The sequence below is a fragment of the Stomoxys calcitrans genome, chromosome 1 (genome assembly GCF_963082655.1).
Source record: "Stomoxys calcitrans chromosome 1, idStoCalc2.1, whole genome shotgun sequence".
Lineage (NCBI taxonomy): Eukaryota > Metazoa > Arthropoda > Insecta > Diptera > Muscidae > Stomoxys > Stomoxys calcitrans.
In genome coordinates this window covers 29283489-29407441 of record NC_081552.1, presented here as the reverse complement: position 1 = coordinate 29407441, position 123953 = coordinate 29283489, and the positions used below count along the sequence as shown (strand labels likewise).

Below are 123953 nucleotides of genomic sequence, written 5' to 3'. Positions count from 1 at the left end.
CGGTTCAGCCGTTTCTGAGTCTATGAGGAACACACAAACATACAAACAAACAAACAAACACAAATTGATTTTTATACCCTCCACCATAAGATGGGGGGTATACTAATTTCGTCATTCTGTTTGTAACTACTCGAAATATTCGTCTGAGACCCCATAAAGTATATATATTCTTGATCGTCGTGAAATTTTATGTCGATCTAGCCATGTCCGTCCGTCTGTCCGTCCGAAGGAGTAAAGCTAGCCGCTTGAAATTTTGCACAAATACTTCTTATTTGTGTAGGTCAGTTGGTATTGTAAATGGGCCATATCGGTCCATGTTTTGATGTAGCTGCTATATAAACCGATCTTGGGTCTTGACTTCTTGAGCCTCTAGAGTGCGCAATTCTTATCCGATTAGAATGAAATTTTGCACGACGTGTTTTGTTGTGATATCCAATAACTGTGCCAAGTATGGTCCCAATCGATCCATGACCTGATATAGCTGCCATATAAACCGATCTGGGATCTTGACTTCTTGAGCCACTAGAGCGCACAATTCTAATCCGATTGAAATGAAATTTTGCACCAGGTGTTTTATTATGACTTCAAACAACTGTGCGAAGTATGGTTAAATCGGTTCATAACCTGATATATTGGGTTGCCCAAAAAGTAATTGCGGATTTTTTAAAAGAAAGTAAATGCATTTTTAATAATACTTAGAATGAACTTTAATCAAATATACTGTTTTACACTTTTTTTTTCTAAAGCAAGCTAAAAGTAACAGCTGATAACTGACAGAAGAAAGAATGCAATTACAGAGTCACAAGCTGTGAAAAAATTTGTCAACGCCGACTATATGAAAAATCCACAATTACTTTTTGGGTAACCCAAAACAATTGCTGCCATATAAACCAATGTGGGGTCTTGACTTCTTAAGCCTCTACAGGGAGAAATGCCTATCCGATTTGGCTGAAATATTGCATGACGTGTTTTGTTATAACTTCCAACAACTGTATTAAGAATGGTTCAAATCGGTCCATAACCTGATATAGCTGCCATATAAACCGATCTGGGGTTTTGACTTCTTGAGCCTCTAGAGGACGCAATTATTAAGAATGGTTCAAATCGGTTCATAACCTGATATAGCTGCCATATAAACCGATCTTGGGTCTTGACTTCTTGAGCCTCTAGAGGACGCAATTATTATCCGATTTGGCTGAAATTTTTTACAGCGGCTTCTCTTATGATCTTTAACATATGTGTCCAAAATGGTTTATAGGGGAGCTGCCTAATGCAGCTCCCCTATAAACCGATCTCCCTATTTTACTTCCTTCTTCAGCCCCTTAAGTGCTACTATGGTCTCCAATATTCAGTTCAATTATGGTCCGAAATGAACCATAACTTGATATTGTTCCAATAACATATCAATTCTTTTCTTTTATCCTTTGTTTGCCTAAAAAGAGAACCCGTGGCAAGAGCTCGACAAATGCGACCCATGGTGGAGGGTATATAAGATTGGGCCCGGCCTAACTTAGCACGCTTTTACTTGTTTAACATATTTCCTTACTAAAGGACTGTATCCATCTCTACGGTGAAAGCATTCAGAACTAAAAATATTCTACTAAAATCAACGTTGCGTGCCATTGACGGATAGATATCGATATTAATTCACTATGAGATCCGTATCAATTGCCTTAAATACTGTATTGTGAATCATGAAATTCCAAGAAAACAAGTTAAAAGGCGTGAAGCCGAACTTTGGATACTCATCACCTCAGCTATATATGTAAACCACCTTTCGTCAAAATCCGGTGAAAAATGCATAATTTATGCTTAATTTAATCCATAAGTAGCTATATAGAAAAATGGCCCGATTTGGACCAAATTCGGCACGGACATTGAGTGGTCTAATAAGTACAAGTAATTCTTCAATTTTGTAGAACAAAATATTGGTCTTTTTGGTAACTATATCCAAATATAGACCGATCTGAACCATATACGACACGGATGTCGATAAGCCTAACATAAGTCACTATGTCAAATTTCGGCGAAATCAGACAATAAATACTTCTTTTATGGGATCAAGACCTTAAATCGAGAGATCGGTCTATATGGCATCTTTATTGAAGTGTGGACCGATCAGAACCAAATTGCAGAAAAACATCGAAGGCTCTAACACAACTCACTGTCCCAAATTTCGGCGAAATCGGACCATAAATGCGCCGTTTATTGGCCCAAGACCGTTTATCGAGAGATCGGTCTATATGGCAGCTATATACAAATCTGGACCGATCTGGACCAAATTCAAAAATGATGTCGAAGGGCCTAACTCAGCTTGCTATACCAAATTTTTGGCAAAATCGGACAATAAATGCACCTTTTATGGGCCCAAGACCATAAGTCGAGAGATCGGTCTAAATGGCAGCTATATCCAAATCTGGACCGATCGAGGCCAAATTGAAAAAGGATATCGACTGGCCTAACACAACTCACTGTCCCAAATTTCAGCAAAATCGGATAATAAATGTGGCTTTTAGGGGCCTAAGACTCCAAATCGGCAGATTGGTCTTTATGGGGGCTATATCAAGATATAGTCCGATATAGCCCATCTTCGAACTTAACCTGCTTATGGACAAGAAAAGACTCTAGCGTGATTTCAACAGACAGACGGACGGACATGTCTAGATCGTCTTAGATTTTAAGGTATATTTAAGTTTTAGACTGTAAGGTACTCAACTACAGGTAAATCCAGATTCTTTAGCATCGGTGTAGAGATTTCGTCGGGGACCATCGCCTTAGATGATTTGGGGTCACGGATGACGTTCGTAACTAAGCCCACGGTAAATTGTAATGGCTGCCTGTCGGCTCGGAGACCACGGATACGACGAATGGCTCTCCTCCTTGCCCTGTCACTCACGGGATGCACAATAAATTGACGGTTGAACAACCTGGCACGTCTCTTCGGATCAGTCCCGGATACGTCGCCAAAAGTGACAGAGGTCCTGTCATCCCATCTACCGGGGTTTGAGAGTGACTTAATAGTAGACCACAGCTTGCCTAAACCTGTGCCTACGTTACATTGCTCCAGGTGTTCCAAATTCCGGGCAAATGTCAGGGCAAACCTGACATTACTGTATGCTATGCGAGCTCTCACCCCATTTCGTCGGTTAGTAGCAATATTACCATGCGAGGCCAAGCCCTGCCAGAATTCTTGAATACTAACGACCTAACAACACTTAATATCCGTAGCACCGCTACCTGTGTTTATAGGATTAGGAGCAATCCGCAATTACTTTTTGGGCAACCCAATATATTGAAATCTAGTGAAACTTTTATTTTGCACAGCTATTGAAATAAGATTTTCTTACGATAGGACTTAAATTGTGGCTACTACAGTCTTAAGGGGTCATATCGGATGAAATATATGTGTCGGAGCTATATCTAAATCTGGTCCGATTTTGACGAAATGTGGCACACATATGAGGACGTTAAAAAAAGGTTAGGGTAAGGTTGGATGAGGATGACACCAGATTTTAGATGTCGAAGTATCCGCCGAGGCCAAATGCGGCCCATTGTGATTCCTCAATAGCTTTCTCTTTTCGATTTGGGTAGATTAACTGCCGACTCCACCGATTGACGACTTTGATGATAGAACAATAAGTAACAGACATCCTGGATATAGTCCCCAGAGTGATTCTTCAATAGCTTTTCCCGCTTCGATCTGGGTAGATTATCTGGAACCATCGCTGATTTCTTCACAATCGATCACTCTACCCTCTGGTACCACTTTTACTTTGATAGGACAAAATGCCTGAAAGGAAAAAGAGCCCAGTATCGTATTCCTACTATAACTTAAGGCCCGACATTGGCAAAGAAAATGATAACTATCTTCCGTGGCGTCAGTTCCATGACACCAGCCACATATTTCATCATACCTAATGCCAATGCGCGACATATGTGTACGCAGCAAATCGCAAGGAAATCCGCCTACTCGTTACCTGTCGCCTCCTTGTGACCAGGGCCTCAATACAAGGTCACCTTGTGGTGCCTATGTAGCTGCTCCAGAGAGAGAGAAAGAGACGACATTGACACCGCGCTTTAGATCCTATGCTTGTACCCACAAGAGCCTTAAGCGCTGCCTGATTATCGCTAAATATGCAAATATCCGACCGGTCCATATTCCTTGACAACACTAGCTCCGCTGCCCTGGCAATCGCATAGACCTCCGCCTGAAAGATACTGCAATCGTCCCTCATCTGATAAGAGACATCCAATCGTAGTTCCGCGCAGTGTATTCTACAACCGTTCCCACTATCCATCTTCGATTCATTTGTAAATATATTGAAATCCCCCAGCCTGATCCGCCCTTTCTGCCACTCCGCCAAAGTATCTCGTCATGTAGTTAGTCCGCAGGTTAGCAATAGCCCCGTCGAGTATACCCGTGTGTCTGGCCAGCAGACTTCGAAGTTGACCAAGCTGCTACAGCCGTAACAGTGCCCTCTCGGCCGATTACCTCACATAAAGCTCAATCGCCTGTATACCTAGCAACACCTCCTAGGATCTGATCGCAGTTCTACTCATAGCCCCACTAATAAATATCAAAGCCATCCTATTCACCCAAACCATGTCACATGGCATTCATATGTCAGAACCGGTCGCACCACCGCCGAGTATAGCCAGTGCATCCATCTAGGCCGCCAACTTCATCTACTTCCAACGAGCCACGGACACGAATAGAGAGCAGCGAAAGTCTTCCTTATCCCAGCCTCTCTATTCATGCCCCAATTCAACCTACTATGCAGAATAACTCCAAGAAATCTAGCCGACCTGGACAGTCCCAAAGTCGTTCTCAGCATCCTCGGCAGTCTGAACTTAGGCACCTTCCTCCTTCTCGTGAACAGCACCAACTCCGTTTTCTCGGCGTTGGCCCCAAGAGCAGCATGCAGAACCCCAAACATGGTATCCAGGAACTTCCCGGTGGCTAAAAAAACTAGGTGGTCAACAAAGGCGCATACCTTGACCCCTAGTATCTGAAGTCTCCACAGAATCTCGTTGACTAAAAGAATCCATAGCAGTAGAAAAATAACCCCACCGTATTGCGTGCCCCTGGTCGCAATCACCTTCACCGAATGGCCGCAATGCTGGCCGTGATCTCATTTTGCCAAATCATACTCATTATCCACCCAGTACTATCATCCTTCCTCAGAGCCTCCCCCTATCGCAGACGTATGAACATTGTTAAACGCCCCTTCAATATTCAGAAACGGCGCCAACGCGAAATCCTTAAACTAAAGAGTTCTCTCCAGAAGATGCACGACACTGTGAAGCGAAGTATCAACCGACCTGCCCATGAAAAGTAATCTCCTCTTAGCCTTCTCCTTATCTAAAAGTCGAGAATTCTCTCTAACGTCTTCAGGAAGAAGGAAGAGAGACTAAACGGCCTTAAATCCTTGGCTACACTCCACTGCAGCTTCCCCATCGTGGGTATAAGTACCACTCTTACCCTCCTCCACGACAGGAGCACATACGAGTACCCGATGCCCGAAACAATGCGACGTACCTGTCTACCAGACAGTCATAGCTCACCTTGAACATCATAGGGTAGATACCATCTGAACCAGGAGAATTATACGGTCCAAAGGTGTCCAATGTCCAAAAAACATTCTCATGGGACACCAAATCCTCCGCCAAGGCGCCTAAGCCAATGTCCTCCACCGCCTCTAGCTCTCATCCATTCTGGCCCACAGGACCGCAGGCAGGGAAGTGTGTCTCCAACAAATGGGCAATTCCGTCCAATCCCCATTTGGTCTTGGCAGATTGCTTGTATAAGGGGCGTCCTTTGCCATCAATTTCCTAAGCCTAGAAGCGTCTCTGATAATCGACAACTCCTCTATTAGCCTTACAAAGTCCTCTCTTTTGGACCTTCTCAATTCCTTCTTATAAACCCTAAGTTTCTTCCCGTTTTACATCCCGTAGCTCCGTGCTGCCACCACTGCTGGCCGCATTGTATGCCTTTGTGGTATCCTATCGGAGTATCCTGAAGTCCTTGTTCCACCATTTTTTGTCCATCCTCTTCCTGGGCTGCCTGGCCGGACATGCCAACTTATAGGCGGACATCAGCCCAACCTCTAAGGTCTGGGCCATATACTCGATGGCCTCTACATCCGAAATCTGCTCCGGAGCGTAACGAATTCTTCTACCACTTGCAGCCTTAAACTTCTCCCAGTTCGTCCGCCTAGGGTTCCTAAAGGGCTCAATAATATTTTTTTTTGATATCGGGAGGGGGGCGCACCCTCCGCCTACCCCAAAAGTACTACCCTAAAATAAAAGTGAACCGATCGGGGCAATATGGGATTCAAATGAAAGGTATTCAAGAGTAGAGTACGAATACGGTATTAAAATTTGTGTCTAAGCACCCATCGGGCCGCCTCAACTCCAAAACTCCCCCAAACAGACATACTGGACGTTCATTTCAATATGGGGCTCAAATGAAAGGTATTCGGGAGTAGATTTCGAATATGGCATACAAAATCAGATCGAAGTACACGGGGGTCACGCCACCTCTCAAAAACGCCATTAGACGCATTGTTACTATATGATACTTGGCTGAACCTATTTTCTTAAAATTTTCACAGATCTGGAAGCAAACATAGGCTATATAATTTTTAGATATCGGGTGGAGGTGGACTCATCCCATTACCCCAAAAAAGCCACCAATGTCCAAAAGTGATGCGATGGGCATGGTATTGGAGACCAGAAAACGAATATGGTATTAAAATGTGGGTCCAAGTACCCAGCGGGCCCCTACCAACCCCAAAACTCCTCTAAACAGATATATTCGAAGTTCATGTCAATATGGGACTCAAATGAAAAGTATTAGGCAGTAGATTACAAATATGACATATAACATTAGGTCCAAGTAATTGGAGGTCGCCCACCCCCAAATACCCCCCAAATGGCATATTAGCCGACCATGGCTATATGGGACTCAAATGAAAGGTATTAGGGAGTAGATTACGAATATGACGTATTAAAGGGATTTGGAAGTGTAGTACGAATTTGATATCTATATTTGAGTCGAAATGTCTGAGGTACCATGTCTACAGAACATTAACCTGAGAACATTACCACATCAATGAGTGCTTTCTGATTAAAGTTTAAACTCAATGATAAGGGACCTTTTTTTAAAGGTCCCTCCCTTTTTCCCTCTTTGGGTAAAAATTTTTAAATGACCATGCATGACTTTGTACCTCGCAAATGTCACCAACATTAAGAGGGTATAAACACCGCTTTGTCCGATGTTCTCGATTCGCACGCGTTCAGCGTCATAGGCTACAATGGCACGAATTCGATATCCGCATTCAGGGCCAAGTTTCCCCACCCTAAAAAGATATTAGAGAGTTAAAGAAGGCGCAGCGGAGCGGGCCCGGTTCGGCTACTTCTGTATAATTAATTAATTAATTAATTGTCTAAACATTTTAATTGTCCGTCCGTCCGTCTGTGGAAATCACGATAGCTGTCGAATACGTAAAGCTAATTGCTTGACATTTTGCACAGATATTTCTTTTAGATGTTGGTCGTATCGGTTCAGATTTGGATATAGCTCCTATCTAAACCGATCTCTTGATTTGATTACTTAAGCCCCTAGAAGCCACAATTGTTGTTGTTGTAGCCACACTTGCATGTGGAGGTGACGACCCTCGTTTAGCACCCACTGGCAAGTAAGCTCGTTCCGGTCTATACAGCCGATCGCCGCGGGAAATGATGGCCATTGGTTATTTAAAAGCGTCAATAACTCAAAGCAATTGGCCGGTCTGTAGAAAGGTATGCAGCGCCAGTGCGATCTCATCAGCTATGTGACACGCAGTGGAATAATATTCAGATCTATCAGAATGCCGCCCTTCGAACTGCGATATGCTGCTCAATTCTGACGTGAACCAACTCCATCAGGAGACAAAGATCCTACCCATGCGAAGACATAATTAGATGTGGTCTCGGCAATACCTTCCAGGCTGTTATCGCAAGGACCGTCCAAATCATCATCTTGTTGATAGGTATCCACCGCCCAGAAGCCTTACTGTGGATCTACACGAGAGCGTGAGATTCAGTGCTATAAGAGAGAACCTCTAGATCGAGCGGCATATCAATCGGGTCTAGATGTCGTAAATAGCTCCCGACTGAATGTAGTCCTTGGAAGACAACCGCCTCCCATGGCAAACCTGAGTAGTTTTGGCTCAATTACGATCCGGCGGATGCAGCCGCCTCAACTCCTACAAAGCAAGGATTGATGCCAAGGTGCAGGATATATGACCTGGGACCACACGACACACGTCACCTGTTTAACTGTCCAGCCAGACCCATTTGACTCAGACCTAGATCTCTCTGAACGCACCCCAACTTGGTCTCAGTCCCACATCACCTTTAAGAGCGTACCGAAAAGGCTTACATATGATGGGTACTATGTAGACGTGCCCTAAGCTCAAAATGGGATCTGAATCCGAGGATAGTCTACTGCCTACACAGGAGCGTGATTAGACCAAAACTTACTTACGGCTCAGTTCTTTGGTGGACTGCGATGGAGGAAAACTGCAACGTAAGGAAAATACAATAGGTTCGGAAATCATGTATAGAGGACAAAAGCAGGTCACACCATCGCGCTATAGTTGAGGCGACAATAGGAAGCCTGGATGTAAAAGAAGAGGTTTCCTATCGGATAACCGAGACAATACTTGAAGTCGAGTGCGATGCACTGCTGGCACAGTGTTGGCTTGACGGAACTCTGGAATTTCATGCTACACGGATGGAACAAAGCTAGAGGACAGAGTGGGCCTGGTGGTCTACCAGGAACTGAGATCTGTTTTCGACTACATGACCATAATACGGTCATGCAGGCGGAGATTCGGGCGATCACTGAATGCGTGATGTGGTCGAGTGTGAACATATTTACAGATACTAAATTCGCCATCAGGACAATAGCAGCCTGGACGGTAAGGTTACGAACATTCATGGAGTGTAAGAAGAAGATTAGCGCGATCCGCATCGTTTGGCTGACGGGCCATAGCGTAATAAGGGGAATGCAAGAGCAGACCATTTGCAGCAGTAGTGAATGCCAGGAGACTGCTGGACTGACTGACTTGGTTAACCTGAAACCTTTCGGGTCGACGCAGTCCTAGCCAAGAGCGTGGTCGACGAATGCGCATGTAACTCTGTGGGACAGCAAAACGGTCGATAGGAAGACCAAAATCCTGTGGGAAGATCCGGATTGGGAGCAGACGAGGCTATTACTGAAAGGAAGTCAGAAGTAGGTCAGTATAGCTTTTCGTATTATCAGTGGCAGTTTGCCATCGGACTCACTTAGACAGTTTCGTCCATTGTGATACCACATGAACCGGAGAAGGAAGATGGCTTCTGCCGTTGAACCATCCAGATTGCTTTAAAAACTGGCGAATGTTCACATCCGCTAAATCAGACCAGTTCTCCCTGAAATGTGAATCTCCTTCTGACTGCCAGTGCGGGACACAAACACAGCAGATATTCTATAGTCTCCTTTTCCTCGACGTCCTCATAGCTTCTGTTTCAGTTTGTCAGCATGTTTTCCGATCAGACAGTGACCTGCCATGGCTGACACAATGACGGACATAAAGATTGAGGCGTCTGTTCTAGCCAGTGAAAGAAAAGCGGTAGATCTCTTCAAGATTGGGCCACATAACTTTGGATTGTTCACAACCCCCACTTTGTTATCATCTATCATTCGTGTACCTTTGGGCCTGATCCTGAAGACTTAGCTTACATGTCGCTAGAGGCATATCCACAGATTATTCCTTGGGATATCTTTGGGGCTCGGCACCCAGAACAGGTGAATTTGGAACTGTTCAGACATTTCGTTGAGAGATCTGAAATAGTCGAGGGTAGTTCTTGAGTTCAGAAATATGTTTTCCAGAGATTTGATGGCTACCTGGCTGTCTCAGAAGATATTCATGGCAATCGTCTTTATGACATTATTTATTCTACCATTTCTTTTATTGCAAGGATCTCCGCTTGATACACACTACAGTGGCCGGGTAATCTTCTCGATATGACCAGTCCTAGTTTTTCGGATTACACATCCCAAGCCCACATAGTCGTCTTGCTTTTCTTGGGCAAAACAGGATATAGGAAAATATTTGCTCTGCTATTAGAGCGATATCAAGATATGGTCCGGTTTGAACCACAATTAAATTATATGTTGGAGACCTGTGTAAAATGTCAGCCAATTCGAATAAGAATTGCGCCCTTTAGGGGCTCAAGAAGTAAAATAGAGAGATCGATTTATATGGGAGCTGTATCGGGCTATAGACCGATTCAGACCATAATAAACACGTATGTTGATAGCCATAAGAGGATCCGTCGTACAAAATTTCAGGCAAATTGGATAATAATTGCGCACTCTAGAGGCTCAAGAAATCAAACTCCCAGATCGGTTTATGTGGCAGCTATATCAGGTTATGAACCGATTTGAGCCATACTTGGCACAGTTGTTGGATATCATAACAAAACACGTCGTGCAAAATTTCATTCCAGTCGGATAAGAATTGCGCACTCTAGAGGCTCAAGAAGTCAAGACCCCCGATCGGTTTATATGGCAGCTATATCAGGTTATGAACCGATTTAAACCATACTTGAAACAGTTATTGGATATCATAATAAAACACGTCGTGCAAAATTTCATTCCAATCGGATAAGAATTGCGCACTCTAGAGGCTCAAGAAGTCAAGACCCAAGATCGGTTTATATGGCAGTTATATCAGGTTATGGACCGATTTGAACCATACTTGGCACAGTTGTTGGATGTCATAACGAAACAAGTCGTGCTAAATTTCATTCCAATCGGAGAGAAATTTCACACTCTAGAGGCTCAAGAAGTCAAGACCCAAGATCGGTTTATATGGCAGCTATATCAAAACATGGACCGATATGGCCCATTTACAATACCAACCGACCTACACTAATAAGAAGTATTTGTGCAAAATGTCAAGCGGCTAGCTTTACGCCTTCGGAAGTTAGTGTGTTTTCGACAGACGGACGGACGGACGGATGGACGGACGGACATGGCTAGATCGACATAAAATGTCGCGACGATCAAGAATATTTATACTTTATGGGGTCTCAGACGATTATTTCGAGTAGTTACAAACAGAATGACGAAATTAATATACCCCCCATCCTATGGTGGAGGGTATAAAAATATCATGAGGTGGACGAATTGATGGATCATCCGCCGTACAGCACTGACTTCACACCCAATAACTTCTTTTTATTCCCGCAAATTACAATAAAAACGCGTGACCAAAATACTGGTGAATCGCTCAATATCCATGCTTTGGAAGTGTCTCCATCGATGTGGAAAGACTTCCCTTAACCTCACAGCAGTGTTCGCAGCAATTTGTCTTGCCACAATGTGCCGATGAATTTGGTGTGGCTTTAAATTCAGTGTATCAGATGGTGTCGTCCTCAGTGCGGTTGTGATGCATAAACAAACCACCTTTTGAACCTATCTGTGTTATATAGTAGTTGGACTTTTGAGGCACCGTCCACTTGGCTATAACACCATATAGCATTATAGGTCTGTCAACTGTAGTATACAGCCAGTGCATGTCAAGCGATTTATTTACAATCTAAATTTTTGCCATTTTTGTCGCACTGCGGCACGCCGTTCGGATTCGGCTATAAAAGGGAAGCCCCTTATCATTGAGCTTAAACTTGAATCGGACTGCACTCATAGATATGTGAGAAGTTTGCCCCTGTTCCTTAGTGGAATGTTCATGGGCAAAATTTGCAATTTTACTTGTTGAATCGTGTCTCGTGAGTCGTGATTCTCTTGTGAGTCGTGAGTGTCCCGTGAGTCGTGATTTTCTCATGCGTCGTAAATGCCTCGCGAGTCCTGATTGTCTCGTGAGTGTTTTACGATTCGTGAGTGTCTCGTAGTCCGTGATTTTCTCGTGAGTAGATCGTGCCTTAGCTTGCGTGAGTAAAATTTTTGTCTCGTGAGAGTGCGAGTACTCTATTAGATAGAGTACATTAATAGCGCGTACATTAATTTAAGCATTCCATTTGCAACACCCCAAAATATCCATTTCCGACGCTACATAATACATATACCTTTGATCGTCGCAAACAATGATTTAACAATGTCCGAGTGTCTGCCGTTCGTCTGTTGTAATCACGTTTAAGTCTGTAAAAATTGAGATATTGAGTTTATATTAAGTACAGACTCATAGTTCTTCAATACGCAGGTTAAGTTCTTGAATGAGCCAAATCGGACTGTATTTGCATATAGCTGTCACACAGAGCGAATATTTATCCTGAGCCAGTAATCGGCTTGTTGAGCGCTCTAAATACTAGAAAGTAACCTCGAAAAAGAAAATCTATGTCAGGAACTCCGTGCTACTTGCAAAATCCCTAATTGGCTTCCATACCACGTCCCAAAGCTGGTTCATGTCTGGTATTGTGTTCCCACCTAAGTACCGATGTCTGCTAGCCGCGAAAACCGGTCAATGGCATAGAAAATGCTCCAACGCACAGTGGGATGGAAAACAAGTAAGAGCGTGCTAAGTTCGGCCGGGCCGAATCTTATATACCCTCCACCATGGTCGCATCTGTCGAGTTCTTTGGGCAGTATCTGGTTTTAGGCAAACAAAGTATAATGAATAATGACGGAGGAGTAGCTATATCAAGTTATAGGCCAATTCGGGGCTCAAGAAGCGAAATCGGAAGACCGGTTTATATGGGAGCTGTATCAAGCTATAGCTCGATTCTGACCATATTGCACACGTATGTTGAAGGCCATGGGAGGAGCAGTTGTACAAAATTTGTGCCAAATCAGATGAGAATTGCGCTCTCTAGAGGCTCAAGAAGTCTATATCCAAGTGCGGTTTATATGGCACCTATATCTGGTTATGGATCGATTAGAACCATACTGTTCACAGTTGTTGGAAGTGATATCAAAACACTATTTCCAAAATTTCAGTCAAATCGGATGAGAATTGCGCCCTCTACAGGCTCAAGAAGTCAAGATCCCAGAGCGGTTTATATGGCAGCTATATCAGGTTATAGACTGACTTAAACCATACTTCGCACAGTTATTAGAAGTGATATCAAAACACTATATGCGAAATTTCAATCAAATCGGACGAGAACTGCGCCCTCTAGAGGCTCAATAAGTCAAGACCTAAGATCGGTTTATATGGCAGCTATATCAAAACATGGACCGATTTGGTACATTTACAATCCCAACCGACCTACACTAATAAGAAGTATTTGTGCAAAATTTCAAGAGGCTAGCTTTACCCCTTCAAAAGTAAGCGTGCTTTCGATAGACAGACGGACGGATTGACGGACGGACGGATGGACGGACGGACGGACGGACGGATGGACGGACGGACGGACGGACATGGCTAGTTCGACTTAAAATGTCGCGACGAACGAGAATATATATACTTTATGGGGTCTTAGACGCATATTTCGAGGTGTTACAAACAGAATGACGAAATTAGTATACCCCCATTCTATGGTGGAGGGTATAAAAATTAATTAAAATAAGTTTGCCATTTTGGAACGAATAAAGATATCTTCATGAAATTTTACTTTACTTTTGTGAAAATACAAATTTTAATTTAAAAATATCATAAAACTAAAACTACTACAGTCATTGTTCTAATTTTCCACAAATATGAAGATGAATATCTTTTTAAAACCAGTAAGGAAAGGCAAATGTCGGGCGGAGCTGACTATATAAAACCCTACACCACCTAGTCTACATAATAATTTTTAAATGCATAACTCATCTCCAAGTCTAGTCAGACTTGAATATTGCACACCTCCTGAAATATCGAATAGAACGAATTGTACGATTTGTGATACGATTTGTACGATTTTGTGATAGAACAAAAATTGTGGATTTTTACAGCCTTAAAAAAGTCATATCGGATAAATGATATATAGGGAAGCAATATCTAAATCTAGGACGTCAAATATAAAATCTTACACCCAATATTGTGAAGATCTGACCAAAATTGTGGCTTCTACTGCCTTTAAAGTCCATAACGGATGAAATCAGGACCGATTTTATTGAAATTTTGCGCTTGTATTGGGACGCCAAATAAAACAAGTCTTGCTAAATTTTGTAAAGATGGTACCAAAATTGTGGCTTCTATAGCCTTAAAAGGTCATATCGAATGAAAGATATACGTGGGAGCTATATCTAAATCTAAAGCGATTTTCATTGGATTTTGCACACATAGTAGGACGCCAATAAAATACCTTGTGCTTCATTTTGTAGAGACAGGACCAAAATTGTGGCTGTTATAGCCTTAAAATTCCATATCGAATGATATATTGGGTTGCCCAAAAAGTAATTGCGGATTTTTTAAAAGAAAGTAAATGCATTTTTAGTAAAACTTAGAATGAACTTTAATCAAATATGCTTTTTTACACTTTTTTTCTAAAGCAAGCTAAAAGTAACAGCTGATAACTGACAGAAGAAAGAATGCAATTACAGAGTCACAAGCTGTGAAAAAATTTGTCAACGCCGACTATATGAAAAATCCGCAATTACTTTTTGGGCAACCCAATACTTTTAAAATTTCAGCTTAATCCGACAAAAATTGCGGCTTCCAGGGACTCTTCTTGAGTCCCTCAGGAAATCGGTTTATATGGAAGCTATATCTTAATCTGAACCGATATGGCTCATTTACAATCACCATTGACCTTCATCAATATTAGGTATCTGTGGAAAATTTTAAGCAGCTAGCGTTACGCATTCGACCGCTACTGTGATTTCGACAGACGATCGGTCGGATATGGCTAGATCGACTCAGAACGTCGAGGCAATCAGGAATATATATACTTTATGGAGTTTTAGACGAATACTTCGAGGTGTTACAAACGGAATGACTAGATTGGTATACTCCCATCCCACGGTGGTGGGTATAATGAAATTGGGAAAATACTAACATCCATGGTGTAGGGCATCCAAAGTTCGGCACTGCCGTACTTAATACAATACGTTTGTACTTGCTGTTAAATAATTTTTTATATAAACAGTTTTTTATATCATTGTACATATATATTTAATAATACTCTTTGTAATCTACAATAATCAGGTATTTTAAAAATTCGTTAAACTTTGACTTTATCTAATATGTAATGAATTTTAATTAAAAGTTTTCTTAACATAAACTGCAATAACACAAAACAAACATAAAAGCACACTTAGGCCAATTGCCTTGGGCGTTGCACCAGCCCCTCTAAACCCAGCCATCTCAGTATTCTGCCACCATTGCCAAACTCCACCAAAGCGTTGAGGATTTGACAAAGGATCTCCATGGGCTATACGAACAGAAGGCCTTGCTGTCATTCGATATTCTTCTACTTCCTGAGCCAGAAATTGAATTTGCAAAGGATATAAATTCGCCAGATTATAACGTTCACAGGGATCCTTGTCTATGTTGAAAAAGCAGGGAGCCCTAAGAGGTTCACATTTGTAAATATCCTGAGTGAAGTCCTCGGCATTAAAAGGACATTTGTGAGTAGATTCTGCTCTGAGTCTTTGAATTTGCTCAATACTTAATTTGGGATTACCCAAAGTCTTGTGAACTTGTGACGACAACACATGCTGTTCATAGAAATTTGCCATGGGATCGCTTTCTTCAAATGCGATATCGCCCAGCCAGCTATCGTATTGACCATCAAATGAAGAGCCATTGACATATTTTAAATTTCCTCGTGTATAGGAGCTATAGCCAAAAACATCGTCGAAAACATGTAGCAAACGTCTGGGTTGTGGATCTGAACCCTGGTTTAAAGAGGGCCAAAGATTTACACCATCGATTTGAAGATCATAGGGCAATTTAACATCCGCTGCAGCCGCCAATGTGGGTAGCCAATCAATGGCATGGGCCATCTGATTGGAAACATAGCTTTGTTGCTGCAATAGGGGACTCCAGATTAAGCCAGCTGAACGTATGCCACCTTCCCAGGGGGATTCTTTTTGCTGTTGGTAGAATTTGACAAAATAAGAGTGGTTTATGTGAGATGTGAGATTGGGTGAAACTTACCCCTCTAAAAGGATGATTAGATCCAGCATTTGAATGAATGCCTACAGTGGGGGCTCCATTATCGGAATATAGCAAAATTATGGTGTTATTCAGAATGCCTTTCTCCGAAAGGGCTGCGATAGTTTCTCCAACACTCTGATCTAGACGGGAAACCATGGCTGGAAATGGAATTCATTAAAAAAACATGGATCAAATTATAAGGTTAACCTATAAATTTGAATTCGATAGGTCCTTTCATCACATCATTGACAGAAGTTTGATATGTAGAATAAAATTATGCCCCTCAGCTAAATTAATTTTGTTTAAATTTTTAGCAGAATCCTTGGCGGTGGGTTGCCAAGATTTGGCACTTAGCCGCACTTAGCACATTTTTACTTGTTTTATTCTTACATGCCAAACATTAGTCAAACCAGCAAAAATTAAAGCTTCTAGGAACCGAACAGGGATTATCGAGAGAGGGGTTTACATGGGTGCTATATGAGTTGTACCATAGTTGTTGGAAGTCTTCACAGAAAACTACATGCAAAATTTTAGCTAAAGTGGACAAAAATTGCGGCTTGTAAGGGCTCAAGAAAATCAAATCGAGAGATCGTATTTAGTTCGGTTGTTGGAGTTCAAAACCGAACATTACATGCAAAATTTCAGCCAAATCGGGCAAAAATTGCTTCTTGCAAGGAGAATTGCTGCTTGTAAAGACGTAAAATCGGCAGATCGGTTTACATGGCAGCTATATCAGACTATAGACTGATTTGGGACGTACTTGGCACAGTTGTTGGAAGTCGTGCATGCAAAATTTCAGCCAAATCGGACAGAAATTGCGGCTTCCATGGGCTCAAGAAGTCAAATCGGGAGCTATATCAGGTTATAGACCGATTCGAATCGTAATTGACGCAGTTATTGAAAGTCGTAACGGAACACCGCATGCTCAATTTCAGCCATATCGGACAAAAATGTTGGCTTCCAATTGCTCAAGAAGTCAAATCGGGAGATCGGTTTAGATGGGAACTATATCCAAATCTGAACCGATATAGCCCATTTGCAATTCCCAATGACCTACATCAATATTTAGTATTTGTGCAAAATGTCAAGCGGATTGCTTTAAGCGTTTTCGACCGCTATCGTGATTTCGACAGACGTACGGACGGACATGGCTAGATCGACTCAGAACGAATATTTCGAGGTGTTACAAACGGAATGACTAGATTAGTATATCACCATCCTATTGTGGTGGATATAAAAAACAGTAAAGCAGTAAAAATGCCGGGCCGAACTTTGGATACCCACCACCTTGGATATATATATGTTAATCACCTACCGTCATAAAACATTGAAAAAATCACTATTTTTGAGTCCATAGCAGCTATATCTAAATGTATTCCGACCTCCACCATGTTCAGGATGGCTATGAAAGGGTCTAACACAAATTATTGTATCAAATTCATCGGTCTAAAAATACACCTTTTATGGGCCTAAGGACTAAGGCTATATCCAAAAATATAGACCAATCTGAAGCATGGTGAACACGTATGTCAAAGAGCCTTACACAGCCCACAGTGTTAAATTTCAGAGAAATCGAGTAATAAATGTAATTTTAAGAAGATCGGTATATATATAGCAGCTATATACAAATAAAGGCCGATCTTGACCATACACGGTACGAATGTCGAAGGGTCTAACAGCACTCATTGTGCTTAATTTGAGCGAGATCGGCTAATAAATGCACCTTTTATGGGCCCAAAATCTCAAAATCGAGAAATTAGTCCATATGGCAGATATATCTAAATCTGGACTGATCTGGGCCAATTTTGAGGGGCGCCCGGACGAATAACGGCCCTAAAATACACATAAGCCCGTTAACTCTACCCGTTCCCAAACGGCAGATTTTTTACTATTTTTTTTATACCCACCACCGAAGGATGGGGTATATTCATTTTCTCATTCCGTTTGCAACACATCGAAATATCCATTTCCGACCCTATAAAGTATATATATTCTTGATCAGCGTAAAAATCTAAGACGATCTAGCCATGTCCGTCCGTCTGTCTGTTGCAATCACGCTACAATATTTAAAAATAGAGATATTGAGCTGAAGCTTTGCACAGATTCTTTTTTGTTCATAAACATGTTGAGTTCGAGGATGAGCTATATCGGACTATATCTTGATATAGCCCCCATATAGACCGATCCGCCGATTTAGGGTCTTAGGCCAAAAAAAGCCACATTTATTATACGATTTTGTTGAAATTTGGGACAGTGAGATGTGTTAGGTCAATCGACATCCTTTTAAAATTTGGTACAGATCGGTCCAGATTTGGATATAGCTGCCATATAGACCGATCACTCGATTTAAGGTCTTGCGCCCATAAAACACGCATTTAATGTCCGATGTCGCTGAAATTTGGGACAGTAACATGTGTAAGGGCCTTCGATAGCCTTCTTCAATTTGGCCCAGATCGGTTAAGATTTGGATATAGCTGTCATATAGACCGATCTCTCGATTTAAAGTCATGGCCCTTAAAGTAAATATAAGCTACGTGCTTCACTTTCAAATGGATTTTATATGAGCCCCATATTGGCATGACCGGTTACTAAGTTCTGTTTTGAGGGTGGTAAGGAAAATCCAAATAGCTTTTATATTGGGTTGCCCAAAAAGAAATTGCGGATTTTTTAAAAGAAAGTAAATGCATTTTTAATAAAACTTAGAATGAACTTTAATCAAATATACTTTTTTTACACTTTTTTCTAAAGCAAGCTAAAAGTAACAGCTGATTACTGACAGAAGAAAAAATGCAATTACAGAGTCACAAGCTGTGAAAAAATTTGTCAACGCCGACTATATGAAAAATCAATAATTACTTTTTGGGCAACCCAATATAATAGGGAAGTATTTTGGGGTGGGGCGGGTCCCCAAACACGCGGATCTTCGATTGGATATCAAATGCGCTTTTTTCCATCAACCTTTCGTTTGAGCTCTAAATTGTCGTGATTAGTTTGTATTTCCACTTGGCGAGTTTTGGGCGTCCCCCGAGGCACCTGACCACAACAATAGAAATCATGCTTTGTTTTTTGAGAACGAATCACACCACCAATCTCCGAGATATGGTGTTTTTATACCCTCCACTATAAGATGGGGGGTATACTAATTTCGTCATTCTGATTGTAACTACTCGAAATATTTGTCTGAGACCCCATAAAGTATATATATTCTTGATCGTCGTGAAATTTTATGTCGATTTAGCCATGTCCGTCCGTCCGTCCGTCCGTCCGTCCGTCTGTTTGTCGAAAGCACGCTAACTTCCGAAGGAGTAAAGCTAGCCGCTTGAAATTTTGCACAAATACTTCTTATTAGTGTAGGTCGGTTGATATATATTTGATATAGCTGCCATATAAACCGATCTTGGGTCTTGATTTCTTGAGCCTCTAGAGTGCGCATTTCTTATCCGATTGGGATGAAATTTTGCACGACGTGTTTCGTTATGATATCCAACAACTGTGCCAAGTATGGTTCAAATCGGTTCATAACCTGATATAGCTGTCATATAAACCGATCTTGGGTCTTGACCTCTTGAGCCTCTAGAGTGCGCAATTCTTATCCGATTGGAATGACATTAGATTGCACAACGTGTTTCGTTATTATATCTAAAAACTGTGCCAAGTATGGTTCAAATCGGTCCATAACCTGATATAGCTGTCATATAAACCGATCTGGGGTCTTGACTTCTTGAGCCTCTAGAGTGCGCAATTCTTATCCGATTGGAATGAAATTTTGCACAACGTGTTTCGTTATGATATCAAACAACTGTGCCAAGAATTGGTTCAAATCGGTCCATAACCTGACATAGCTGCGATATAAACCGATCTGGGGTCTTGACTTCTTGAGCCTCTAGAGTGCGCATTTCTTATCCGATTGGAATGAAATTTTGCACGACGTGTTTTGTTACGATATCCAACAATTGTGCCAAGTCGGTCCATAACCTGATATAGCTGTCATATAAACCGAACTTGGATCTTGACTTCTTGAGCCTCTACAGGGCGCAATTCCTATCCGATTTGAATGAATTTTGGCACGTAGTATTTTGTTATGATATCCAACAACTGTGCCAAATATGGTTTAAATCGGTTCAAAACCTGATATACTGATATAGCTGTCATATAAACAGATCTGGGAACTTGACTTCTTGAGCTTCTAGAGGGCGCAATTCCTATCCGATTTGGCTGAAATTTCGCAAGACGTTTTTTATTGTTACTTTCAACAACTATGTCAAATAAAGTACAAGTCGGTTTATAACCTGATATAGCTGCCATATAAACCGATCTGGGATCTTGACTTCTTGAGACTCTAGAGGTCGCAATTATTATCCGATTTGCCTGAAATTTTGTACGACGAATTCTTTCATGACCATAAACAAACGTGTTTATTATGGTCTGAATCGGTCCATAGCCCGATACAGCTCCCATATAAATCGATCTCTCTATTTTACTTTTTGAGCTCACAAAGAGTGCAAATCTTATTCGAATTGGCTGACATTTTACACAGGTCTCCAACATATAATTTAATTGTGGTCCAAACCGGACCATATCTTGATATCGCTCTAAAAGCAGAGCAAATCTTATATATATATATATATATATATATATATATATATATATATATATATATATATATATATATATATATATATATATATATATGCCTAAGAAGAGATGCCGGGAAAAGAACTCGACAAATGCGATCCATGGTGGAGGGTATATAAGATTCGGCCCGGCCGAACTTAGTACGCTTTTACTTGTTAAATATTAGGGTAATGGGGAGTGTTTTTAAGGGGAGGAATGACACCTCAGATATTTCGACGCAAATATGGATCAATGGATGGATCAAATGGATCAAATTCGTGCCGCACTTCCAAATACCTTTAATTTGAGCCCCATATTGCCATGGTCGGTAAATATGAACTGTTTGGAGTGTGTTTTGGGGCTGGGGCGGCCACCGGCACTTTGTTCTAAAAAAAAAATATCAAATTCTCCATAATACCATAATCGGAAAAGAAGTTCAGTTTAGGCGATGCTTTAGGGTGTACCCCCAAATACTTGGCTACAAAACTGGATATCAAATTCGTTTTCAACTCTCAAATACTTTTGATTTGAGTCCCATATTGTCATAATGGGTCAATTAATCTATTTAACGTTATGTTTAGGAGGAAAAGCGCCACCTAGACTTGGACCTAATTTTTTAATGCCATATTTGTAATCTACTGCCGAATACTTTTCATTTGTGTCCGATATTGGACATCGAATACATCTGTTAAAAGGAGTTTTTGGGTTAGGGAGGCACGCTGGGTACTTGGACCCAAATTTTAAAACTATATTCGCTTCTAGTCTCCAATACCTTTCATATACTCATGATGGGTCATATGCCCATTTAAGGGGTTTTTGGGGGGTAAGGTGACCCCCTATACTTCGATCTGATTTTGTATGCTAGATTCGTGATCACCTCCCGAATACCTTTCATTTGAGGCCCATATTGATATGAACGCCCAATATGTCTGTTTGGGGGAATTTTAGGATTAGGGCGGCCCGATGAGTACATAGACCCAAATTTTAATACCTTATTCGTATTCTATTTACCAATACTTTTCATTTGATACCCATATTGTCCCGATCGGTTCACTTTGGATTTTGGGTGGTGATTTTGGGTAAAGGGGGAGGGTCTGCCCCCTTTCGAAATCAACAAATTTTAAAGCCTATATCTCCTTCCTGACTATATTCGCAATCTACTCCCGAATACCTTTTATTTGAGTCCCATATTGTCATGTTCATCCAAAAAACCTATTTTAGGGGGTTTTGGGGTTGGGGCTGCCCCCCCCCCCCCCCCCAGTTACTTGTACCCAAATTTTAATATGAAATTCGTACTTTACTCTTGAAAACCGTTCCTTTAAATCCCATATTGTCTCGATCGGCCCACTTTTATTTTTGGATAGTACTTTTGGGATAAGGGGGAGGGTTCGTCCCTCCTTATATAAAAAAATTATATAGCCTATGTTTCCTTCCAGACTAAGCTACATAATCTGTGATAATTTCGAGGTAATCGGTTCAGCCGTTTTTGAGTCTATACGGAACAAACAAACACAAATTCATTTTTATATCTAATAGAAGAAGATTTATCAATGCTTTATCTATTTGTTATTTATCAATGCCACCCTGTTAACAATGACTATAGCCTAGACTTCAACCACCTACTGACTCTTGCAGACTGTTTTACTACATGTGGTAAACTTTTCATCGTTTCCTTATTAACAGCGGTGCTTGAATATTAAATTGCATATGTACTACCCTGTTTTGCAAGCAGTAAATTCGAACAAACACCCAGTTTATATCATTTTAATACTCATTACTGTTATCCATCATATGTAAATTAAGTTTCGCAAAATTTGTGCATTATATAAAACAAGTAAAAGCTGTTAAGTTCGGCCGGGCCGAATCTTATATACCCTCCACCATGGATCGCATTTGTCGAGTTCTTTTCCCGGCATCTCTTCTTAGGCAAATAAACAATATAAGAAAAGATTTGCTCTGCTATTAGAGCGATATCAAGATATGGTCCGGTTCGGACCACAATTAAATTATATGTTGGAGACCTGTGTAAAATTTCAGCCAATTCGTATAAGAATTGCGCCCATTGGGACTCACGAAGTAAAATAGAGAGAACGATTTATATGGGATCTGTATCGGGCTATAGACCGATTCAGACCATAATAAACACGTATGTTAATGGTCAAGAGAAAATCCGTCGTACAAAATCGGATAATAATTGCGCCCTCTAGAGGCTCAAGAAGTCAAGATCCCAGATCAGTATCTATGGCAACTATATCAGGTTATGAACCGATTTGAACCTTATTTGACACAGTTATTGAAAGTAAGAATAAAATACGTCTTACAAAATTTCAGACAAATCGGATGGGAATTGCGCCTTGTAGAAGCTCAAGAAGTCAAGTCCCCAGATCTGTTTATATGACAGCTATATCAGTTTATGAACCGATTTGAACCATACTTGGCGCAGTTCTTGGATATCATAACAAAATACTACGTGCAAAATTTCATTCCAATCGGATAAGAATTGCGCCCTCTAGAGGCTCAAGAAGTCGAGACCCAAGATCGGTTTATATGGCAGTTATATCAAAACATGGACAGATATTGGCCATTTACAATACCAACCGACCTACACTAATAAGAAGTATTTGTGCAAAATGTCAAGCGGCTAGCTTTACACCTTCGGAAGTTAGCGTGCTTTCGACAGACAGACGGACGGACGGACGGACATTTTTTGTTATGATATCAAACAACTGTGCCAAGTATGGTTCAAAACGGTTCATAACCCCATATAGCTGTCATATAAACTGATCTTGGGTCTCGACTTCTTCAGCCTCTACAGGGCACAATTCTCAATCGATTTGAATGAATTTTGCATGACGTGTTTTGTTACGATATCCAATAACTATGCCAAGTATGGTTCAAGTCGGTTCATAACCTGATATAGCTGTCATATAAACCGATCTTGGGTCTTGACTTCTTGATCTAGAGGGCGTAATTCTTATCCGATTTGAATGAATTTTGGCACGACGTGTTTTGTTATTATATCCAATAACAGTGCCAAGTATGGTTTAAATTGGTTCATAATCTGATATAGTTCTCATATAAACTGATCTGGGATCTTGACTTCTTGAGCCTCTAGAGGTCCCAATTATTATCCGATTTGCCTGAGATTTTTTACGACGGATCCTCTCATGACCGTCAACATACGTGTTTATTATGATCTGAATCGGTCTATAGCCCGATACAGCTCCCCAAATAAATCGATCTCTCTATTTTACTTCTTGAGCCCCCAAAGGGCGCAATTCTTATTCGAATTGGCTGACATTTTACACAGGTCTCCAACATATAATTTAATTGTGGTCCAAGCCGGACCATATCTTGATATCGCTCTAATAGCAGAGCAAATCTTTTCTTATATCCTTTTTTGCCTAAGAAGAGATGCCGGGAAAAGAACTCGACAAATGCGTTCCTTGGTGGAGTGTATACAAGATTCGGCGCGGCCGAACTTAGCACGCTTTTACTTGTTTTTAGGTACTAAAACATACATCATAGTACTTTCTTTACGAATTGAGCTAAAACGCTCAAAATTGGGATTCATTATTACCATGATAATATAAAGGGTGATTTTTTTGAGGTAAGGATTTTCATGCATTAGTATTTGACAGATCACGTGGGATTTCAGACATGGTGTCAAAGAGAAAGATGCTCAGTATGCTTTGACATTTCATCATGAATAGACTTACTATCGAGCAACGCTTGCAAATCATTGAATTTTATTACCAAAATCAGTGTTCGGTTCGAAATGTGTTCATTCACCGTAACGTTGCGTCCAACAGCATCTTTGAAAAAATACGGTCCAATGATTCCACCAGCGTACAAACCACACCAAACAGTGCATTTTTCGGGATGCATGGGCAGTTCTTGAACGGCTTCTGGTTGCTCTTCACTCCAAATGCGGCAATTTTGCTTATTTACGTAGCCATTCAACCAGAAATGAGCCTCATCGCTGAACAAAATTTGTCAAAATTTGAACACATTTCGAACCGAACACTGATTTTGGTAATAAAATTCAATGATTTGCAAGCGTTGCTCGTTAGTAAGTCTATTCATGATGAAATGTCAAAGCATACTGAGCATCTTTCTCTTTGACACCATGTCTGAAATCCCACGTGATCTGTTAAATACTAATGCATGAAAATCCTAACCTCAAAAAAATCACCCTTTATATTGGGTGGCTTAATGATTTTTCCGATGCGTTGTTATTCTTGGTGCTATTTGGTACTTTCTTTACAGAAGGGAACATATTTCTGAAATTTTACACGCAATTATTACAAAACTCCAAAATCTAAATAAACTACCTAGGTTTTTGGAAGTCCTACGCTAAAAAGGGGGTATCAAAACTGATCGGTGCACTGCGCGAGCCAGCAACCTGATATAGCTCCAATATAAACCGATTTCTCGATTTAACTTCTTGAGCCCCTGGAAGCCGCAATTTTTGTCCGATTTAGCTGAAATTTTGCAGATAGTTTTTTGCTACGATTCCTACAACTTTGTCAAGTAGGGTTACAATCTGTCAATTAGCTGATTCAGCTCCCATATAAACCGATCTCCCGATTTGACATCTTGAGCTCCTGGAAGCCACATTTTTTGTTCGCTTCCTAGAAGCTTTAATTGTTAATGGTTCGACAGAAGTTTGCTATGTAGAATAAAATTCAATTAAATCTAGTTTTTTCCCATAATTTGGGAAGATTTCTTTTCCTTTCATATGATTTCCTTCTCTGTTTATATTGATCACATGTAAATCTTTTGTTTATTTTTGAATAAATTTCATTAAGTAATTGCATATCTAGGAATGCAATTTTTGTTAATCTACATTACCTGCATATGCCCTTCGTTTGGGATCCTTTATATGATCAAAATTTTCCAATTCCTCTGGTGGAAATTCCATGGGATTATCCTCATTTCCTGTGTGTACAGCCAAGTGACTTAACATAAGGAACAAAGGTGTGCTAGCATCATGATCTTTGATTATCCTTACACTCTCTTCGGTAAACAAATCTGTGGCATAGATGCCATTCACTTCAGGCATTGGTCTTAAGTCATCACGAAAATCCATACCCGTAAAATTGTTGGCCTTGTTAGAAGATTTAATTGGAAAGTTTGAAAAAGTTTTAAAAAAATTCACCCAACAATTACCATTACCATTTTATTAGTATGATCATAGTAGCTGATATAGCCGGAATAATAGCCGTAATGATGATCGAAGCCTCGGAATGTAGGTGTCATTTCTTTTTCATAAAATCCCAAATGCCATTTGCCCACCAGATTGGTGGAATAGCCAGCATCGCGAAATATTTCCGGCATAAGACGCTCCTCCAGAGGTAGACCCCATGGTTCATCATTGATAATTACAAAATGTTGCATGCCTGTAATTAGTTGGAACAAGTATTGGGTTGCCCAAAAAGTAATTGCAGATTTTTCATATAGTCGGCGTTGACAAATTTTTTCAACGGCTTGTGACTCTGTAATTGCATTCTTTCTTCTGTCAGTTATCAGCTGTTATTTTTAGCTTGCTTTAGAAAAAAAGTGTAAAAAAGTATATTTGATTAAAGTTCATTCTAAGTTTTATTAAAAATGCATTTACTTTCTTTTAAAAAATCCGCAATTACTTTTTGGGCAACCCAATAAATTGTGTAGATGCGCATCTATAATCTAATATAAAAATATTTCTAAGAGGTTGTTTTTCTTAATTACCTGTATGTATGGGATATTTTCCAGTTAAGAGTGTTGCCCGCGAAGGTGTACATAAATTTGGCACATAGTGCTTATTCAAAATGATACCATTATAGGCCAAAGCATCAATGTTAGGTGTAAGAAATTGATTTGAGCCGTGAAAACTTACATCGTTAAAGCCCTTAAATAAACAACATTAGGTACAAAATGAAAAAACAAAAAACATATTAAAACATTTGATACCCACCAAAACATTTGGATTTTTCAATCCTATATAATTTTAAATAATAAACCAAATATGTGTTCAACGGAATATGTGATTTTTTTTCTTTGTAAAAACAAAACGGTTTTTCATATATTTTGTTTATTTTTCTTTTCTCCAATATTTAGATACTACTGCAATTTTTACATTGCGCTTATGAATCAAGTCATCTTAAAGAGCCCAGAAAAATCATCAGCGAGAGATGTGAAATGGATCATGGTGCTTTACAACCATTCCAACTAGAATAAGTTGTAAAGCACCATGATCCATTTGACATCTCTCGCTGATGATTTTTCTTGGTCGAAAAGAAATCGCGATACGGGAAACCAGTCAAATGCTTCTAGCAACAAAACAATTTTGCTGACTTTTATATGTTTTTATACTCACCACCGAAGGATGGAGGTATATTAATTTTGTCATTCCGTTTGCAACACATCGAAATATCCATTTCCGACCCTATGAAGTATATATATATTCTTGATCAGCGTAAAAATCTAAGACGATCTAGCCATGCTCGTCCGTCTGTCTGTTGAAATCACGCAACAGTCTTTAAAAATAGAGATATTGAGCTAAAAATTTGCACGGATTCTTTTTTGTCCATAAGTTCGAAGATAGGCTATATCGGACTATATCTTGGTACAGCCCCCATATAGACCGATCCTCCGATTTAGGGTCTTAGGCCCATAAAAGCCATATTTAGTATCCGATTTTGCTGAAAATTGGTACAGTGCGTTGTGTTAGGCCCTCCAACATCCTTCTTTAATTTGGCACAGATCGGTCCAGATATGGATATAGCTGCCATTTAGACCGATCTCTCGATTTGAGGTTTGGGCCCATTAAAAGCGCATTTATTGTCCGATGTTGCCGAAATTTTTGACAGTGAGTTGTGTTAAGCTCTTCGACATTTTTCTGCAATTTGGCCCAAATCGGTCCCGATTTGGCTATAGCTGCCATTTAGACCGATCTCTCGATTTAAGGTTTTGGGCCCATAAAAGGCTCATTTATTGTCCGATGTTGCCGAAATTTTGACAGTGAGTTAAGTTAAGCCCCTCCACATATATCTGCTATTTGGCCTAGATCGATCAAGATTTGCCAATAACTGCCATATAGACTGATCTCTCGATTTAAGGTTTTGGGCCAATAAAAAGCGCATTTATTCTCCGATGTCGCCGATAGTTGGGTCAGTGAATTGAGTAAGGCTCTTCAACATTCTTCTTCAATCTGGCTCAGATCAGTCCAGATTTGGATATAGCTGCCATATAGACCGATCTCTCGATTTAAGGTTTTGGGGCCAATAAAAAGCGCATTTATTGTCCAATTTGGCCAAATTTTGGTACAGTAAGTTGTGTTAGACCCTTCGATTTTCTTTTTCAATTTGGCCCAGATCGGTCCAGATTTGGATATAGCTGACATATAAACCGATCTCTCGATTTAAAGTCTTGGCCCCATAAAAAGGACATTCGTAATCCGATTTCTCTGAAATTTGACACAATGACTTATGTTAGGCTTTTCGACATTCTCGTCGTATATGGTACAGATCGGTCTATATATGGATATGGCTACCAAAAAGACCAATATTTTGTTCTACAAAATTGAAAAATGACTTGTACTTATTACACCACCCAATGTCCGTGTTGAATATGGTCCAAATCAGACCATATTTCGGTAAAGCTGCTATGGGGGCATAAGTTATACCCGAAGTGGTGGGTATCTAAAGTTCGGCCCGGCCGAACTTAACGCCTTTTTACTTGTTTTTTGTTTAAAATCATCTCCAGTTTGGTCTATAATTTAACCATGAATCGTCTTACAAACGAACAACGCTTGGAAATTATTGAATTTTAATATCAAAATGCGTGCTCTATTAATAAAGTTTACCGCGCGCTTCTTTGATTGAGCGATGAAGCTTATTTTTGGCTCATTGGGTACGTAAACAAGCAGAAGTGTCGATTTTGGGGTGAAGATCAGCTAAAAGCATTGCAAGAGATACCAATGCATCCATAAAAAGTCACAGTTTGGTGAGGTATATAGGCTGGTGGCATCATTGGACCGTACTTCTTTAAAAATGATGCGAATCGCAACGTAACCGTGAATGGTGAACGCTATCGTGAGATGATAAGTAACTTTTTTTGCCCTAAATGCAAGAGCTTGACTTGCATGACATGTGGTTTCAACAAGACGATGCCACTTGCCACACAGCACGCATAACAATGGACTTATTCTGTGTCGAGTTAGGTCAACATTTTATTTTGCGTTCGGCACCGGTCAATTTGTCGCCTTTATGGTGCGGTTTAACGGTATTTTTTTGTGACAACGGACAAGCCCGCTTCAATTGACGCATTAGAAGATAACATTGAAGCATTTATTCGTGAGATACATGCCGAAATATTGGGAAGAGTATGACACAATTGGACTCAGCGGATTGACTATTTGAGGCGCAGTCACGGTTCACATTTGCATGAAATAACCTTCAAACATTAAACTATATTTTTCGGATATTTATGTTTTTTTTTTTTTTACATTCATATAGCTCTTAAAAGTCACCCTTTAGTGGTTATTATGTCTGCTGTTATTCAAAATCGTAAAAATTAAGAAATTGTAGAAAATAAAAAAACAAGTTAAAGCGTGCAAAGTTCGGCCGGGCCGAATCTTATATACCCTCCACCATGGATCGCATTTGTCGAGTTCTTTTCCCGGCATCTCTTCTTAGGCAAACCAGGATATAAGAAAAGATTTCCTCTGCTATTAGAGCGATATCAAGATATGGTCCGGTTTGGACCACAATTAAATTATATGTTAGAAACCTGTGTAAAATGTAAGCTAATTCGAATAAGAATTGCGCCCTTTATGGGCTCAAGAAGTAAAATAGAGAGATCGATTCATATGGGAGCTGTACCAGGCTATAGACCGATTCGGACCATAGTAAACACGTATATTGATGGTCATGAGAGGATCCGTCGTACAAAATTTCAGGCAAATCGGATAATAATTGCGACCTCTAGAGGCTCAAGAAGTCAAGATCCCAGATCGGTTTATATGGCAGCTATATCAGGTTATGAACCGATTTGAACCATACTTGGCACAGTTGTTGGATATCATAATAAAATACTTCGTGCAAAAATGCATTCAAATCGGATAAGAATTGCGCCCTCTAGAAGCTCAAGAAGTCAAGACCCAAGATCGGTTTATATGACAGCTATATCAGGTTATGAACCGATTTAAACCATACTTGGCACAGTTGTTGGATATCATAACAAAACACGTCGTGCAAAATTTCATCCCAATCGGATAAGAATTGCGCACTCTAGAGGCTCAAGAAGTCAAGACCCAAGATCGGTTTATATGGCAGCTATATCAGGTTATGGACCGATTTGAACCATACTCGGCACAGTTGTTGAATGTCATAACAAAACACGTCATGCAAAATTTCATTCCAATCGGATAAGAATTCCGCACTGTAGAGGCTCAATAAATCAAGACCCAAGATCGGTTTATATGGCAGCTATATCGAAACATGGACCGATATAACCCATTAACAATACCAACCGACCTACACTAATAAGAAGTATTTGTGCAAAATTTCAAGCGGCTAGCTTTACTCCTTCGGAAGTTAGCGTGCTTTCGACAAACAGACGAACGGACGGACGGACGGACATGGCTAGATCGACATGAAATGTCACGACGATCAAGAATATATATACTTTATGGGGTCTCAGACGAATATTTCGAGTAGTTACAAACAGAGTGACGAAATTAGTATACCCCCCATCCTATGGTGGAGGGTATAAAAAAACTTATTCGGAATATAAAAACTTTTGAAATATTTACGACATTTTTAAGCTCTTTACAACTTTTTAAAATTTTAAAACAGTAGAAAATGTTTGCTGTATAGGCAACAAGTTACCATTTTCAGCAGACTTTCTGCTGTTACAGAAAACTCTTTTGTGGTTTTTACAATCAAACTTCTTTGATTGTAAGTTGACATGTAGCCTAATAATGGCAATGTGGGGCTGAACGGGCTCAGAAACATCGGTGTACTGGGAAATTAGAAGGCGCAGGCGTATGCCAGGAGGGAATCTTCTACGGCAAGCAGACCTGTGGCCGGTATTGCGCAAGTGTCTTTTGTCGAACTACTGAACATAGTAGGGGAGGTGGAAAGTATAAGGGCGGTGGCAAGGTGAAACTCTATGGATGGATGTCGGACTGCCAGGACACTCTGGCCAGCTGTTGACCGGAAGGTAATGACAGAGTTGCTGGCCCTTGATAGCGGGTCACTGAGTAGGATTACAGGAGTCATAACCGGACACTGTGCGATAGGCGATATGGCTGCGTTCATCGTAGTGCCGCTCAATGACTACAGTGGACGATGTCTTATCACATGAGGAGGAAAAGCTCAAACACCTTTGCTCTGCTCATGCACGGGTCCACAGGGGCATAGACTCCCCATTAAGGCGAACTCCGACTTCGGCGAACTTCCAGATGGGTCTCTGGGGAGTCCTCAAGATACGTGGATAAGACGGATTCGATGTGACATGAGCAGACTCGTAGAACTTGGAAAGTGCAATGGATCGGACTGACCTCCGAGTCAACTCACCAAACGGGGTAAGCTACCTATTCAACCTAAACCTTTCACCGGCACAAAACTTCATTCAGCTATAGATTAGGTTTATTTGACATTTCTATAAAGGAAATCTGTCGAATAAACCCACTTTAAAGCTGCATTACATTTTGTGAATATGGGCATTAGAGCTTAATATTTACTTAAAAGTTTGAAGTTTGTATGAATTTAAAATCTTATTTTATGAGTTTTCACTATGTTATTATTAATGTATTTCCCTTATTCTTAATGTATATTTCGTCTTGAACAACTTACCATATCATCTATGAGTACAATGACAATATTGGGTTTGGCACTCGTTTGTGTCCTATTCAAGTTCTGAATAGCCTGAGTAATTGGCAAGACATTGATGAGTAGCAGTAGGAAACGCCATGCCAGTGACCAGCCTCCTAGGTAACTGTGTCGTTGATTCATATTCCAAGGTGGTAAATTTCAAGTTCAATAACGCGATTGGGGATTTTCCTTTGACCACAAAACTATCTCAGTGAACAACAAGAATGGGCCAAAAAAGCTAAGGAACCGGTTAATTGTGACCAACTGTCCTTTTTTATTTGTGAGGTGCGTTTCGGTTTTAGCTTTAGTTGAAAAGATGACAAGATAAGAATACAAAGAGAAGAAACAAATTAATAAACTCGTGTGGCAGGAAGGAAGAAAATCAATAAAAACAATGAATAATGGGCTCTATAGATGTGAGAGTTCTTTAAAGTATTTCCAAGGAACACTGGGTAAGGATTCACATTTTCTGCATTCGCTAGTTTTTATACCCTCCACCATAGGATGGGGTTATACCAATTTCGTCATTCTGTTTGTAACTACTCGAAATATTCGTCTGAGACCCCATAAAGTATATATTGGGTTGCCCAAAAAGTAATTGCGGATTTTTTAAAAGAAAGTAAATGCATTTTTAATAAAACTTAGAATGAACTTTAATAAAATATAATTTTTTTTTTTACACTTTTTTCTAAAGCAAGCTAAAAATAACAGCTGATAACTGACAGAAGAAAGAATGCAATTACAGAGTCACAAGCTGTGAAAAAATTTGTCAACGCCGATTATATGAAAAATCCGCAATTACTTTTTGGGCAACCCAATATATTCTTGATCGTCGTGACATTTTATGTCGATCTAGCCATGTCCTGCCGACCGTCCGTATGTTTGTAGAAAGCACGCTAACTTCCGAAGGAGTAAAGCTAGCCGCTTCTTATTAGTGTAGGTCGGTTGGTATTGTAAATGGGCTATATCGGTCCATGTTTTGCTATAGCTGCCATATAAACCGATCTTGGGTCTTGAATTCTTGAGCCTCTAGAGGGCACAATTCTTATCCGATTTGAATGAATTTTTGCACGACGTGTTTTGTTATGATATCCAACCACTGTGCCAAGTATGGTTCAAATCAGTCCATAACCTGATATAGCTGCCATATAAACCAATCTTGGGTCTTGACTTCTTGAGCCTCTAGAGGGCGCAATTCTTATCCGATTTGAATGAATTTTTTCACGAAGTATTTTGTTATGATATCCAACAACTGTGCCAAGTATGGTTTAAATCGGTCCCTAACCTGATATAGCTGTCATATAAACAGATCTGGGGACTGGACTTCTTGAGCTTCTAGAGGGCGCAATTCTTATCCGATTTGGCTGAAATTTTGCATGACGTATTTTATTCTTACTTTCAACAACTGTGTTAAATAAGGTTTAAATCGGTTCATAACCTGATATAGCTGCCGATCTGGCATCTTGACTTCTTGAGCCTCTAGAGGTAGCAATTATTATCCGATTTTACCTGAAATTTGGTACGACGGATCCTCTCATGACCATCAACATACGTGTTTATTATGGTCTGAATCGGTCTATAGCCTGATACAGCTCCCATATAAATCGATCTCTCTATTTTACTTCTTGAGCCCCCAAAGGGCTCTTATTCGAATTGGCTGACATTTTACACAGGTCTCCAACATATAATTTAATTGTGATCCAAACCGGACCATATCTTGATATCGCTCTAATAGCAGAGCAACTCTTTTTTTACATCTTTTTTTGCCTAAGAAGAGATGCCGGGAAAAGAACTCGACAAATGCGATCCATGGTGGAGGGTATATAAGATTCGGCCCGGCCGAACTTAGCACGCTTTTACTAGTTTTCACTACAAATCACACTACCTTCGTAAACTCATCACATATATTGGGTTGCCCAAAAAGTAGTTGCGGATTTTTCATATAGTCGGCGTTGACAAATTTTTTCACAGCTTGTGACTCTGTAATTGCATTCTTTCTTCTGTCAGTTATCAGCTGTTACTTTTAGCTTGCTTTAGAAAAAAATGTAAAAAAAGTATATTTGACTAAAGTTCATTCTAAGTTTTATTAAAAATGCATTTACTTTCTTTTAAAAAATCCGCAATTACTTTTTGGGCAACCCAATAGTTGAAATTATTTAAATGTTTAAATTATTGCACACTTTTTTTGTTCGTATGACACATTGGATATGCCTCATCCCCATGAATGTGAAGTAAATGCATCATAACTTAAAACTAAAATTTTTAGATTTCTTCATTAACTATTTAAGCAAAATAAAAACTGAACTTTTTGCAATGATATGCTGATGTGCCAAAAACTCATGTACTGACAATTTTAACAAGGTAATTAAATAAAATAAAGCGGCAGCAGCAGCAGCAGCAATATGACTTTAAGTTTATCCCATTCGCTTAGTTTGTCTGAGTATGAGTTTTAATAAGCCGAAACAAAACAGTCGGTCAAATCTGCCGAATGCCCATAAACCTTACATTAAGTAACAGGGGCTAACTTTTCACGTATCCATGAGTGCTGTCCGATTCAAATTTAAGCTCAATGATAAAGGGCCTCCTTTTTACAGCCGTTTCCGAACGGCGTGCCGCAGTGCGACATCTCTTTGGAGAGAAGTTGTAACATGGCATAGTAACCCACAAATGTCGCCAGCATTAGGAGGAGATACCCACCGGTGAACATTTTTTCTGATGGTCTTGCCAGCATTCAATCTCATGCGTTCATCGCCATTCGCAGGCATGCTAGTTGCAGAGAAACATCAGCCAGCGCAGTGACAGAGAACTCAATGCCGCCTAAAGCACAGGGGGCCGACGATGAGACCATAACCTACTCCCAAGAAGTCCATTTACTAAAAATTTGGAAGACTAGTATAGGCACAGATCTTTATATTGTTATTCAGTTTATGTGCAAAATTTCAGGGTCCTAGAAGTCCCAGTCCTATTGGTGAGCCTTTCAAGTTGGTTACCTCGGCCCTTCAAACTTTTGTTCGGGCTGTCTAAAGCGCATTTATGGTGCGATTTTCAAAGTGTTCAATCCAAAACGAGGCCAGAACAAGTAAAGGGTGATTTTTTTGAGGTTAGGATTTTCATGCATTAGTATTTGACAGATCACGTGGGATTTCAGACATGGTGTCAAAGAGAAAGATGCTCAGTATGCTTTGACATTTCATCATGAATAGACTTACTAACGAGCAACGCTTGCAAATCATTGAATTTTATTACCAAAATCAGTGTTCGGTTCGAAATGTGTTCATTCACCGTTCAGCGATGAGGCTCATTTCTGGTTGAATGGCTACGTAAATAAGCAAAATTGCCGCATTTGGAGTGAAGAGCAACCAGAAGCCGTTCAAGAACTGCCCATGCATCCCGAAAAATGCACTGTTTGGTGTGGTTTGTACGCTGGTGGAATCATTGGACCGTATTTTTTCAAAGATGCTGTTGGACGCAACGTTACGGTGAATGAACACATTTCGAACCGAACACTGATTTTGGTAATAAAATTCAATGATTTGCAAGCGTTGCTCGTTAGTAAGTCTATTCATGATGAAATGTCAAAGCATACTGAGCATCTTTCTCTTTGACACCATGTCTGAAATCCCACGTGATCTGTCAAATACTAATGCATGAAAATCCTAACCTCAAAAAAATCACCCTTTAAAAGCGTGCTAAGCTCGGCCTGGCTGAATCTTATATACCCTCCAGCATGGATCGCATTTGTCGAGTTCTTTTCCCGGCATCTCTTCTTAGGCAAAAAAGGATATAAGGAAAGATTTGCTCTGCTATTAGAGCGATATCAAGATATGGTCCGGTTTGGACCACAATTAAATTATATGTTGGAGACCTGTGTAAAATTCGAATAAGAATTTCGCCCTTTGGGGGCTCAAGAAGTAAAATAGAGCGATCGATTTATATGGGAGCTGCATCAGGCTATAGACCGATTCAGACCATAATAAACACGTATGTTGATGGTCATGAGAGGATCCGTCGTTCAAAATTTCAGGCAAATCGAATAATAATTGCGACCCATAAAGGGTCAAGAAGTCAAGATCGCAGATCGGTTTATATGGCAGCTATATCAGGTTATGAACTGATTTGAATCTTGTTTGAAACAGTTGTTGAAAGTAAGAATAAAATACGTCATGCAAAATTCCAGCCAAATCGGATATTAATCGCTCCCTCTACAAGCTCAATCAGGTTATAAACCGATTTAAATTCTACTTGGCACAGTTGTTGGATATCATTACAAAATACGGATAAGAATTTCGCCCTCTAGAGGCTCAAGAAATCAAGACCCAAAATCGGTTTACATGACAGCTATATCAGGTTATGGACCGATTTGAACCATATTTGGTACAGTTGTTGGATATCATAACAAAACACGTCGTGTAAAATTTCATTCAAATCGGATAAGAATTGCGCCCTGTAGAGGCTCAAGAAGTCAAGACCCAAGATCGGTTTATATGACAGCTATATCAGGTTATTAACCGATTTGAACCACACTAGGCACAGTTGTTGGATATCATAACAAAACACGTCGTGCAAAATTTCATTAAAATCGGATAAGAATTGCGCCCAAGTTAAGTCAAGATCCAAGATCGGTTTGTATGGCAGCTATATCAAAACATGGACCGATATGGCCAATTTACAATTCCAACCGACCTACACTAATAAAAAGTATTCCTGCAAAATTTCAAACGGCTAGCTTTACTCCTTCGAAAGTTAGCGTGCTTTTGACAGACAGACGAACGGATGGACAGACGGACGGACGGATGGACAGACGGACGGACGGACGGACAGACGGAAGGACATGGCTAGATCGACATAAAATGTCACAACGATCAAGAATATATATACTTTATGGGGTCTCAGACAAATATTTCGAGTAGTTACAAACAGAATGGCGAAATTAGTATACCCCCCCTCCTATGGTGGAGGGTATAAAAATACAGTTTTGTGAAAAATAAAATTCAATTTGAAAATATCATAAAACCAAGAGGATATCTCTATCCGTTCCAAAATGGCAGACCTATATCCACTTATTTTTTCCCATCCCACTGTGCAGTGCAGGGACGGTAGACTCAATACAGCCTAACGAACAGGAACCCGATGATGGAACCGACGACATTACCAACGTCCTCAAGATTCTAATATTAAAACATCAGGCAATGCAGTGACGGGAAACTCAATGCAGCCTGAGGAACAGGGAGCAGACGATGAGACCATTACCCACTCCCTAGAAGCCCATCTTTTGGAGCACCAACGATTGAGGTCATCCAGATAAATCTCCAACGGAGCAAGACAGCTACTCACGTTCTGATGGAGAAAATCAGAAAGGGCAACATTCATATTGCTTTAATTCAGGAGCCATGGACGACCCGGAACATATTGGGTTGCCCAAAAAGTAATTTCGGATTTTTTAAAAGAAAGTAAATGCATTTTTAATAAAACTTAGAATGAACTTTAATCAAATATACTTTTTTTACACTTTTTTTCTTAAGCAAGTTAAAAGTAACAGCTGATAACTGACAGAAGAAAGAATGCAATTACAGAGTCACAAGCTGTGAAAAAATTTGTCAACGCCGATTATATGAAAAATCCGCAATTTCTTTTCGATTGAACCATATCAACTACCAATTATTCTATGCTAACACTGGTACTCGTCCGAGGACCTGCGTTATTTGTCATAAAAATCTAAATTATCTCTTTTACTCAGAGTTGTCAACGCCGGATGCAACAGTAATGAGACAACGGGACGGTGGAGCATACCGACCGATAACGCCACCTACGTCGAAGCTGCAACGGTTGGTGAGGGAAACAAAACAGAAAGGTAATGAAGTTCTAATAGGGTGTGATGCGAACTTCTCACTACATTAAGCGGGGCCAAGCCTTGGCAGAATTCTTGAATACTAACGACCTAATAACACTGAACACACATTGGTAGCGCCACTACCTTTGTCAACAGGATTAGGTAGGAGGTTTAAGATGCGACAATATGTTCGGAAAATCTAATCGATGAGGTTCAGGGTTGGGGCTCTCCATGGAGCACTCCTTCCCAGACCATCGCTACATTAGGTTTAGAATAAGAAAAAGTTGAAAACCAACTGGCCAAAATGGTGAAGACTACTCAGAAGAAGACTTGGGCAAGCATAGAAGACATTGACGACCATGTCAACAAGATTACGCCTGCACTAGTGAAGTCTTTCGAAGATAGTTGTTCCCTTCGAGAAAGGAAATCAGGAAACCAAGAAAATCCCTGGATAAAAGGTGAGATTAGCAAGAGGTCCGTAGACTTTATTACAGAGCTCGTCGTAAAAAGTTTACTGGGATGTGTAGAACACACAGGTGAAGGAATACAATAAGATTACCACAGCGGCAAAAGGTGCCTCCTAGAAGCTTTTCTGCGAACAGGTCGATGCGTTAATGACGTCGCCATGATGAAAAAGTTTCTCTCACAAACGCATGTCCAAACTGAAACATTAGTAGACGATATGGGAGTGAGAGCAGCGACAAAGGAGGACGTGTTGAGGCTTTTGATGAAAACCCATTTTGCACACGATATGACTGAACTCACCGAGACACCGGAATCTTGGAATAATGAGGTTGATCGAAGGCTTATCATAACGGAATTTATGGTCACGGAAGCCTTGAGGAGCTTCAAACCATTTTAGTCAACCGGACCTAATGGAATATATCCGGCGTTACTACAAAAGTAGGCCGACAATCTGGCGCCCCATCTGGCCACTATTTTCACAGCGTGTCTAGGACAAGGGTGGAATTTGTACCCCAGCCCGGCAAGGCAAGTTATGCAACACCATAGGCCTACAGACCCATAAGCCTTTCGTCCTTTCTACTCAAAACCATGGAACGTATTGTGGATTCCATGGTAAAAAGTAGGACATCCAGCGAACTGCTTAAATACAAACAGCATGCCTATGTCAAGCGAAGATCGGTAATGACTGCCCTGCACAAGGTTGTGCATAAAATAAAAGAATCCTTCGATACCAAGACGTACACATGTGCCGGGTGAACCGGGTCCTTAGATACTGGATAAACCATATGCTAAGAAACAGGTGAATAAATTGCGGGTCCCATGATATAAACATAAGGGAAAATAAGGGAAAACAAGTAAAAGCGTGCTAAGTTCGGCCGGGCCGAATCTTATATACCCTCCACCATGGATCGCATTTGTCGAGTTCTTTTCCCGTCATCTCTTCTTAGGCAAAAAAGGATATAAGAAAAGAGTTGCTCTGCTATTAAAACGATATCAAGATATGGTCCGGTTCGGACCACAATTAAATTATATGTTGGAGACCTGTGTAAAATTTCAGCCAATTCGTATAAGAATTGCGGCCATTGGGGCTCACGAAGTAAAATAGAGAGAACGATTTATATGGGATCTATATCGGGCTATAGACCGATTCAGACCATAATAAACACGTTTGTTGATGGTCATGAGAGGATATGTCGTACAAAATTTTAGGCATATCGGATAATAATTGCGACCTCTAGGGGTCAAGAAGTCAAGATCCCAGATCGGTTTATATGGCAGCTATATCAGGTTATGAACCCATTTGAACCTTATTTGACACAGTTGTTGAAAGTAAAAATAAAATACGTCATGCAAAATTTCAGCCAAATCGGATAGGAATTGCGCCCCCTAGAAGCTCAAGAAGTCAAATCCCCAGATCTGTTTATATGACAGCTATATCAGGTTATGGACCGATTTCAACCATACTTGGCACAGTTGTTGGATATCATAACGAAATACTTCGTGCAAAAATTCATTCAAATCGGATAAGAATTGTGCCCTATAGAAGCTCAAGAAGTCAAGACCCAAGATCGGTTTATATGGCAGCTATATCAGGTTATGGACCGATTTAAACTATACTTGGCACAGTTGTTGGGTATCATAACAAAACACGTCGTGCGAAATTCCATTCCATTCGGATAAGAATTGCGCGCTCTAGAGGCTCAAGAAGTCAAGACCCAAGATCGGTTTATATGGCATCTATATCAGGTTATGAACCGATTTCAACCATACTCGGCACAGTTGTTGGATATAATAACGAAATACTTCGTGCAAAAGTTCATTCAAATCGGATAAGAATTGCGCACTCTAGAGGCTCAAGAAGTCAAGACCCAAGATCGGTTTATATGGCAGCTATATCAAAACATGGACCGATATGGCCCATTTACAATACCAACTGACCTACACTAATAAGAAGTATTTGTGCAAAATTTCAAGCGGCTAGCTTTACTCCTTCGGAAGTTACCGTGCATTCGACAAACAGACGGACGGACGGACTGACAAACGGACGGACATGGCTAGATCGACATAAAATGTCACGACGATCAAGAATATATATACTTTATGGGGTCTCAGACGAATATTTCGAGTAGTTACAAACAGAATGACGAAATTAGTATACCCCCATCTTATGGTGGAGGGTATAAAAAGAGGCACAGGGCACGCAACAGGGGGGCATTTTATCGTCACTCCTTTGGGTGACCACCATAAATAACCTATTAAGGATGCTAACTGAGGAGCGAATGGAACGCGTCGATGAAATAATATACCTAGGGGTCAGAATCTCAACGTTAACCCAGAGAAGACTGAAATATGCCTGTTTAGGAGGAATACGAAGGTCGGCCAGTTTGACCAAACGATTTCCATAACTGACAACGTCAAATACTTAGAAGTGATCTTGGATAGGAAATTTAATTAGAATTGTCACATTCAGGAACGTACTGAGAATGCTCACAGGTGTTGGGCACTATGTAGACGGGCCGTAGGCTGGAACCCGCACCTACTAGGATACTGGAGACTACTCTATATATGCGATCCATTGACATACAGATTAAGTGTGAGGCTATGAGACTTAAGGCGATGGTAGAATGGATTGAGGATGGGAGCAGCTCATACCATCGCGGTATAATCGAGGCGACAATAGGAAACCTATAAGGAAGGGAAGAAGTTTCCGATCGGATACATGAGGCGCTTCTGCCATCGGCACAGTCTTGGATTGACGGAACCCTAGTATTGCCATCTGGAAGATCATGTTATATGGATGGATCAAAGCTACAGGACAGAGTGGGCCTGGGGTCTACATTGAGGACCCAAGGACTGAGAACTGTTTTAGACTGCCTGACCATAATGCGGTCTTGCAGACGAAGCTCCGGACGTTCACGGAATACGTGAGGTAGTGTGGTGCTAACGCAAGGTGTGAACATCATTAAGGACAGTAGAATGGTCATAAGGGCAATAACAACCAGGGTGGTAAGACCACGAACAGTCTTGCAGTGTTAGAAGAAAATGAACACCTTCTCAGAGGATGACACAATCCGCATCGTTTGGGTGCCGGGCCATAGCGGCGTAAGGGGGAATGAAAGAGCAAACGATTTCGCAGTGATGGCCAGAAGACTGTCGTCAATAAACTTGATTTACCCGAAGCCTTTCGAGACGACGCGGTCTGAGCACACAACAAGTCGATTACTGGCTTAGGTGTATGTCCATAGTGGCATGCGGCGGATTAATAAACGCACTCTCTTTTCAACCTAACCTAACCTCTGAGCTAAGGTGGCCTATATATATGGCGACCTCTGAGCTACGGTGGCTTATATATATGGCGACCTCTGAGCTACGGTGGCTTATATATAGACCGATCGGAACTATGTAAAGCACGGATGTCGAGAATCCTTACATTGCTAACAATGTTAAATTTCAGCGAAATCGGATAATTAATGTGCCTTTAATGGGGCCAAGACCTTAAGTCGGGAGACCAGTCTATTGTAAAGGGTGATTTTTTTGAGGTTAGGATTTTCATGCATTTCATTTCATGCAACGTTACGGTGAATGAACACATTTCGAACCGAACACTGATTGTGGTAATAAAATTCAATGATTTGCAAGCGTTGCTCGTTAGTAAGTCTATTCATGATGAAATGTCAAAGCATACTGAGCATCTTTCTCTTTGACACCATGTCTGAAATCCCACGTGATCTGTCAAATACTAATGCATGAAAATCCTAACCTCAAAAAAATCACCCTTTATATGACAGTTTTATCCAAATATATCGCAATCTTGACCAAACTCGGTATTAAAATCGAGGAGCCTTATGCATTACATTGAGCCAAAATTCAACGAAATCAGATAATAAATGTGGTCTTAAAGGGCCTAAGATATAGTCTGATATTGCCCATCTTCGAATTTAACCCAGTAATATCTCCAAGGAACTAGTCGCGGTTTTCCTCATAGACCGGACACCACCACTTGGAAATTTTGCTCAGATACTTAGTATTGATGTAGGTAGTTGGGGATTCCAAATGGGCCATATCGGTTCAGATTTAGATATAGCTCCATATAAACAGATCTCCCGATTTGACTTCTTAAGCTGGAAGCCACAATTTTTGTTCGATTTGGCTGAAATTTTGCATGTTATGTTCTGTTGTGACTTCCAACAACTGTGTCGAGTACGGTCTAAATCGGTCTATAACCTGATATAGCTCCAATGTAAACTGGTCTCCCGATTTAACTTCTTGAGCCCTTACAAGCCGCAATTTTTGTCCAATTTAGCTAAAATTTTGCACATAGTGTTTTTTTATGAACAACTGTGCTAAGTACGGTTCAAATCGGCTTATAACCTGATATAGCTCCCATATAAATCGATCTTCCGATTTGACTTTATGAGCCCTTAAACCTCCTTGGAGAGAAGTTTTAGATGGGATAGTACCTCACAAATGTTGCCAGCTATAGGAGGGGAAAACCATCGCTAAAAATTTTTTCTGATGGTCCCGCCTGCATTCGAACCCCGGTGTTCAGTGTCATAGGCCGACATCCTAACATCTGCGCTACGGTGGCCTCCTGATATGGCTCCCATATAAACCGGTCTCTTGATTATCTTTATTCGGTTCCTAGAAGCTTAAATTTGTGATGGTTTGACAGAGTTTGGTATGTAGAACAAAATTATGACCTTCAACCAAATTTAGTTGAGAACGTACTTCTGAACACAAAACCCCCCTTGAATGGCGCAGATCTCTCAACGAGATGGCTGAATAGTTCAAAATTCACCTGTTCTGGGTGTCGGGCCACAGAGATATCCCAGAGAATTCTAAAGCAGAGGAGCTTGCGCGACTAAGAACTACCTTACATACTCCAGGGGCACTGAAATCTGTGGGTAAGCCTCTAGCAACATTTAAGCTAAGTTTTCAGGACCAGGCCCGAAGAGCAACGAATGATAGATGGTCACAAAGAGGTTGCTGCGAGCATTCCAAAGCTACGTGGCCTCATCTAGACTTGAATAGGTCTCCTGCTTTGCTGTCATTGGTTAGAACAGACGTCTCAATCATTGTGTCCGTCATGACAGGTCACTGCCTAATCGGAAAACTTGCTGACAGACTGAAGGTTGCCAGCAACGACTTTTGCAGAAGCTGTAGGGACATCGAGGAAAAGAGACTATAGAACACCTTCTGTGTGTGTGTCCCGCACTAGCTGTTAGAAGGAGTTCCACTATAGGTTCTCATTTCTTGGAGAAGCTGTCTGATTTAGCGGATGTGAATAATTGCAAGTTACTGGGCTTTTTAAAGCGACCTGGATGGTTCAACGGTAGGAACCAAAAGACATCTTCCTTCTTCTGTTCCTGTGGTATCACAATGGACGAAAACTTATAAGTGATTCCGATGGCAGGCTGCCACTTAAACTTAATCCAACCTAACTAAGCACGCTTTTACTTGATTCTTCTAACATCCCCTTCATAATTAAGCAGCTGTCATTTTGAGCAAACAACAGACTTTTCAACAGTAAGCCTGCTACTCTGAAATTGCAGTATTACTGCTGTAATAGCAGAACTGCTGCTACAATAGCAGCAGAATTAACTAATAATATTCAGCAGATAGTGTTTGCTATTTTCAGCAAACTTTTTTCTATTATGGCCATTAATTTGGATTTGGCCATTAACAATATATTATTCTCTCGGGAAGAAAGAGGTATAGGTGGTAGCGTATACTGATGACATGGCTATTATGGTTAGACGAAAGTTTCCCAGTATCTTAGAGGTATACTTCAGAAAGCTCTAAGTGCGACAGCGAAGTGGGCTACCGAAATTCGTCTTGGCGTAAATCCGTGTAAGACAGTTGTAGCTCTTTTCAATAAGACATACAAGTTACCTACAGTGGCATCTGTATCCTTTGGAGGAGAGAATGTTCCATTTGCTGAAAGCACAAAATACCTGGACAGGAAATTGAACTTCAACTTTTGCCCTTTAGGCCAGCAAGAGAGTCATTGGCAAAAGTCGGGCGCTTAAGCCCCGTTTTACGCACTGGGTATATACTTCGGTTATCAGGCCTAAGGAGCTATATGGTGTTGTGGTCTGGTGAAGGGCGCTTTAAAGTCCACCTACTATTCAATACTCAGCCGGATCCAAAGGGCTATCCGCTTGAAATTTTGCACAGAGACCTCTAATCGGTGTAAGTCGATTGGGATTGAAAAAGGGTCATAGCGGTTCCGATTTGGATATAGCCCCCATATAAACCGATCCCGGGTTTTGACTTTTTAAACCCTTAGAGTCCTCAATTTTCATCCGATTTGGCTGAAATTTGGCCAAGAATTTCTGTTCTGAACTTCAACTGCCTTAGTGAGTATGAACCAAATCGGTCCATCCAACTGATATAGCGCCATATAAACCTATGCCGGGTTTAGACTTTTTGAGCCCCTAGAGGCCTTAATTTTCATCCGATTTAGGTGAAATTTAGCTCAAGAAATTCTAATCCGACTTCCAACATCCTTGCCGAACATGATGCAAATCGGTCTATAGACTGACATAGCCCCCATACAAACCTATCCCCAGTGTTGATTTCTTGAGCCCTTAGAGGTCTCAATTATCTTCTGATTTAACTAAAATTTGGTACAAAGACTTCTATTCTGTCATTAAACATCCTTGCCCATAATAATTCGAATCGGTGTATAAACTGCTATAGCGGCCATATAAAACGATATCCCTATAAGAATTCTTGAGACTATAGAAGCCGCAATCAATTGCCGATTTGATTGTTACGGAGTTAATGAGGGAACATTCTTAACAGAATCCATGGTAGTGTGTATCCAAGATTCGGCCCGGCCGAACTTAGTACACTTTAACATGTTTTATTTTTATACCCACCACCGAAGGATGGGGGTATATTCATTTTGTCATTCCGTTTGCAACACATCGAAATATCCATTTCCGACCCTATAAAGTATATATATTCTTGATCAGCGTAAAAATCTAAGACGATCTAGCCATGTCCGTCCGTCTGTCCGTCTGTCTGTTGAAATCACGCTACAGTCTTTAAAAATAGAGATATTGAGCTGAAATTTTGCACAGATTATTTTTTTGTCCATAAGCAGGTTAAGTTCGAAGATGGGCAATATCGGACTATATCTTGATATAGCCCCCATATAGACCGATCCGCCGATTTAGGGTCTTAGGCCCATAAAAGCCACATTCATTATCCGATTTTGCTGAAATTCGGGACAGTGAGATGTGTTGGGCCCTTTGACATATTTCTTCAATTTGGTCCAGATCGGTCCAGATTTGGATATAGCTGCCATATAGACCGATATCTAGGTTTTAGGTTTTGGGGCCATAAAAGACGCATTTATTGTCCGATGTCGCTGAAATTTGAGACACTGAGTTTGGTTAGGCTCTTCGACGTCCTTCTTTAATTTTGCCCAGATCGGTCCAGATTTGAATATAGCTGCCATATGGACCGATCTCTGGATTTAAGGTTTAGGGCCCATAAAAGAGGCATTTATTGTTCGATTTCGCGGAAATTTGGGACAGTGCTTAGTGTTAGGCTCTTCGACATGTTTATGCAACTTGGCCCAAATCGGTCCAGATTTGGATATAGCTGCCATGTAGACCGATATCTCGATTTAAAGTCTTGGCCCCATAAAAGGCGCATTTATAATCCGATTTCACTGAAATTTGACACAGTGACTTATGTTCGGCTTTTCGACATCCGTGTCGTATATAGTTCAGATCGGTATGAGGTATATGAGTATAAGGTATGAAATTTTCACCGAATTTTGATGAAAGGTGGTTTACATATATACCCGAGGTGGTGGGTATCCAAAGTTCGGCCCGGCCGAACTTAACGCCTTTTTACTTGTTTATGATGGAGTCGATTTTTTTAAACCCACCTTTAAAGGAGGGTATATTAATTTCGTCATTCAGTTTGCAACACATCGAAATTTCCATTTCCGACCCTACAAAGTATATACATGTAGAATCGTCATAAAATTTAAGTCTTTGTATCGATGTGCGTATGTCTGTCCGTCTGTTGTAATCACGCTACAGCCTTCAAAATTGAGATATTGAGCTGAAATTTGGCACCTGCTGCACGCAGTTTAAGTTCTCGAACGAGTCAAATAGGACCCTATTTGGATATAGCTGGCATAAAAACTTTGTTTATAACCTGAAATGGCTGAAATTTTAAATGCCTTTGACCTGCCTACAACCGATCCAAATATGGTTCAGATCGAACCAAATTTATATATAGCTGCTATATAAATCGACTTTCCAATTTAGGGTCTTGATCCCATAAAAAGCGGATTTATTGTTTGATTTCGCTGAAACTGTGTGTATAAGAGTTCTCGGTATTTATATCAAATATGATCCAGACCAGCCCCTATTTAGATATTACTATGGATATGGTAGTGAAGTTATAAAAAACAAGTAAAAGCGTGCTAAGTTCGGCCGGGCCGAATCTTATATACCCTCCACCATGGATCGCATTTGTTGAGTTGTTTTCCCGGCATCTCTTGTTAGGCTAAAAAGGATATAAGAAAAGAGTTGATCTGCTATTAAAACGATATCAAGATATGGTCCGGTTCGGACCACAATTAAATTATATGTTGGAGACCTGTGTAAAATTTCAGCCAATTCGTATAAGAATTGCGCCCATTGGGGCTCACGAAGTAAAATAGAGAGAACGATTTATATGGGATCTGTATTGGGCTATAGACCGATTCAGAACATAATAAACACGTTTGTTGATGGTCATGAGAGGATCCGTCGTACAAACTTTCAAGCATATCGGATAATAATTGCGACCTCTAGGGGTCAAGAAGTCAAGATCCCAGATCGGTTTATATGGCAGCTATATCAGGTTATGAACCGATTTGAACCTTATTTGACACAGTTGTTGAAAGTAAAAATAAAATACGTCATGCAAAATTTCAGCCAAATCGGATAGGAATTGCGCCCTCTAGAAGCTCAAGAAGTCAAATTCCCAGATCTGTTTATATGACAGCTATATCAGGTTATGAACCGATTTCAACCATACTTAGCACAGTTGTTAGATATCATGACGAAATACTTCGTGCAAAAACTTATTCAAATCGGATAAGAATTATGCCCTCTAGAGGCTCAAGAAGTCAAGACCCAAGATCGGTTTATATGGCAGCTATATCAGGTTATGGACCGATTTGAACCATACTTGGCACAGTTGTTGGATATCATAACAAAACACGTCGTGCAAAATTTCATTCTGATCGGATAAAAATTGCGCACGCTAGAGGCTCAAGAAGTCAAGACCCAAGATCGGTTTATATGGCAGCTATATCAGGTTATGGACCGATTTGAACCATACTTAGCACAGTTCTTGGATATCATAACAAAACACGTCGTGCAAAATTTCATTCTGATCGGATAAGAATTGCGTACGCTGGAGGCTCAAGAAGTCAAGACCCAAGATCGGTTTATATGGCAGCTATATCAGGTTATGGACCGATTTAAACCATACTTGGCACAGTTGTTGGATATCATAACAAAACACGTCGTGCAAAATTTCATTCCAATCGGATAAGAATTGCACACTCGAGAGGCTCAAGAAGTCAAGACCCAAGATCGGTTATATGGCAGCTATATCAAAACATGGACCGATATGGCCCATTTACAATACCAACCGACCTACACTAATAAGAAGTATTTGTGCAAAATTTCAAGCGGCGAGCTTTACTCCTTCGGAAGTTAGCGTGCTTTCGACAGACAGACGGACGGACGGACGGACATGGCTAAATCGACATAAAATGTCGCGAGGATCAAGAATATATATACTTTATGGGGTCTCAGACGAATATTTTGGGTAGTTACAAACAGAATGACTAAATTAGTATACCCCCCATCTTATGGTGGAGGGTATAAAAATAGTGTGATTAATATATACATGGTGGTGGATATCCAATGTTCGGCACGGCTGAAATTAACACGTTTTTTATACCCACCACCATAGGATGGGGGTATACCAATCTAGTCATTCCGTTTGTAAGACCTCGAAATATTGATCTGGGACCCAATAAAGTATGGGTCTATCTAGCCATGTCCGTCCATCCATCCGTCTGCCTGTTGAAAGCGCTCTAACTTCCAAAGGAGTAAAGCTAGCCACTTGAAATTTTGCACATATACTTCCTATTGATGTAGGTCATTGGTAATTGCCAATGGGCCAAATCGGTTAAGGTTTACAAAAAGCTCTCAAGTAAACCGATCTCCCGATTTGACTTTTTGAGCCCCTGGAAGCAGCAATTTTTATCCGATTTGACTGAATTTTTGCACGTAGGGTTTTGTTATGATATGATACCTGATATAGCAGCCATATAAACCTTTTTGATACTTAACTTCTTGAGCCTCTAGAGTACGCAATTATTATCCGATTTTGCTGAAATTTTGTGCTACGGTTTCTCGCGCGACCTTTAATGGTGAACATGATCCAAATAGGTCTATAGACTGACATAGCCCCCCTACAAACCTATCCCCAGTGTTGATTTCTTGAGCCCTTAGAGGTCTCAATTATCTTCTGATTTAACTGAAATTTGGTACAAAGACTTCTATTCTGTCATCAAACATCCTTGCCCAGTATAATCCGAATTGGTCTATAGCCTGATATATCTCTCCTATAAGCCGATCTCCCTATTTTACTTCTAGAGCCCCTTAAGGAGAGCAATTCTTATTCGATTTGGCTGAAATTTTACACAATGACTTCAACTATGATCTCTAAAATTCAATTCAATTACGGTTCGAAACGGAATATAACTTGATATAGCTCCAATAGCATAGCAATTCTTTTCTTTTTGTTTGCCTAAAAAGAGTTACCGGGAAAAGAACTCGACAAATGCGATTCATGGTGGAGAGTATATTGGATTCGGCCCGGCCGAATTGTTGCATTTGTTAATACAACAACGTAGGCAATTAGTTTTAATCATGCATTCTTAAATAGTCTGTTTAGTGCTATTCTCATATCAGCAAATCTGATAGATGCAGTAAAAATCGACCTTAAACTTCTCAACCGAGGAGGGGCAGTATTGAGTGAGAAGCACCAATGGAAGTGTTATATTTGGAAGGTGGAGTGGGCCAGAATTGTCAAGAACCTTGCAAAGCCATGGAAAAAAAGTGCCAAGGTGAAGCATGAGTAAGCGATTGAGTGGCGGTAGACATGTGCATTGTATTTTCAAAACCAAGAACATTGAAGAAGTGATAAGATCAAGAGTCGTTATTACATGGAACGTTAAATGTCGTTTAACACTTTACATAACACAAGGCAATTGACTTCCGTACATTTAGGTTACTTGTGATTAGATGCTAAGGTTAATAGATAAATATTTGAAATGTAAATGGTGTGTGTGTGTCACTTAAAGTGTTGGAAGTTAATTTAAAAAAAAAAAATGAGTTCTGCTTCAAGATCTTTAATCAAAAAAAAAAAAAAAAAAAAAAAAAAACAAATCATTGATTTGCATTGAATTAAATTAAGCCTTAGACAATATAATGAGTTTCGTCATGGTATAATTTAAATCTTATTAAACAATTTCAATCACAACAATTTTATAAGTCACTTCACCTTTGGAAATATTAAAGGCTTATTTTCTCTCACAAGGCCTATTTCAATATTAACGTTAAAAAAACAGTACAAAATACTTTTTGGGCGATATGGGTTTTATTTATTTTGGGATCAACAAATTCAAGATCATTGAGTTTAAAAAAAAGCTTGATATCAAAAGTAAGTCGCACGTGTTAGTGATTAAAAAGTAAAAATGTGCTAAGTTCGGCCGGGCCGAATCTTGGGAACCCACCACCATGGATTCTGCAAAAGATTGTCACAAATGAACCCAGTTAAAGACATATGCGCATTTTATGCAGCAAAATTTTCAAAATCTGGCATATATTAAAGTTACCAGGGGTCCTAGAAGACTAATCGGGAGATTGGTTTATATGGAAGCTACATCAGGTTACAGAGCGATTTAAACAGTTTTTGGTACAGTTGTTGGTACAGTTGGTGAAAGTCATAACAAAACGCACCATGCTACATTTCAGCCAAATCGGGTAGCAATTGCCGCTTCCAGGGGATCAAGATGTCAAATCGGGAGATCAGTTTATATGGTAGCTATATGAGGTTGTTTCCAAATTGGGACCATACTAAGCAGAGGTGTTGGAAGTCATAAGAAAACACTCCGTGCAAAATTTTAGCCAAATCGGATATTAATTGAAACAACCAGGGGCTGAAGATATCAGATTGGGAGATCAGTTTATTTGCGAGCTATATCAGCTAATATATCGATTTGAAGCGTAGTTGGCATACGGATGTCATATCAAAATACTGCGTGCAAATTTTCAGATAACAATTGCGGCTTCCAGGGGCTCAAGAAATCAAAACGGGAGAGAGAGATTTATAGGGGGGCTATATCAAATTATTAACAGATTTGGACCGTACTAGGCATACTTGTTGAAAGACATAACAAAACGCACCATTCAAAATTTCAACCAAATCGGATAACAATTACGGCTTCCAGCTGTCTCAAGATGTAGAATCGGGAGATCGGTTTATATTGGAGCTATATCAAGTAATAGAAAATACTCCGTGCAAAATTTCGGCTTCGAGGGGCTCAAGAAATCAAATTGAGAGATCAGTTTGTGTGGGAGCTATATCTGGTTGTAGCTAAATTTAGACCGTAGTTGCCACAGTTATTGTAAGTCATAGCAAAACACTTTGTACAAAATCTCGACCAAATCGGACAAAATCTGCGGCCTTCTGGGGCTCTAAAATCAAATTCGGAGATCGGATTATAAGTGAGCTATATCTAAATACAAACCAATATGGCCCATTGGCAATTTCCAAAAGTTGTGCCTGTGCCGGACTGACAGAGGGATGGACATGACTAGAACTACTTAAAATGTCAAGACGATCAAAAATATATATAAACCTTGTGGGGTGGCAGATCAATATTTCGAGGTGTTACAAACGGAATGACTAGGTAAGAACACCACCCTTGTTAAGGGCTGTTTAAGTCATATTAAACGATTCGTCTATTTAACTACTTTAGCCTTATGTGTATTTAACTATTTTAGTCAGCAAATTTTTATAGCTCACAACATCATTAAAATTTTCATTTTTTGCGTTATATGGTCATAAAATTTTAAGAAAAAGATTTTCTTGTTCGAACAGCATAGTGATTAGTTTTAAAATTTATTTTTTGTTAAAAATATTTAACAAGTAAAAGCGTGCTAAGTTCGGCCGGGCCGAATCTTATATACCCTCCACCATGGATCGCATTAGTCGAATTCTTTTCCCGGCATCTCTTCTCAGGCAAAAAAAAAGGATATAAGAAAAGACTTGCTCTGCTATTAGAGCGATATCAAGATATGGTCCAGTTTGGACCACAATTAAATTATATGTTCGAGACCTGTGTAAAATGTCAGCCAATTCGAATAAGAATTGCGCCCTTTGTGGGCTCAAGAAGTAAAATAGAGAGATCGATTTATATGGGAGCTGTATCGGGCTATAGACCGATTCAGACCATAATAAACAGGTATGTTAATGGTCATGAAAGAATCCGTTGCACAAAATTTCAGGCAAATCGGATAATAATTGCGACCTATAGAGGCTCAAGAAGTCAAGATCCCAGATCGATTTATATGGCAGCTATATCAGGTTATGAACCGACTTGTACTTTATTCGACATAGTTGTTTAAAGTAACAATAAAAAACGTCTTGCGAAATTTCAGCCAAATCGGAGAGAAATTGCGCCCTCTAGAAGCTCAAGAAGTCAAGTCCCCAGATCTGTTTATATGACAGCTATATCAGGTTATGAACCGATTTGAACCATATTTGGCACAGTTGTTGGATATCATAACAAAATACTACGTGCCAAAATTCATTCCAATCGGATAAGAATCGTGCCCTCTAGAGGCTCAAGAAGTCAAGACCCAAGATCGGTTTATATGGCAGCTATATCAGGTTATGGACCGATTTAAACCATACTTGGCACAGTTGTTGGATATCGTAACAAAACATGTCGTTCAAAACTTCATTCCAATCGGATAAGAATTGCGCACTCTAGAGGTTCAAGAAGTCAAGACCCCAGATCGGTTTATATGGCAGCTATATCAGGTTATGAACCGATTTGAACCATACTTGGCACAGTTGTTGGATATCGTAACAAAACACGTCGTGCAAAATTTCATCCCAATCGCATAATAATTGCGACCTCTAGAGGCTCAAGAAGTCAAGATCCCAGATCGGTTTATATGGCAGCTATATCAGGTTATGAACCGACTTGTACTTTATTCGACATAGTTGTTGAAAGTAACAATAAAAAACGTCTTGCGAAATTTCAGCCAAATCGGAGAGAAATTGCGCCCTCTAGAAGCTCAAGAAGTCAAGTCCCCAGATCTGTTTATATGACAGCTATATCAGGTTATGAACCGATTTGAACCATATTTGGCACAGTTGTTGGATATCATAACAAAATACTACGTGCCAAAATTCATTCAAATTGTATAAGAATTCCGCCTCTGGAGGCTCAAAAAGTCAAGACCCAAGATCTGTTTATATGACAGCTATATCAGGTTATGAACCGATTTGAACCATATTTGGCACAGTTGTTGGATATCATAACAAAATACTACGTGCCAAAATTCATTCAAATTGGATAAGAATTGTGCACGCTAGAGGCTCAAGAAGTCAAGACCCAAGATCGGTTTATATGACAGCTATATAAGGTTATGGACCGATTTGAACCATACTTCGCACAGTTGTTGGGTATCATAACAAAACACGTCGTGCAAAACTTCATTCCAATCGAATAAGAATTGCGCCTTCTAGAGGCTCAAGAAGTCAAGACCCAAGATCGGTTTATATGGCAGCTATATCAGATTATCGACTAATTTGAACCATACTTGGCACAGTTGTTGGGTATCATAACAAAATACTACGTGAAAAAATTCATTCAAATCGGATAAGGATTGCGCCGAGGCTCAAGAAGTCAAGACCCAAGATCGGTTTATATGACAGCTATATCAAAACATGGACCGATATGGCCCATTTACAATACCAACCGACCTACACTAATAAGAAGTATTTGTGCAAAATTTCAAGCGACTAGCTTTACTCCTTCGGAAGTTAGCGTGCTTTCGACAGACAGACGGACGGACATGGCTAGATCGACATAAAATGTCGCGACGATCAAGAATATATATACTTTATGGGGTCTCAGACGAATATTTCGAATAGTTACAAACAGAATGACGAAATTAGTATACCCTCCATATTATAGTGGAGGGTATAAAAAACACTTCCTGTTTCTTCAAAGGAGAGATCTCAGTAAATCTCTTCAATAGGACGAAGGCCACAGGGGTACCACAGGACTTGGACAATTCGAAGGCTGTTTGGAATTCTGCAGTTATGTGCCATAAACATACGTGCTCTTTAGGCTACGTTACATTCTAGCCTCAACAAATATTACGATAGGGCTGCGGCAAGGAGATTGGAAAGCTAGGTGATATGGATCAGAAGTCAGAGAATGTTTTACATAATTCCCGAAAACAGTATGGGAACCCTTCATGATCTGGTGGGCTAAATAAAAGACTCTCTCGATGGAAAAGAATATACAATTACAGGGGTGCCTTTTTATACCCTCCACCATAGGATGGGGGGTATACTAATTTCGTCATTCTGATTGTAACTACTCGAAATATTCGTCTGAAACCCCATAAAGTATATATATTCTTGATCGTCGTGAAATTTTATGTCGATCTAGCCATGTCCGTCCGTCTGTCTGTCGAAAGCACGCTAACTTCCAAAGGAGTTAAGCTAGCCGCTTGAAATTTTGCACAAATACTTCTTATTAGTGTAGGTCGGTTGGTATTGTAAATGGGCCATATCGGTCCATGTTTTGATATAGCTGCCATATAAACCGATCTTGGGTCTTGACTTCTTGAGCCACTAGAGTGCGCAATTCTTATCCGATTGGAACGAAATTTTGCACGACGTGTTTTGTTATGATATCCAGCAACTGTGCCAAGTATGGTTCAAATCGGTTCATAACCTTATATAGCTGCCATATAAACCGATCTTGGCTCTTGACTTCTTGAGCCACTAGAGTGCGCAATTCTTATCCGATTGGAATGAAATTTTGCACGACGTGTTTTGTTATGATATCCAACAACTGTGCTAAGAATGGTTCAAATAGGTCCATAACCGGATATAGCAGCCATATAAACCGATCTTGGGTCTTGACTTCTTGAGCCTCTGGAGGGCGCAATTCTTATCCAATTTGAATGAATTTTGGCACGTAGTATTTTGTTATCATATCCAACAACTATGCCAAGTATGGTTCAAATCGGTTCATAACCTGATATAGCTGTCATATAAACAGATCTGGGGACTTGACTTCTTGAGCTTCTAGAGTGCGCAATTCTTATCCGATTGGAATGAAATTTTGCACGACGTGTTTCGTTATGATATCCAACAACTGTGCCAAATATGGTTCAAATCGGTTTATAACCTGATATAGCTGTCATATAAACCGATCTGGGATCTTGACTTCTTGAGCCTCTAGAGGTCGCAATTATTATCCGATTTGTCTGAAAAAGAGATGCCGGGAAAAGAACTCGACAAATGCGATCCATGACACCAGGCTTTAACATTAAAGTCGAAAAATTCAATTTTCGCTGAATAGCATTCAAATATCCCCTGCCCTAGTACAAAATTTGAAAATTCGAAAAAAATTTTAGATACATTTTTTTCTTACTACCCTCCACCATAGAAGAGGGGTAGACCAATTTCGTCATTCCGTTTGTAACATCCGAAATATTCGTCTAAGTACCCCAAAAAAGTATAAACTCTTGATTGTCATGACATTTTAAGTCGATCTAGCCATCTCGTCCGTCCGTCTGTCTGCCGAAAGCACGCTTACTTAGGTGAAGGTTGGTTGGAATTATAAATAGGCCAAATAGGTTTAAATGTTGCTGCCATTTAAACCGATCTCCCGATTTAACATCAAAAGTTTCTAGAGGGCCCAATTCCTATACGATTTGGCTGAAATTTTTGCACGTTGCGTTTTGTTATGACTTCCAGCATCTGTGCCAAGTATAGTTTAAATCGATCCAAAATCTGATAAAGCTGTCATATAAACCGATCTTGGATCTTGACTTCTTGAGCCTCTAGAGGGAGCAATTCTTATCCGATTTAGCTAAAATTTTTTATGAGGTGTTCTGTTATGACTTTCAACAACTTTGCTAAGTACGGTCAAAATTCGTTCATTACTTGATACAGCTGGTTAGGAGGTTGCAACAACTTTGCAAAGTATGGTCCAAATTGTTTCATAACCTGATAAAGCTGTCATAAAAACCGATCTGGGATTTTGACATCTGGAGCCTCTAGATGGAGCAATTCTTATCTGATGAAATGTTTTGTTATGACTTCCAACAACTGTGCTAAGTATGGTCCAAATCGGTTCATTACCTGATATAGCTCCCATATAAACCCATCTGCTCATTTACTTCTTGAGCCCATACAGGATGAAATTCTTATCCAATCTCCTTTGCTTGCCTATAAAGAGATACCGGGCAAAGAATTTGACAAATGCGATTCATGGTGGAGGATATAAAAGATTCGGCCCGGCCGAACTTAGCACGCTTTTACTTCTTATACCCACCACCTAAGAGGTGACAAAATGAATGTACCCCCAATTCATTTTGTCACTGCAATTGCAACACATTTATTATCCGATTTTGCTGAAATTTGGGACGGTAAGTTGGGTTAGGCCACTCGTTACCGTTCTTCAATTTGGCCCAGATCGGTCCAGATTTAGATAAAGCTGCCATATACACCGATCTCTCGATTTAAGGTGTTGGGCCCATAAAAGGCGCATTGACTGTCCGATTTCGCCGAAATTTGGTACAGTGAGTTGTGTTAGGCTCTTCGACAACTTTCTGCAATTTGGCCTTGATCGGTCCAGATTTGGATATAGCCACCATATAGACCAAACTCTCGATTTAAAGTCCTGGCCCCAAAAAAGACGCATTTGTAATTCGATTTCGCTGAAATTTGGCACAGTGGCTTATGTTAGGTATTTCGACATCCGTGGTTCAGATCGACATGGTTCAGATCGGTCTGTATTTGGATATGTCTACCAAAAAGATCAAAATTTTGTTATACAAAATTGAACAATGAGTTGTACTTATTAGACCACTCAATGTCCGTGTCGCATTTGGTTCAAATCGGACCATATTTCGATATAGCTGCTATGGGGACATAAATTATGAATTTTTCACCGGATTATGACGAAAAGTTGCTTACTCGAGGTGATGTGTATCCAAAGATCGGGCGACCGAACTTAACGCCTTTTTACTTGTTTTACTTCATGAAAAAAATTTCACCGAACAATATTTGTATCATCCGCAACAAAATTACGAGAAAATGCCGATTTGGAAACCATCTTTGCCCGAAACGAATGTTTTGAATATTTTTGTGAAAAAAATCCGGCGGTGTTTATTGTTGTGGTGTAAGGACACTTTCAACAGCAAAATTCAAAGGGAATTATGAATACATCTCTCTTCTTTTTGTACACTCTACCATAAATTAGGCGTATTCTAATTTCGTCATTCCGTTTGTAACACTTTGAAATATTTGTCTAAGATCGCCATTATATTTTAAGCCGATCTAGCCATGTCCGTCTGAAGGAGTAAAGCTAGGCGCTTTAAATTTTGCACAAATACTTCCTAATGGTGTAGGTCTTTTTTTAGATATACAGTCGAAATCGGATAAGTAAAACGCAGTTCCTTTATGAAATGCTCATGGGCAAATTTGCTTCTTGAAACGCTGAAAGTTGAAAAATTTGGTTCACCTTTCCGTTATTTTCAGTTAAGCGTAGTTCAAATAAGTGAAAAAAAATTTGCAGTTAGGCAATATAAGCGTAATTTAAAGCGAATTTTTACGTCAAAAAGAGACAATCTTTAGCGAAACCTCAAAATATGATTTGAGGAATCTTATTGATGACGCGAATTTTTCCAATTCCAGATAATTTTCCATAGTAAAAACTTTTTCATTTATGTGATTTCTGTTTTATACAAGGCCATAATTTGGGGTGTTAAAACCTTTTCAGTTTGGCGGTATTTTCAGTTCAGAGATTTTTCACTTAAGCAAATTCAATTGCATTGGATAACACCAAAAATGAATGGGTCATTCTATCAAGAGTTTCACTTAAGCAGTATTTTTCACCAAAGCGTATTACAGTTGTGCGATTTCGATGCCCGAATATCCGAATAGGCTTCAGACCATATTTCGCACGTTTTAAGAGGTCTTAGATGCAGTGACTGTGCCAAATTTCATCAAAATCGGATAAGAATTACGCTCTCTAGAAGCTCAAGAAATTATTGGGTTGCCCAAAAAGTAATTGCGGATTTTTTAAAAGAAAGTAAATGCATTTTTAATAAAACTTAGAATGAACTTTAATCGAATATACTTTCTTTTACACTTTTTTTCTAAAGCAAGCTAAAAGTAACAGCTTATAACTGACAGAAGAAAGAATGCAATTACAGAGTCACAAGCTGTGAAAAAATTTGTCAACGCCGACTATATGAAAAATCCGCAATTACTTTTTGGGCAACCCAATATATCGGGGAGTCGGTATATGTGGCAGCTATATCAGGTTATGAACCGATTTGAACCATACTAATCCCAGTTGTTGAAAGTCATCATAGCCATCTGCGCGCAAAATTTCAGCCAAATCGGATAATAATTGCGCCCTCTAGAGACCTTATAGGTCAAGATGCCAGATCGGTTTGTATGGCAGCTGTATCAGGCTATGTACCGATATAAACTTTACTTAGCACATTGAACCGCAGTTGAAGACGCAAAATAGCCTTTAGTTTTTATAGGATGGGGGTATACTAATCTAGTCCTTCCTTTTGTAACACCTCGAAATATTCGTCTAAGACCCCATAAAGTGTACATATATATTCTTGATTGTCTCGACGTTCTGAGTCGATCCAGCGTTGTCCGTCCGTCCGTCTGTCGAAATCACGATAGAGGTTGAACGAGAAAAGCCATCCGCTTGATATTTAGCATAGATACTAAATATTGATGTAGGTCCTTGGGTATAGCAAATGGTCCATGTCGGTCAATAATCTGAAACAGCTCCCATATAAACCGATATTTCGAGTTGCCTTCTTGAGGCCGCAATTTCTCTCCGATTTGGCTGAAATTTTGCTGAACTGAACCGATTTCTATGACGTTAATTAAAAATGTCGAAACTTATGAGAGAAACTCTTGTGCAAAAGTTCGTGGAAATCGGTTTACAAATGACGATATAATTTCAATTTTAGTCCAAATCGGACAAACTATGACACACGTGATTAGTGTAGATAGAGATTCTAAAGACGTAACTCGAAATCTACTGCATATTTTAACAAGACAAGGAGATGGTTTGCGACATCAATTCTTGATGAGTTCAAGTATATATTCAACAAGTAAAAGCGTGCTAAGTTCGGCCGGGCCGAATCTTATATACCCTCCACCATGGATCGCATTTGTCGAGTTCTTTTCCCGGCATCTCTTCTTAGGCAAAAAAGGATATAAGAAAAGAGTTGATCTGCTATTAAAACGATATCAAGATATGGTCCGGTTCGGACCACAATTAAATTATATGTTGGAGACCTGTGTAAAATTTCAGCCAATTCGTATAAGAATTGCGCCCATTGGGGCTCACGAAGTAAAATAGAGAGAACGATTTATATGGGATCTGTATCGGGCTATAGACCGAATCAGACCATAATAAACACGTTTGTTGATGGTCATGAGAGGATCCGTCGTACACAATTTTAGGCATATCGGATAATAATTGCGACCTCTAGGGGTCAAGAAGTCAAGATCCCAGAACGGTTTATATGGCAGCTATATCAGGTTTTGAACCCATTTGAACCTTATTTGACACAGTTGTTGAAAGTAAAAATAAAATACGTCATGCAAAATTTCAGGCAAATCGGATAGGAATTGCGCCCTCTAGAAGCTCAAGAAGTCAAATCCCCAGAACTGTTTATATGACAGCTATATCAGGTTATGGACCGATTTCAACCATACTTGGCACAGTTGTTGGATATCATAACAAAATACTACGTGCAAAAATTCATTCAAATCGGATAAGAATTGTGCCCTCTAGAGGCTCAAGAAGTCAAGACCCAAGATCGGTTTATATGGCAGCTATATCAGGTTATGAACCGATTTAAACCATACTTGGCACAGTTGTTGGGTATCATAACAAAACACGTCGTGCGAAATTCCATTACATTCGGATAAGAATTGCGCCCTCTAGAGGCTCAAGAAGTCAAGACCCAAGATCGGTTTATATGGCAGCTATATCAGGTTATGGACCGATTTCAACCGTACTTGGCACAGTTGTTGGATATAATAACAAAACACGTCGTGCAAAATTTCATTTCAATCGGATAAGAATTGCGCACTCTAGAGGCTCAAGAAGTCAAGACCCAAGATCGGTTTATATGCCAGCTATATCAGGTTATGAACCGATTTGAACCATACTTGACACAGTTGTTGGATATCATAACAAAACACGTCGTGCGAAATTCCATTGCATTCGGATAAGAATTGCGCCCTCTAGAGGCTCAAGAAGTCAAGACCCAAGATCGGTTTATATGGCAGCTATATCAGGTTATGGACCGATTTCAACCATACTTGGCACAGTTGTTGGATATCATAACAAAACACGTCGTGCAAAATTTCATTCCAATCGGATAAGAATTGCGCACTCTAGAGGCTCAAGAAGTCAAGACCCATGATCGGTTTATATGGCAGCTATATCAAAACAAGGACCTTTATGGCCCATTTACAATACCAACCGACCTACACTAATAAGAAGTATTTGTGCAAAATTTCAAGCGGCTAGCTTTACTCCTTCGGAAGTTAGCGTGCTTTCGACAGACAGACGGACGGACGGACGGACGGACGGACGGACGGACGGACGGACGGATATATGAATGAATGAATAATACTTCCAATATCTTGCTCTATGACCAAATATCTGTCCCTTGTTTCTCAAGACATGATTTGATTTATATGGCTTACAGTTTTCGTACCGCTACTTCAAAAATTTTGACTATTCTGCCTTAGATGAACGGATTCAGGAAGCCTATTGGAATGGGATATATGATCTTACATACTATTGAACGTATCTATGATGCAACAATCCCCATTCGGACTAAGATGAAGAATTCGGATACTAAGCCTTGATTTAATTCCACTATTTGGAATTTTATTTGTAACAGGGACCTAGCCTACTCCAGGTGGAAACGTTTTAAAACGCCTGAACTTCATGAGGAATTAGTGATGCAGAATTACGAAATTATTCGTCCAAATATTATTCGGCGTTAGACACGAAAGGCAAGTGGAGGGTTATAAACAATATCGAAGTTGGAAAATCCAAGGCAATTTCTAATTACCATGGTGATAACAACGAATTAAATGAAACTTTTGGTAATATTCCGACCTTAGAAATGGACTTGGCTTTTTACCAAGACACTAATAGGTTTCCGGAAGCACAAATGATTGCAGTTTTGAGTTTGGATGTGTATGGCACTACGAAGTTCTACATTGTCTTAAATCAGTCAAGTCATATGCTATTGATCTTGATAACATTGACCCAATATTAGTTCCTTACCTTTCTACCTTATTAGTCCAGTGCATATCCGAAAATTTGGAAAATATCAAATATAATCCCAATCCCTAAATTGAATAGTAATTTCCGTCCGATTTCTATATTATGTTACCTCTCGAAAGTTTTCGAGAACATTTTGCATAATCAAATGTCCGAATATCTCTATCATGAATCTTTGTTGACCGATAGACAATCCGGGTTTTGTGCCCACTTTTGAACCCAGGCTGAACGCCTGGGTTCGAATGCTGGCGAGACCATCAGAAAAAATGTTTAGCGATTGTTTTCCCCTCCTAATGCTAGCAAAATTTGTGAGGTACTATGCCAAGTAAAACTTCTCTTCAAAGAGGTGTCGCACTGCGGCACGCCATTCGGACTGGGCTATAAAAAGGAGGCCCCTTAACATTGAACTTACACTCATTGATATTTAAGAAATTTGCACCAGTTCCTTAGCGGAATGTTAATGGGAAAAATTTGCAAAACAAAATTTCAATATTACCATACGTCTTTGAAATATTCTTCCTTACAATATATTTTTATACCCACCACCGAAGGATAGGGGTATATTCATTTTGTCATTCCGTTAGCAACACATCGAATGTCCATTTCCGACCCTATAAGTTAAAAATATATATTCTTGATCAGCGTAAAAATCTAAGGCGATCTAGACATGCCCGTCCACCTGTCTGTTGAAATCACGCTACAGTCTTTAAAAATAGAGATATTGAGCTGAAACTTTGCACAGATTCTTTTTTTGTCCATAAGCAGGTTAAGTTGGAAGATGGGCTATATCGGACTATATCTTGATATTGCCCCGATATAGACCGATTCGCCGATTTAGGGTCTTAGGCCCATAAAAGCCACATTAAGCATCCGATTTTTCTGAAATTTGATGCAGTTAGTTATTTTATGCCCTGCGACATTCCTCTTCAATTTGGCTCAGATCGGTCCCGATTTGGATATAGCTGCCAAATTGACCGATCTCTCAATTTAAGGTCATGCGCCCATAAAAGACGAATTTAATGTCCGACGTCGCCAAAATTTGAGACAGTCATTTAAGTTAAGCCCCTCGACATTCTTCTTCAATATGGCCCAGATCGGTCCAGATTTGGATATAGCTGCCATATAGACCGATCTCGATTTAAGGTTTTGGGCCCATAAAAGGCGCATTTAATGTCCGACGTCGCCAAAATTTGAGACAGTCATTTAAGTTAAGCCCCTCGTCATTCTTCTTCAATATGGCCCAGATCGGTCCAGATTTGGATATAGCTGCCATATAGACCGATCTCGATTTAAGGTTTTGGGCCCATAAAAGGCGCATTTAATGCCCGACGTCGCCAAAATTTGAGACAGTCAATTAAGTTAAGCCCCTCGTCATTCTTCTTCAATATGGCCCAGATCGGTCCAGATTTGGATATAGCTGCCATATAGACAGATCTCTCGATTTAAGGTTTTGGGTCCTTAAAAGGCGCATTTATTGTCCGATGTCGACGAAATTTGGCACAGTGAGTTATGTTAAGCCCTTCGACATATTTCTGCTATTTGGCTTAGATCGATCAAGATTTCCATATAGCTACCATATAGACCGATCTCTCGATTTAAGGATTTGGGCCCAAAAAAAAGCGTATTTATTGTCCGATGTCGGCGAAATTTGGGACAATGAGTTGTGTTAGGCTCTTCAACATTTTTCTATAACTTGGCCCAAATCGGTCCAGATTTGGATAAAGCTGCCATATAGACCGATATCTCGACTTAAAGTCTTGGCTTCAAGAAAGCCACATTTATAATCCGATTTCAATGAAATTTGCCACAGTTACTTATGTTGGGCTTTTCGACATCCGTGTCGTATATGGTTCAGTCGGCTTAATTTAAGATATAGCTACTACAATAAAAAGATAAATATTTTGTTATACACAATTAAACAATGACTTGTACTTATTAGAATTTGGTCAAAATCGGAACATATTTCGATATAGCTGCTATGGGGCATGAGGTATGCGTTTTTCACCGGATTTTTATGAAAGGTGGTATACATATATATCCGAGGTGGTGGGTATCCAAAGTTCGGCCCGGTCGAACTTAACGCCTTTTTAGTTGTTTTCTTTTGAACAAAAAATAGTTAATATAAACTACCGAATAGGTTAGAAAATAATATTGTTTAAAAGAAAACAAGTAAAAAGGCGTTAAGGGCCGAACTTTGAATATCCAACACCTCGGGTATATGTGTAAACAACCTTTCATCAAAATCCGGTGAAAATTGCATACCCTATGTCCCTCAGCAGTTATATCATTGTTCAAAAGTGTATAACAAAGTATTGGTCTTTTTATAGCTATATCTAAAATTTAGCCGATCTGAACCATATACGACACGGATGTCGAATAGCCTAACATAAGTCACTGTGTCAAATTTCAGTGCAATCGGATTAAAAATGCGCCCTTTATGGGACCAAGACTTTAAATCGAGATATCGGTCTACATGGCAGCTGTATCCAAATCTGGACCGATGTGGGCCAAATTGAAGAAGGACGTCGAAGAGCCTAACACAACTCACTGTCCCTAATTTCAGCGACATCGTACAATAAATGCGCCTTTTATGGCCCCAAAACCTAAAACCGAGAGATCGGTCTATATGGCATCTATATCCAAATCTTTACCGATCTGTGCCGTATAGCAGAAGTATGTCAAGGGGCTTAACTTAACTCACTGTCCCATATTTCGGCGTCATCGGACAGTAAATGCGCCTTTTATGGGCCCAAAACCTTAAGTCGAGAGATCGGTCTATATGGCAGCCATATCCAAATCTGAACCGATCTAGTCCAAATTGACGAAGGATGTCGAAGAGCCTAATACAACTCACTGTCTCATATTTGAGCAAAATCAGATAATAAATGTGGCTTTTATGGGCCTAAGACCCTAAATCGGAGGATCGGTCTATATGGCAGCTACATCCAAATCTGGACCGATCGGGGCCAAATTGACGAAGAATGTCGAAGGGCTTAACACAACTCACTGTCCCAAATTTCAGCAAAATCACATAATAAATGTGGCTTTAATGGGCCTAAGACCCTAAATCGGAGGATCGGTCTATATGGCAGCTATATCCAAATCTAGACCGATCGAGGCCAAATTGACGAAGGATGTCGAAGGGCCTAACACAACTCTCTGTCTCAAATTTCAGCAAAATCTGATAATAAATGTGGCTTCTATGGGCCTAAGACCCTGAATCGGAGGATCGGTCTATATGGCAGCTATATCCAAATCTGAACCGATCGGGGCCAAATTGACGAAGGATGTCGAAGTGCTTAACACAACTCTCTGTCTTTAATTTCAGCAAAATCAGATAATAAATGTGGCTTTTATGGGCCTAAGACCCTAAATCGGAGAATCGGTCTATATGACAGCTAAATCCAAATCTGGACCGATCAAGGCCAAATTGACGAAGGATGTCGAAGGGCCTAACACAACTCACTGTCCCAAATTTCAGCAAAATCACATAATAAATGTGGCTTTTAATGACCCAAGACCCTAAATCGGAGGATCGGTCTATATGGCAGTTATATCCAAATCGGGACCGATCGGGGCCAAATTGACGAAGGATGTCGAAGGGCCTAACATAACTCGCTGTCCCAAATTTCAGCAAAATCGGATAATAAATATGGCTTTTATGGGCCCTAAATATAGCCCATCTTTGAACTTAACCTGCTTATGAACAAAAAAAGAATCTGTGCCAAATTTCAGCAAAATCGGACAATAAATGTGGCTTTTATGGGCCCAAGACCCTAAATCGGAGGATCGGTCTTTATGGCAGTTATATCCAAATCTGGACCGATCGGGGCCAAATTGACGAACAATGTCGAAGGGCCTAACACAACTCACTGTCCCAAATTTCAGCAAAATCGGATAATAAATATGGCTTTTATTGGCCTAAGACCCTAAATCGGAAGATCGGTCTATATGGCAGCTATATCCAAATCTGGACCGATCAAGGCCATATTGATGAATGATATCGAAGGGCCTAACACAACTCACTGTCCCAAATTTCAGCAAAATCGGATAATAAATGTGGCTTTTATGGGCCTAAGACCCTAAATATAGCCCATCTTTGAACTTAACCTGCTTATGAACAAAAAAAGAATCTGTGCAAAGTTTCAGCTCGATATTTCTGTTTTTGAAGACTGTCGCGTGATTTCAACAGACAGACGGACATGGCTAGATCGTCTTAGATTTTTACGCTGACCAAGGATATATATACTTTATAGGGTCCGAAATGGATATTTCGATGTGTTGCAAATGGAATGACAAAATGAGTATACCCCCATCCTTCGGTGGTGGGTGTAATTATAATGGGATAGTCATCAATGAAGTAAAATAAGAATCAATCAGTTAGTAAATAGGAAAATAGATTCAAGGATATCATCGTTATTTTAAGTTTTGGCTCTTTGGCTCGTTTTTAGTGCTTGAATCCTACGAAGTAGGAAAACTATTAAATTTTGGGTCAACATTTTTTTCAATAGCCCACAGTGAGGCCAGATCCGTCTGGCAGACGAAATAATATAGCGTTTGATATAAATAACGATATTCGCTAAATATTTAAAATAACCGAAATTTCAAAAGTGAAAGATGTTATTTCACATTTTTTTTTTATCAAAATAACAGACACTGTGTTTAAGTGTTTTGTTTATGCGCTAAGTTCATATATTTTAATTATTTTTTTTTATATAATAGCAGTATTTGCATACTCAAAAATCACTTGAAATATCGTTTATTTTTACAAAATAAACAATTCGAATAATTATATATAAATGTTTATGAGAATATTGTTCTATTCATAGCAGTTCTGTTTGAATTCAATATAACCGAGTTTTAAATTGTTTGGGATTTTTTTTTAACTTGTTTAAATATATAATCACAATTTTCTACAGAATGATTGAAGCTCTGAAATTTTTTATAATGTTATCACTATTTATATAACTTTTTAACAATTAGTAAATCACTACAAACTTTGATGCCAATTTCCCGCTTGACGATCCTTGCTGTTCAACTAACTCGAGGCGACTGTTAATAACCACACCAATCTCAATGTTAAGGTAGACGAGTGAGGCGGTTCAAATCTTGCTCACTTTTCTAGTTTGTTTCTTTGCTGCCAATAAAAGTTGTTATTACAGCAGCAACAAAGTTGGTAGGGGATTTTATCCACATTTTGCTACTGTTAAAAAAAGCACAACAAAATTGCCAACAACTAAAAGCATAACAGAAAACAAAAGTGATCAGCAACAGCACCACACAAACGTAAGCTCATATCGACGCAAGCAGATTCATTCATAAAATACTGAGTTACTATGATAAGGCAACCTGTGGATAAAATTCCCTGCCCGTATGTCGACGGTAGTAAAATCGTACTACTAGTACCTTAAAAAAGTTGTTGGAAAAATTTGTTTGAGAATTTTACTAAAATCTTCAAACGTTGAAGACATCAAGTAAAAGCGTGAAGAGTTCGGCCAGGTGGAATCTTGGGAATCCACCACCATGGATTCTGCTAAAAATTTATACAAACTAAATTTAGTTGCAGGGCATATTTTTATTCGACATACCAAGCTTCTGTCAAACCACCAAAAATTAAAGCTTCTAGGAACCGAATAAGGATGGGAGCTATATCAGGTTATAGACGGATTTGAAATGTATTTGGCACAGTTGTTGGAAGTTGTAACAGATCACCGCATGCAAAATTCCAGCCAAATCGGACAAAAATTGGGGCTTGTAGGGGCTCAAGAAATCAAATCGGGACATCGGTTTATATGGGATCTATATCAGGTTATAGACCGATTTGAACCGCTCTTGGAAAAATTGTTGAAAATCATTACGACACACCACATGCAAAATTTCAGCCAAATCGTACAAAAAATGTGGCTTCCAGGGGCTCAAAAAGTTAAATCAGCAGATCGGATTATATGGGAGCCATATCAGGCTATAAACTGATTTGAACCGCACCTTGCACAGTAGTTGGAAGTTGTAACAGATCAATGCATGGAAAATTCCAGCCAAATCGGAAAAAATGGGGCTTGTAAGGGCTCAAGAAATCAAATCGGGAGATCGATTTATATGGAATCTATATCAGGTTATAGACCGACTTGAACCGCTCTTGGCAAAGTTGTTGAAAGTCATAACGACACACCATATGCAAAAAATTTCGCCAAATCGTACAAAAATTGGGGCTTGTAAGGGCTCAGGAAGTCAAATCAGGAGATCGGTTCCTATGGGAGCTATATCTAAATCTGAGCCGATTTGGCCCATTTGCAATCCCCAAAGACCAACATCAATAGTAAGTATCTGTGCAAAATGTGCTAAGTTCGGCCGGCCCGAATCTTATATACCCTCCACCATGGATCGCATTTGTCGAGTTCTTTTCCCGGCATCTCTTCTTAGGCAAAAAAAAGGATATAAGAAAAGATTTGCTCTGCTATTAGAGCGATATCAAGATATGGTCCGGTTTGGACCACAATTAAATTATATTTATGTTGGAGACCTGTGTAAAATGTCAGCCAATTCGAATAAGAATTGCGGTCTTTGTGGGCTCAAGAAGAAGAATAGAGAGATCGATTTATATGGGAGCTGTATCGGGCTATAGACCGATTCAGACCATAATAAACACGTGTGTTAATGGTCATGAGAGAATACGTCGTACAAACTTTCAGGCAAATCGGATAATAATTGCGACCTCTAGAGGCTCAAGAAGTCAAGATCCCAGATCGGTTTATGTGGCAGCTATATCAGGTTATGAACCGACTTGTACTTTATTTGACATAGTTGTTGGAAGTAACAATAAAAAACGACTTGCGAAATTTCAGCCAAATCGGATAGGAATTGCGACCTCTAGAAGCTCAAGAAGTCAAGACCCATGATCTGTTTATATGACAGCTACATAAGGTTATGGACCGATTTGAACCATACCTGGCACAGTTGTTGGATATCATAACAAAACATGTCATGCAAAATTTCATTCCAATCGGATAAGAATTGCGCACTCTAGAGGCTCAAGAAGTCAAGACCCAAGATCGGTTTATATCACAGCTACATAAGGTTATGGACCGATTTGAACCATACCTGGCACAGTTGTTGGATATCATAACAAAACATGTCATGCAAAATTTCATTCCAATCGGATAAGAATTGCGCACTCTAGAGGCTCAAGAAGTCAAGACCCAAGATCGATTTATATGGCAGCTATATCAGGTTATAAACCGATTTGAACCATACTTGGCACAGTTGTTGGATATCATAACAAAACATGTCATGCAAAATTTCATTCCAATCGGATAAGAATTGCGCACTCTAGAGGCTCAAGAAGCCAAGACCCAAGATCGGTTTATATGGCATCTATATCAGGTTATGAACCGATTTGAACCATACTTGGCACAGTTGTTGGATATCATAACAAAATACGTCGAGCAAAATTTCAATCCAAGCGGATAAGAATTGCGCACTCTAGAGGCTCAAGAAGTCAAGACCCAAGATCGGTTTATATGGCAGCTATATCAAAACATGGACCGATATGGCCCGTTTACAATACCAACCGACCTACATTAATAAGAAGTATTTGTGCAAAATTTCAAGCGGCTAGCTTTACTCCTTCGGAAGTTAGCGTGCTTTCGACAGACAGACGGACGGACGGATGGACGGACGGACGGACGGAGGGACGGACGGACGGACAGACGGACGGACATGGCTAGATCGACATAAAATTTCACGACGACCAAGAATATATATACTTTATGGGGTCTCAGACGAATACTTCGAGTAGTTACAATCAGAATGACGAAATTAGTATACCCCCCATCTTATGGTGGAGGGTATAATAACAGCTGATAACCGACAGAAGAAAGAATACAATTATAGAGTCACAAGCCGTTAAAAAAAATTTTTCAACGCCGACTATATGAAAAATCTGCAATTACTTTTTGGCAACCCAATAGATCAACTCAGAACGTTGACGATGTAGAATGTTCATATTTTATGGGGTCTTCGATGAATATCTCGAGGTATTACAAACGAAATGATCTGATTAGTATACCCCCTCCTATGGTGGTGGGTATAAAAACTGCAAAGGCACGTGCTAAGTATATATAGATGTAACAACAGCAATAAAAATATATAGTTGACAAACAAGTTTTTAATGGCAGTTTGAATCATACTTACTCAGAAAATGTAATGTATTGTTTTACCACAGAGACATTAGAAGTTTCTGCCATTAAATAAGGCAATAACTTGCGAATGCTTATGCCCGCTAATGATGAAAATCTTTAAAGTAATGGGAACCTAAGTTCGATAGCTTCCGGTTCCCCGAAATCGTCAAATCTACTTCAAACCAAACTTTTATTTGTTATACCTACCACCATAGGATGGGGTTAAACTAATCTAATCATTCCATTTGTAATACCTCAAATTATTAGTCTAAGACCCCATAAAGTATATATATTCATGATCGTCTCGACGTTATGAGTCGATCTATCTATGTCCGTCCGTCCGTCTATCCTCCTTCCTGACTATTTTCGTAATCTACTCCCGAATACCTTTCATCTAAATCCCATATTGTCATAATCGTCAAATAAACCTATTTTAAGGGGTTTTGGGAGCGGGGCGGCCACCCAGGCACTTGGACCCAACCTTTATTATGAAATTCGTATTCTACTCTTAAATACCTTTCATTTGAATACTATGTTGTCCCGATCGGTTCACTCTTATTTTTGGGTAGAACTTTTGGGGCAAGGGGGAGGGTCCGCCCCTCTCCCGACATCAAAAAAGTATATAGCCTATGTTTCCTTCCAGACCAGCCTACACAATCTGTGAAAAATTCAAGGTATTCGGTTCAGCCGTTTTTGAGTCTATACGAAACAAACAAACAAATTGAATTTTACATATAAGACTAGCTGAACCCGGCCCGATTCGCTGCGCTTCCTTTTACACCATATGAATTATAACTTTCTTTTCAATGACTCTTCTTTGCATTCGCTAGGTTACGTATATATTTTGTGACCATGTTTTTATAGAACTTTTAGACTATTGTGGAAGTTTGTCCCGGGGTAGGAGGGTTAAACATATAGTACCGAAAACAGTCAAAGGTTAGTTCCTTTTTTATACCCACCACCGAAGGATGGGGGTATATTCATTTTGTCATACCGTTTGCAACACATCGAAATATCCATTTCCGACACTATAAAGTATATATATTCTTGATCAGCGTTAAAATCTAAGACGATCTAGACATGTCCGTCCCTCTGTCCGTCTATCCGTCTGTCGGTTGAAATCACGCTACAGTATTCAAAGATGAGCTATATCAAACTATATCTTGATATAGCCCCCATATAGACCGATCCGTCGATTTAGGGTCTTTGGCCCATAAAAGCCACACTTATTATCCGATTTTGCTGAAATTTGGGACAGTGACTTGTGTTAGGATCTACGACATCCTTCGTCTATATGGCCCAGATCGGTACAGATTTGGATATAGCTGCCACATAGACCGATCCTCCGATTTAGGGTCTTAGGCCCATAAAAGCTACATTTATTATCCGATTTTACTGAAATTTAAGACAGTGAGTTGTGTAACGCCCCTCGACATCCTTCGTCAATTTGGCCCAGATCGGTTCACATTTGGATATAGCAGCCATATAGACCGATCCTTCCATTTAGGGTCTTAGGCCAATAAAAGCCACATTTATTATCCGATTTTGCTCAAATTTGGGAGAGTGAGTTGTGTTAGGCCCTCCGACATCCTCCGTCAATATGGCCCAGATCGGTCAAGATCCCAGATCGGTATATATGGCAGCTATACCAGGTTATGAACCGATTTGAACCATACTTCGCACAGTTGTTAGAAGTGATACCAAAACACCCACCACGCGATTGATTTATATGGCAGCTATATCAGGTTGTGAACCGATTTTGACCATTCTTCGCACAGTTACTGGAAGTGATACCAAAACACCACGTGCAAAATTTCAGTCAAATTGGACGAGAATTGCGCCCCCTGGAGGTTTAAGAATTCAAGACCCAATATCGGTTTTTATGGCCTATTACAATTCTATTTACAATCCCAACCGATCTACACTAATAAAAAGTATTTGTGCAAAATTTCAAGCGCCTAGCTTTACTCCTTCGAAATTTGGCTAGGTCGAGTTAAAATGTCATGAAGATCAGGAATATGTACACTTTATGGGGTCTTAGACGCATATTTCGAGGTGTTACAAACAGAATGGTGAAATTAGTATACCCCCTTCTATGGTGGAGGATATATTGTAAAAAAGAGTCTGCTCAAAAATTTAGCTCAATATATCTATTTTTATACCCTCCACCATAAGATGGGGGGTATACTAATTTCGTCATTCTGTTTGTAACTACTCGAAATATTCGTCTGAGACCCCATAAAGTATATATATTCTTGATCGTCGTGAAATTTTATGTCGATCTAGCCATGTCCGTCCGTCTGTCCGTCCGTCCGTCCGTCCGTCCGTCCGTCCGTCCGTCCGTCCGTCCGTCTGTCTGTCGAAAGCACGCTAACTTCCGAAGGAGTAAAGCTAGCCGCTTGAAATTTTGCACAAATACTTTTTATTAGTGTAGGTCGGTTGGTATTGTAAATGGGCCATATCGGTCCATGTTTTGATATAGCTGCCATATAAACCGATCTTGGGTCTTGAGTTCTTGAGCCTCTAGAGTGCGCAATTCTTATCCGATTGGGATGAAATTTTGCACGACGTGTTTTGTTATGATATCCAACAATTATGCCAAGTATGGTTCAAATCGGTCCATAACCTGATATAGCTGCCATATAAACCGATCTTGGGTCTTGACTTCTTGAGCCTCTAGAGTGCGCAATTCTTATCCGATTGAAATGAAATTTTGCACGACGTATTTTGTTATGATATCCAACAACTGTGCCAAGTATGGTTCAAATCGGTCTATAACCTGATATAGCTGCCATATAAACCGATATTGGGTCTTGACTTCTTGAGCCTCTAGAGTGCGCAATTCTTATCCGATTGGGATGAAATTTTGCACGACGTGTTTTGTTATGACATCCAACAACTGTGCCAAGTATGGTTCAAATCGGTCTATAACCTGATATAGCTGCCATATAAACCGATATTGGGTCTTGACTTCTTGAGACTCTAGAGTGCGCAATTCTTATCCGATTGGAATGAAATTTTGCACGACGTGTTTTGTTATGACATCCAACAACTGGGCCAAGTATGGTTCAAATCGGTCCATAACCTGATACAGCTGCCATATAAACCGATCTTGGGTCTTGACTTCTTGAGCCTCTAGAGTGCGCAATTCTTATCCGATTGGAATGAAATTTTGCACGACGTGTTTTGTTATGATATCCAACAACTGTGCCAAATATGGTTGTAATCGGTCCATAACCTGATATAGCTGTCATATAAACCGATCTTGGGTCTTGACTTCTTGAGCCTCTAGAGGGCGCAATTCTTATCCAATTTGAATGAATTTTGGCACGTAGTATTTTGTTATGATATCCAACAACTGTGCCAAATATGGTTCAAATCGGTTCATAACCTGATATAGCTGTCATATAAACCGATCTGGGATCTTGACTTCTTGAGCCTCTAGAGGTCGCAATTATTATCCGATTTGCCTGAAATTTTGTACGACGGATTCTCTCATGACCTAACATACGTGTTTATTATGGTCTGAATCGGTTTATAGCCTGATATAGCTCCCATATAAATCGATCTCTCTATTTTACTTCTTGAGCCCACAAAGGGCGCAATTCTTATTCGAATTGGCTGACATTTTACACAGGTCTCCAACATATAATTTAATTGTAGTCCAAACCGGACCATATCTTGATATCGCTCTAATAGCAGAGCAAATCTTTTCTTATATCCTTTTTTTGCCTAAGAAGAGATGCCGGGAAAAGAACTCGACATATGCGATCCTTGGTGGAGGGTATATAAGATTCGGCCCGGCCGAACTTAGCACGCTTTTACTTGTTTTAGACTGCAGATAAATTTTAACAGACCGACGGACAGACGGACGGATATGGCTAGATCGTCTTAGATTTTAACGACGATCAAGAATATATATACTTTGTAGGGTGGGAATAGGATATTCTGATGTGTTGTAAATGGAATGACAAATTCAATATACCTCTATCTTTTGGTGGTGGGTATAATAAAGATTACCCACCAATTAAGGAGCTACAACCATTTTAAGTTATTAATCCAATTTCGTACCATTTGTACCGCCACCATAGGATAGGGGATATATTAATTTTGTCATTCCCTTTGCAAAATATCGAAATATCCATTTCCGACCTTTCAAGGTGTTTACATATCTGATCGTCGTAAAGACAGACGATTTAACGATGTCCGTGTGTCTGTACGTCCGTCCGTCCGTGTGCCCATCAGTAATCAAGCTACTGTCTTTACGTACGTATTTCTTCCGTACGCCGTAAGTTTTTGAATCGGCCAAATCGGATTATATTTGGATATAAAAGCATTATAGACCGATCTGGCGATTTAGGGTCTCAAACCCGTAAAAGACGCATTTTTGGCTGATTTCGGTGAAATTTAAATCAGAAAGTTCTACTATCGGCCCCGATATTCGAACCGTCCATATTTACCTATACCTGCCATATAGACCGATAAGGCGGTTTAGATTCTTTAAACCGTAACAGACGCATTTAGTATGCGACTTCGATTGAAATAGAAACAGTGAGTTGTTGTAAGCTCCCCGACATCCGACTTAAATATCGTTCAAATCGAATATATATATATATATATATATATATATATATATATATATATATATATATATATATATATATATATATATATATATATATATATATATATATATATATATATATATTGGGCTGCCCAAAAAGTAATTGCGGATTTTTTAAAAGAAGAAATTTGTCAACGCCGACTATGAAAAATGCGCAATTACTTTTTGGGCAAGCCAATATTATGTACATGTTTCCCCTTTGCAATAAACAAATTGTAGAATAAATCGTTATTATATTTATGATATTATATACATGCTTATATTAAATTTCTCTTGGCATTGTTTTTGGTAATACTTTGGCCTTAGGCAAAAATCTGGCTAAAAATTATTGTAAAACTTGTCAAAGTAAGTAACTGCATGAAACTAATGTTTAAATGAACTTTGGCCACACCATTTCCTTCCAAGACATCCTCCCACCAGGTCCATTCACCATTAAAGTTGGCCGGATTACAGCGATAATCAGCTGGCTTATTCATTATGGGATGGGCATTGTTACGGAAATACTCTATGCGTTCCATGATATTTGAAAATATGGTGGAATTTTTATATTTCTCATAAAGATTATTCTGCTCACAGGGATCGGTGTCCAGATCAAAGAGGCAAGGGGCCTCCAGGGGATTGCAGGTCACTCCTTCGGAAGTATTTTGATATAGGCACTTAATGACCGAATGTTGACGATGCTCCAGCAGCTGTATGGGCTTATCACCGGTTATAATGTGTAAATATTTCCATACACGGGAATGTTTGACCAGATCTTCATAGTTCTCGAAACGGGGATCAATTTGGTTGGAGTCATTGGCAGGGCGTGTGCCAAGCCAGCCATCGAATTTTCCCTCCAAAGTGGTGCCATTGATAAATTTCCACTTTCCTTTGGCATAGACTTCATAGTGGAATATATCATCGATATTGTGCATGATTTCACGTTCCACAGACTCATAGCCATACCTAAGGGATGGCCATAGATTAAGGCCATCAATTTTAAGGGCTTCTAAATCCAGATGAATTTTTGCAGCGGCAGCCAGAGTGGGTAATAGATCTCCAATATATATCTTTTGCTTCCATATAGTGCCCAATTTCTCCAATTGCGTAGACCAAATGGCTGCTGAGGAACGTAAGCCTCCCTCCCAAGGAGAGTTCTTTTGCTAGAGGAGAAAAAATTATTGTATATGTACTTAGTTTCTTGATGTATTCAGAAAAAAACTTCAAAGTTAAGCTTACCCCTCTCAAAGGATAGTTAGAGGCCGTTGTGGAATGCATGCCTGTTGTGGGTCCTCCATTGTCGGACAAAAACAGCAGTATGGTATTATTCAACACCCCACCATGGCTTAAGGCCTCCACCACTAGACCCACACTTTCATCCAGCTTAGAGACCATGGCAGCATATTTTCTTCTTCTTGGATCTTCAATATAGGCAAACTTGGCAATTTCTTCCTCAGGAGCCTGCAAAGGATCATCGTCATTGGCTGAATGTGGTGCTAAATGGCTGAAGATCATGAACAAAGGCTGTTCGTGGTAGTTATGGGTCAAAATACGTTTAACGGCGGCCTCAGTCAACAAATCGGTGACATAGGTGCCATTGCGATCGCATACAGGTTTCAAATTGTCACGAAAGTCATGGCCCTTGGAATAGTTGGCACTCTAAAAGATATAAAAGAAAATTAATTTAATGATATTTTTACTTTTTATACCCACCACTGAAGGATGGGGGTATATTCATTTTGTCATTCCGTTTGCAACACATCGAAATATCCATTTCCGACCCTATTGATCAGCGTAAAAATCTAAGACGATCTAGACATGTCCGTCCGTCTGTCCGTCTGTCTGTTGAAATCACGCTACAGTCTTTAAAAATAGAGATATTGAGCTGAAATTTTGCACAGGTTCTTTTTTGTCCATAAGCAGGTTAAGTTCGAAATGGGCAATATCGGACTATATCTTCATATAGCCCCCATATAGACCGATCCGCCGATTTAGGGTCTTAGGCCCATAAAAGCCACATATATTATCCGATTTTGCTGAAATTTAAGACAGAGAGTTGTGTTAGGTCCCTCGACATCCTTCGTCAATTTGGCTCAGATCGGTCCAGATTTGGATATAGCTGCCATATAGACCGATCCTCCGATTTAGGGTCTTAGGCCCATAAAAGCAACATTTATTATCCGATTTTGATGAAATTCGGGACAGTGAGTTGTGTTAGGCCCCTCAATATCCCTCGTCAATTTGGTTCAGATCGGTTCAGATTTGGATATAGACCGATCCTCCGATTTAGGGTCTTAGGCCCATAAAAGCCACATATATTATCCGATTTTGCTGAAATTTAAGGCAGAGAGTTGTGTTAGGTCCCTCGACATCCTTCGTCAATTTGGCTCAGATCGGTCCAGATTTGGATATAGCTGCCATATAGACCGAACCTCCGATTTAGGGTCTTAGGCCCATAAAAGCCACATTTATTATCTGGTTTTGCTGAAACTCGGGACAGTGAGTTGTCTTAGGCCCTTCGACATCCTTCGTCAATTTGACTCTGATCGGTTCAGATTTGGATATAGCTGCCATATAGACCGATCCTCCGATTTAGGGTCTTATGCCCATAAAAGCCACATTTATTATCCGATTTTGCTGAAATTTGGGAAAGTAAATTGTGTTAGGCCCTTTGATATCCCTCATCAATTTGGTGTAGACCGGACCAATTTTGGATATAGCTGCCATATAGACCGATCTCTCGATTTCAGGTTTTGGGCCCATAAAATGCTCATTTATTGTCCGATGTCGCCGAAATTTGGAACAGTAAGTTAAGTTAAGCCTCTCGACATAATCCTGCAATATGGCACAGATCGGTTAAGATTTGGATATAGCTATCATATAGACCGATCTCTCTATTTAAGGTTTTGGGCCCATAAAAGGTGCATTTATTGTCCGATGTCACCGAAATTCAGGACAGTGAGTAAGGTTAAGCCCTTCGACTTCCTTCTGCGATATGGCCCATATCAGTCCAGATTTGAATATAGCTGCCATATAGACCGATCTCTCAATATAAGGTTTTGGGTCCATAAAAGGCGCAATTATTGTCCGATTTCCCCGAAATTTGGGACAGTGAGTTGAGTTAGGCCCTTCGACATTTTTCTGAAACTTGGGCCAAATCGGTTCGGATTTGGATAAAGCTGCCATATAGACCGATATCTCGATTTCAAGTTTTGGCCCCATAAAAGGCTCATTTATAATCCGATTTCACTGAAATTTGACAGTGACTTATGTTAGGCTTTTCGAAATCCGTGTCGTATGTAGCTCAGATCGGTTTATTTTTAGATAAGACTACTTAAAAGACCAATATTTTGTTATACACAATTGAACAATGACTTGTACTTATAAGTATTTGGTCCAAACCGGAACATATTTTGATATAACTGCTGTGGGACAAAAGGTATACAATTTTCACCGGATTTTGATGAAAGGTGGTTTACGTATATTCCCGAGGTGGTAGGTATCCAAAGTTCGGCCCGGCCGAACTTAACGCCTTTTTACTTGTTGTTCTAAAACTTACTCCTTGATCCATGATCTGATTATAATAATCCACATAGGAACCCAAATATCCATAATGCTGATCAAATCCTCGAAACGTTGGTGTATATGCTTTGCGAGACATACCCAAATGCCATTTGCCTATCAGTGATGTGAAGTAGCCATGCTCATGAAATATCTCCCCCATTGTAGTCTCGTTCACTGGCAAACTCCAGGGTTGATCGTTTACCAGCACATAATGTTGCATTCCTGTATTCAGAGGATACTTGCCAGTGAGTAAAGCTGCTCGTGAGGGAGTACACATGGCAGGTGTATAGAGATTATTTAGGATAACCCCACTGTAGGCCAAGGCATCAATGTTGGGTGTTAGAAATTCATTGGAGCCTCGAAAGCTGACATCATCGAAACCCTGAAATTAAAAAATTATATGAGGATAAGAAGTTTATTAATACACAGTCTTAGGCTGTAAAAGGCAAACTAGTTGTATGAGACCCAGTTATATTAGGATCTATTGTAGATATCATATAAACCCGAATTCCATAATGAAGTTTTTAAGCTCAAACAAATAAAAGCGTGCTAAGTTCGGCCGGGGCGAATCTTGGGAACCCACCACCATGGATTCTGCTAACTATTTATGCAAAATAAATATAATTGAAGGGCATAATTTTATTCTACATACCAAACTTCTGTCAAACCAGCAAGCTTCGAACAAGTGATCGAGAGACTGCTTTACGTGGGAGCTATATCAGGTTATGAACTGACATACTTGACACAGTTGTTGGATATCATAACAGAACACCGCATGCAAAATTTCAGCCAAATCGGACAAATATTGCGGCTCGACAGGGCTCACGAAGTCAAATCGGGAGATCGTTTAATATAGAAGCTATGTCAGGTAATAGACCGATTCGGACCGTACTTAGCACAGTTGTTGGAAGTCATACCGCAACACCACTTGCAGGACTATAGCCAAATCGGACAAAAATTGCGGCTTGTAAGGACTCAAACAGTCAAATTGGGAGAACGCTTTATATGGGAGTTCTATCAGGTTATAGACAGATTCGGACCGTACTTAGCACAGTCGTTGAAAGTTTAAACAGAACTCTACATGTAAAATTTCAGCCAAATCGGACAAAAATTGCTGCTCGTAAGGGCTCAAGAAGGCAAATCAGGAGATTGGTTTTAATTGGAGATATATGAACCGATAGGACCCATTTGCAATCCCCAACGACCTACATCTATATTAAGTATCTGTGCAAAATTTCAAGCTGCAAGCTTTACGCGTTCGACCGCTATCGTGATTTCAACAGTCGGGCGCACATGGCTAGATCGTCGCAGAACGTCAAGACGATTAAGAATATACAACTTTATGGGGTCTTAGACCAATATTTCGAGGTGTTGAAAACGGAATGACTAGATTAGTGTACACCCCACCCTTTGGTGAGGGGTATAAAAAAGAGCTTGAGCCTCTGTGCATGTAACAAAGTACAGATACGAAATTTTCAGCATGGCCTTAGGTTTCCGTGAAGTATCTACGATCCAATCAAGGATAGAGGATATGGTCAACGAGTGGATTCTCCAACAGGTGCTGAATCCTGAGGAGGGTTGACCTGTGCAGATCATGAGTGGCGAGTATAAACTTGGTAAACTAATGGTGAGATTTTTTTTTGGTTAAGATGGGAAAATGCATTCCGCATTACCGACTAAAAACTCACCTTATCACCGCTGAGAGTCAAATCCACATCGCAAACACTTTCCCATTACCACCAGAAGTCTCTCAAATCGGTTTTAACGCTTGCGTCCAAGCTCCCATAGTTGAGACCATTTATGCCTTGCCAAGATCAGTTTTCTTTCGTCTTTGGACGTCTTCTACTTTCTTCTACTACTATCTTTTGTTCACTTTGCCTACAATATTTTCTGGAGTTATTGACCTTATCTGGTCTTCAAGGTGCGCTCGTGGTTCCTCCCATTGTGTGCAGTGGAAGAAAGTATGTTCAAGCAAAAAGGAGTGCTGCACTTCCCCATTTTGTGCAAAGATATCCTAAAATATCTCTGTCCGGAGAGCATTTGCGTTATGTAATAGCTGTACACAAAGTTCTTGATATTTGGAATCAGTTTCGCGGTCTATCTCCCGTATGGTTCGTTCTCCCACTGTATCTTCCATTTTCTTCTCTTATTTAATTTCTATAGTCTTGAGAAGGTTCACTGTTTTTATACCCACCACCGAAGGATGGGGGTATATTCATTTTGTCATTCCGTTTGCAACACATCGAAATATCCATTTCCGAGCCTATAAAGTACATATATTCTTGATCGTCGTAAAAATCTAAGACGATCTAGCCATGTCCATGTCTAGTTAAGTTCGAAGATGAGCTATATCGGACTATATCCGATTTAAGGTCTTAGGCCCATAAAAGCCACATTTATTATTCGACTTAGCTGAAATTTGGGACAGTGAGCTTTGTTAGGCCCTTGGAAATACCTTTTCAATTTGCCCAGATGGGTCCAGATTTGGATATACCTGCCCTATAGACCGATCTCTCGATTTAAGGTCTTTAGTCTATAAATGGCGCATTTATTGTCATATTTCGCCGAAATTTGGGACAGTGAGTTGTGTTAGGTCAGATCGGTCCAGATTTGGTTATAGCTGCCATATAGACGGATCTCTCGATTTAAGGTTTTGGACAAATAACAAGTAAAAGCGTGCTAAGTTCGGCCGGGCCGAATCTTATATACCCTCCACCATGGAGCGCATTTGTCGAGTTCTTTTCCCGACATCTCTTTTTAGGCAAAAAATGTTATAAGAAAAGATTTGCTCTGCTATTAGAGCGATATAAAGATATGCTCCGGTTTAGACCACAATTAAATTATATGTTGGAGACCTGTGTAGAATGTCAGCCAATTCGAGTAAGAATTGCGCCCTTTGGGGGCTCAAGAAGTAAAATAGAGAGATCGATTTATATGTGAGCTGTATCGGGCTATCAACAGATTCAGACCATAATAAACGCGTATGTTGATGGTCAAAAGAGGATCCATCGTACAAAATTCCAGGCAAATCGGATAATAATTGCGATTTCTAGAGGCTCAAGAAATCAAGATCCCAGATCGGTTTACGTGGCAGCTATATCAGGTTATGAACCGTTTTAAACCTTATTTGACACAGTTGTTTAAAGAAAAAATAAAAAACGTCATGCAAAATTTCAGCCAAATCAGATAGGAATTGCGCCCTCTAGAAGCTCAATAAGTCAAGACCCAAGATCGGTTTATATGACAGCTATATCAGTTTATGAACCGATTTGAGCTATACTTGGCACACTTGTTGGATATCATAACAAAACACGTCGTGCAAATTTTCATTTAAATCGGATAAGAATTCGGCACTCTAGAGGCTCAAGAAGTCAAGACCCAAGATCGGTTTATATGGCAGCTATATCAGATAATGGATCGATTTGAACCATACTTGGCACAGTTGTTGGATATCATAACAAAACACATCGTGCAAAATTTCATTCCAATCGGATAAGAATTGCGTACTCTAGAGGCTTAAGAATTCAAGACCCAAGATCGGTTTATATGGCAGCTATATCACATTATACACCAATTTGAACCATACTTGGCACAGTTGTTGGATATCATAACAAAACACGTCGTGCAAAATTTCATTACAATCGGATAAGAATTGCGCACTCTAGAGGCTCAAGAAGTCAAGACCCAAGATCGGTTTATATGGCAGCTATATCAGATTATAGACCGATTTGAACCATACTTGGTACAGTTATTGGATATCATAACAAAACACGTCTTGCAAAATTTCATTTAACTCGGATAAGAATTGCGCACTCTAGAGGCTCAAGAAGTCAAGACCCAAGATCGGTTTATATGGCAGCTATATCAGATTATGGACCGATTTGAACCCTACTTGGCACAGTTGTTGGATATGATAACAAAACACGTCGTGCAAAATTTCATTCCTATCGGATAAGAATTGCGCACTCTAGAGGCTCAAGAAGTCAAGACCCAAGATCGGTTTATATGGCAGCTATATCAAAACATGCACCGATATGGCCCATTTACAATACCAACCGACCTACACTAATAAGAAGTATTTGTGCAAAATTTCAAGCGGCTAGCTTTACTCCTTCGGAAGTTAGCGTGCTTTCGACAGACAGACGGACGGGCGGACGGACAGACGGACGGAAATGGCTAGATCGACATAAAATTTCACGACGATCAAGAATATATATACTTTATGGGGTCTCAGACGAATATTTCGAGTAGTTACAATCAGAATGACGAAATTAGTATACCCCCCATCTTATGGTGGAGGGTATAAAAATGCTGGAAAAATCATTGAGCTTGGCCAACATGTTTTTCAGTACACACTAACTGAAAGCTTCAATCGGATCGGAGTCACCAAGAGTCGCTAGTATATTAACTTCATACTTTTCGGTCAAGAATATTGTTTTTTTGCATTAGGACACACGAAATATGTGTCGGTTCATTCACCAGTTGCGTCAACTCATTCTTTCGTCTGCTTGATTTTGTTGAGTGTTAAGACCCAGGAACTCTGCGACTAAGATGGGGTGCGTCCACAGGGATCTGGGTCTGAGTCGAGTCGGTCTGGCCGGGCAGTTAAACAGGTGACGTGTATCGTGCAGTCCCTGTTTACAATCGGGACATACATCTTGCACGTCGGCATCAATCCTAGCTCTGTAGGAATTGAGGCGGCTGCATCTGCCGGAACGTAATTGAGCCAGAACTTCTCTGGTTTGCCGGCGGAGGTCGATTTCTTCAGTTGCAAAGGACTACCTTCACCCGGTAGCCAATTACCGCATCTGCTACCTTGTCTGCATGAATGTTGTTTAGACCTGCTTGATATGCCGCTTGATCTAGAGGTTCTCTCTTGTAGCGCTGAACCTCACGTAGATTTCCCTTAAGGCTTCTGGGCGGTGGATATCTATCCACAAGATGATGATTTGGATGGTTTCTGCGATAACAGCCCAAAAAGTATTGCTTAGACAGCATGAAGTTATGTCTTCGCACTGGTAGGATCTTTTCTCCTGATGGAGGTGGTCCACATGAGAACTGATGCGACAGCCCGTCGCAGTTCGGAGGGTGGCATTCTGACAGATCTGAATATTATTCCACTGCGTGTCACAAAGTTGACGAGACCACACTGGCGCTTCATAAGTTACCACAGACCGGCCAATTGCTTTGTACGTGGTCAACAAGGTTTCTTTGTCTGCACCCCAAGTGCTGGCAGCAAGTGACTTAAGGACCTTGTTTCGCCTTTCGACTTTATCGCAGATTGCTGTGGCATGTGGTGAGAATGAGTAAGAGCTGTCGAATGTGACGCCAAGTATTTTGGGACACTTGATGGTCGGAATCATTTCTCCATCGACCATCACAGTCAGCTCAGTATTCACCTCACACGTATTTGTTGTGACAAATTTGGCTGAAGATTTGGCGGCGGATATCTTCAGATTTCTTGCAGCGAAATATGAGACAAGTTCGTTGAGGTAGACATTCAACCTATCGCAGATGTCATCAATGGGTGGGGGGCCTGATGCCATGATCGTACAATCGTCCGCATATGATACGATCTCTATGCCGTCTGGAGGGGGTGGGATGGAGGATAGGTAGAGGTTAAACAGAGCCGGAGATATCACCCCACCTTGGGGAACTCCCTGTTTCACTCTACGGTGTTTCGACTTCTTATCCCTAAATTCGACAAATGACTGGCGACCACACAGATAATTCGTGATCCATCGTTTCAGGCCTGGCGGGAGGGACGTGTTGGCGATGTCCTCAAATAATTTGGCAAGGCTGACCATGTCGAATGCCTTCGATAGGTCCAGTGCCACGAGGACCGTCCTATCACATGGCCTGGGCTGATTGAAGCCACGGAAAATATGTGCGGTGATGGCATGCAAACAGTTGTTGTGCTGTGTAGTCTTTGAAATCCATGTTGATGCTAGGCGAATGGAAATTCTCCTACGAGGCTCGGGAGGAGTAATGCCTCAATCGTCTTTGTCGCTGGTGAGAGAAGGGAGATCGGTCTGTACTACTCCCCCAAACTCGAGTCTTTTCCAGGATTCAGTAGCGGGATCACTCTGCCTATTTTTCAGACATCGGGAACTATAAGAGTCTTCAATAACAGATTCTTCAACATCAATGTAGAGATTTCGTCGGGGCCCAACGCCCTAGATGATTTGGCGCCACGGATGACATTCGTAAGCTCGCCCACGGTGAATTGTGATGTTCATCGGCTCGGAGACCATAAATACGGCGAATGGCTCTCCTCCTTGCCCTGTCTCTCTCGGGATGCACGATAAATTGACGGTTGAACAACCTGGCGCATCTCTTCGGATCAGTCACGGTTATTTCGCCAAAAGTGACTGAGGTCCTGTCATCCCGTCTACCGAGTTTCAAGAGTGACTTAACTGTAAACCACAGTTTGCCTAAACCGGTGCCTAAGTTACATTGCTCCAAGTATTCGAGCAACAAATTCCGCTTATGTTCGTTGATAACCCTGTTTATTTCGATTTCGCTGATTCTGGGCTTAGCGGGGTCCATAGCACGAATCCCATCACGCTCATCTGTGAGTACCACTGCTTGCGCCGGGAAATTGGTCCGCACTTGGGGTGTTCGACCGGCTGGTATAAAGCGAGCGGATACTGCGTTAATGATGTCTCGGAATTTCCTCTCGGTCACAAGCACATCAGAGGGGGGTGGCAGTTCACTGAAGCGGCGATTGGTATACTCTCTAAAGCCAGTCCAATCGGCCTTCTTATGATTGATAAACGTCCGGCGCTCAGAAGTTATGAAGTCGGGTGGTCGGTCGTTGGTGAGAATTATGGGGAGGTGGTCTGACCCCAAAGAGATGACGGGGATGCAATGGAGATGTCTGGCGAGCTGCTGCACCTCCTCGTAATCCTAGTGGAGGCATCCTCATTCACCGTGCAAAACGTGGAGCTTTCAATCTGTTCTGCCAAAGCTATGCCACGCTGGTCGTATGACGTGTGATGCACATTAAAGTCCCCTAGAACCAGACGATTATGGCCCGATAGCAACCCACTTATGTCAGGGTTGTAAACCTGGCCATTAATCGGGACACAGATACCAACCGGTTGTATAGCTCTATCTCGGCAATACCAGACCTGACTGCTATCCCCATGCATTCCATGTAGGGGTCACTAGCGCCATGCGCAGGCAAGATAGGTCTATATTGCACGGAAGGCCAATCCCCGACCTCCATTCCTTGAGCGATGCTTACGTAGCACATTGTAACCGTGACAACTGTGCAAGCTGCAAGTGTTGGTCAGCTTTGTCTCCTGGATCGCTGCGTATGCTCTTCCGACTCATAAAGTCCACAATCTCATCGATCTTGCCACGAAGTCCGCTGCAGTGTAACTGCAAGAATGATACACTTCCCGGCACTGACCTGGCAATATTCGGGCTGGGATGCTGCCGTTGCGTAAATTGCCGTACGGGAGGTCACATAGTCCGACGACGAGGACGCAGAAGGCGAACATAGCCACTGCTGGCTATTGTCGTTAATATACCCACCACCATAGGATGTGGGTATATTAATCTAATCATTCCGTTTGTAACGCCTCGAAATATTTATCTAAGACTTCATAAAGAGTAAATATTCTTAATCGAGATTCTGGGTCGATCTAACAATGCCCGTCCGTCCGTCTTTCGAAGTCACGATAGCGGTCGATTGCGTTAAGCTAGCCGCTTGAAATTTTGTACAGGTATATAATATTTATGAAGGTCGTTGGGGATTGCAAATGGGCAATATCGGTTTAGATTTAGATATAGCTCCCATATAAACCGATCTCCCTATTTGACTTCTTTATTTCCTGGCAGCCGCAATGTTTGTCCGATTTGGCTGAAATTTTTTATGTAGTGTTCTTTTATGACTTCCGACAACTGTGCCGAGGTTCAATTTAGTCTATAACCTCATATATAACTCGGTGTTCTCTCAAGACTTTCAACAGCTGTACTAAGCAAAGTCCAAATCGGTCTATAACCTGATGTAGCTCCCATATAAATCGATCGCCCGATTTGACTTCTTGAGCCCTTACAAGCCGCAATTTTTGTCCGATTTAGCTGAATTTTTGCATATAGTGTTTTGTTATGACTTACGGTCCAAATCAGTCTATAACCTGATATTGCTCCCATGTAAACCCGTCTCTTGATCATCGTTCTCCGGTTCCTGGAAGCTTTAATTTTTGATGGTTTGACAGAAGTTTGGTATGTAGAATAAAATATGCCCATCAGCTAAATTTATTTTGCATAAATTTTTAGCAGATTTCATGATGAGGGATTTTGAAGGTTCGGCACGACCGAAGTTAGCACGCTATAACTTCTTTTTTTAACTATTTTAGATCTGACTTTATACCAGATGTGAACTTACTTAGGAGCATAAAATGAAAGGAATTACAAGAATTTTAAGTTTGAAGAAAAATTTAAGATGATCCGAACCGAGATAAACGAGACAGAAACTGAAGAAAAATAACATGAGATCAGTACGGCCTTCGGCGTCTACACGAAACATTTGGGATTACCAATATGACTATACTGGATATACGTGGAATGTGCAGAGGAATTTTAGGTTTGAGAAAAAAACAAGTAAAAGCGTGCTAAGTTCGGCCGGGCCGAATCTTGAGAACCCCCCACCTTCTGCTAAAAATGTATGCAAAATTAATTTAGTTAAAGAACATATTTTACTCTACATACCAAACATCTGTCAAACCATCAAAAATTAAATCTTCTAGAAACCTGAGAACGATGATCAAGAGACTTGTTTACATGGGATCTATATAAGGTTATAAATCGAGTTGGACCGAACTTGACACAGTTATTGAAAATCATAACAGAACACAGAAAATTTCAACCAAATCGGATAAAATTTGCGGCTTCTAGGGGCTCAAGTAGTCAAATCGGGAGATCGGTTTATATGGGAGCTATAACAGGTTATACACCGATTTGGACCGTACTAGAAAACGTTATTAAAGTTATAACAAAACACAAATTTCACCGAAATCGGACAAATATTGCTGCTTCCAGGGGTTCAAGAAGTCAAATCGGGAGATCGGTTTATATGGGAGCTATATCGACAAATGGACGGACGGACATGGCTAGATCGACTCAGAACGTCGAGACGATCAAGAATATATATAGTTTATGGGTTCTTAGACCAATATTTCGAGGTGTTGCAAACGGAGTGACTAGATTAGTATACCCCCATCCCATGGTGATGGGTATAAAAAATTTAATATTTGTTAGGTTTGAGATATTAAACAAATTAGGCATTTTTAAATTTGGAAAAAATTTTTGATTGATTTTACTAAAAAAAATCGTCTTTCTACCGCTTTATAGTCACTTGTAATTTTATAGTTAAATTAAAAATTTAAAGCATGTTCCCTGGATTTAAACATAAATACTGTATTTTTAGCAAACAATTTGCCAAGCACCCTAATCATCTCTTATGCCATTATTAGCTACTAATTTATATTCTGTAATGGCAGTTTCTCTTTATTGGTTAGAGTTTGGCTTTAAAGTTTTCTTACTGTCAAAGGCAGAAACTATTTATTTTGATCACTACATTTAAAACCCGTTTCCACTACGATTTATGCCGTTTTTATTTGCCAACAGTGACATATTTGACAGCGTTTTTATTGTGATTAGCATTTTTGTTTTGTTCAGGTTAGCAATAAAGTTTGTGAAACGATTTTATTAAATTACTACTAAATTTTATAATTTCAATAAGAAATTGTCAGATGTTAAGCAAAAGTGCTGCCCAAAAATCCAAATACTAGCCGGTATTCAATGCAAACGCAGTGTTACATTTGAATTTGAAAGGAAATTTGCTGCAAATCTCCTCAAATAAGTAGATTTACTCACATTGATAATGTATGAGGGGAAATCTCATTGCAAAACACTACATTTCCGAAATCTCGCCGCAAATCCAGATTTGCTGCAAGTGGAAACATGGTATTAGTTTAATATTAATTGTTCTCCCTTGAACTTAACACCACATAGAGAGTAGTTTCAACTCTACAATTCAATTCTCTATAATCAATTGCTGATACCTACAGGTATAACAAGTAAAAGCGTGCTAAGTTCGGCCGGGCCGAATCTTATATACCCTCCACCATGGAGCGCATTTGTCGAGTTCTTTTCCCGACATCTCTTTTTAGGCAAAAAATGTTATAAGAAAAGATTTGCTCTGCTATTAGAACGATATAAAGATATGCTCCGGTTTAGACCACAATTAATATTATATGTTGGAGACCTGTGTAGAATGTCAGCCAATTCGAGTAGGAATTGCGCCCTTTCGGGGCTCAAGAAGTAAATTAGAGAGATCGATTTATATGGGAGCTGTATCGGGCTATAGACCGATTCAGACCATAACAAACACGTATTATGAGAGAATGAGAGAATCCGTCGTACAAAATTTCGGGCAAATCGGATAATAATTGCGACCTCTAAAGGCTCAAGAAGTCAAGATACCAGATCGGTTTATATGGCAGCTATATCAGGTTATGAACCGACTTGTACTTTTTTGGACATAGTTGTTGAAAGTAACAATGAAAAACGTCTTGCGAAATTTCAGCCAAATCGGATAGAAATTGCGCACTCTAGAAGCTCAAGAAGTCAAGTCCCCAGATCTGTTTATATGACAGCTATATCAGGTTATGAACCGATTTGAACCATTTTTAGCACAGTTGTTGGATATCAACAAACAAAATACTATGTGCCAAAATTCATTCAAATTGGATAAGAATTGGGCCCTCTAGAGGCTCAAGAAGTCAAGACCCAAGATCGCTTTATATGACAGGTATATAAGGTTATGGACCGATTTGAACCATACGTGGTCCAGTTGTTGGATATCGTAACAAAACACGTCGTGCAAAATTTCATTTAAATCGGATAAGAATTGCGCACTCTAGAGGCTCAAGAAGTCAAGACCCCAGATCGGTTTATATGGCAGCTCTATCAGGTTATGGACCGATTTGAACCATAATAGACACAATTGTTGGATATAATAACAAAACACGTCGTGCAAAATTTCATTCTAATCGGATAAGAATTGCGCACAGTAGAGGCTCAAGAAGTCAAGCCCCAAAATCGGTTTATATGGCAGCTATATCAAAACATGGACCGATATGGCCCATTTACAATACCAACCGACCTACACTAATAAGAAGTGTTTGTGGAAAATTTCAAGCGGCTAGCTTTTCTCCTGCGGAATTTAGCGTGCTTTCGACAGACAGACGGACAGACGGACGGACATGGCTAGATCGACATAAAATTTCACGACGATCAAGAATATATATACTTTATGGGGTCTCAGACGAATATTTCGAGTAGTTACAATCAGAATGACGAAATTGGTATACCCCCCATCTTATGGTGGTGGGTATAAAAACAAAGACAAACAAGGAAAAGCGTTCTAAGTTCGGCCGGGCCGAATATTGGGAACCCACCACCATGGATTCTGCTAAAATATGAGAGCTATATCTAATTATAAACCGAATTGGACCGTACCTGGCGCAGTTGTTGAGAGTCATAACAGAACACTTTATGCAAAATTTCAGCCAAATCGGATAAAAATCGCGGTTTGTAAGGGCTCAAGAAGTCAAATCGGGAGATCGGTTTATATGGGAGCTATATTATGTTCTTGACCGATTTGGACCGTACTTGGCACAGTTGTTGAAAGTCATATCAGAACACAAATCGGACAAAAATAGTGGCTTCCATGGGCTCAAGAAGTCAAATCGGGAGATCGGTTATATGGGAGCTTTATCCAAATCTAAACCGATATGGGCAATTTGCAATCCCCAACGACCTACATCGAAATGAAGTATCTGTGCAGAATTTCAGGCGGCTAGCTCTACGCGTTCGACCGCTGTAGTGATTTCGACAGACTGACGGACGGACATGGCTAGTTCGAATCAGGTGCTTTATGGGGTCCTAGATCAATATTTCGTGGAGTTACAAACGGATTGACTAGTTTAGTGTTCCCCCTTATCCTATGGTGGTGGGTATAATAATTTGATTGCTTATTATCTCCGAAAAACACGACAGCAAGCAAGCAAGCGTTTAAATTGATTAGCTGTACTTACCATATCATCGGCCATAATTATGACAATATTTGGCTTTGTATCACTCTCCATGGCAATTGCGTTGATTTGAAAGGCCGCTAATACCATAGCCATTAGCGCCCTGGCCAGATAAGAACCGCTCATATTTTCTGCAGGTATTATTGTTCTCTAGGTCCAATGTATTTAAAGTCACTTCAAATGGCTGGTAGTTAGGTGGGCCCTTAATTTTTGGAGTGGCGCCTTTTTGGGCAAAAGTAAACAGAAAAAATAAAAAAAAAAAAATAAACAAAATTATAAAATATTGAATACATTTGAAATAAGTCACGTTTAGATCTCCATCATTTGTTTACAACAATTTGTACAAATACTAGGGGGTAATTTATTGTGTGTTTCTTGCCATCACTTTGACGTCTTTATGAGAATGCATGACACCGACATTCAGTTTGCCTGTTTGCTGATAATATTCACAAATATTGTAAACATTTTTTTGCTGTAATTTGTGAATAAATTATTTTTTAACTGTTGTACGGTAGCCGTAAGTAATTTGGTGTTTGTTTTTTAATACATTTCGTGGCATTGTGTTACAAGCCATGACAAATAAGTTCAAAAGATTTTTAAACAGAGGATAATTTTGAACCTTTGGCAACTTTTATTGAGCACTCTCTGCCTTTGGGGAACATTTTTGGGAAATTTTGTGTGTAAAGAAAATTTCTTGCGAAATTGTAAAAATAAATATGTCTAAGCTTTTAATCGTTGAATACTTCACAAATACCGCCACCATTAGTTTGTGGATAACTATCGCTGGAATTTGTTTAGGATGTTTCCGCCAGGATTCGAACCCAGACGTTCAGCGTCATAGGCGGATATCTCTAATCTCTACATCACGGGCGCCCTAAGGATGTTAGGTTATAATGACTGAATTAATTCAAACCGCGACAGACCAAAACCATATGAAAAAAATAAAGCATTTGGGACTTTTTCTTGACAAACAAAATACTTTTATCGTGATGTTCTTCTTTAATTGTAACCGTTTAACGCTCCGCTTCAACATATCAAACGATAGCCATAAACGTAGTATTATTGAACGTAACTAATTTTGTCTTTCGCCTAAGGTAGAATGTTGAGCTGAAATTTGGCACAGATATGTCTTTTTGATGCACTCTATTTAAGTTCTTGAGCGGGTCAAATCGGGCCATATAGACCGACCCTTCCGATGAAGGGTCTAATTCCCATAAAAACTTTATTTTTCATCCGATTGTGCTGAAACTTGAAACAGTGAGTAGTTTAAGGCTTTACTACAACTGACCTAAATATGGTTCAGATCGGACTATATCTAGATATAGCTACCATATAGACCGATCTCCCGATAAAGGGTCTGAAGACCATAAAAGCTTTATTTATTACCCGGTTTCGCTGATGTTTAAATTAGTGGGTTATTTTAAGCCTTCCGATATCTGTCCTAAATATGGATTAGATCGGTCCATATTTAGATATAGCTGCCATATCACTGATCTCCCGATAAATGGTCTCAAGGCCATAAAAACTTTATTTTTTATCCGATTTCGCGAAATTGGGAATAGTGCTCAGTTTTAAGCCTCCCAACACCCGACGCAAATATAGTACAGATCGGACTATATTAAGATATAGTTGTCATATAGACGGATCTGCCGAAAAAGGGTTTGAAGCCCATAAAAGCTTTATTTATTACCCGATTTCGCTGAAATTTAAAACAGTGAGTAGGTGAAGACCTCCCAACATCCGACCTAAATATGGTTCTGATCGGACTATATTTAGATATAGCTGCATAAAGACCGATATGCCGATAAGGAGACTGAAGCCCATTAAAGCTTTATTTATTACCCGATTTCGCTGATATTTAAAACAGTGGGTTATTTTAAGCCTTCCGACATCCGACCTTAATATGGTTCAGATCGGTAATAATTGGATATATCTGCCAAAAAGACCAATATTTTGTTCTACAAAATTGAATAGTGACTCAATGTCCGTACCGAATTTGGGTACTTAAGCTATCCAATTTTCACTTGATTGTGACGAAATGGGGTTAACATATATGCCCGAGGTGGTGGGTATCCAAAGTTAGGTCCGGCCGAACTTAAGGACTTTTTAATTTTTTTTTCGTTGGTAGGATGTTATATGCTATACATTCATTAGTAGCATTGTTTAGGGGTTAAAAACATTTAGAATTTCGAAATTCGACTACCCTACACCACTGCTGTGGTACAGGCTATTTTAACTTATTGCGTTTGGTTGTAACACCCAGAAGGAAGAGAAATAGACCCATTGATAGTATACCGATCGACTCACAATCACAATTTTTCATTCGATTTAGCTAGGTCTGTCTGTTTATCTGCCTGTCAGTCTGTCCATGTTAATTTGTGTACGAAGTAGAGGTCGCAATTTGTATCAGATCGTCTTCAAATGTGGTACGGGCATCTTTTTTTGGGCGTAGAGACGGAGAGAAAAGCCTATTGAAATTGGAAAAAATCGGTTCAAACTTGGATATAGCTCCCATATTTGTTAACTGATTTTCACGAAATTTCATTTGTTAAGCGATTTTCACGAAATTTTCCCAGATTTTGATATAGCTGCCATATAAAGGGTAATTTTTTAAGAGCTATAAGAATTTTTTTCAAAAAAAAAAAAAAGAAACAAAGGACATGTAAGAGCGTGCCATGTTCGCATGAAGGCATTGTGTAATCTTTCAGTTCATTCGGATAAGAATTGCGCCTTGTAGGGGCTCAAGAAGCAAAATCGGGAGATAGGTATATATGGGAGCTGTATCAAGCTATTGATCGATTCAGACCATATTCGACACTTATATTAAAGGTCATGAGAGAAGCCGTTGTACAAAATTTCTGCCAAATCGGATGAGGATTGCGCCGTATGGAGGCTCAAGAAGTCAAGATCCCAGATCGGTTTATATGGGAGCTATACCAGATTATGAACCGATTTGAACCATACTTAACACAGTTGTGGGATAGTGATATCAAAACACTACGTGCAAAATTTCATCCAAATCGGATAAAAATTGCGCCCTGTAATGGCTTAAGAAGTCAAGACCCCAGATCGGTTTATATGACAGCTTTATCTGGTTATGGACCGATTTGAACCATACTTAACACAGTTGTTGAAAATCATAAAAAAACCTCATACAAAATTTCAGCCAAATCGGATAAAAATTGCACCCCGTAGTGGCTCAATAAATCAAGATCCAAGATTGGTTTATATGGAAGCTATATGAAAACATGAACCGATTTGGCCTATTTACAATCCCAGCTGACCTACACTAATGAAAAGTATTTGTGGAAAATGTCAAGCGGCTAGCTTTACTTCTTCGAAATTTAGCGTGCTTTCGATAGACAGATGGACGGACATGGCTAGATCGACTTAAAATGACATGACGACCAAGAATATATATATTCTTAATGGGGTCTCAAACGCATATTTCGAGATGTTACAGACAGAATGACGAAATTAGTATCCCCCATCATATGGTGAAGGGTATAAAAATGCATAAAATCTTTATTTCTATCGATAGTACGGTCCATAAAATTTAATATAATTATGTTAGGCAAATGTTGACCGTGACTGCGCCTCAAATGGTCAATACGCTTAGTACAATTTTGGATTCTCTTTACAACATTTCGGCCGGTATTTCACGAATAAATGCTTCAATATTGTGTTCCAATGCGTCAATTGAAGCGAAATTAGTCTAAAGGCGTTAAATCGCACGATCTAGGCGGTCAATTGACCGGTCCCGAACGTGATATAAAATTTTCACCGGTGAATTCGGTGAAAATTGTATCTTTTGGATCTCAATAAGTCCATTGATACGCGTGCTGTGTGGTATGTGGCACCGTCTTGTTGTTGTTACATGTCATCCAAGTCGAGCTCTTGCATTTTGGGCAAAAAAAACGTGGATATAATCTCGCGGTAGCTCCCACCATTTACAGTTACGTTACGATTCGCTATTATCTTTGAAGAAGTACGGTCCAATTATGCCACCAGCCCATAAACGGAAACACGCAAAGTCAAACTGTGACTTTTTCTGGATGCACTGGTAGCTCTTGCAATGCTTCTAGCGGAGCACGCATTTTGGTAATAAAATTCAATAATTTGCAAGCGTTGTTCGATTGTAAGACGATTCATGGTTAAATTTTAGACCAAACTGAAGATGTTGGACCGTGAAACAAAACACGAAACGTGTGTGACCTGTTTAAACCAGTGTTGTCAACAAGATAATAGCTTAAAAATCACCGCCCCCATCCGATTTCTAAAAATTATATAGTCTATGTTTCCTTCCAGACAAACAATCTGTGAAAATTTTAAGAAAATCGGTTCAGCCGTGTTTAATTCTACGGAACAAACAAAAAAACCGAGTCCCATATAGTCATGATAGGTCATATGCCCATTTGAGGCATTTTTGGGAGGTAGGGTAACCCCCTATACTTTGAACTGATTTTGTATGTCAGGTTCATAATCTACTCCCGAATACATTCCATTTGCTACCCATATTAACATGAACGTCCAATAAGTCTGTTTGAGGGAATTTTAAGGTTGGGCGGCCCGATGGGTACTTAGATATTTTAATACTATATTCGTAGTCTAATTTCAAATACCTTTCATTTGAATTCCAAATTGTCCCGATCGGTCCACTTTTGCTTTTGGGTGCTGTAATGGGGGAAGGTCCGCCCTCTTACGAAATCAACAAATTATGGATCCTATTTCTCCTTTCTGTCCATATTCACAATCTACTAACGAACATCTTTCATTTGAGTACCATATTCTCATGATCGTCCAATAAACCTATTTTAGCGGGTTTTGGTATTGGGGCGGCCCCACAGATACTTGGACCCAATTTTTAACATGAAATTCGTACTCTATTCCTGAATACCTTTCATTTGAGTCTCATATTGTCCCGATCGGTCCACTTTTATTTTCGGGTAGTACTTTTGGGGTAAGCGGGAGGTTCCATCCCCCTTCCAATATAAAAAAAAAATTATATAGCCTATGTTTCCTTTCAGACCAACCTACACAATCTGAAAAAATTTCAAGTTAATCGGTTCAACCGTTTTTGAGTCTATACGGAACAAACAAGCAAACAAACACAAATTAAATTTTATATATAAGACTAGCTGTACCCGGCCCGCTACAGCTAGTGTAAAATAAGTTCCTTTCTTACTACCATATGTATCTCCCCAGTACAATTTGTTTATCTGCTACCAAATACGACGGTTGCCTTTTATATTTCGGGATTGGACAACTCTTGTGTTGCAATCTGCCAACTGAGAGCTCTAACGTAAAGCTTGACATTTTTGAAGTTTTACGTACTCAGAACATTTTGCCATACGAGCGCTATTTGTGTTGTTTACAGTAACTTAAAACATTGATTCCAAGAACATTGAATTAAATCGTGAACATTTCCTTTCGATTTTTATACCCTCCACCATAGGATGGGGGTATACTAATTTTGTCATTCTGATTGTAACTACTCGAAATATTCGTCTGAGACCCCATAAAGTATATATATTCTTGATCGTCGTGAAATTTTATGTCGATCTAGCCATGTCCGTCCGTCTGTCCGTCCGTCTGTCCGTCCGTCTTCTTGAGCCTCTAGAGTGCGCAATTCTTATCCGATTGGAATGAAATTTTGCACGACGTGTTTCGTTATTATATCCAATAACTCTGCCAAATATGGTTCAAATCGGTCCATAACCTGATATAGCTGCCATATAAACCGATCTGGGATCTTGACTTCTTGAGCCTCTAGAGGTCGCAATTGTTATCCGATTTGCCTGAAAAGGAGATGCCGGGAAAAGAACTCGACGAATGCGATCCATGGTGGAGGGTATATAAGATTCGGCCCGGCCGAACTTATCACGCTTTTACTTGTTTTTACAACTTTCGAAGTGGATTAACTCAACAACAGTGCATCGATGAACTTAATTAAATTTTTGGCGAGGAAGCTCCATCAAGGACTAGTGTTTATCGATGGTAGGGTGAATTCAACCGAGGTCGTATTTCACTCCAAGACGAATTTCGTGAAGGTCGTCCAAAATCAGTTGTTGTTCCAAAAACAATTGATGCTGTGCACCAACTTATATTGCACGATTGTCACGTGGCCTATCGTGAGATGGAGACAACTTCAGACATTTGTGGGACCAGCATACATTCAACATTGCATGAAAATTTGACCGTCAAAAAAATTTGTTCGCCTGGTGTCGATTGGTCGAAAGAAATGTTCCAAAAATACAATCGCGGTGCTTCGAAACACGTCTATGACATCGTGACAGGTGATGAATCGTGGATTTACGCGCATGAGCACGAAAGTAAACAGCAGTCGATTGTATGGGTGTTTCAAATTGGGCCAAATCCAACAAAAGTTGCTCGAGCACGAAGCACTTCCAAGCAAATGATCGCCTGTTTTTTCGGAAAAACTGGACAGAACAGTCAATTTTGATTGGTACTCAGTCATTTGTTTGCCAGTTGTCTTCCAAGAAATGAGGAAAACCATCCGCCGAAGACGGAGCACTCTTCACCACGACAATGCGAGCTCTCACACAACAACTGCATTTTTGAGCACTCAAAACATCGATTTGATGTGCCATCCGCCGTAAAGATCTGACTTGGCACTGATGCCTTCTTTTTATTCCCGTACGTAAAGAATAAAAAAAGAGGTCAACGTTTTCAGAATGCATGTCTTGAAGATACCTCAATCAGAGTGGCGAAAGTACTTCGACATTTGGTTCAAACGAATGCAAAAGTGTACAGACCTTAATGGGGAATATTTTGAAAAACAATAAAGCGATTTTCGATGATTAATATACGTTTTTGTTTTCTCTATTCCCGAAATATAAAAGGCAACCCTTGTTTCTTTTATTGAACTCCATATAGCCATGATTGACAAATATTCACATTTTAGAAGGTGTTTTGAGAGGTAGGCAATCTCGTATCACTTGAACTTGATTTTTAGCAACATATTCGCAGTCTATTTGCGAATAGCTCTTATTTGAGTCCCATATTATCATGTACGACTAATATGGCCACTTGGGACGATTTTGTTTTTGGCCGGACCCTTGGTAATTACACCCAACTTTTAATATTCGATAATAACGCTCGTACTCTACTCTCATATACCTCTCATTGGAATCCCATATTGTCCCGATCGGTTTACTTCTAATTTTGGGCGGTACTCTTGGGCCGACGCCCTAGGTACTTGGATAAAATTTTTGGCACCATATTCGTATTCTACTCCTGAAAAACTTTTATTTCAGTCCCATATTATCCCGATCGATCCAATTTGATTTTGGGCGGTACTTTGTACCATATTCGTATTCTACTCCCGAAAATCTTTCATTTTATTCCCATATAATCCCGATCGATCCACTTTGGTTTCTGATAGTACTTTTGGGGCGGTTTTGGGCTTGGGACGGCTCCCTACGTACTTGTATCAAATTTTAAATATCATATTCATACTCTACTCTCATTTGACTCCCATATTGTCCCGATCGGTTCACTTTTCATTTTGGGCCCTACATTGGAGGGGTTTTGGGCCTAGGGCGACCTCCTAGGTACTTGGACCGAATCGGTTTAGCAGATTAGTTTGAGTGTAACGGAACAGACAAACAAACATAGCGCAAAAATTTTACATTTATATTATAAATCCCAGATTTTATCTTCCCCGGGAATTGCCCTTTTATTTTATTCATTAATGGAATCCCTATCCCGCTTTTATAAACCCAATTGTTCTCTTTGGAGTGTAAAAACTGAGAGAGCTAAAGAGAAGTTTGAGAAAGCATTGCCATGACCACTATCGTCATAGTTTAGATGCCAATCTAATGGAAATTATAAAGGGCCAATTAAATAGAAATTAGTTGCCAATAGTTTATTTTGGTTATGGGCTTGGGGTTTCCAGACAATTTGTTGGCTAAATAAATTAAGCGTTAACAAATTCATGGTAATAGATAAAATGTATATATGGAAATGCTTCATTGGCTAACGACCCGTAATACTACATGAAAAGATATATTCGATTCTTTAAGAGTGGTTTTTTTGGGTTATGTAAAAAAAGTTTATGTCCTCGCTTTTAAATGACTTTAGTTAAAACCTAAATGTTATGATCGGGTTAAAGGTCCGTTTATTAGTATTTAAAGGAGAGGTGGGTCCTAGAACCCTTTTATTTGAAACCAAGATTGACGGCCCAAAAAGTTAGATATTAAATTCGTACAATGCTCTCAAATATCTTGAATTTGAACCCCATGTTCTCATAAATAAGTTACATGTCCGTTAAACGCTTTTGAGCTTAAGGCTCTCTGAAATATGAATCCATGTTTTAAGGTTTGGTTGATAACATACTTCTAACACCCTCGCAATTGAGTGCTACCTTATCATGATATTGGGTTTTAGAGGCTGGGATGACCCCCAGGCACATGACGCCATATTTCTATTCCAGGTGCGCTTACCTTCCATTTGAGAACCATATGCATATATAAATACGCCTTTCATCGTATTACCTCTAACAAACCCAAAGCAGACATGTACTTTTTGGGTATGTTCATGGAAAGGCGACGTATAGTGTTTTTTCTTCGCATCACTGCGTACATTTCAAGAAAATAAATTACGTCTTCCGTATGAACATACAAACAAAAAACAAGTAAAAAGGCGTTAAGTTCGGCCGGGCCGAACTTCGGATACCCACCACCTCGGGTATATATGTAAACCACATTTCTAATAATCCGGTGAAAAATGCACAATTTATGCCCCCATAGCTGCTTTATCGAAATTTGGTCCGATTTGGACCAAATTCGACGCCGATATTAAGTGGTCTAACAAGTACAAGTCATTGTCCAAATTTTATATTGGGTTGCCCAAATAGTAATTGCGGATTTTTTAAAAGAAAGTAAATGCATTTTTAATAAAAGAATGAACTTTAATCAAATATACTTTTTTACAGTTTTTTTTAAAAGCAAGCTAAAAGTAACAGCTGATAACTGACAGAAGAAAGAATGCAATCACAGAGTCACATGCTGTGAAAAAATTTGTCAACGCCGACTATATGAAAAATTCGCAATTACTTTTTGGGCAACCCAATAGAAAATATTGGTCTTTTTGGTAGCCATATCCAAATATCGACCGATCTGAACCATATACGACACGGATGTCGAAAAGCCTAACATAAGTCACTATGTCAAATTTGAGCTAAATCAGATTATAAATGCACCTTTTATGGGCCCAAGACTTTAAATCGAGAGATTGGTCTATATGGCAGTTACATGCAAATCGGAACTGATCTGGGTCACATTACAGAGGGCAGTCGAAGGGCCTAATACAATTCATGGACCCAAATTTCGGTGAAATCGGACAATAAATGCGCCTTTTATTTGCCCAAAACCTTAAATCGAGGGATCGGTCTATATGACACCTATATCCAAATCTGGACCGATCTGGGCCAAATAGCAGAAAGTTGTCGAAGAGCCTAACGCGAAGAAGCCAAATTGAAGAGGAATATTGAATATTGAAAAACTCACTGTCCTAAATTTTGGCGAAATCGGATAATATATGCGGTTTTATGGGTGCAAGACATTTAATCGAGAGATCCAAATCTGAACTGATATGTGCCATATTGCAAAAATATGGCGAGGGGCCTTACTTAACTCACTGTCCCAAATTTCGGCGACATCGGACAATAAATGCGCCTTTTATGGGCCCAAGACTTTGAATCGAGAGATCGGTCTATTTGGCAGCTATATCCAAATCTGGACTGACCTGGGCCAAATTGAAGAAGGATGTCGACTAGCCTAACACAACTCACTGTACGAAAGTTCAGCAAAATTGGATAATAAATGTAGCTTTTATGGGCCTAAGACCCTAAATTGGCGGATCGGTCTACATGGGGGCTATACCAAGATATAGTGCGATTTAGCCCATCTTCAAACTTAACCTGCTTATGGACACAAAAAGAACATGTAGAAAAATTTTGCTAAATTTTGGCGAAATCGGATAATATATGCGCCTTTTATAGGCGCAAGACCTTAAATCGAGAGATCGGCCTATTTGGCAGCTGTATCCAAATCTGAACCGATATGTGCCATATTGCAGAAAGATGGCGAGGGGCCTTGCTTAACTTACTTACTTACAATAAATGCGCCTTTTATGGGCCCAAGACCTTAAATCGAGAGATCGGTCTATTTGGCAGCTATATCCAAATGTGGACTGACCTGGGCCAAATTGAAGAAGGATGTCGACAGGCCTAACACAACTCACTGTAAAAAATTTCAGCAAAATCGGATAATAAATGTCGTTTTTATGGGCCTAAGACCCTAAATTGGCGGATCGGTCTACATGGGGGCTATATCAAGATATAGTGCGATTTGGCCCATCTCCAAACCTAACCTGCTTATGAACAAAAAAAGAACCTGTAGAAAAATTTGCTCAATATCTCTATTTTAAAGACTGTAGCGTGATTTCAACAGACAAACGGACATGGCTAGATCGTGTTAGATTTTTACGCTGATCAAAAATATTTATATTTTATAGGGTCGGAAATGGATATTTCGATGTGTTGCAAACTGAATGACAAAATGAATATTCCCCCATCCGTCGATGAGAGGTAAAAAATTTATTTTTTAAATACCCACGACCATAGGATGGGGGTATACTAATCTAGTCATTGGGTTTGTAACACCTCGAAATATTGATCTAGGACCTCATAAAGTATATATATTTTTGATCGTCTCCAAATTCTGATTCGAACAAGCCATGTTCGTCCGTCCGTCTGTCGAAATCACGATAGCGGTCGAACGCGTTAAACTAGTCGCTTGAAAATTTGCACAGATACTTTACATTGATGTAGGTCGTTGGCGATTGCAAACGGGCCATATCGCTTTAGATTAGGAAATAGCCTCCACATAAACCGATCTCCTGATTTGATTTCTTGAGCCCATGGAAGACACCATTTTTGTCCGATTTGGCTGAAATTTTGCAGATAGTGTTCCGTTATGACTTTCAACAACTGTACCAAGTTCGGTCCAAATCGGTCTATAACCTGATATAGTCCCCTATCTCCCTATTTGAATCCTATGGCCACCGGAAGCTTAAGTTTTCATCCGATTTGGCTGAAATCTTGCACATAGTTCTGTAATGACTCGCAACAACGTTGTCATGTTAGGTCCAAATCGGTCTTTAACCTGATAAAGCTCCCATATACAATCTCCCGATTTAACTTCCTGTAAGCCGCCAATTTTGTCCGATTTGGCTGAAATTTTGCACATAGTGTTCTACTTTGAATTCCAACAACTTTGCCAAGTACGGTTTAAATCTGTTTATAACCTGATATAGATCCCATATAAACCGATCTGCCGATTTTAATTCTTGAACCCCTGGATGTCGCAATTTTCATCCGATTTGGCTGAAATTTTGTACATGGTGTTCTGTTATGACTCCCAACAACTGTACCAAGTATGCTCCGATTCGGTCTGTAACTAGATATAGTTGTCATATTGTAGCAGAATCCATGGTGGTCGGTTCGCATGACTCGGCCCGGCAGAACTTAGCTGGCTTTTACTTGTTTTACATAATAAAGACATGAGCCCATCGCATATTGCAAAATACTGCATCCTCTCCCCTGCTTCTTTAAACTGTCCAGAAACTAGTTAGTTACTTTTACTGAGCAAAATCATGCATAATCGGCTGTCTTTGTCATTAGCACTTCTATGTTTACTAACAATAAGTGACACCTACTACCAAAGAGCGTAAGAAAGAAGAATACAGTGTTTCAGCTTTGTCTTCCCCATACCGTAAAATAACTCGCGTTAAAGAGTTATTTACGGTCACGTTGAGAGTTGCAACATTTTCGAGTTACTCTGATTTGACTCGGGCATTCGTTCGAACATTTTCTCGTATTTTGCTTTGTTTCTTTGCAACCGAAAGTTGGAATGAAGGAAAAACGAAATATCGTAAGCAAGTCAAACAAGTTGTGTCTTTAAACTTTGTCACTCGTCATCCTGAATTGGACTCTAATGCCATCTCTTCTTCTTTCTCTGACCACACCCTCATCCGAATAGTGATACTCTTTCTCTAGCACCATTTGTCTTTTTACTCTCATCAACACTACTACCACCTATGGCTTTGCATTCACACCCATAACGAATGCTTCAGAAAAAAACCAACAACAATTTGCTTTGTTTATGGTTCTTCTTCTTTTATTGAAAATAAATTCCTCATTTCCATGGTTTTTCTTTAAGGAAAACTAAAGGAAAATTAAGGAAAAAAATATAAACGACGATAAAGGCGATTTTGGTGTACATATTATGGCTGAAACCAAACGGCTGGATTTTAATGAAATTGGCATCAATCGTAAGATATTTGTTCAGAGAAGCGACCAATATATTGGGTTGCCCAAAAAGTAATTGCGGATTTTTTAAAAGAAGTAAATGCATTTTTAATAAAACTTAGAATGAACTTTAATCAAATATACTTTTTTTCTAAAGCAAGCTAAAAGTAACAGCTGATAACTGACAGAAGAAAGAATGCAATTACAGAGTCACAAGCTGTGAAAAAAATTGTCTATATGAAAAATCCGCAATTACTTTTTGGGCAACCCAATATTTAAAGTGTAAATTTTCGAAAAGAAATTCATGGCTGAGGAATGGGGAATTAATTTCCATTAAAAGAAGAAGAACCATAAACAAAGCCAATTGATACTGGTTTTTTTTCTAAAGCATTCGTTATGGGTGTGAATGCAAAGCCATAGCTGGGAGTATTAGTGGTGAGAGTACGAGAAACAAATGGTGCGAGGGAAAGGGTATCATTATTTAGGTGAGGGTGTGATGTGCGTAGCTCTACTTGGCATGTACGTAGGTCATCCAATTCACTAAGGCTCGGCTTTGGGGTGCGAGCCATTTGCGTTTTTGTTGTTGTTAATTTGTATTTGTCTTGCGAGGCCGAGCCGAATCTTGGGAACCCACCACCATGGATTCTGCTTAAAATTTAAACAAAATAAATTTTGTTGTAGGGCATAATTTTATTCTACATGCTAAATTTCTGTCAAACGAGCAAAAATTAAAGCTTCTAGGAACCGAACAAGGATGATCGAGAGACGGGTTTACTTGTGAGCTATATCAGGTTATAAACTGATTTGGACTGTGTTTGGCACAGTTGTTGGAAGTCAAAACGGAACACAACATGCAAAATTTCAGCCAAATCGGACAAAAATTGCGGCTGGTAAAGGCTCAAGAAGTCAAATCGGGTGATCGGTTTATATGGGAGCTATATCAGGTTATAGACCGATTCGGACTGTACTAAGTACAATTATTGGAAGTCATACCAGAACACCATATGCAAAATTTCAGCCAATTGGGACAAAAATTGCAGCTTGTAAGGGCTCAAGAAATAAAATCGAGAGATCGGTTTGAATGGGAGCTATATCAGGTTGTAAACCAATTCGAAACGTACTTGGCACAGTTGTTAAAAGTCATTACAGAACACTACGCCGAAGTTTTCAGAAAAATTGGACAACAATTGTGGCTTGTAAGGTCTCACGAAATCAAATCGGGAGATCGGTTTATGTGGGAGCTACATAAGGTTTTAAACCGATTTGGACCGTGCTAATCACAATTGTTGGAAGTCATAACGGAACACTACATGCAAAATTTCAGCTAAATCGTACAAAAACTGGGCCTCCAGGGTCTCAAGAAGTCAACTCGGAGGATCGGTTTATATGGGAGCTATATCAGGTTATAGATCGATTCGGACCGTACTAAGTACAATTATTGGAGTTCATTGCAAAACACTACGTGCAAGGTTTCAGCGAAATCGAAAGTCAAGAAATCAAATCGGGCGATCGGTTTATATGGGGCTATAGCCCCTATTTGTAGACCGATTTGGACCGTACATGGCACAGTTGTTGGAAGAACACTACATGCAACATGGTTTCCATGGGCTCAATAATTCAAATCGGGAGATCGGTTTATATGGGATCTACATTAGATTTGGACCGTACTGGGAACAGTTATTGGAAGTCATAACAGAACACCACATGAAAAATTTCAGCCAAATCGGACAAAAATTGCGGCTTGTAAGGACTCAAGAAGTCAAATCGGGAGATCGGTTCATATTGGAGCTATACCTTAATCTGAACCGATATGGCCCATTTGTAATCCCCAACGATCTACATCGATGTTAAGTATCTGTGCAAAATTCAAGCGGTTAGCTTTGCGTGTGCGAGCTCTATCGACAGACGGACGGACGGACATGGCTAGGTCGACTCAGAACGTCGAGACGATCCATGGAGTCTTAAACGAATATTTCGAGGTTTTACAAACGAAATGACTAGATTGCTATACGCCCATCCTATGGTGGTGGGTATAAAAATTTTATAACTACAGGTCATATGCAGTATTTGGGTTTTGTAAAAGAGTGTTTGTGGAACATATAACGGCCGAACGGTTGAATGGATTTTAATAAAATTGCCATCAACCGAAAGATATTTTTCCAGAGATGTGCAAAATACACACGAAAGTTAGTTTTCCGGAAATAAAATCCATGACAATGAAGAAGTAATTTTCAATAAAAGAAGAAGACGCAGAAACACTAAATTGTTGTTGCTTTTTACTTAAGCATCCGTTATTTCTGCGAATGCAGGGATGGAAAATATAAAATTGTACTAAAAAGATTCTTTTTGAACCGAGAGAGTAATTTAAGTTTTGCATAAAAGTTTTAAGAATATTGGAGTGCAGGTATACAAAATATATCTCTGGAAAACTTTTTCCCTACCAATTACAGATTACACAATGTGTGATAGAAATTTAAGTAAAGAAAATCCCAAAAGCGTTTTGATTCTCAGACCAAACTTTTTTAGTGTCATTTATATATAATCCTAACCGAAGACGAATGCGGTCATCGTTGCGAAGATGAATGCGGCAGAGCCATTAATGGGTGTATAAGTGGTGAGAGTGAGAGAGGTGACTGGTATGTGCGAGAGAACGAGTATGATAAAAGAGGTCACTATTGTGGTGCTACATGGCGTTCTTTGATATGACGGTCAGTTAGTAGCTTAATCTGAGGCTATGAACAATGGCGTTTGCGGTTTAATATGTTGGCAACTGTTAAATACAACACTTATTTGAACATTGAAGTAAACATTAAAAGGAGTCAAAGTAACTAATTGTGTGTCCTCACTATACACTTAATGAATGAAGTCCCCAGATCTGTTTATATGACAGCTATATCAGTTTATAAACCGATTTGAACTAAACTTGACACACTTGTTGGATATCATAAAAAAACATGTCGTGCAAAATTTCATTCCAATCGGATAAGAATTGCGCACTCTAGAGGCTCAAGAAGCCAAGACCCAAGATCGGTTTATATGGCAGCTATATCAGGTTATGAACCGATTTAAACCATACTTGCCACAGTTGTTGGATATCATAACAAAACACGCCGTGCTAAACTTCATTCTAATCGGATAAGAATTGCGCACTCTAGAGGCTTAAGAAGTCAAGACCCAAGATCGGTTTATCAGGTTATGGACCGATTTGAACCATACTTGGCACATATGTTGGATATCATAACAAAACACGCCGTGCTAAATTTCATTCTAATCGGATAAGAATTGCGCACTCTAGAGGCTCAAGAAGTCAAGACCCAAGATCGTTTTAAATGGCAGCTATATCAGATAATGGATCGATTTGAACCATACTTGGCACAGTTGTTGGATATCATAATAAAACACGTCGTGCAAAATTTCATTTAAATCGGATAAGAATTGCGCACTCTAGAGGCTCAAGAAGTCAAGACCCAAGATCGTTTTATATGGCAGCTATATCAGATAATGGATCGATTTGAACCATACTTGGCACAGTTGTTGGATATCATAGTAAAACACGACGTGCAAAATTTCATTTAAATCGGATAAGAATTGCGCACTCTAGAGGCTCAAGAAGTCAAGACCCAAGATCGGTTTATATGACAGCTATATCAGATTATGGACCGATTTGAACCATACTTGGCACAGTTGTTGGATACCATAACAAAACACGTCGTGCAAAATTTCAGCCAATCGGATAATAATTGCGCACTCTAGAGGCTCAAGAAGTCAAGACCCAAGATCGTTTTATATGGCAGCTATATCAGATTATAGACCGATTTGAACCATACTTGGCACAGTTGTTGGATACCATAACAAAACACGTCGTGCAAAATTTCAGCCAATCGGATAATAATTGCGCACTCTAGAGGCTCAAGAAGTCAAGACCCAAGATCGGTTTATATGGCAGCTATATCATATAAACTGATCTTGGGTCTTGACTTCTTGAGCCTCTAGGGGGAGCAAGACTCATCCAATTTGACTGAAATTTTGATTGAGATGTTTTGTTATGACTTCAAACAACTATGCTAAGTATGGTTCAAATCGGTGCAGAACCTAGTATAGCTGCCATATAAACCGAGTTTGGATCTTGACTTCTTGAGCCGTTAGAGAGCGCAAGTCTCAACCAAATTGACTGAAATTTTGATTGAAATGTTTTGTTATGACTTTAAACAACTGTGCTAAGTATGGCGCAAATCGTTGCATAACCTAATATAGTTGCCTCATAAACCGGTCTCCCGATTTTGCTTCTTGAGCCCCTACAAGGCACAATTCTTATCCGAATGGACTGAAGTATTACACAATGACTTCCAATACAATAACAGTTCTTATTCATTATTCTTTGTTTGCCTAAAATGAGATACCGCGCAAAGAACTCGACAAATACGATCAATGATGGAGGGTATGTAAGATTCGGTCATGCCAATCTTAGCCCGCTCTTACTTGTTTTTTATGACGACATGGAACTTTCTGACGATTTTTGGTTCAAAATTATTCTGAGTAAAAATTTGTTACGTCGCTGTAGCTTGACGTAGTTGTTTTTGAATGGCATTTTTTCATTTAAGCCCTTACAGAGGTAACAGCTAATTACAATTTTGTAAAAATCACGTATTGCTTACGCACCGCCTCGGTTGTTTTTATTTTTTGAAGAAAAATAAACAAACAATGGCGTAATGAACCAGAAGAAAAGTTAAATGTTATTCAAATAAATAAAATTCTGCAAGCTCTGCGTATGTCAAGACAGATAAAGACTGATTTGAAAATAAGCAAATAACCTAAAGGTTTTAAATACATTTTACATTGTATTGTATCTCACAAATGTTTCCAGCATAAGGAGGGGATAACCAACACTGAAAAAAATTTTTTTTCTGATGTTCTCGCCAGGATTCGAACCCAGGCGTTCAGCGTCATAGGCGGACGTCTGCGCCCCAGTGGCCCCATGCTAACGTCTGCGCCCCATGCTAACGTCTGCGCCCCAATATGTTTTGTATACCCTGCACTATAGGTCGAGGTTATACTAATTATACCCACCACAATAGGATAGGGGGTATATTTATTTAGGCATTCCGCATGCAACACATCGACCGACCCTACAAAAAATATATATTTCTGATCGCCGTAAATTTCTAAAACCATGTTTCCACTAGATACCAAATCCTCTTGATTTGAGGTAATCTCCAAAACCCGTTTCCACTATGATTTATGCGGTTTTTATTTGTCAACAGTGACGTTTTTGACAGCGTTTTTATTGTGATTAGCACTTTTATTGTGTTCAGCATATACATTGTGGTCAGCAATTAAGTTTACGAAACGATTTTATTAAATTACTACTAAATGTTATAATTTCAATAAAAATTTCTCAGATGTTAAGAAAAAGTGCTGCCGAAAAATCGCAATAATAACCGGTATTCAATGCAAACACAGTGTTGCATTTGAATTTGAAAGATTCGCTGCAAATCTCCTCAAATAAGTAGATTTGGTCACATTGGAAATGTATGGGAAACCTCGTTGCAAAACACGAGATTTCCAAATCTGATTTGCTCCAAGTGGAAACATGGTTTAAGATGATTTAACGATGTCCGTGTGCCTGTCCGTCCGTCAGTTATAATCACTCTACAGTCTTTAAAAATTGAGGTATTGAGTTTTTGAGTTTTTCTATACCCAGGTTAAGTTTTTGAATGGGCACCACCATCAAAATTTTAGACAAATAGAGTTATAATTGCGCCCTCCAGAGGCTCAGAAAGTCAGGTAGCGAGATCGGTTTATATGGCAGCCATATCAGGTTATCAGCCGATTTAGACCATACTTGGAAATGCAAAAATGACCATACTAGCATAGCAAAACTTTAACCGAATTGGATAAGAACGCCCTCTAGAAGCCCAATAAATATAATTGGGAAATCGGTTTATATGGCAGCAATATCAGGTTATGGACTAATTTAGACCATACTAATCACAATTGTTGGAAGTCATACCAAAACCATGTGTGCTAAATTTGAGCCTAATCGGATAAGAACTGTGCCCTCTAGAATCTCAAGAAGTCTAGACCCAAAATCGGTTATTATGGCAGCTTTTTCAAAACATGGGCCGATTTGGTCCATTTACTAGCCCCACCGACCTACACTAAAAAAAATTATTTAAAATTTCAAGCGCCTGGCTTTACCCGACAGACGGACGAACGAAATTGGTATAAACCTATCCTTTGGTGGAGGATATAAAAATTGGGTCCAAGTAACTGGGGGGCCGCCTTAACCCTAAATTCCCCTAAAATAGGTTTATTGGACGGTAATGACTATATAGGGGTTCAAATGAAAGGCATTCGGGAGTAGATTACGAATTTGGTCAGGAAAGAAAAATAGGCTTTATAATTTCTTGGTATCGGAAGGGGGCGGACCCTCCCCGACACCCCAAAAACACCACCCAAAATCAAAAGTGGACCTAAAAGGACAACATAGGTATCCAATGAAATGTATTGAGGATTAAATAGAATACGAATAGGCTATTAGAAATTGGGACGCAGGAAGTCTCCCTAACCACAAAACTCCTCCAAGCAGACAAATTAAATGTTCCTATCAATATGGGGCTCAAATGAATGTTTTCGGGAGTAGATTACGAATCTGGCATACAAAACAGTCCACCCCCTAAAAACGTCCCAAATCGGCATATTAGCCAATCACGACTATATTGGACTCGGTTTGTTTGTTTGTTCCGTATAGACTCAAAAAGACGAGAACCGATTTTCTTGAAATTTTCACAGTTTGTAAAGGTTTATCTGGAAGGGAGACGCACCCTCCCCCTTACCCCAAAAACGCCACCTAAGGTCAAAAGTGGACCAAACGGAACAATATGGGTATCAAATAAAAAGGTATTGGAGAGTATAATACGATTATGGTATTAAAATTTAATTCCAAGTACCCGCCCCAAACCCAAAACTCTCTTAAACCGACATATTGGACGTTTATGTCAATATGGGACTCACATGAAAGGTATTCGGGAGTAGATTGCGAATATGGCAAAAAAAAAGAATGAAATCGATGTAACGGCATATTCGCCGATCATGGCTATATGGGACTCAAATGAAAGCAATTTGGGAGTAGATTAGAAAAATTTCATTAACATTTTTGTTTATACTATTTAGGTGGCGCTTAACCTCCTTAAAACACCTCAAATAGGTTATTTGACCCATCATGACAATATGGGACTCAAATGAATGGTATTTGGGAGTAGAAAAGGATTCCAGTTTTGGGGGCAAGTGTTTGTGGGTAAGCCTCGAAGCACTTATTTCCCGAACATATGAATACAGGGCGCAAATGAAAGGATTTTGGGAGTAAAGACCGAATTTGATACCAATTTTTAGGGAAAGTGACGGAGTGCTACACCCAGTCCCAAAACCACCTTTAATCCGTACATATTTTTTGGGCTTAATTGAAAGGTATTTGGGCGTAGAGCATGAATTTGACATCCATATAAACACATATAAAAAGTACATATTTTTTCCCCACTACAATATAAGAGTCCATAGAAAGGTATAATTGAGTAGAGCAAAAATTTGCAAATAACCTTTCATTAAAGAACAGGAGTCAACTTCTCACATATCAATGAGTTAACAATGATTAAGGACCTCCATTTGGCATAACTTCTTTGCATGGCATACACTAATAGGAAAATGACTGTACTTTGCCAATACCGCCTGATAATATTTTGTTCGCGTCATTGGCAAAGATTTTTAATACCATTTGGTATCAATTCAATACCAAAAAGGCTATTAACGGCGTCACATTTGTATTCTTGACGTCGCGCCAAAAGTGTTATTGAGCTATGTACTTAAAATATTGACGCCGTTATAAAATATTTGTTAAACAAATAAATGAAATGTTTTAATGCAAATTATATGCGTAAAAACCTGCTCAAATACTCGAAAGCGGTGAAAATCGAAATAATTCAAATTCTAAGGACATTCTACATCAAAAATATGATAGTCTCTTGTGTGGAAAACGATGCTGTGTTGGTGTATTCATATGAAAATCACTTCTGGGGACCAATGGAGGTTGGTCACTGTGTAACATTACTTTTTATACCAATCACCATAGGATAGGGGTATACTAATCTAGTCATTCCGTTTGTAACACTTCGAAATAATCGTCTTAGACCCTATAAGTATATATATTCTTGATCATCTCCACGTTCTGAGTCGATCTAGCCATGTTCATCCGTCCGTCAGTCGAAATCGCGATAGCGGCTGCACGCAAAGAGCTAGCCGCTTGAAATTTTGCACAGATACTTAATATTGATGAAGGTCATTGGGGATGAAATGGGCCATATCGGTTCAGATTTGCAAATAGCCCCCTAATAAACCGATCTCCCGATTTGACTTCTTGAACTATTACATGCCGCAATATTTGTCCGTTTTGGCTGAAATTTTGCATGTGGTGTTCTGTTATTATAACATTTATAACATTTGTATTAAGTACGGTCCAAATCAGTATATATCCTGGTAAAGCTCCCATATAAACCGATCTCCCTATAACTTCAATTTTGTCCGATTTGGCTGAAATTTTAAATGAAGTGTTCTGTTAAGACTTCCCACAACTGTGCCAAGTACGGTTAAAATCGGTTTTTAACCTGATATAGCTCCCATATAAACCGGTCTCTTGATTATCCCTGTTCGGTTCGTAGAAGCTTTAATTTTTGATGGTTTGGCAGAAGTTTGGTGTGTAGAATATATTTATGCTTTTCAACTAAATTTAGAGTGCATAAATTTTTAGCAGAATCCATGGTGGTAGGTTCCAAAGGTTCGGCTCGGCAGAACTTAGCAAGCTTTTACTTGTTGTAATTATTAACGTAAATAATCGAAGCAAAATTAGATTATAATAATTATCAATATTTTTTTTTAGTTCATTAGGGGGTGGTATAATCAAAAACGGTTTGGTACTAAGACCAATAACGGTCTGGTGCACAAAACCAATAACAGATTGGTATTAAAACCAATACCAGTTCGCTAATAAGGCTAGTACCATACTGTACTAATTATTTTATGTTTCATCCATGCCACCCGGTATTGTTATTGTTCCATACGGCGTTGCTTTACTATCAATACCGTATGGTATTGAAATGAGCTCGTTTGGTATCAACTTTTCTCTGGGTGCAGTGCCATACAAATGTCGTCAACATAAATAGGGGATAAACCCCATTTAAAATTTGTCAAATGTTGTCACCAGGTTTTTAATTCACGCGTTTAGCATCATTGGCGGACTTGCTTACCTCTGCTAAAATGACACGAATTTGATATCTTAAATGACACGAATTTGATATCCACATACGGGCCGAAATGTCCCCATCTTAAATCTTTACCAAAACAAGACTTATATATCGACCATTGCAACATAGGGCTTAAATTAAAGATATAAAAGCGTTAAAGAAGAAGGTCCGGAGCGGGCCTGGTTCGGCAAGTATCTCATATAAACTGATCTCCATTAAGATTTGATCTCAAAACGCCATAAAGTATATAAAGGGTGATTTTTTTGAGGTTAGGATTTTCATGCATTAGTATTTGACAGATCACGTGGGATTTCAGACCTGGCGTCAAAGAGAAAGATGCTCAGTATGCTTTGACATTTCATCATGAATAGACTTACCAACGAGCAACGCTTGCAAATCATTGAATTTTATTACCAAAATCAGTGTTCGGTTCGAAATGTGTTCATTCACCGTAACGTTGCGTCCAACAGCATCTTTGAAAAAATACGGTCCAATGATTCCACCAGCGTATAAACCACACCAAACAGTGCATTTTTCGGGATGCATGGGCAGTTCTTGAACGGCTTCTGGTTGCTCTTCACTCCAAATGCGGCAATTTTGCTTATTTACGTAGCCATTCAACCAGAAATGAGCCTCATCGCTGAACGGTGAATGAACACATTTCGAACCGAACACTGATTTTGGTAATAAAATTCAATGATTTGCAAGCGTTGCTCGTTAGTAAGTCTATTCATGATGAAATGTCAAAGCATACTGAGCATCTTTCTCTTTGACACCATGTCTGAAATCCCACGTGATCTGTCAAATACTAATGCATGAAAATCCTAACCTCAAAAAAATCACCCTTTATATTTTTGATCGTCTCGACGTTATGAGTCGTTCTAGCCATGTCCGTCCGTCTTTCGAAATCACAATATCGGTCGAACGCGTAAAGCTAACCGCTTTTGCACAGATACTTAATATCTATGTAAGTCTTTGGGGATTGGAAATGGGCCATATCAGTTCAGATTAAGATACAGCCCCCATATAAATCGATCTCCCCATTTGACTTCTTGAGCCTTACAAGCCTCAATTTTTGTCCGTGTCTGTTATGACTTCCAACAACTTTGCCAATTACGGTCAAAGTCGGTATTTAACCTGATATAGCTCCCATATAAACCGATTTCCCGATTTGATTTCTCGAGTCCCTACAAGCCGCAATTTTTATACCCTCCACCATAAGATGGGGGGTATACTAATTTCGTCATTCTGTTTGTAACTACTCGAAATATTCGTCTGAGACCCCATAAAGTATATATATTCTTGATCGTCGTGACATTTTATGTCGTTCTAGCCATGTCCGTCCGTCCGTCTGTCTGTCGAAAGCACGCTAACTTCCAAAGGAGTAAAGCTAGCCGCTTGAAATTTTGCACAAATACTTCTTATCAGTGTAGGTCAGTTAGTATTGTAAATGGGCCATATCGGTCCATGTTTTGATATAGCTGCCATATAAACCGATCTTGGGTCTTGACTTCTTGAGCCTCTAGAGTGCGCAATTCTTATCCGATTGGGATGAAATTTTGCACGACGTGTTTTGTTATGATATCCAACAACTGCGCCAAGTATAGTTCAAATCGGTCCATAACCTGATATAGCTGCCATATAAACCGATCTTGGGTCTTGACTTCTTGAGCCTCTAGCGTGCGCAATTCTTATCCGATTATAATGAAATTTTGCACGACGTGTTTTGTTACGATATCCAATAACTGTGCCAAGTATGGTTCAAATCGGTTCATAACCTGATATAGGTGTCATGTAAACAGATCAGGGGACTTGACTTCTTGAGCTTCTAGAGGGCGCAATTCCTATCCGATTTGGCTGAAATTTTGCATAACGTATTTCATTCTTACTTTTGACAACTGTGTCAAATAAGGTTCAAATCGGTTCATGACCTGATATAGCTGCCATATAAACCGATCCGGGATCTTGACTTCTTGAGCCTCTAGAGGTCGCAATTATTATCCGATTTGCCTAAAATTTTGTACGACGGATTCTCTAATGACCATCAACATATGTGTTTATTATGGCCTGAATCGGTCTATAGCCTGATACAGCTCCCATATAAAACGATCTCTCTATTTTACTTCTTGAGCCCCCAAAGGGCTCAATTCTTATTCGAATTGGTTGACATTTTACACAGGTCTCCAACATATAATTTAATTGTGGTCCAAACCGGACCATATCTTGATATCGCTCGAATAGCAGAGCAAATCTTTTCTTATATCCTTTTTTGTCTAAAAAGAGATGCCGGGAGAAGATCTCGACAAATGCGATCCATGGTGGAGGGTATGTAAGATTCGGCCCGGCCGAACTTAGCACGCTTTTACTTGTTTATTTTTGTTCACACTCATACTAAGTTAAAAAATAGTTTTTATATATGTAAAATTTCAAACCATATTCAATCAATTCAGACCATATTGGACACGTATGTTGAAGGTCATGGGAGAAGGCGTTCTACGAAATCTCATCCAAATCGGATAGGAATTGCGCCCTCTAGAGGCCAAAGAAGTCAAGATCCAAGATAGGTTTATATGACAGCTATATCAAGTTATCAACCGATTTCAACCGTACTTGGCACAGTGGTTGGAAGTTATCGAGAAGCACATTTTAGCCAATTAGGAAAAGAATTGCTCCCTCTAGTGACTAAGTAGTCAAGATCTAGAATCGGTTCATATGGCAGTTTTATCAGATTATGTACTGATTTAAACAGTGGTTGGATACCATAAACATCTCGTGCAAAGTTTCAGCCAAATAGGATAAGAACTGCGCCCTCTAGAAGCTTAGGACGTTAAGATTCCACATGGGTTTATATCGCAGCTATATGAAGTTATCAACCGATTTCAACCGTACTTGAGATAGTTGTTGAAAGTCATAACAAAACATGTCATGCAAAATTTCAGCCAAATAGGATAAGAATTGCGCCCTCTAGAGGCTTAAGAATTCAAGATTCCAGATCGGTTTATATGGCGGCTATATCAAGTTATCAACCGTACTTGACACAGTTGTTGGAAGTCATAGAGAAGCACTTCTTACAAAATTTTAGCCAAGTAGGAAAAGAATTGGGCTCTCTGGGGACGCAAGAAGTCAAGATCCAGAGTCGGTTCATATGGCAGCTATATCAGGTTAGCTACCGATTTAAACCATACTTAGCACATTGGTTGGAAATCATAACAAAACGACTCATGCAAAGTTTCAAATCGGATAAGAATTGTGCCCTCTAGAAGCTCGAGAAGTTAAAATCCAAGATTGGTTTATATGACAGCTATATCAAGACATGGACCGATATGGCCCGTTTACATTCTGAACAGACCTACACTAATAAAAAGTATTTATGCAAAATATCAAGTGCCTAGCTTTACTCCTTCGAAAGTTAGCGTGCTTTCGACAGAAGGACGGGGGGATAGACGGACGGACAGACGAGCGGACATGGTTAGATCGGCTTAAAATGTCATGACGATCAAAATTATATATTCTTAATGGGGTCATAGACGAATATTTCAAGGTGTTACAAACGGAATGACGAAGTTATTGGGTTGTCCAAAAAGTAATTGCGGATTTTTCATATAGTCGGCGTTGACAAATTTTTTCACAGCTTGTGACTCTGTAATTGCATTCTTTCTTCTGTCAGTTATCAGAAGTTACTTTTAGCTTGGTTTAGAAAAAAGTGTAAAAAAAGTATATTTGATTAAAGTTCATTCTAAGTTTTATTTAAAATGCATTTACTTTCTTTTAAAAAATTCGCAATTACTTTTTGGGCAACCCAATAGTACACCCCCAACCTATGGTGGAGGGTATGAAAACATATTCTCAACATCTGGAATTTCAATGACATTGTCAAATGTATTCTTATTTACATACTTAATTATTTTCTCTTTGATGTGTTTGTCTGTCCGTCTGGTCGGTAGTAAAGGTCTTGGACCAAATTTTTCGCTGAATCAAGCAAAATGAAACAAAATTACTTCTTCTTTGACAAATTTAATATCAATTTGGCTCACAAACCTTATATTTAGCTGCAAGAAATAAGAAAGAGAAGAGATCTCGAAAAATTCCCACCAACTGTTGTTAATAGTGATTGGGCCATTTGTTTTCCTATAGCTTGATTTTAAGGCCAAAACATACAACAATGGAAAATATACCGCCACCACCCGCCATTTATTTGCAATTATACACCTTGGCATGAGTGACTGATAAATGAGATGGGATCGCAAGAGGGAGCAGTGGATAGGCGGACGGACGACTGTCTAAACTAATCAATGAACAGATGGAAAATAGCTTTATTTGCTTAACGGCGATATAATCATTAGACCTCATCATTGCCGTCGCCGATTAATGAGTAGCTCCCTCTGCCTCACCCCCCACCTTTACAAGCATTGACAGTTGTCGGCTTGTTGGTTTTTAATTTAAATTCGTCGGTTGAAAATAAATACAAATTAAAGTTTAAACAATTGGCAAAGGCTTTGTCTAAAGTTAAGCTATTTGTTTTATGCTTTTGATTATTAAAAGAAAAAATACAATAGAAAACAAGTAAAAGCGTGCTAAGTTCGGCCGGGCCGAATCTTATATACCCTCCACCATGGATCGCATTTGTCGAGTTCTTTTCCCGGCATCTCTTCTTAGGCAAAAAAGGATATAAGAAGAGATTTGCTCTGCTATTAGAGCGATATCAAGATATGGTCCGGTTTGGGCCACAATTAAATTATATGTTGGAGACCTGTGTAAAATGTCAGCCAATTCGAATAAGAATTGCGCCCTTTGGGGGCTCAAGAAGTAAAATAGAGAGATCGATTTAATTGGGAGCTGTATCGGGCTATAGACCGATTCAGACCATAATAAGCACGTATGTTGATGGTCATGAGAGAATCCGTCGTACAAAATTTCAGGCAAATCGGATAATAATTGCGATCTCTACAGGCTCAAGAAGTCAAGATCCCAGATCGGTTTATATGACAGCTATATCAGGTTATGAACCGATTTGGACCATACTTGGCACAGTTGTTGGATATCACAACAAAACAAGTCGTGCCAAAATCCATTCAAATCGGATAAGAATTGCGACCTCTACAGGCTCAAGAAGTCAAGACCCAAGATCGGTTTATATGACAGCTATATCAGGTTATAGACCGATTTGAACCATTCTTGGCACAGTTGTTGGATATCATGACAAAACACGTCGTGCGAAATTTCATTCCAATCGGATAAGAATTGGGCACTCTAGAGGCTCTAGAAGTCAAGACCCAAGATCGGTTTATATGGCAGCTATATCAGGTTATGGACCGATTTGAACCATACTTGGCACAGTTGTTGGACATCATAACAAAATACGTCGTGCAAAAATTCATTCAAATCGGATAAGAATTGCGCCCTCTAGGGGCTTTAGAAGTCAAGACCCAAGATCGGTTTATATGAGAGCTATATCAAAACATGGACCGATATGGCCCATTTACTATACCAACCGACCTACACTAATAGGAACTATTTGTGCAAAATTTCAAGCGGCTAGCTTTACTCCTTCGGAATTTAGCGTGCTTTCGACAGACAGACGGACGGACGGACGGACGGACGAACGGACGGACGGACGGACATGGCTAGATCGACATAAAATGTCGCGACGATCAAGAATATATATACTTTATGGAGTCTCAGACGAATATTTCGAGTAGTTACAAACAGAATGACGAAATTAGTATACTCCCCGTCTTATGGTGGATGGTATAAAAATAGTTGTAATAACACACAAGGGAAAAAGAGTGCGAGAGGGAGAAAGAGGCGGGATAGAGAGTGAAAAATAAACAAAATACACATAAAAATGATCACTTGTTCTTTTTGTTTTTTTGGTAAAATTTTTTTGCTGTTTTAGTTCTAGTATGTATATTAGTTGTTGTTATTATTTTTTTAGAACTCACATTCACTAAAACAAACATTTACTTTATATCAACGAAGATTTGTATGCTTTTTTTTGTAATTGTCTACCCAACATACGAGATTTTATTTTTTGGGAGACACAGCCGCGAAAAATTTTAGATTTTTTTTTTATTTTTTTTGTATAATTGTCTCCCAACATGCGAGATCTTATTTGGTGGGAGACACAGCCGCGCTTTCGATGCACTCGGTTAAAACTCCCGCGATACAATGTCAGCCAATTTTGTAGCGTTATACGATTTATGCCAAGTGGCCGGCACTTGTTTTCCAAACGTTAAGCAAGAGAGGCATATAAAAGATGACTGAGAGGAGTAACTTGAAATGAGAGAAACTTAAGAGTTACGCAATAAAGAGTATTGAATTGGGGCTCTCGAATAAGAGAATACAGAAATAACTAGTAAAGCGTGCTAAGTTCGGCCGGGCCGAATCTTATATACCCTCCACCTCTTTATAGGCACACAAAGGAGAATGGTTAAGAATTGCTATGCTATACCATGTTATGAACCGATTGGGGCCATACTTTGTTTGGCTGTTGGACACCAGGAGCCTCTAGAGGCTCAAGAAGTATAGTCGGAGAATTGGTTTAAATGGGAGCTATATCAGATTATGAATCAATTTAGACCATACTTGTCACAGTTGTTGGAAGTCATAACATAAGATTTCATGATTACGGACTCTAGCGGCTTAAGAAGTGAACATCCGAGATCGGTTTATATGGGAGCTATATCATGTAAGGAACCTATTTGAACTATACAAGACACTGTTATTAGAAGTTAAAACACAACACTTCATGCAAACTTTCAGCCGAATAGGAAAAGAATTGCCGCCTCTACAAGCTCTAAAAATCAAGATCCTGGATTGGTTTATCTGTCGGCTTTATCAAAAAACATGGAACGATATAGCCCATTTACAATCCAAACCAACCTACACTAATAGGAAGTATTCGTTCAAAATTTCAAGTGCCTAGCTTTATTCCTTGGAAAGTAAGCATCCTTTTGACAGACGAACGGATACGGCTAAATCGACTAAGAATATCAAACCGATCAAGATTATATTGGGTTGCCCAAAAAGTAAATAATTGCGGATTTTTTAAAAGAAAGTAAATGCATTTTTAATAAAACTTAGAATGAACTTTAATCAAATATACTTTTTTTACACTTTTTTTCTAAAGCAAGCTAAAAATAACAGCTGATAACTGCCAGAAGAAAGAATGCAATTACAGATTCACATGCTGTTGAAAAAATTTTTCAACGCCGACTATATGAAAAATCCGCAATTACTTTTTAGGCAACCCAATACTTTGTTGAGTCTCTGATCAATATTTCGATGTGTTACAAACGGAACGACGAAATTAGTTTACCCCATCCTATGGTGGAGGGTATAAAAATGTATTTAAAAATATTTTAAGAGATTTTTATACACCCCACCACACACAGAAAAAAATTCAAGAAAATTTTTCGTACTAAAAATATAATTGATAATATAAATGTTTTCATTTACAAGATTGGCTTAGCATCACTTGCTGATTCAATTTAGCTATGTCCGTCAGTCCGTCGGTCCGTCTGTCTGTCTTTCCATTGGTCTTGTTATCAAGGTACAGGTCGCATTTGTTGTCCGATTGTTACAAACTTTTGCACAAGTTAGTTTTTTGGTTCAGGGACGAACGCTATTAATTTTGAACAAAATCGGTTCAGATTTAGATATAGCTTCCATATATATCTTTCATCCGATATGTTCTATTAAGGCTGTAGAAGCCACAATTTTGGTTAGAGTTTTAAAAAATTTTGCACAAGACGTTTTATTTGACATCCCAATACGTGTGCAAAATTTCATTATCGGTTTAGATTTAGATATAGAACCCATATATATCTTTCATCCGATATGGCCTTTGAATGATATTATAGAAGCCACAATGTTGGTCTGACAATTACAAAATTTTGCAAGAGATGCTTTATTTATTTAATGTTGTTGCAATATGTGTTCAAAATTTCAAAAAAAGTCGGGTCAGATTTACATATAGCTCCCATATATATCTTCCATCCGATATGGCTTTTTAAGGCTTTAGAAGCCTCAATTTTTGTCCGATCTTTTCAAAATTTTGCACGAGATGTTCAATTTCCACGTCCCAATACGTGTGCAAAATTTGCTTAAGATTGGTTCAGATTAAGATATAGCTCCCATATATACATATCATTCGAAATGGTCTTTGAAGGCTATAGAAGCTAGAATTTTAGTGCGATCTTTGCAAAATTTTGCATAAAATCTTTTTCTGACGTTTTCATATTTGTGCAAAATTTCATTAAAATCGGTTCAGATTTAGATACAGCTCCGATATATATCTTTCCTCCGATATGGTCTTTAAAGACTAAAGAAGCCACAATTTTGGTCCGATCTTTGCAAAGTTTTGCATGAAATGTTTCATTTGACGTTGCTATATGTGTGCAAAGTTTTATAAAAATCGGTTTAGATTTAGATATAGCCCCCATATATATATTCCATCCGATATGGCCCTACAAGGCTAAAGAAGCCACAATTTTGGTTTTTATACCCTCCACCATAGGATGGCGGTAAATTAGTATACCCCACTCATTCTGGGGTCGTCTGAGACCCCATAATGTAGATATATTCTTGATCATCGTGACATTTTATGTCTATATAGCCATGTCCGTCCGTCTTTCTGCCGAAAGCACGCCAACTTTCGAAGGAGTAAAGCTAGCCGCTTGAAATTTTGCACAAATATTTCTTATTAGTGTAGGTCGATTGGGATTGTAAATGGGCCAAATCGGTCCATGTTTTGATATAGCTGCCATATAAACCGATCTTGGGTCTTGACTTCTTGAGCCTCTAGAGTGGGCAATTCTTATCCGATTGGAATGACATTTTGCACGCCGTGTTTTGTAATGATATCCAACAACTGTGCCAAGTATGGTTCAAATCGGTTCATAACCTGATATAGCTGCCATATAAATAGATCTGGGGACTTGATATTTTGAGTTTCTAGAGGGCGGAATTCGTGATTTGCCTGAAATTTTGTTCGACGGATTCTCTCATGACCATTAACATATGTGTTTATTATGGTCTGAATCAGTCTATAGCCTGATACAGCTCCCATATAAAACGATCTCTCTATTTTACTTCTTGAGCCCCCAAAGGGCGCAATTCTTATTCGAATTGGCTGACATTTTACACAGATCTCCAACATATAATTTATTTGTGGTCCAAGCCGGAACATATCTTGATATCGCTCTAATAGCAGAGCAAATCTGTTCTTATATCCTTTCTTTTCCTTAGAAGAGATGCCGGGAAAAGAATTCGACAAATGCGATCCATGGTGGAGGGTATATAAGATTCGGCCCGGCCGAACTTAGCACGCTTTTACTTGTTTTAATGGAGTCTTAACAAATTTTATATTGTACATAAAATATGATTGAACGTTTTATCTTTTTTAATTACGGACTGGACCACATACTTTTTTATACCCACCACCGAATCACCATTTTGTCATTCCATTTGCAATACTTTGAAAAATCCATTTCTGACCCCATATAGTATATATATTCTTGATCGTCGTTAAAATCTAAGATGATCTAGCAGTGTCCGTTCGTCTGTCTGTTGAAATCACGCTACAGTCTTTGGCCCCGATCGGTACAGATCTGGATACAGCTGCCATATAGACCGATCTCTGGATTTAAAGTTTTGGGCCCATAAAACGCACATTTATTATTTGATTGTGCCAAAATTTGGGAAAGTGAGTTTTTTGGGCCCTTCAACATACTTCTGTAATTTGACCCAGGTTGGTCCAGATTTTGATATAGCTGCTATATGGACCGATCTCCCGATTTAAGGTTTTGGACCCATAAAAGGTGCATTTATTGTCGATTTCTCCGAAATATGGGACAGTGAGTTATTTTAGGCTCTTCGACATCTTTTCGCAGTTTGCCCCAGCTTGGTCCACATGTGGATGTAGCTGTCATATAGACTGATCTATCGATTTAAATTCTTGGCCCCAAAAAAGGTGCATTTAAAATCCGATTTCTCTGAAATTTGAAACAGTTATGCTATGCTTCTCGACATCCGTGTCGTATATGGTTCAGATCAGTCTATATTGGGATATGGCTACCAAAAAGACCAATATTTTGTTCAACAAAATTGAGCAATGTCTTGTACTTATTAGATCAATAAATGTCTGTGCCGAATTTGGTCCGAATCGGACCATATTTCGATATAGCTGCCATGGCGCCATAAATTATGCATTTTTCACCGGACAATGACGAAAGGGGGTTTACATATATACCCGAGGTGGTTGGTATCCGAAGAACTTAACGCCTTTTAACTTGTTTTCACCCAATACGTTCGCCAATACACTGAAAACAGCTGATTTTATTGAGGGAAACAGCTGTTTTCATCGGCGAACGAATCGGGTGACAACAAGTAAAAGCGTGCTTTGTTCGGCCGGGCCGACCAAATTTAGTTGAGGGGCACAGTTTTGTTCTACATACCAAACGTTTTTTCAAACCAGCAAAAATTAAAACTTATAGGAACCGAACAAGAATAATTGTGAGACTGGTTCAAATGGGAGCTATATCAGGTTATAGACTGATTTGGACCGTACTTGGCACAGTTGTTGGAAGTTTTAACAGACATACAAAATTTCAGCCAAATCGGACAAAAATTCCATGGGCCCAAGAATTCAAATCGGGAGAATATCGGAGAACCGGACAAAAGTTGTGGCTTCCAGGGGCTCAATAAGACAAATCTTTAGATCGGTTTATATGGGAGCTATATAAGGTTATAGACCGATTTGAACCGTACTTAGCGCAGTTGTTGGAAGTCACAACGAGTACCATCTGTAAAATGTTAGCCAAATCGGATAAAATTTCGGTTTCCAGGGGATCAAGAAGTCACATCGGGAGATCGGTTTATATGGGAGCTATATCTAAATCTGATCCGACATGGCCATTTTGCAATGCCTAATGACATACATCAATAATAAATATCTGTGCAAAATTTCAAGCGTATGGCTTTACGCGTTCGAGCGTTATCGTGATTTCGACATACGGACGGACCGACATGGCTAGATCTACTCAGAACGTCGAGACGGTCAAGACTATATATACTTTATGGGGACGAATATTTCGATGTGTTACCACCATTCTATTGTTGTGGGTATAAAAAAGTGCGAACAGAGTGCGCGCGAGATAATGTGTCTATATCACAGTGTTCTCCATCTGTCCGTCCGTCTGTTGTAATCACATTACCGTCATCAAAAAATGAGATATGGAGCTGAGAATTGGCACAGATTTTCTTTGTTAAGTTCTTGAACGGGCCAAATGGTACCATATTTAGATATACCTGCCATATGGACTGATCTGCTGGTTAAGGGTCTGAAGCCCATAAAAGCTGCTTTTATTATCCGATTTCGCTGATATTTGACATCCGACCCAAGTATGATTCAGATCGGGCTATGTTAAGTTGGAGCAGCGATATAGACCAATCTACCGATTAAGGGGCTGAAGCCCAGAAAAACTGCATTGAATACCTAATTCGCTGAAATTTTAATAAATGAGATGTTTTTAACCTTCACGTAGCATAGACCGAACTGCGGGCTAATGGTGCATAAAAGCTTTATATATTACCCGATTTCGCTGAAATTAGAAGCTTTGGACAGCTTTAAGCGCCCCGCAATCTGATTCAAATATGGTTCAGATAGGAATATATTTCGATAAAGCTGCCATATAGACCGATCTGCCAGTTGAGGATCTGAAGCCCATAAAAGCTGCATTTATTATCCAATCTCGGTGATATTTGAAACAGTGAGTTGCTCCGGGCCTCCCGACATCCGACCAGAATATGGTTCAGATAGGACTATATTTAGATATAGCTGCCATATAGACCGATCTGCCAATTTAGGGTCTAAAGCTTATAAAAGCTGCATTTACCATCCGATTGCGCTGCACTTTGAAACAGTGAGTTGTTGTAAGCCTCCCAACTTCCGATCCAAAATTTGATGCAGATCAGATATAGCTGCTTTATAGGCTGATGTTGCAATTTAGGGTCGTAATCCCATAAAAGTGGATTTATTGACTGATTTCGCTAAAACTGTTACTTGCATAAGAGTTATAGGCCCTTATTTAGATATAACTATGGCTATCGGTAGTGGAGTTTTAATAAAACAGGACGGGTACCTAAAGTTCTGCACGGCCGAACTTAACACGTTTTTACTTGTTTATTTTGGGGGGTATACTAATTTCGTCATTCTGTTTGTAACTACTCGAAATATTCGTCTGAAACCCCATAAAGCATATATATTCTTGATCGTCGTGACATTTTATGTCGATCTAGCCATGTCCGTCCGTCTGTCCGTCCGTCTGTTTGTCGAAAGCACGCTAAATTCCGAAGGAGTAAAGCTAGCCGCTTGAAATTTTGCACAAATACTTCTAATTAGTGTAGGTCGGTTGGTATTGTAAATGGGCCATATCGGTCCATGTTTTGATATAGCTGCCATATAAACCGATCTTGGGTCTTGACTTCTTGAGCCTCTAGAGTGCGCAATTCTTATCCGATTGGAATGAAATTTTGCACGACGTGTTTTGTCATGATATCCAACAACTGTGCCAAGAATGGTTCAAATCGGTTCATAACCTGATATAGCTGTCATATAAACCGATCTTGGGTCTTGATTTCTTGAGTCTCTAGAGTGCGCAATTCTTATCCGATTTGAATGAATTTTGGCACGACGTGTTTTGTTATGATATCCACCAACTGTGCCAAGTATGGTTCAAATGGGTCCATAACCTGATATAGCTGTCATATAAACCGATCTTGGGTCTTGACTTCTTGGGCTTCTAGAGGGAGCAATTCTTATCCGATTTGAATGAATTTTGGCACGACGTGTTTTGTCATGATATCCAACAACTGTGCCAAGAATGGTTCAAATCGGTCCATAACCTGATATAGCTGTCATATAAACCGATCTTGGGTCTTGACTTCTTGAGCCTGTAGAGGTCGCAATTATTATCCGATTGGAATGAAATTTTGTACGACGTATTCTCTCATGACCATCAACATACGTGTTTATTATGGTCTGAATCGGTCTATAGCCCGATACAGCTCCCATATAAATCAATCTCTTTTGTACTTCTTGAGCCCCCAAAGGGCGCAATTCCTACTCGAATTGGCTGACATTTTACAGAGGTCTCCAACATATAATTTAATTGTGATCCAAGCCGAAACATATCTTGATATCGCTCTAATAGCAGAGCAAATCTTTTCTTATATCCTTTTTTGCCTAAGAAGAGATGCCGGGAAAAGAACTCGACAAATGCGATCCATGGTGGAGGGTATCTAAGATTCGGCTCGGCCGAA

The 123953-nt window shown here is 39.6% G+C and overlaps 2 protein-coding genes across 4 annotated transcripts; both read right to left on the bottom strand.

The window, feature by feature from the left end:
- Positions 1–15141: 15141 nt before the first annotated feature.
- LOC106094181 (arylsulfatase B) lies at positions 15142–65656 on the bottom strand. Of its 2 annotated transcripts, none has more exons than XM_059360808.1 (7): positions 65548–65656; positions 31529–31848; positions 26418–26577; positions 25866–26089; positions 25542–25797; positions 16074–16231; positions 15142–16009 (listed from the first exon to the last, which is right to left on the bottom strand). In XM_059360808.1, the coding sequence occupies exons 2-7, from the start codon at positions 31685–31687 to the stop codon at positions 15170–15172; spliced, it is 1797 nt and encodes a 598-aa protein (XP_059216791.1). In that variant the 5' UTR covers positions 31688–31848; positions 65548–65656; the 3' UTR covers positions 15142–15169. The 2 variants fall into 2 exon arrangements, with proteins under 2 accessions (XP_059216791.1, XP_059216792.1); XM_059360809.1 differs by lacking the exon at positions 65548–65656 and adding an exon at positions 65457–65525.
- Positions 65657–73563: 7907 nt separating this feature from the next.
- On the bottom strand, positions 73564–116816 carry LOC106094179 (arylsulfatase B). 2 transcript variants are annotated; one of them, XM_059360652.1, is made up of 5 exons: positions 116573–116816; positions 89007–89225; positions 76889–77275; positions 74569–74988; positions 73564–74492 (listed from the first exon to the last, which is right to left on the bottom strand). In XM_059360652.1, the coding sequence occupies exons 2-5, from the start codon at positions 89127–89129 to the stop codon at positions 73653–73655; spliced, it is 1770 nt and encodes a 589-aa protein (XP_059216635.1). In that variant the 5' UTR covers positions 89130–89225; positions 116573–116816; the 3' UTR covers positions 73564–73652. The 2 variants fall into 2 exon arrangements, with proteins under 2 accessions (XP_059216635.1, XP_059216636.1); XM_059360653.1 differs by having other exon boundaries at positions 116595–116816.
- Positions 116817–123953: the final 7137 nt, after the last annotated feature.

Coding starts and splice junctions, on each gene's coding strand:
- LOC106094181 (XM_059360808.1), bottom strand. CDS start 31,687: ATGAATCAACGACACAGTTACCTAGGAGGCTGGTCACTGGCATGGCGT. Junction 26,090..26,417: donor AAAATATCCCATACATACAG/GTAATTAAGAAA, acceptor AACTAATTACAG/GCATGCAACATTTTGTAATT. Junction 16,010..16,073: donor CTAATCATCCTTTTAGAGGG/GTAAGTTTCACC, acceptor TTCTACCAACAG/CAAAAAGAATCCCCCTGGGA.
- LOC106094179 (XM_059360652.1), bottom strand. CDS start 89,129: ATGAGCGGTTCTTATCTGGCCAGGGCGCTAATGGCTATGGTATTAGCG. Junction 74,989..76,888: donor ATCAGATCATGGATCAAGGA/GTAAGTTTTAGA, acceptor TATATCTTTTAG/AGTGCCAACTATTCCAAGGG. Junction 74,493..74,568: donor CTAACTATCCTTTGAGAGGG/GTAAGCTTAACT, acceptor TTTCTCCTCTAG/CAAAAGAACTCTCCTTGGGA.